Source organism: Pseudorasbora parva, chromosome 20, assembly GCF_024679245.1.
Source record: "Pseudorasbora parva isolate DD20220531a chromosome 20, ASM2467924v1, whole genome shotgun sequence".
Lineage (NCBI taxonomy): Eukaryota > Metazoa > Chordata > Actinopteri > Cypriniformes > Gobionidae > Pseudorasbora > Pseudorasbora parva.
In genome coordinates, this window is record NC_090191.1 from 1,446,555 (window position 1) to 1,590,733 (window position 144,179).

The 144,179-nt window shown below is 39.4% G+C and overlaps 6 protein-coding genes across 7 annotated transcripts in view; 4 read left to right on the forward strand and 2 right to left on the reverse strand.

Moving 5' to 3' along the window:
* The first annotated feature begins 5,727 nt into the window (after positions 1 to 5,727).
* ttll1 (tubulin tyrosine ligase-like family, member 1) lies at positions 5,728 to 11,722 on the forward strand. The gene is given in 11 exon segments (XM_067428631.1): positions 5,728 to 6,107; positions 7,522 to 7,547; positions 7,550 to 7,729; positions 8,094 to 8,274; positions 9,513 to 9,650; positions 9,721 to 9,829; positions 10,389 to 10,532; positions 10,609 to 10,695; positions 10,984 to 11,147; positions 11,241 to 11,299; positions 11,302 to 11,722. Coding segments are annotated over 11 exon segments (1,263 nt in total). The 5' UTR covers positions 5,728 to 5,994; the 3' UTR covers positions 11,364 to 11,722.
* A 473-nt stretch (positions 11,723 to 12,195) lies between these two features.
* On the forward strand, positions 12,196 to 42,774 carry pacsin2 (protein kinase C and casein kinase substrate in neurons 2). Of its 2 annotated transcripts, XM_067428627.1 has the most exons (11): positions 12,196 to 12,349; positions 21,697 to 21,752; positions 21,837 to 21,993; positions 35,972 to 36,207; positions 38,127 to 38,279; positions 38,355 to 38,530; positions 38,742 to 38,862; positions 39,950 to 40,077; positions 40,326 to 40,463; positions 40,954 to 41,135; positions 41,992 to 42,774. In XM_067428627.1, the coding sequence occupies exons 2-11, from the start codon at positions 21,699 to 21,701 to the stop codon at positions 42,102 to 42,104; spliced, it is 1,458 nt and encodes a 485-aa protein (XP_067284728.1). In that variant the 5' UTR covers positions 12,196 to 12,349; positions 21,697 to 21,698; the 3' UTR covers positions 42,105 to 42,774. The 2 variants fall into 2 exon arrangements, with proteins under 2 accessions (XP_067284728.1, XP_067284729.1); XM_067428628.1 differs by lacking the exon at positions 40,326 to 40,463.
* A 2,031-nt stretch (positions 42,775 to 44,805) lies between these two features.
* On the forward strand, positions 44,806 to 55,853 carry arfgap3 (ADP-ribosylation factor GTPase activating protein 3). Its single transcript, XM_067428625.1, has 16 exons — positions 44,806 to 44,963; positions 46,255 to 46,373; positions 49,164 to 49,236; positions 49,314 to 49,445; positions 49,536 to 49,616; positions 51,301 to 51,376; positions 51,467 to 51,556; positions 51,635 to 51,687; positions 51,777 to 51,913; positions 52,005 to 52,142; positions 52,584 to 52,709; positions 52,782 to 52,850; positions 52,924 to 53,041; positions 54,468 to 54,555; positions 54,646 to 54,776; positions 55,396 to 55,853. Exons 1-16 carry the CDS (start codon positions 44,895 to 44,897, stop codon positions 55,411 to 55,413), a joined length of 1,518 nt encoding a protein of 505 aa, XP_067284726.1. The 5' UTR covers positions 44,806 to 44,894; the 3' UTR covers positions 55,414 to 55,853.
* Positions 55,854 to 63,160: 7,307 nt separating this feature from the next.
* Positions 63,161 to 83,955, forward strand: LOC137049889 (tripartite motif-containing protein 16-like). The gene is made up of 6 exons (XM_067428639.1): positions 63,161 to 63,760; positions 64,428 to 64,523; positions 64,610 to 64,843; positions 68,853 to 69,012; positions 73,804 to 73,851; positions 82,356 to 83,955. Exons 1-6 carry the CDS (start codon positions 63,185 to 63,187, stop codon positions 82,874 to 82,876), a joined length of 1,635 nt encoding a protein of 544 aa, XP_067284740.1. The 5' UTR covers positions 63,161 to 63,184; the 3' UTR covers positions 82,877 to 83,955.
* Positions 83,956 to 116,162: 32,207 nt separating this feature from the next.
* LOC137049876 (tripartite motif-containing protein 16-like) lies at positions 116,163 to 125,343 on the reverse strand. Its single transcript, XM_067428626.1, has 6 exons — positions 124,906 to 125,343; positions 124,505 to 124,600; positions 124,185 to 124,418; positions 119,906 to 120,065; positions 119,315 to 119,362; positions 116,163 to 116,686 (listed from the first exon to the last, which is right to left on the reverse strand). The coding sequence occupies exons 1-6, from the start codon at positions 125,302 to 125,304 to the stop codon at positions 116,163 to 116,165; spliced, it is 1,461 nt and encodes a 486-aa protein (XP_067284727.1). The 5' UTR covers positions 125,305 to 125,343.
* Positions 125,344 to 135,388: 10,045 nt separating this feature from the next.
* The window catches only part of LOC137049873 (tripartite motif-containing protein 16-like), an 11,608-nt gene continuing 2,817 nt past the window's right edge, over positions 135,389 to 144,179 (reverse strand). Inside the window, exons 2-6 of the mRNA XM_067428623.1 lie at positions 142,236 to 142,331; positions 141,916 to 142,149; positions 138,035 to 138,194; positions 137,596 to 137,643; positions 135,389 to 137,362 (exon numbers count right to left, since the gene is read on the reverse strand). Coding sequence (XP_067284724.1) covers positions 136,830 to 137,362; positions 137,596 to 137,643; positions 138,035 to 138,194; positions 141,916 to 142,149; positions 142,236 to 142,331 — 1,071 coding nt within the window. The 3' untranslated portion in view covers positions 135,389 to 136,829. The remainder of the gene's footprint in view (positions 137,363 to 137,595; positions 137,644 to 138,034; positions 138,195 to 141,915; positions 142,150 to 142,235; positions 142,332 to 144,179) is intronic.

The following is a 144,179-nucleotide window of genomic DNA, read 5'->3' on the forward strand; positions in this document are numbered from 1 at the left end:
GATGCTTCCAGAGGTCAGAGATCCTCTGCTTATTATTATTAATTCATCCTTGACATTAGGATATGCACCGAAAACTGTGACTGCCCGTCTTAGAAGATGGTACGCTGCGGAGCCACGTCCTTCAGGAAAGGCTTGGTGGCGGAATACACATAAGGACTAACCTGGCAGGGTTAGGTGACAGTTGACGGTACCAGAGCTGCCAACTTTTCAAAAAAACTTAGAGTGAGATTTGGTGGTGCCAACCAAAATGTTGCCGTACAAAGCAGAAATTGCAAAAATAAATTGCAAAAATAAATAATATTAATAATAGCGCTCTCTATATATGCATCAGCATTTGAATGGGGTACTATTGTTTGTTTGTTTTTTGCATCTATATGACGGTTTGTATATACATCCTATAGACACACACAATTTAAAGCACTAGAGACAGTGGAGTAACTTAGTAATGACGGGCCCAGTGAGGGTATGACAAAAATGGTAACACTTTAGTTTAGCGTCCAATTCTATATTTCGATATTGGCTGTTTATTGCTACTTATAAATCAAATATTAAGGCCTTATTCTGTATAGGACCTACATCCCTCAATCATAATAAAGGCACGGTTTTATAATCACTGATTCCAAATGTGAGGTAGTTAGGGGGGTTCGGGGGCATGCACCCCCGAGAAAATTTTGATTTCTATGATCTACATATGTGCATTTTAATATGTTCTGAAGACCAAAAAAATTGATAAAAATAGATTAAAAACCATGTCAGGGACAATTTTCGTCAGTGAAGAAAGTAAATCTGGTTAACTGATATTTATGTGTTATGAATCATTTTCGCAGACACGTTAATTTATTGAAGGCTACTGGGAAAGGTAATTATGTTTATTAAATTAATTCACAATATGCACACATTCATTAGGCTACTAATCTTATGCCCAATACAGGCAGAAAAAAATACTGAGCTATTTAATTTACTGAAGGCTACAAATGGAGTTGATTTAGACCATTTTAGTTGGCCGCCCATGATTTAGACCAACTAAAATCAGTAGCTTAGTTTGGTATAGTTCTTTTTGCGTGCATCTCTCTCTCCAACACACACGCTCGTATCCTTGATCATACTTTGCTTTGGGGTTAAAAAAAAACTGGCTACCTTCACAGCGTTATACGGTTAATGAACATCCCGACGCCGTTTAGATGAATCGCCTATATGTGAATATGTGCTGTGCAATTATTATTAAAAAAAACAACAATAAAAAAAAAACAACAAATACGACATTTTAAAGAGAAAGCGTCTGATCTGATCATATCAATATGGATACGTTTGCACCAGCTCTGCAATATAGCACTCCAGACAAGTTACATCTATTACACTTTATACAATATAGCATATTGCTTTAAAGGCACACATATAATAACTATCTATAGGCCTAATTAAAACATCTATTCAAGAAATGTATTAAAAACGGACAGACTTTAGCCTATCATTTCAGCTTTACCGGAAGGCCCCGGAAACAGGCAAGAGGTTTCGTTACGCACGTCAATCGCGCCGGCGAGTTCTGATGTTTTTTTTCCTCACTAGTCATGATAGCGGACATCATTTTTGGTCATACAGATAAATGTGAGACATAATTTATAATAAACTTACAATAACAACAAAACTTTGTGCTTTTGTAAAATAAAAACGGTGCACTTTCTGTCTGCGAGAGAATCTGGAACTCACTGAATACTTATCACATGACATAAACATGAAACATACGTCTAAAGAAAGCTTGAAACTGCTACTTTTAAATCCAACAATTCACATTTTAGAGGGAAGTGTGAGTGGAGCGCACTGGCGTACAACAGAATATCTAGCGCAGCGTCACACCAGTCTGCGTCGCTCACGTGCTCTGATGAAAAGGTGGTCAGTATCCTAAGCGTGGCGGTTGAGTGCGAATGCCGTGTGAAATCTGAAACCAGTGCATTTCATTTGAAATGTGAGTGTCACAATATCATGTGGAGTCAGTTTGTCGCCAGCGGCCCGTTTGCGATGTGGGTAGGTTTGCACTGAAGTTACGCCCCCTGACTTGAGCCATGATTTTCTCTAAATAGAACAAATTAATTATACATCATCAACCTACAGCATACTTTATACAGGGAAGAAAAAGGAAAAAATCTGTCTGGCCTGTCTGTTGTGCGGCTCTTTTTTTGCTGTGGCTGATCTAAAAAAAAAATGTTTGTAGTAAAACTACTTTAAGTAGTTAAGTTACATTCAAGCTACCCTTATGAAAAAGTAGCTACACTACTTTCAAAAAGTAGCTAGCTATATTGAAACTACTTTATTCTTCTTCTTTTTTTACAATGAGATTGTTACAAATAACTGAATAACTGTTAATGAAGAATGTTGTAATATTTGGGGTTTCAAGCAACATAATGCAATGTAATTATGATTTCACAGAGTATTGGGTGAATTCGGGTTTAATGGGACACTTTTTCCCAGTCATTTCAATGGAAAAACTGTCAGAATTATTGCACAAAATTCTGAAATATAGCCTATATCTCAAACTGGCTGTCAAAGGGCAAAATGGCTACAAATTTAACACCAGTGCAAGAACAAAATGTATGCAACTTAAATGAGATCCTCAGGAGTCAGGATTAGGCTGAAGATGCTCAGGTTACTCACAGCACATGCAGTGATGAAGCGCAAACAGAACCGCTCGGAGACTACAGTCATGAGCTGCTCGCGTGCGCATTGCTTGACTATTTATTTTCGTTACGAATTGTTTCGTTAAAAAATGGACATTTAAGTCCACATGTCATGAAACCAAGAAACTCTGCTTCTAATCACAGGTGGAGAGCTGTCATTCCAACCAACTTTGTGATGCAGTTTGCAAACGTTTGTTGGAACAATGTTTCGGGAAACACAGACTCGTTTAACGTTAATGATGGAACTTGCGACCATAGTTAGCTAGAGCTAGAGACTAGAGATGTTAGCTTCTCGTCAGAACTCAAACGGAATCTAGCTTTTGGTCGCACTACACTTATTTAGTTGCACATTTATCTTGAACCCCCTCACCGAAAGCATAACTAATCGATTACGAGTGGCTCATCAGGTGGATCTATAGATAAACTTATCTTTCAGGCATTTGACCGACAGGGTTGACACTTCAGCGTGAGAAATCGAGAGTGTGGCGTGTGAGCGTGTGAAACCATTCAATTGCGTGTGTCTCACGGCCAATGCGTGAGAGTTGGCAGCTCTGCGGTACCCATTGAGTTTTTTTTCCTGCTATGGAAGTCAACGGGTACCGTCAACTGTCTGGTTACCAACATTCTTCAACACATCGTCCTATGTGTTCAGCAGACGGAAGAAACCAATACGGGTTTGGAACAACTTGAACCATTTTTGGTGAACTATCCCTTTTGTGAAGTATCCCTTTTTATTTATGTGGCTAATTTATTGGCACGACCACTGTTTATGTGTATTTTTATAGATAGATTAGTGGCTCCGTTTTTAGCATAATCCTGTGCAAAGACAACTTTTCGAAATGGATGTTAAGTGTGTCAGTAAGTTTCATTTACACAACAAATATGAACAGTTTGTAATGATTTCTCAAAGTTTGTAAAAAGGGAAATTAAATTTAATAAAATGAATTGTTAATAAATATTTCTAAAGCTATTTGAGTCTTGTGTGATTGAAAGTAAGTTGATAATATGTAATAATTTTAGTTGAGAGAACTTAACGTGTTTAGGTGTTACCAATTGAAGTAATTTTTTTAAGTTGATCCAACTTTTTACAGTGTGGTGGACTATTGGATTGTGTGGAGATTTCACAGATTGTTATTTGCAGTCTCGGTTATATTATGAAGTATAATTTACTGTGTTTTTAGGGCGTTTATTTTGGACTTCTCTGGGAAGCTGACCCTGCTACTACATTGTGAACTTGGTGACTCATATCCTTGGCAGGATATTTTAGGAAAAACACAAGCGTACATAAATATGAATCAACGTCAAAGAAATGCCGTAAAACACCAGAGAATAGTGAAGCGCCTATATTTAAACCCATGGGAGAAGGATGTCAAGAGGAAGCTGATTCCTCAGGCTGAAACAAACTCTATTAGCCTTTAGCCTTTAGAGACGGGGCTTCATCAGAAGATCTTGAACACCTGCTAGATGAGTGAGGAAGGCTCAGATCGTTAATAGAAGACAGGCTTGATCATTGAGGATCCTAGAAATAATGAAGGGAGACTAAGAGTTATCGTATTTGAGCCTTCTGGACCATCTGAAGGCACAAAAGCCATTAAACAACTCCAGAAACAGCAGCTTAAACCACATCACTCAGAGAGAGAGAGAGATAGACTAAGGAATATACTGCACCTACATTAGTTTTCAACGCCAATAGTAGCTGAAGTGTTAATGTAATACTCATTAGTCCTGCACAGTTACTTATTAATGACGGACCATCATTATTCTCTTTGCAAATTAAGCTAATTCTGATTCTTAGTTTCCTCTGCTCAATGTTTTCCATCATTTTACGTGGTTGCGTTTCTCTCTATTTCTTCCAGTTCTTCATCTAATGTTTAATTAATTTAACCGTAACGTGACAAGCAGTACACTGCAAAAAATGCTCTTCTTGTTTAGTGCTTTTGTCTTGTTTCCAGTCCAAATATCGAAATATTCTTAAATCAAGATGCATTTACTAGATCAGTAAAACAACGTTAGATATTTGTTAGATGTTGGGGGAGTTTTAACTTAAAACAGGCAAAATGATCTGCCATTGGGGTGAGAAAAATAATCGTATTTCTGTTCGGAAACGAGAATCAAGATTTCAGAAACTAGATTATTTTCCCACCCCATTGGCAGATCATTGTGCCTGTTTTAAGCAAAAACTCACTTCATTTAGATTTTATTTTCAACTAAACAATATCTCATGTCGGTTTACTGATCTAGTAAATGCATCTTGATTTAAGAATTGTTCGATATTTAGCCTAAAAACAAGAAAAAATGACTGAGTAAGAAGAGCATTTAGTGCAGTGTAAAATGCTTTCTGCGATTCACTTACAAAGACGCACTTGATCATGACATTAAGGCTTTAAATAAACACTTTATTTTAAGGGTCCATAAGCATTAATGAAAGATTCATTTGTTCACAATTATTCAATAGTTAAGCACCAACACACTAGTATTGAATGATTAACACACAAAAAATATACGGCTTATTAAGGTGTAAATAATGGCTAATAAGCCCTTAATATAATGTTCAGTAGTGATGAAATTATATTTATGTGCCATTCTGTTAAGTTAACTGAACAATAAGCTAGTAATTATGTTTAATTACAGCTGATATTGCCGTTCTAAATGACTAAAATTGTGTAATAAAGGCAGTGTGATCCTCTATTCTAAAGTGAGTTTATCCTCATTAATTATGGCACTTATTGAGTGATATTTCAGTTTATTAATCAGAATAAGCCAATAATTACACCATTAATACAGTATTAATAAAGGCAGTGTGATCCTCTATTCTAAAGTGAGTTTATCCTCATTAATTATGGCACTTATTGAGTGATATTTCAGTTTATTAACCAGAATAAGCCAATAATTACACCATTAATACAGTATTAATAAAGGCAGTGTGATCCTCTATTCTAAAGTGAGTTTATCCTCATTAATTATGGCACTTATTGAGTGATATTTCAGTTTATTAACCAGAATAAGACAGTAATATCCACACTCTTGAGCAGAAGGGGGCGATAATGCACCAGAATAAGCTGTAAAATACACAGAAGAAGATGTGATGCTCGTCTCCTGAATTAAAGCTCATTCGTGATGACCTGATCGCGCATTGACAGTCAGTTTTGTGTGTGTTTTATTGATCATATCGGTTTATGATCAAACACACGAGCGGCGCCTATCAGCCGTGTTCAATAAGAAGACACGCATGGACATCCGGCCGCTAGATCACAGAGACATGATTATACTGCGATGAAGAAGTGACGTGTGTTTCTCAGGGCTGTGTGTGTGTGTGTGTGTGATGGCTGGGAAGGTGAAGTGGGTGACGGACATCGAGAAATCGGTGCTGATCAATAACTTTGAGAAGCGAGGATGGATCCAGGTGACGGACAGCGACGACTGGAACTTCTACTGGCAAGACCCGGCTTTATTTCATCCGCAATTACTGACATAAACATCCATTTAGTTTTATATCATAGCACATCAACTATTACACATTCAGCTAAAGTACTAACATAACCGAAAACATCAACTAAAGTGGCTTTTCCCCATACTAAACACTGCATTATTGGCTTCGGCTGACATTACCCACAAGCTCTTGTGCCGTTGTTATGTACACTTACTGACACACACACACACACACACACACACACACACACACACACACACACACACACACACACACACACACACACACGTAGTGTTTCCATGTTTTCTGGGGACTTTGCATAGGCGTAATACACACACACACACACACACACGTAAGCAAAATAATCTTAATTCAAAGAAAAAACAAGATTATTTAGTTTATCCCATTGGTAGATTACTCTGGGCTGCGTTTCCCGATAACGTTGTCTCTTAGTGTGCTAAGAAGACTCTAAAGGTATAACTTAACTGAAGATATCCTATATCATTTAGGTTTACATTAAGGTATACCTTCTTAAAGGGATAGTTCACTTTTAAATGAAAATTCTGTCATTCTTTACTCACCCTCAAGTTGTTTCAAACCTGTATGAGTTTCTTTCTTCAGCTGAACACAAGGGAAGATATTTTGAAGAATGTCAGTAACCAATCAGTTCACTGGAGCCATTGACGTCCATAGTATTTTTTGTCCTACTATTTTCAGGATTTCAGGACTGAGCTCCGTCCAGTTTGTCTTGACAAAGTTGGTCCAACAAGATCTCAAGCTGCTGAATGTGCTGTCATGGCAGACGTAATGCATTTTGAAGAGCAGCTCCTAATGTGTTAGCCAGGGGACTAAAGCGTTCACGTGTGAAATAGTGCTCATACACTAAATGGCCCCGCGGACGCACCGTCTTTGATTTAGCACACCTATTCTCTGCCATAGTTTGACCAAACTCCTCCACAATCATTCCCTTTAAATAGACTTTCCTGTCTAACGGTTTGCCAGCTGATGTACCTGTGGGTAATATCATTATAAAGCTAACAACCATTAGTGTAATGACAATAAAAATAAAATAAAAAAAACTAGCCTAATTGAACCCTGGGTGTATATTACATCTTCAGGGTTATGTTCGTATAGACGGACATGTGAAGAAGCGTTTTGCACAGTGGTGGCCACTAGTGGAATGAAGTGTTAATGGTGATAAGGTATAGCTAAGAGTGGTCCAGACCAACCTTACGAAAGTAGTATGACTTACAGAAGGTGTTCTTAACTAAGATCGGGAAACACATATTAACATTAAGGGACACCTTAAGGTATAACTTATTTTTGATGCTCATAGTAACATGCTAAAGTGTTACAAACAAGGCATTGTCACACACACACACACACACACACACTCATGTTGCCTGGTCTCCTCTGCAGGATGAGCATCCAGACCATCCGCAGTGTGTCAGCGTGGACACGGGCTACCGGCTGACGGACGAGCAGATGGTCAATCACTTCCCCAACCACTACGAGCTGACCCGGAAGGACCTGATGATCAAGAACATCAAGCGCTACCGCAAAGAGCTGGAGAAGGAGGCCAGTGCCCTGGCTGAGAAGGACGACAGCGGCAAATACTTACACCTGGGTAAAATACTCCTCCATCTCTCTCTCTCTCTCTCTCTCTCTCTCTGTCTCTGATATGTCCCGTCTCTCTCTCTCTCTCTCTCTCCTCTCTCTCTCTCTCTCTCTCTCGCTCTCTCTCGCTCTCTCTCTCTGTCTCTCTCTCTCTCTCTCTCTCTCTCTCTCTCTCTCTCTGTCTCTCTCTCTCTCTCTCTCTCTCTCTCTCTCTCTCTCTCTCTCTCTCTCTCTCTCTCTCGCTCTCTCTCGCTCTCTCTCTCTGTCTCTCTCTCTCTCTCTCTCTCTCTCTCTCTCTCTCTCTCGCTCTCTCTCGCTCTCTCTCTCTCTCTCTGTCTCTGTCTCTGATATGTCCTGTCTCTCGCTCTCCGCAGATTTCGTGCCTGTGACGTTCATGCTGCCGGCGGACTATAACCTGTTTGTGGAGGAGTTCCGCAAGAGCCCGTCCAGCACGTGGATCATGAAGCCGTGCGGGAAGGCGCAGGGAAAGGGCATCTTCCTCATCAACAAGCTCTCTCAGATCAAGAAGTGGTCCCGTGACAGCCGCACGTCCTCGTAAGAGCCGCAGGCCTGATGCTCCAACAGATAACGTAAAAAAATTACCCTCGCCAAAAAGAAATATTAGAATGGACGTTAAACACATTTCTTTTCACAAACATCTCCCCCTCCCTCTCTCATTTCTGTCAATAGGGGCGATGTTTCGGCCGGGACTTTTTACTGTCGAAGTACTCCAGAAGTGCTAATCCGCCACACATTATAGTTCTCCTTTTTAATCCGCTTAGAAAAGCCCCACGTTGTATTTTATGTCTCCATACTTGATCGTTCATCTATTGGTGTAACTGAATAGGGAACACGTGGAGGTGTTTGGTGGCTTCTAACTTGATCTCTGTTTGGTTCATAGTGAATGAACTGGGCTTAGTGGGCTAAGCTAAATGCTATCAGATCGTCACCGCACGTCAGAGATTAAGAGCACACACTGAGACGAGAGAGGTGTGTGTCAACTCGTCTTAGTTAACGGAATAACAGTTTAATATGAAAACGCGGTGGAGTATCCCTTTAAGCCACTCAAATGCATTGAGAGTGCTGGTTTGTTTAGAACTATTGCGAGCGCCATGATCTATGTGACCGCGCACGAGATGAACGCATATCGCAACTCTGTGAATGCAACGTGTGTGTGTGAGAGAGAGAAAGACAGAGCGAGCGACGGAGGGAGAGCAGGAAAAGCAGGTATCTGTGTTAAAGCATTAGTTCACCCAGAAATGTGCATTGTGTGATTAATTCCTCCTGTGGTTGGCCAGCCGTCAGTCCCTCCGCTCATCTTCACACACAGATGAAGATATTAGTGTTGAAAATCCGATGGCTCAGAAAGGCCTTCATTGACACCAATGTCATTTCCTCTCTCAAGACCCATAAAGGCACTAAGACGTCGCTACAAAGCCCATCTCACTACAGCGGCTCTACAATCATTGATGAAGAGGCCAGAATAGAGTTAGTGCGCAAAAAACACTAAATACGACTTATATAGTGATGGCCGATTCAGAACAAAGCTTCGAACCGCTATGAGTCAGTGAATCGAGTCATGATTCAAACCGTTATGAGTCAGTGAATCGACTCATGATTTGAACCGTTATGAGTCAGTGAATCGATTCATGATTTGAACCGTTATGAGTCAGTGAATCGATTCATGATTCGAACCGTTATGAGTCAGTGAATCGATTCATGATTCGAACTGTTATGAGTCAGTGAATCGATATGATTCGTATTGCGAGTCAAACTGCTGAAATGTCTGACAGGTTTGTGGCCGCTAACAGCGGGAAGGAGGCCTACGTCATCTCTCTGTACATCGACAACCCTCTGCTGATCGGCGGGAAGAAGTTCGACCTGCGTCTGTATGTGCTGGTGACCAGCTACCGGCCGCTGAAGTGCTACATGTGAGTGTGTGTGTGTGAGTGTGAGTGTGTGTGTGTCCACTCGATCCGCACTAAACGCTCTGTGTTTCAGGTATAAGCTGGGCTTCTGCCGCTTCTGCACGGTCAAATACACGCCCAGCACCAGTGAGCTGGACAACATGTTCGTGCATCTCACCAACGTGGCCATCCAGAAACATGGGGTAACTACCGGCAGGACAATAACATGGGAAGGGTTTGATTTAAAGGAACACTTTTTTGAAAATAGGCTTATTTTCCAAGTCCCTTAGAGTTAAACAGGTGAGTTTTACCGTTTTTGAATCCATTCAGCCGATCTCTATCTGGCGGCAGCACTTTTAGCATAGCTTAGCATACATCATAGAATGGGATTAGACCATTAGCATTGCGCTCAAAAAAAAGAAAGACCAAAGACTTTCAATATTTTCCTATTTAAAACTTGACTCTTCTGTAGTTACATCCTGTACTAAGACCAACGAAAAATGAAAAGTTGCACGTTTTTTTAGACTGATATAGCTGATATAGCATATGATGATAGGCTAAGTCTTTCTTGAATACGTGTTTTAATTACAGTAGGGCTATAGGTAGTTATTATATTATATTTAAAGCAATAGGCTATCTATAATTGATATGATCAGATCAGACACTTTCTCTTTAAAATGTCATGTTGTTGTTTTTTTGCCTGTCATTACTAAGTTACGCCACTCTGTGCAGCTCTTATATAGTGTGTGTGTGTGTGTGCAGGACGACTATAACCCCGTTCACGGAGGTAAATGGACGGTGGGTAACCTGCGGCTCTATCTGGAGAGCACAAGAGGACGGGACGTCACCAGCCTCCTGTTTGACCAGATCCACTGGATCATCGTCCAGTCGCTCAAAGCCGTGGCTGTAAGTCTGACCGCACCGGATATATAATAATAATCATAATCATAATAATAATAAGGTGCTTCTGTTCTCGCCGCAGCCCGTCATGAATAACGACAAGCACTGCTTCGAGTGTTACGGCTACGACATCATCATCGACGACAAGCTCAAGCCGTGGCTCATCGAGGTCACACATCTCTCTCTTTCACTCTCTGCTTTTGCCATTGTTATACGTCTATTTTAGCTTAGCTATTTTAGCTTTTAGCTTAGGTTTCAGTTTTAGTAACTTTAGCGCTTATTTCAGTTTTATCTTTTTGTTTTTTTGTTTTGTTTGAGTCAAACTTTTGCCCGGCAATAGTAAATTTTGGTTTTGTGTGTATGTGTGTGTGTGTCTCTCTCTCTCTCTCTCTGTGTGTATGTGTGTGTGTGTGTCTGTCTCTTTCTCTCTCTCTCTGTGTGTGTGTGTGTGTGTCAGGTGAACGCGTCCCCGTCCCTCACCTCCAGTACGGCTAATGACCGCATCCTGAAGTATAACCTGATCAACGACACGCTGAATATCGTCACACCTAACGCAGAGATCCCCGACTGCAGATGGAACCGCAGCCTGCCCAAAGAGGCCCTGGGACACTATCAAGTGCTGTGAGTGTGTGTGTGTGTGTGTGTGTGTTTGTTTGTGTGTCTTCGCTCGCCCCGCTGTACATCACTCTCTCTCTCTCACACACACACACACAGATACGATGAGGAGCAGGCCCTGAGCGAGAGCGCCGACCTCAGGAGTCGCTCAGGACAACCAATGGGTCAAAGGGCAGCAGGGTCGGCAGCGTGCGGACGCCATTCCCTGCCACCTGGAAATGAGACTGTGTGTGTGTGTGTGTGATGGGTAGGTTAAGAGGCAGTGTAGGGGTATAGAAACTACGGTTTGTACAGTATAAAAACCATTACGCCTATGGAATGTACCCATATTTGCCCCAAACAGTGTGTGTGTGTGTGTGTGTGTGTGTGTGTGTGTGTGTGTGTGTTTGTGTGTGTTTGTGTTTGTGAGTGTGACCTTCCCCCAGGACTGAACACAGTGACTGGGAAACCTGGGATCAGTACATGACCTCTGGGCCAAAACATCTGATGTTATTAATGAAATTAAGACTTATTATATTTAATAACATCTCTGCTGTTCTTTTGCACTTTCTGTTCATCAAATAAACTGCACTTACACTGAAGTCTGAGTCAGCAGTTTTCAACTCTGATAATCCTAAATGCCTGAAGATCATCATATCCGAGTGATATGTTGGTTTGACACATTCAGTGAATTCTGTGTTTTAAACTCATTATGCATTTTTGGAATGGGACAAATTGACACATTACATATATCGTTTGCCAAAGCAGCGACTTAAATTTGTGTTATGTTTTAATATTGACGCAGTATTTCATGTTTCTCTGTTTAATTTCTGCCGAAAAAAGCCTATAAGAATCTAATCATAAGAGTCTGACGTGTATTTACACAGAAATGCGACTGATAAATGTCAAATTACTGATATTTTATTTGTTTTATGTGTGTGTTTTGTGTGTGAAAGGGCAACAACCCTGCAAACTTAATCGTTTTCAGTAAAATATTACGAGTAAACAAATTAAATCAATATAGTTTAGTTACTAGTATTTCTGAGGTAAAGTTAGCGCGAGGGATACGCGCGCGAGCCGCGAGGGGGCAGAGCTCTGAACGGATGTGACGTCAGAGAGGCGCGCCTCCGCTCCGCTCCGCAGTCAGTCGGTTGAATATATCGATGAAAACCGGAGAAAGTCACATCGACACGCGAGCGAGCGGCGGATCGGGACTGTCACACACTCAGGTGAGCTTAAAACATCGCGTCCGCCGCCTTCCGGAGCGCCAGCGGCACTCTCCGCACTTTGTTGAGGAAACTTTTTCCTGACCGGAGTCATCGATCAAACGCTGTCGTCACACACACACACACACACAGTTCACGCGCTTCACGTCTCCGCGGTCGGCGCCAGAACCGTGTGTTTACACGCCTGCACGACACCGACAGCCGTGAGTTCGTAGGGCGGGGCTCGCGTGGGGTTTTTCCGCGGTTTCCGCGGCTCGTCTTTACCCTTTCGGCGTCTTTAACGCGGTTATTTTGATGTGTCCTCCGCGGCTGTGACGTGATAACGCTGCTAGGTGACGTCACGAGCGACCCTCACGTCACGGTCTTCCTCAGGAACGTCAACGGGCTTAAATATTATATATATATATGTGCATATGTGTGTGTTTAAACTGATTTAGCTTTATGGAAAGGCTTTTATTAGCTGATTATTATTATTAGCGTTATATAATGTGTTAACGCTTTATTTATGTGTTTGCTATAGTAATAACTGTATATTGTTCATACATGCAACCAAACCATAACCCTAGAGGAAGTACTTGTTGCTTAGTATCACTCAGTAAGTTCTCATTCAGTTAAACTTGGAAGTATCAAATCACTTTATCTAATACATAAAAACTATATAAAAACTTGTGCTTTTGCTATGACATCATTTCCTGTCCGTCACTCACGCCTTATGATAGTTCAGTCCAGCAGTTTTATCGAAATGCTTGCGTGTTTTTACAAATTGCATTAATTTAATGAGGCGTTTTCCTTCATTATAATATTGGGACAGTCTGCTGTTATATGCGCCACACACAAACAAAAATAATAAATGAATTTGAGTTGAGTTAAGTGTGTTTATGATGTGTCTTATTTAAGTGTAAGAGGGCGAGCTGTTGGTTATTAATCATGCGTGTGTGTGTTCTTCTGTGTTCAGCAGTCACACAGGTGTGTGTGTTGTTGTTGTTGTTGGAGTGTGACACACACACACACACACACACACACACATACACACACACACAAATAACGCTGTTGTTGTTGTTCTGCTCACTGAACACAATAATGAAGTCACAGCTGTAATTGACCAGCAGTTTCTCTCTCTCTCTCTCACACACACACACACACACGGACAGATATAATGGATATTGATAAAGACAGACATATAGTGATGCACCGAAATGAATTATTTTAATCAGAAACCACCAGAACCCAGAGAGTTGATTGAGTTATTCAACATCATTATAATGGCTTTATTCCAGAGGTTGCTGATTTTCTTTGGAAGATCTAGCATTTCTTCACAGCAAAAGTGTATTTTTATTCTAAATGAAAGGGTTAAACATTACAGCAGGATCTTGTCTCGCTTAAACAACTCTCTGAAAATAAGTGTCCTGTGTCTGGAAAGAAGAAGAAATATCTGAACATCGGCGGCATTAGCATTATAAATGTCCCTGTTTGTCTTTTCCCTTGTCTTACAGAAGTCATGAGATCGTGAATGATCAAACCCAAAGTGTGCCGTACTCCTCCACCGTAACGCTGCGATAAAAAAGTGTGCCGTACTCCTCCAGCGTAACGCTGAGATAAAAAAGTGTGCCGTACTCCTCCAGCGTAACGCTGAGATAAAAAAGTGTGCCGTACTCCTCCACCGTAACGCTGCGATAAAAAAGTGTGCCGTACTCCTCCACCGTAACGCTGCGATAAAAAAGTGTGCCGTACTCCTCCACCGTAACGCTGCGATAAAAAAGTGTGCCGTACTCCTCCACCGTAACGCTGCGATAAAAAAGTGTGCCGTACTCCTCCACCGTAACGCTGCGATAAAAAAGTGTGCCGTACTCCTCCAGCGTAACGCTGCGATAAAAAAGTGTGCCGTACTCCTCCACCGTAACGCTGCGATAAAAAAGTGTGCCGTACTCCTCCACCGTAACGCTGCGATAAAAAAGTGTGCCGTACTCCTCCACCGTAACGCTGCGATAAAAAAGTGTGCCGTACTCCTCCACCGTAACGCTGAGATAAAAAAGTGTGCCGTACTCCTCCACCGTAACGCTGAGATAAAAAAGTGTGCTGTACTCCTCCACCGTAACGCTGAGATAAAAAAGTGTGCCGTACTCCTCCAGCGTAACGCTGAGATAAAAAAGTGTGCCGTACTCCTCCACCGTAACGCTGAGATAAAAAAGTGTGCCGTACTCCTCCAGCGTAACGCTGCGATAAAAAAGTGTGCCGTACTCCTCCACCGTAACGCTGAGATAAAAAAGTGTGCTGTACTCCTCCACCGTAACGCTGAGATAAAAAAGTGTGCCGTACTCCTCCAGCGTAACGCTGCGATAAAAAAGTGTGCCGTACTCCTCCACCGTAACGCTGCGATAAAAAAGTGTGCCGTACTCCTCCACCGTAACGCTGAGATAAAAAAGTGTGCCGTACTCCTCCAGCGTAACGCTGAGATAAAAAAGTGTGCCGTACTCCTCCACCGTAACGCTGCGATAAAAAAGTGTGCCGTACTCCTCCACCGTAACGCTGCGATAAAAAAGTGTGCCGTACTCCTCCACCGTAACGCTGCGATAAAAAAGTGTGCCGTACTCCTCCACCGTAACGCTGAGATAAAAAAGTGTGCTGTACTCCTCCACCGTAACGCTGAGATAAAAAAGTGTGCTGTACTCCTCCACCGTAACGCTGAGATAAAAAAGTGTGCCGTACTCCTCCACCGTAACGCTGAGATAAAAAAGTGTGCCGTACTCCTCCACCGTAACGCTGAGATAAAAAAGTGTGCCGTACTCCTCCAGCGTAACGCTGAGATAAAAAAGTGTGCCGTACTCCTCCAGCGTAACGCTGAGATAAAAAAGTGTGCTGTACTCCTCCACCGTAACGCTGAGATAAAAAAGTGTGCCGTACTCCTCCACCGTAACGCTGAGATAAAAAAGTGTGCCGTACTCCTCCAGCGTAACGCTGAGATAAAAAAGTGTGCCGTACTCCTCCACCGTAACGCTGAGATAAAAAAGTGTGCCGTACTCCTCCAGCGTAACGCTGAGATAAAAAAGTGTGCCGTACTCCTCCACCGTAACGCTGAGATAAAAAAGTGTGCCGTACTCCTCCAGCGTAACGCTGAGATAAAAAAGTGTGCCGTACTCCTCCACCGTAACGCTGAGATAAAAAAGTGTGCCGTACTCCTCCACCGTAACGCTGCGATAAAAAAGTGTGCTGTACTCCTCCACCGTAACGCTGCGATAAAAAAGTGTGCCGTACTCCTCCACCGTAACGCTGAGATAAAAAAGTGTGCCGTACTCCTCCAGCGTAACGCTGAGATAAAAAAGTGTGCCGTACTCCTCCACCGTAACGCTGAGATAAAAAAGTGTGCCGTACTCCTCCAGCGTAACGCTGAGATAAAAAAGTGTGCCGTACTCCTCCAGCGTAACGCTGAGATAAAAAAGTGTGCCGTACTCCTCCACCGTAACGCTGAGATAAAAAAGTGTGCCGTACTCCTCCACCGTAACGCTGAGATAAAAAAGTGTGCTGTACTCCTCCAGCGTAACGCTGAGATAAAAAAGTGTGCCGTACTCCTCCAGCGTAACGCTGAGATAAAAAAGTGTGCTGTACTCCTCCAGCGTAACGCTGAGATAAAAAAGTGTGCCGTACTCCTCCACCGTAACGCTGAGATAAAAAAGTGTGCCGTACTCCTCCACCGTAACGCTGAGATAAAAAAGTGTGCCGTACTCCTCCACCGTAACGCTGAGATAAAAAAGTGTGCTGTACTCCTCCAGCGTAACGCTGAGATAAAAAAGTGTGCCGTACTCCTCCACCGTAACGCTGAGATAAAAAAGTGTGCCGTACTCCTCCAGCGTAACGCTGAGATAAAAAAGTGTGCCGTACTCCTCCACCGTAACGCTGAGATAAAAAAGTGTGCCGTACTCCTCCAGCGTAACGCTGAGATAAAAAAGTGTGCCGTACTCCTCCACCGTAACGCTGAGATAAAAAAGTGTGCCGTACTCCTCCAGCGTAACGCTGAGATAAAAAAGTGTGCCGTACTCCTCCAGCGTAACGCTGAGATAAAAAAGTGTGCCGTACTCCTCCACCGTAACGCTGAGATAAAAAAGTGTGCTGTACTCCTCCACCGTAACGCTGCGATAAAAAAGTGTGCTGTACTCCTCCAGCGTAACGCTGAGATAAAAAAGTGTGCCGTACTCCTCCAGCGTAACGCTGAGATAAAAAAGTGTGCTGTACTCCTCCAGCGTAACGCTGAGATAAAAAAGTGTGCCGTACTCCTCCAGCGTAACGCTGAGATAAAAAAGTGTGCCGTACTCCTCCACCGTAACGCTGCGATAAAGGTAGATTTAATAGATTAAAAGTGTGCCGTACGCCATGGCACCAGACTTTACGCTACCCAGTACCAATTTCAGTACTATTTAAAAATTATATTTATTTAACCATTTAAAAAAGAATTACATGTATTAATTGTATTATTTATGATAATCATTATAAGTAAATAGTACATAAACGTTTAAAAGTAACATTGTTTATAAATAAAAGATGGAGTGAATAATAAGCAACCATCCAGGCATAATTAATATTATTAGAGGCTTCCTTATTATTATTTTAACATATAGACGCAGCTAAATCCACTGTACAGTAGCCTGATATATTCTGCTTAAGCTGAACCGTTATTTTGCCGTGTTGACTTTATTATTTGCCTGAGCGCGTGAGAGTTTCTCAGCTCCTCTGATGGCGCACCGTAAATACTCTAGTGTGAAGATACACACACACACACGAACGAACGAACCCGAGCGAGAGTCTTACACACCACGCAGAATCGACGCGCTACACGTTAACAATATTCATTGTTTTATTTTCCTGTCAAAACACCAGAGTTCATTTCAGCGTTTAAGATCAAGCTGAAGATATGCCGTTTTTACGTTAGTGGGCGGAGCTAATGCGCAAACGGCAATCTCATTGGCTGGCGCTCATCTGTTACAGCCCCTGTTCTGATTTCAGCCAATCACAGCTCAAGTCAACGTCATTAATATTCATGAACCCAGCAGCTCATTGATCCTTAGTGCGTTGTATATTGTTATTAGTAGTTCGATTAGTATTATATTGCTGTTATCTATTATTTTACAGAAACTTTCTTAAGCACCAGTCGTGCGTTCAGTTAAATGACATGCGTGGCTCCCGACAGTTATGAAATCAGCCGAAATCTTCTCCTGTTCATTTACACACCGGCTGGAATAATATATTTATTCAAACATGATCAAATATTGAAGAAGAGGTGAAGTAAGGCCTGTTTGTCATATAGTGTGTGTGTGACATTCCTCTGAGCTCACGTCAGAAACATGCAGAGACACGCACACACACACACACACACGGATTTGTTTATATCAACTAAAGAACAAGCACTAGTGTGTGTGTGTGTGTGTGTGTGTGTGTGTGTGTGTGTGTGTGTGTGTGTGTGTGTGTGTGTGTGTGTATGGCCCTTTAAGAGCGTCAGCATCGAGAAGTTTCCGTCTTCCTCTTTCCCACTGTGAAATAATCTGATTATGTAATATTGTTTGAAACATTAATCGTGGAAACTATGAGTTTGCTGTGTGTGTGTGTGTGTGTGTGTGTGTGTGTGTGTGAGTGTGAGATATAAAGCGGCTCAGAAACGCTGCTGGAGGAAGAATGACAGGAATTCACAATACACTTCCCTGGAAAAGTGTGTGTCGCATACACAGATAAAGCAAGTCTCGGCTGAAACTCGACACACACACACACACACACTCACTCACACACAGATGGGTTTTGTCGCTCAGATGAAGTGTCAGAGCTTAAAACTAGACTTTACTGTCTGTCAAAAGAGTAACTTCATCTCTTCTCTGATTATTGAGGGGCGGGGCCACCTGTCAAGCACATGACATTAGCCAATAGCAAACAACCATCATCCAATCAAATCCCCTCAGACTCGATCAAGCCCCGCCCCTACATCTGTTCTTGTTTGTGAAGCGATTCGCTCGATACACGGCTCAATAGAGCAGAAAAGACCCGCGCGACGCCCCTGTCATGATAACGTTTGATATTTTCACGGAATAATCGCAGTTTTTCATCCTTGCTATAATTTAAACATTTTATAATTAGATTTTAAAAGATTATTTATTAGGGGTGCAAAGATACAAATTGCAAAATTAAGTGTTTTTATTACCTTTTTATTGTTGTTTATTATTAAGATATTATCAGGACACATAAAAAATATTCCCTCATTGCATTATTATATAATATAATTATATTCAACATTATTTGTTGTCGGTTAATGTAGTAATGTCACTGAAACGTATTTCTTAATGAATATATCGCGAGTCATCTTTTACGTCGACGAACCCCGTATGATTAGATGTTATGCGTTAATTTGATTACCATTGTTTTTGATAAATCATTTGTATTAAATAAGACAGTCAACACGTTTAATTGGGCACTAATCTTTTCAAACTTGTAGTAAAGTATTCAATTATTTGAATTCTATTGACTAAACATAACTTTTTTGATTTATTAAAACGTAATTAATCCATTAACACTGAATCCAGAAATATTAAAAGGGGAGGAAAGCACAAAAATGGAGCTTAAATGTTTATACATTGAAATTAATTTCTAATATTTTAAAAATTGAATAAATTATTACATTTGTACAATTTACTTTTTGATTATTAAAATTGAATCCATCTAAACTGATCCTTAAATATTAAAATAAAATAAACACTAAAATGTTAAGTCAAAAAAAGTAAAACATTAAAGTAAGTCAACACTTTTATTGGGCCCTAATTTTTTTTTTCCTTTACAAATTATTCAATTGGGGAAGTTATATGAATTATATTGACTAATTTATTATTTTTAATCCATGAAAACTGAATTAAAAAAAATGTTAAAACAGCACTAAATGTTAAACTTTTATAAAGTGAAGTTCAATTCTGTCAACAGATTTTATTGGGCATTAATAATGTTTTTTTTTCTTTATAAATTGTTCAATTGGTGAACTTTTATGAATTAAATTGACTAATTGATTTTTGATTATAATTTTTTTTATAAATCCATTAAAACTGAATTAAAATAAAATAAAATGCTGAAACTGCACTAAATGTTAAGTTTAATTCTGTCAGATTTTATTGGGCATTAATATTTTTTTTCTTTTCTTTATAGATGATTAAATTGGTGAAGTTTTATGAATTATATTGATTATTATTTTTAATGAACCCATTAAAACTGAATTAAAATAAAACACTAAAATGGTACAAAATGTTAAAACTTTTATAAAATGAAGTTTAATTCTATCAACACATTTTATTGGGCAGTAATATTGGTCAATTTAAAACCATTGGTGGTGGCTGAGGAGATTCCCCCCTTCTATATGTAAAGCGCTTTGGGTGTCTAGAAAAGCGCTATATAAATGTAATGAATTATTAGTATTATTATTATAATATTTTCTAAATTTTAATAATTTATTAAATTGGTAAAGTTTTATTATTTCCATTATTTGGTTTATAAAATAAAGGGTGATTTGGTTGATGAAGAAGAGATTTCACAGGGATGTCCTGACAGATCACTAACTCATTTGCACCACTTGTGTATCTTGATCTATATCCATTATCCCCTCCCCTAAAGGATTATTAGGAGCACACACTCCCCTAAAGGATTATTAGGAGCACACACTCCCCTAAAGGATTATTAGGAGCACACACTCCCCTAAAGGATTATTAGGAGCACACACTCCCCTAAAGGATTATTAGGAGCACACACTCCCCTAAAGGATTATTAGGAGCACACACTCCCCTAAAGGATTATTAGGAGCACACACTCCCCTAAAGGATTATTAGGAGCACACACTCCCCTAAAGGATTATTAGGAGCACACACTCCCCTAAAGGATTATTAGGAGCACACACTAATGCTGTGTGTGACCCCCTTTCGCCTCCAGAACTGCCTTAATTCCACGTGGCATTGATCAACAAGGTGAAATGTTGGCCCATATGGTCAGAAACAATGCTCAGGTAGGCCGTGGCATTTAAACGATGCCCAATTGGCACTAAGGGGCCTAAAGTGTGCCAAGAAAACATCCCCCACACCATTACACCACCACCACCAGCCTGCACAGTGGGAACAAGGCATGATGGATCCATGTTCTCATTCTGTTTACGCCAAATTCTGACTCTACCATCTGAATGTCTCAACAGAAATCGAGACTCATCAGACCAGACAACATTTTTCCAGTCTTCACCTGTCCAGTTTTGGTGAGCTTGTGCAAATTGTCGCCTCTTTTTCCCATTTGTAGTGGAGATGAGTGGTCCCCGGTGGGGTCTTCTGCTGGTGTAGCCCATCCGCCTCAAGGTTGTGTGTGTTGTGGCTTCACAAATGCTTTGCTGCAGACCTCGGTTGTAACGAGTGGTTATTTCAGTCAAAGTTGCTCTTCTATCAGCTTGAATCAGTCGGCCCATTCTCCTCTGACCTCGAGCATCAACAAGGCATTTTCTCCCACAGGACTGCTGCAGACTGGATGCTCTTCCCTTTTCACACCATTCTTTGTAAACCCTAGAAATGGTTGTGTGTGTAAATCCCAGTAACTGAGCAGATTGTGAAATACTCAGACCGGCCCGTCTGGCACCAACAACCATGCCACGCTCAAAACGGCTTAAATCACCTTTCTTTCCCAGTTCTGACATTCAGTTTGGAGTTCAGGAGATTGTCTTGACCAGGACCACACCCCTAAATGCACTGAAGAACTGCCATGTGATTGGCTGATTAGATAATTGCATTAATGAGAAATGGAACAGGTGTTCCTAATAATCCTTTAGACGAGTGTATATGTCCATCCATCTGCGTGCGCGTGTGTGTGTGAGAAGCGCTCCGGTGTTGACACTGCAGCCTCTTATTAGGAGGTGCTACGATTCCCCAACCAAATCTAAACGACTCTCGCACACGCACACGCACACGCACACACACACGCACACACCTTTCTCCACGAGCTGCCGCCATCGCTTGGCCCATTCGCTCAGCTGCTGTGCGTATCATATAGTGTAATATATGATAGTGGATAATAGTGTAATATATGATAGTGGATAATAGTGTAATATATAATAGTGGATAATAGTGTAATATATAATAGTGGATAATAGTGTAATATATAATAGTGGATAATAGTGTAATATATAATAGTGACTCGTGACACGTTGACTCGTGACGTAGAAACGAACTGTTTTTCATAAAACATGTCTTATGTAAATATGAGCTTCTGTTAGAGATCAATAAGTAAAGTTTGTGTGAGAGTCTCTTCTGCTCATTTATCATCATTCCTCCAGTGTTGACGTGTGTGTGTGTGTGTGTTTTCAGCCATGTCAGACTTCCACGACTCTATGGTGGACGTGTCCAGCGACAGCTTCTGGGAGGTACGTGTCTCTCACTAGAGAGTTAGTTTTAGCTAACGTTAGCGTTAGCCATGTGTAACGCCACTGTGTGTGTGTGTGTGTCAGGTTGGGAACTACAAGCGTGTGGTGAAGCGCGTGGACGATGGGAACCGGCTGTGCAATGACCTGATGAACTGCCTGCATGAACGCGCACGCATTGAGAAGAGCTACGCACAGCAGCTGAGCGAATGGGCCAAGCGATGGCGGCAGCTCGTGGAGAAAGGTGTGTGCGTGTGTGTGTGTGTGCGTGTGCGTGTGCGAGAGTCACTGCGAGGGTGACCTCACTTCCCTTATGCACTGCTGCCGGGATCATGATTTATCTGACAGAGCCGTATAATGAGGAAGTGAAGACTGTGTGTGTGTGTGTGTGTGTGTGTGTGTGTGTGTGTGAGCCGACGCCCTGTTTTCGAGTAACGACAGGCTTCACTGACTCGGAGCGCTACACCTCAAGCACAACAGTTGATCTTTCTAAAAATATGCCTAGATTATAAAGAAGAAGAGTCAGCTGTGTGTGTGTGTGTGTGTGTGTGTGTGTGTGTGTGTGTGTGTGTGTGTGTGTGTGTGTGTGTGTGTGTGTGTGTGTGTGTGTGTGTGTGTGTGTGTGTGTGTGTGTGTGTGTGTGTGTGTGTGTGTGTAAGATAAAGATTAATGCATCAATAACCATAACTGAAGATGACATGTTTTGGTTGGTTATTTAGGTATTTTACACGTATTCATTAGCCAGGGCTCGAGTTATACTAACCCGACTGGACAAGCGGATTAAAACGGCAACAACACCAAAAATATCACCAAAGGCGTTCGATAGTGGATAATAGTGTAATATATAATAGTGGATAATAGTGTAATATATAATAGTGGATAATAGTGTAATATATAATAGTGGATAATAGTGTAATGTATAATAGTGGATAATAGTGTAATATATAATAGTGGATAATAGTGTAATATATAATAGTGTAATATATAATAGTGGATAATAGTGTAATATATAATAGTGGATAATAGTGTAATATATAATAGTGGATAATAGTGTAATATATAATAGTGGATAATAGTGTAATATATAATAGTGGATAATAGTGTAATATATAATAGTGTAATATATAATAGTGGATAATAGTGGAATATATAATAGTGTAATATATAATAGTGGATAATAGTGTAATATATAATAGTGGATAATAGTGTAATATATGATAGTGGATAATACTGTAATATATGATAGTGGATAATAGTGTAATATATAATAGTGGATAATAGTGTAATATATGATAGTGGATAATAGTGTAATATATAATAGTGGATAATAGTGTAATATATAATAGTGGATAATAGTGTAATATATAATAGTGGATAATAGTGTAATATATAATAGTGGATAATAGTGTAATATATAATAGTGGATAATAGTGTAATATATAATAGTGTAATATATAATAGTGGATAATAGTGTAATATATAATAGTGGATAATAGTGTAATATATAATAGTGTAATATATAATAGTGGATAATAGTGTAATATATAATAGTGGATAATAGTGTAATATATAATAGTGGATAATAGTGTAATATATAATAGTGGATAATAGTGTAATATATAATAGTGGATAATAGTGTAATATATAATAGTGGATAATAGTGTAATATATAATAGTGTAATATATAATAGTGGATAATAGTGTAATATATAATAGTGGATAATAGTGTAATATATAATAGTGGATAATAGTGTAATGTATAATAGTGGATAATAGTGTAATATATAATAGTGGATAATAGTGTAATATATAATAGTGGATAATAGTGTAATGTATAATAGTGGATAATAGTGTAATGTATAATAGTGGATAATAGTGTAATATATAATAGTGTAATATATAATAGTGGATAATAGTGGAATGTATAATAGTGGATAATAGTGTAATATATAATAGTGGATAATAGTGTAATATATAATAGTGGATAATAGTGTAATGTATAATAGTGGATAATAGTGTAATATATAATAGTGGATAATAGTGTAATATATAATAGTGGATAATAGTGTAATGTATAATAGTGGATAATAGTGTAATATATAATAGTGGATAATAGTGTAATATATAATAGTGGATAATAGTGTAATATATAATAGTGGATAATAGTGTAATATATAATAGTGGATAATAGTGTAATGTATAATAGTGGATAATAGTGTAATATGTAATAGTGGATAATAGTGTAATATATAATAGTGTAATATATAATAGTGGATAATAGTGGAATGTATAATAGTGGATAATAGTGTAATATATAATAGTGGATAAAAGTGTAATATATAATAGTGGATAATAGTGTAATATATAATAGTAGATAATAGCGTAATGTATAATAGTGGATAATAGTGTAATGTATAATAGTGGATAATAGTGTAATATATAATAGTGGATAATAGTGTAATATATAATAGTGTAATATATAATAGTGGATAATAGTGTAATATATAATAGTGGATAATAGTGTAATATATAATAGTGTAATATATAATAGTGGATAATAGTGGAATGTATAATAGTGGATAATAGTGTAATATATAATAGTGGATAATAGTGTAATATATAATAGTGTAATATATAATAGTGGATAATAGTGTAATATATAATAGTGGATAATAGTGTAATATATAATAGTGTAATATATAATAGTGGATAATAGTGGAATGTATAATAGTGGATAATAGTGTAATATATAATAGTGGATAATAGTGTAATATATAATAGTGGATAATAGTGTAATATATAATAGTGGATAATAGTGTAATGTATAATAGTGGATAATAGTGTAATATATAATAGTGGATAATAGTGTAATATATAATAGTGGATAAAAGTGTAATATATAATAGTGGATAATAGTGTAATATATAATACTGGGTAATAGTGTAATATATAATAGTGGATAATAGTGTAATATATAATAGTGGATAATAGTGTAATATATAATAGTGGATAATAGTGTAATATATAATAGTGGATAATAGTGTAATATATAATAGTGGATAATAGTGTAATATATAATAGTGGATAATAGTGTAATATATAATAGTGGATAATAGTGTAATATATAATAGTGGATAATAGTGTAATATATAATAGTGGATAATAGTGTAATATATAATAGTGGATAATAGTGTAATATATAATAGTGGATAATAGTGTAATATATAATAGTGGATAATAGTGTAATATATAATAGTGGATAATAGTGTAATATATAATAGTGGATAATAGTGTAATATATAATAGTGGATAATAGTGTAATATATAATAGTGGATAATAGTGTAATATATAATAGTGGATAATAGTGTAATATATAATAGTGGATAATAGTGTAATATATAATAGTGGATAATAGTGTAATATATAATAGTGGATAATAGTGTAATATATAATAGTGGATAATAGTGTAATATATAATAGTGGATAATAGTGTAATATATAATAGTGGATAATAGTGTAATATATAATAGTGGATAATAGTGTAATATATAATAGTGGATAATAGTGTAATATATAATAGTGGATAATAGTGTAATATATAATAGTGGATAATAGTGTAATATATAATAGTGGATAATAGTGTAATATATAATAGTGGATAATAGTGTAATATATAATAGTGGATAATAGTGTAATATATAATAGTGGATAATAGTGTAATATATAATAGTGGATAATAGTGTAATATATAATAGTGGATAATAGTGTAATATATAATAGTGGATAATAGTGTAATATATAATAGTGGATAATAGTGTAATATATAATAGTGGATAATAGTGTAATATATAATAGTGGATAATAGTGTAATGTATAATAGTGGATAATAGTGTAATATATAATAGTGGATAATAGTGTAATATATAATAGTGGATAATAGTGTAATATATAATAGTGGATAATAGTGTAATATATAATAGTGGATAATAGTGTAATATATAATAGTGGATAATAGTGTAATATATAATAGTGGATAATAGTGTAATATATAATAGTGGATAATAGTGTAATATATAATAGTGTAATAGTATAATAGTGGATAATAGTGTAATATATAATAGTGGATAATAGTGTAATATATAATAGTGGATAATAGTGTAATATATAATAGTGGATAATAGTGTAATATATAATAGTGGATAATAGTGTAATATATAATAGTGGATAATAGTGTAATATATAATAGTGGATAATAGTGTAATGTATAATAGTGGATAATAGTGTAATATATAATAGTGGATAATAGTGTAATATATAATAGTGGATAATAGTGTAATATATAATAGTGGATAATAGTGTAATATATAATAGTGGATAATAGTGTAATGTATAATAGTGGATAATAGTGTAATATTTAATAGTGGATAATAGTGTAATATATAATAGTGGATAATAGTGTAATATATAATAGTGTAATATATAATAGTGGATAATAGTGTAATATATAATAGTGGATAATAGTGGTATGTAATAGTGGATAATAGTGTAATATATAATAGTGGATAATAGTGTAATGTATAATAGTGGATAATAGTGTAATATATAATAGTGGATAATAGTGTAATATATAATAGTGGATAATAGTGTAATATATAATAGTGGATAATAGTGTAATATATAATAGTGGATAATAGTGTAATATATAATAGTGGATAATAGTGTAATATATAATAGTGGATAATAGTGTAATATATAATAGTGGATAATAGTGTAATATATAATAGTGGATAATAGTGTAATGTATAATAGTGGATAATAGTGTAATATTTAATAGTGGATAATAGTGTAATATATAATAGTGGATAATAGTGTAATATATAATAGTGTAATATATAATAGTGGATAATAGTGTAATATATAATAGTGGATAATAGTGTAATATATAATAGTGGATAATAGTGTAATATATAATAGTGGATAATAGTGTAATATATAATAGTGGATAATAGTGTAATATATAATAGTGGATAATAGTGGAATGTATAATAGTGGATAATAGTGTAATATATAATAGTGGATAATAGTGTAATATATAATAGTGTAATAGTGATAATAGTGGATAATAGTGTAATAATAGTGTAATATATAATAGTGGATAATAGTGTAATATATAATAGTGGATAATAGTGTAATATATAATAGTGGATAATAGTGTAATATATAATAGTGGATAATAGTGTAATATATAATAGTGGATAATAGTGTAATATATAATAGTGGATAATAGTGTAATATATAATAGTGGATAATAGTGTAATGTATAATAGTGGATAATAGTGTAATGTATAATAGTGGATAATAGTGTAATATTTAATAGTGGATAATAGTGGAATGTATAATAGTGGATAATAGTGTAATGTATAATAGTGGATAATAGTGTAATGTATATAGTGTAATGTATAATAGTGGATAATAGTGTAATGTATAATAGTGGATAATAGTGTAATGTATAATAGTGGATAATAGTGTAATGTATAATAGTGGATAATAGTGTAATGTATAATATTGGATAATAGTGTAATATATAATAGTGTAATATATAATAGTGGATAATAGTGTAATATATAATAGTGTAATATATAATAGTGGATAATAGTGTAATATATAATAGTGGATAATAGTGTAATATATAATAGTGGATAATAGTGTAATATATAATAGTGGATAATAGTGTAATATATAATAGTGGATAATAGTGTAATGTATAATAGTGGATAATAGTGTAATGTATAATAGTGGATAATAGTGTAATATATAATAGTGGATAATAGTGTAATGTATAATAGTGGATAATAGTGTAATATATAATAGTGGATAATAGTGTAATATATAATAGTGGATAATAGTGTAATGTATAATAGTGGATAATAGTGTAATGTATAATAGTGGATAATAGTGTAATGTATAATAGTGGATAATAGTGGAATATATAATAGTGGGATAATAGTGTAATATATAATAGTGGATAATAGTGTAATATATAATAGTGGATAATAGTGTAATATATGATAGTGGATAATAGTGTAATATATAATAGTGGATAATAGTGTAATGTATAATAGTGGATAATAGTGTAATATATAATAGTGGATAATAGTGTAATATATAATAGTGGATAATAGTGTAATATATAATAGTGGATAATAGTGTAATATATAATAGTGGATAATAGTGTAATATATAATAGTGGATAATAGTGTAATATATAATAGTGGATAATAGTGTAATGTATAATAGTGGATAATAGTGGAATATATAATAGTGGATAATAGTGTAATATATAATAGTGGATAATAGTGTAATATATAATAGTGGATAATAGTGTAATATATGATAGTGGATAATAGTGTAATATATAATAGTGTAATATATAATAGTGGATAATAGTGGAATGTATAATAGTGGATAATAGTGTAATATATAATAGTGGATAATAGTGTAATATATAATAGTGGATAATAGTGTAATAGATAATAGTGGATAAAAGTGTAATGTATAATAGTGGATAATAGTGTAATGTATAATAGTGGATAATAGTGTAATATATAATAGTGGATAATAGTGTAATGTATAATAGTGGATAATAGTGTAATATATAATAGTGGATAATAGTGTAATATATAATAGTGGATAAAAGTGTAATGTATAATAGTGGATAATAGTGTAATATATAATAGTGGATAATAGTGTAATATATAATAGTGGATAATAGTGTAATATATAATAGTGGATAATAGTGTAATGTATAATAGTGGATAATAGTGTAATATATAATAGTGGATAATAGTGTAATATATAATAGTGGATAATAGTGGAATGTATAATAGTGGATAATAGTGTAATATATAATAGTGGATAAAAGTGTAATATATAATAGTGGATAATAGTGTAATATATAATAGTGGATAATAGTGTAATATATAATAGTGGATAATAGTGTAATATATAATAGTGTAATATATAATAGTGGATAATAGTGTAATATATAATAGTGTAATATATAATAGTGGATAATAGTGTAATATATAATAGTGGATAATAGTGTAATATATAATAGTGGATAATAGTGTAATATATAATAGTGGATAATAGTGTAATATATAATAGTGGATAATAGTGTAATGTATAATAGTGGATAATAGTGTAATATATAATAGTGGATAATAGTGTAATATATAATAGTGGATAATAGTGTAATATATAATAGTGGATAATAGTGTAATATATAATAGTGGATAATAGTGTAATGTATAATAGTGGATAATAGTGTAATATTTAATAGTGGATAATAGTGTAATATATAATAGTGGATAATAGTGTAATATATAATAGTGTAATATATAATAGTGGATAATAGTGTAATATATAATAGTGGATAATAGTGTAATATATAATAGTGGATAATAGTGTAATATATAATAGTGGATAATAGTGTAATATATAATAGTGGATAATAGTGTAATATATAATAGTGGATAATAGTGTAATGTATAATAGTGGATAATAGTGTAATATATAATAGTGGATAATAGTGTAATATATAATAGTGGATAATAGTGTAATATATAATAGTGGATAATAGTGTAATATATAATAGTGGATAATAGTGTAATGTATAATAGTGGATAATAGTGTAATATTTAATAGTGGATAATAGTGTAATATATAATAGTGGATAATAGTGTAATATATAATAGTGTAATATATAATAGTGGATAATAGTGTAATATATAATAGTGGATAATAGTGTAATATATAATAGTGGATAATAGTGTAATATATAATAGTGGATAATAGTGTAATATATGATAGTGGATAATAGTGTAATATATAATAGTGGATAATAGTGTAATGTATAATAGTGGATAATAGTGTAATATATAATAGTGGATAATAGTGTAATATATAATAGTGGATAATAGTGTAATATATAATAGTGGATAATAGTGTAATATATAATAGTGGATAATAGTGTAATGTATAATAGTGGATAATAGTGTAATATATAATAGTGGATAATAGTGTAATATATAATAGTGGATAATAGTGTAATGTATAATAGTGGATAATAGTGTAATATTTAATAGTGGATAATAGTGTAATATATAATAGTGGATAATAGTGTAATATATAATAGTGTAATATATAATAGTGGATAATAGTGTAATATATAATAGTGGATAATAGTGTAATATATAATAGTGGATAATAGTGTAATATATAATAGTGGATAATAGTGTAATATATAATAGTGGATAATAGTGTAATATATAATAGTGGATAATAGTGTAATGTATAATAGTGGATAATAGTGTAATATATAATAGTGGATAATAGTGTAATGTATAATAGTGGATAATAGTGTAATATATAATAGTGGATAATAGTGTAATATATAATAGTGGATAAAAGTGTAATGTATAATAGTGGATAATAGTGTAATATATAATAGTGGATAATAGTGTAATATGTAATAGTGGATAATAGTGTAATATATAATAGTGGATAAAAGTGTAATGTATAATAGTGGATAATAGTGTAATATATAATAGTGGATAATAGTGTAATATATAATAGTGGATAGTAGTGGAATGTATAATAGTGGATAAAAGTGTAATATATAATAGTGGATAATAGTGTAATATATAATAGTGGATAATATTGTAATATATAATAGTGGACAATAGTGTAATATATAATAGTGGATAATAGTGGAATGTATAATAGTGGATAATAGTGTAATATATAATAGTGGATAATAGTGTAATGTATAATAGTGGATAATAGTGTAATATATAATAGTGGATAATAGTGTAATATATAATAGTGGATAATAGTGGAATGTATAATAGTGGATAATAGTGTAATATATAATAGTGGATAATAGTGTAATATATAATAGTGGATAAAAGTGTAATATATAATAGTGGATAATAGTGTAATATATAATAGTGGATAATAGTGTAATGTATAATAGTGGATAATAGTGTAATGTATAATAGTGTAATATATGATAGTGGATAATAGTGTAATATATAATAGTGGATAATAGTGTAATATATGATAGTGGATAATAGTGTAATATATAATAGTGGATAATAGTGTAATATATAATAGTGGATAATAGTGTAATATATAATAGTGGATAATAGTGTAATATATAATAGTGGATAATAGTGTAATATATAATAGTGGATAATAGTGTAATATATAATAGTGGATAATAGTGTAATATATAATAGTGGATAATAGTGTAATATATAATAGTGGATAATAGTGTAATATATAATAGTGGATAAAAGTGTTATATATAATAGTGGATAATAGTGTAATATATAATAGTGGATAATAGTGTAATATATAATAGTGGATAATAGTGTAATATATAATAGTGTAATATATAATAGTGGATAATAGTGGAATGTATAATAGTGGATAATAGTGTAATATATAATAGTGGATAATAGTGTAATGTATAATAGTGGATAATAGTGTAATATATAATAGTGGATAATAGTGTAATATATAATAGTGGATAAAAGTGTAATATATAATAGTGGATAATAGTGTAATATATAATACTGGGTAATAGTGTAATATATAATAGTGGATAATAGTGTAATATATAATAGTGGATAATAGTGTAATATATAATAGTGGATAATAGTGTAATATATAATAGTGTAATATATAATAGTGGATAATAGTGGAATGTATAATAGTGGATAATAGTGTAATATATAATAGTGGATAATAGTGTAATATATAATAGTGTAATATATAATAGTGGATAATAGTGTTATATATAATAGTGGATAATAGTGTAATATATAATAGTGGATAATAGTGTAATATATAATAGTGGATAATAGTGTAATATATAATAGTGGATAATAGTGTAATGTATAATAGTGGATAATAGTGTAATATATAATAGTGGATAATAGTGTAATATATAATAGTGGATAATAGTGGAATGTATAATAGTGGATAATAGTGTAATATATAATAGTGGATAATAGTGTAATGTATAATAGTGGATAATAGTGTAATATACAATAGTGGATAATAGTGTAATATATATAATAGTGGATAAAAGTGTAATGTATAATAGTGGATAATAGTGTAATGTATAATAGTGGATAATAGTGTAATATATAATAGTGGATAATAGTGTAATGTATAATAGTGGATAATAGTGTAATATATAATAGTGGATAATAGTGTAATATATAATAGTGGATAAAAGTGTAATGTATAATAGTGGATAATAGTGTAATATATAATAGTGGATAATAGTGTAATATATAATAGTGGATAATAGTGTAATATATAATAGTGGATAATAGTGTAATGTATAATAGTGGATAATAGTGTAATATATAATAGTGGATAATAGTGTAATATATAATAGTGGATAATAGTGGAATGTATAATAGTGGATAATAGTGTAATATATAATAGTGGATAAAAGTGTAATATATAATAGTGGATAATAGTGTAATATATAATAGTGGATAATAGTGTAATATATAATAGTGGATAATAGTGTAATATATAATAGTGGATAATAGTGTAATATATAATAGTGGATAATAGTGTAATATATAATAGTGGATAATAGTGTAATATATGATAGTGGATAATAGTGTAATATATAATAGTGGATAAAAGTGTAATGTATAATAGTGGATAATAGTGTAATATATAATAGTGGATAATAGTGGAATGTATAATAGTGGATAATAGTGTAATATATAATAGTGGATAAAAGTGTAATATATAATAGTGGATAATAGTGTAATATATGATAGTGGATAATAGTGTAATATATAATAGTGGATAATAGTGTAATGTATAATAGTGGATAATAGTGGAATGTATAATAGTGGATAATAGTGTAATATATAATAGTGGATAAAAGTGTAATATATAATAGTGGATAATAGTGTAATATATAATAGTGGATAATAGTGTAATATATGATAGTGGATAATAGTGTAATATATAATAGTGGATAATAGTGTAATGTATAATAGTGGATAATAGTGTAATATATAATAGTGGATAATAGTGGAATGTATAATAGTGGATAATAGTGTAATATATAATAGTGGATAAAAGTGTAATATATAATAGTGGATAATAGTGTAATATATAATAGTGGATTATAGTGTAATATATAATAGTGGATAATAGTGTAATATATAATAGTGGATAAAAGTGTAATATATAATAGTGGATAATAGTGTAATATATAATAGTGGATAATATTGTAATATATAATAGTGGACAATAGTGTAATATATAATAGTGGATAATAGTGGAATGTATAATAGTGGATAATAGTGTAATATATAATAGTGGATAATAGTGTAATATATAATAGTGGATAATAGTGTAATATATAATAGTGGATAATAGTGTAATATATAATAGTGGATAATAGTGTAATATATAATAGTGGATAATAGTGGAATGTATAATAGTGGATAATAGTGTAATATATAATAGTGGATAATAGTTTAATATATAATAGTGGATAAAAGTGTAATATATAATAGTGGATAATAGTGTAATATATAATAGTGGATAATAGTGTAATATATAATAGTGGATAATAGTGTAATGTATAATAGTGGATAATAGTGTAATATATGATAGTGGATAATAGTGTAATGTATAATAGTGGATAATAGTGTAATATATAATAGTGGATAATAGTGTAATATATAATAGTGGATAATAGTGTAATATATAATAGTGGATAATAGTGTAATATATGATAGTGGATAATAGTGTAATATATAATAGTGGATAATAGTGTAATATATAATAGTGGATAATAGTGTAATATATAATAGTGGATAATAGTGTAATATATAATAGTGGATAATAGTGTAATATATAATAGTGGATAATAGTGTAATATATAATAGTGGATAATAGTGTAATATATAATAGTGGATAATAGTGTAATATATAATAGTGTAATATATAATAGTGGATAATAGTGTAATATATAATAGTGGATAAAAGTGTTATATATAATAGTGGATAATAGTGTAATATATAATAGTGGATAATAGTGTAATATATAATAGTGGACAATAGTGTAATATATAATAGTGGATAATAGTCTAATATATAATATTGGATAATAGTGTAATATATGATAGTGGATAATAGTGTAATATATGATAGTGGATAATAGTGTAATATATGATAGTGGATAATAGTGTAATATATAATAGTGGATAATAGTGTAATATATAATAGTGGATAATAGTGTAATATATAATAGTGGATAATAGTGTAATATATAATAGTGGATAATAGTGTAATATATAATAGTGGATAATAGTGTAATATATAATAGTGGATAATAGTGTAATATATAATAGTGGATAATAGTGTAATATATAATAGTGGATAATAGTGTAATATATAATAGTGTAATATATAATAGTGGATAATAGTGTAATATATAATAGTGGATAAAAGTGTTATATATAATAGTGGATAATAGTGTAATATATAATAGTGGATAATAGTGTAATATATGATAGTGGATAATAGTGGAATGTATAATAGTGGATAATAGTGTAATATATAATAGTGGATAATAGTGTAATATATAATAGTGGATAATAGTGTAATGTATAATAGTGGATAATAGTGTAATATATAATAGTGGATAATAGTGTAATGTATAATAGTGGATAATAGTGTAATATATAATAGTGGATAATAGTGTAATATATAATTAACTGAACTGACTCGCTCATTAAGACTCACCTGCTGCCACCTACTGGTGGTTTAGTTTCATGTTTAAACACTTTCTAAAAAAATTTTTTTGTTTATTAAAAAATACAAATCCTATAATGTAGTTGTAATTTTTCAGTGTAAATGATTTAATATGATTGGCAACAGCCCTGTAGTGTCTTATTCTAACTGAATGTATAGATCACATTTAAGAATATAATATGAAAGCTGAAGCATAGCCTATATTTAATGAGATTAGGGTAAAAATGCCCTTTAAAATATCGCAAATATGCCGATTTAAAATACGTCAAAGCTGACTGAGCACTGGTGAGAATACGTCTTCAGAATAAATCATATGTACAACACACACTGGTAATGTAAATTAGCATAATACAAAAGAGATCAATTGGTACTGCTATTGACTGGTCACATTCATTTAGTTAGATAATGGAAAATCTCAAGAACACAAAACATTAGGACTTTTTTAATATTTTGAACCATTTTGATGAATGTGAAGATTAAAGTGGGCAGGTATTGAGTTTTCTGCAGGTGTTCAGGAAAGATAGGGTTCATCCAGAGGGCACTGTGTGCGTTATCTCGGATTGGACTCTTTCCTGTATCAGCTCCTGTGGGATTTTTTGCAAATTCAGCTTTTTCCGTTATATTTTTGGACTAAATTTAGATGTTGTTATAATCAAGAAGCATGTCTAATTAATTAAAATCATGATGCGTATACATTTTAGCAACAGTTTATTAAAAGTTTTACACAAATTACATGTTTAGAGTTGCCCTACGTTTTATTTTGGTTTTCCTCAAATTCTGAGCGTGTTCTGTTGTTTTAATTAAATTGAAACAATCAAAAAGCATGTCTAGTTAATATTTATTATTATTCGTAAAAACTACGTTTTAATACATTTTTACCTCAGAAATTCCGTGTTACATTTTTTTTCTAGCAATCAAATGAAGGCATTAATAGATCCTTTAATCATATTAAAATTAAACACTTTTTTCCCCGTCAAAGTGCTGCACAACAGCGGTTTACTGTCGAAAAATTGTGATAAATAGTTTTTTAGTATTATTATTAAAAATAAATTTAGCTTAACTCTACGGTCACAATTTCTACAAGCTAAAGGCACAATATGTACGTTTTTTGTATTTAATTTGTCCAGAATCCACAAGATAACAGAATAATGGCTCTGTCCCGTTTAGGGCCTCAGTACGGGACGTTACAGCGGGCCCAGTAGCGAGCCCTGGGGGACTCCTGGGAAACGTGTGTTGTTTTTAACGGCTCTGTCCCGTTTAGGGCCTCAGTACGGGACGTTACAGCGGGCCCAGTAGCGAGCCCTGGGGGACTCCTGGGAAACGTGTGTTGTTTTTAACGGCTCTGTCTCTTTAGGGCCTCAGTATGGGACGGTGGAGCGGGCGTGGCTCGCTCTGATGACCGAGGCCGAGAAGGTGAGTGACCTGCATATGGAGGTGAAGGCTGCCCTGATGGGCGAGGACTTTGAGAAGGTCAAGAACTGGCAGAAGGACGCTTACCACAAACAGATGATCGGCGGCTTCAAGGAGACCAAAGAAGCAGACGATGGCTTTCGCAAAGCACAGAAACCCTGGGCCAAGAAACTCAAGGAGGTACAAACACACACACACACAGTCACAGACACGCTTCAGTTCATGTGTGTGTGTAGTCGGCTAAGCCTATTTTGAATACGGGTGTGTCCAACTATTTGCCCTTGAGGCGGTCTAGTAAATCTACCACACACACACACACACCACCTGTTAGATTGTGCTACATTTGATCAGGATCATTTGAGGAAGATCTGTGAATTCATTTCCATTATTTTCTTTTTTACTATATCACTAAACCAGCAAATCTTCTGATTGCTGAAATTAATCTACTTCCAATTCCCTAAAAGATCCCTACATCGTTCTACTTCAGATCTCCTAGAAATAAAAAAAATACTTCTTCTGATTCATTAAATTATTCTACTTCTGATTCCCTAAAATAATTCTTAAATTATTCTGCTTCATATTCCCTAGAAAAAAATCCTTAATTTATTCTCCTTCCGATTCCCTAAAAAAGATCCTTAAATTCCTGTCCTGATTCTCTAAAACAAATAAATAATTGTCATCTGATTCCTTTAAAAACCCTAAGTGTGGGGTGAAGCACTCCGTTTCAGTCAATCTTGAGTACCTATTAGGGCTGTCAATCTTCCTCCATTATCCCATTCGCATTTTATTCAGTAGGTTTTTTTTAATATTCAAACTATAGGAACGCCCACCTGGAGGGCAAAACAAGGCTCTCCTCCATTGGCCACCAGTCATTTTACCAGGTGTGCAGTCAGTATTAATGCAGTAAGGTAGTGATATTAAAACACCAAATCTTGGCTCATCTACTCGCCTTTATATAGTATGCATCATCAAAAGGGTGTAAACTGAATTTGATGTTCTAATATCACTGTTTTAGCACATTACTGCCCTTTAATGGTTTAAAAGTCGTCGTCAGTTCACCCTCCGTCTGCTTGATCAGCTCTATAACGGGTTTACTGCGTAATTTATCTGTTTATAATCAAGTGGTGTAACAACTCGATTTAAAATAAAACCTGCAGCAGGTGCTGTATAGTGCCCAAAACGTGATCTTGTTCACATATTTTTGTTTTAAGATGGAAATTTGACAGGTTTGTGCTGCAGTTCAATGAAATCCGCTCCATCAAAAACACACTTCTCTGGGGATATTGTTGATTTGAAAGGGAATAAGCAAATATTTCATGTCAAAACCATTCAAATCAGCCCGACACGAATTTGTGATGTGTCAGAGCTCCAACATTATAAAACATTCGTGGCGACAGGTAAGAAAACATGGACACCTCATCGTTTAAAGAAGATGAGCTTTTCATTTTATCTAAAAGACCGAGAAAAAGGTTTGGGGAGCAGCCAGTCTTAAAGAACAGAGAGTCTGAAGGGGAATCTGCTAATCCTGTACAGGAGCTAAAGCTTTATCATGGCCGCTTCTCCACTTACTTTCCAAAGTCTGTGGGACAGTTTGAGGAGCTCCTCTCGAGACAGTAACGTTAGCAGCGCATCTGACGAGACTAACACACACTTCAGGAACCAATCAATCTGGAGCTGATGTTTCCAGTTGAGTCACAATGTACACATTTCAGTGCCACAGACGTACTGATGGCAACTCGTTCACTTTCCATAATCGCGGACACAATTGGTTTAGAAAAAAATCAACGATTTATAAAAGGTTGTTATTGCTGTCTGTAAACACAGCTACAGACTACAGCTGTAATCTCATGAGGAAGGCCACACCTGGAAAAGGCTAATGTTGAGTCAATAGCTTGTGTCATCAACTGGACATTTCGTCACCTTTGTTCCCTTGTGTGTGATTTCTGTCACTGCTAGAGTAAAAAAAAATCAACATCGAAACAAAAAATAAATATCGTTTTTTTTCACCTCGATGTGGAAGAGCTCAATACACAAAAAGCTGACCAAAAAAATATAACGGGTACTGTCCCTGAATCAGTGGCTAATATGGTGTGTTGCAGGCGGATGGGATGAAGAAGGCCTACCACACCGCCTGCAAGGAGGAGAAGGCGGCCTCAAGCCGAGAGAGCACCAGCAAACTGGAGAACAACAACCCAGAGGCCCAGAAGAAGCTGCAGGAGAAGGTGGAGAAGTGCCAGCAGGAGGTCCAGAAGGTCAGGCGCTGCGCCGCTCCCATTGGCTGAGCGCATCAACGGGGCGGGGCTTGATGTGTGTTCTGGTTGTTTCAGGCTAAGGAGCGCTATGAGAAGTCTCTGGAGGAGCTGGATAAGGTGACTCCGCAGTATATGGAGAACATGGAGCAGGTGTTTGAGCAGTGGCAGCAGTTCGAGGACAAGCGGCTGGGCTTCTTCAAAGAGCTTCTGCTCGGCGTCAAGCAGCACCTCGACCTCTCCACCAATCACAAGTGAGCGCCTCTCTCTCTGTCTCTATCTATCTATCTATCTATCTATCTATCTATCTATCTATCTATCTATCTATCTATCTATCTATCTATCTATCTATCTATCTATTCTTCTTTAGGCACAGTGAACTGGGCCAGTTCTGATGTGCGCTCTCTCTCTCTCTCTCTCTCTCTCTCTCTCATTCTCTCTCTTCTTCTTCTTCTTCTTCTTTAGGTACAGTACGGTGTATCACACCCTAGAGGACACCATCCGCGGAGCCGACGCTCAGGAGGACCTCAGGTGGTTCCGCTGCAACCACGGGCCAGGCATGCCCATGAACTGGCCTCAGTTTGAGGTATACACACACTCACACACACTCTCACACACGCACACATATCCTAACCTGCTGTGGATCACAACAGGAGACAGATCACGTGACGCCGCAGTCTCCTAAAGTCTGTGCGTGGGAAACGGCTGAAATTTAGGACTAAAGTGAAACGTCAACATTTTCCAAATTGTGAGAAACCAAGTCTGAGAAAGTCTTAAATATGAGATTGAATAACTTAGCAGACTTTTGCATTTAGATCTTAAAATGATGTTGAGTCAAAATTGAGGCCAAATCATTAGTAATAACTAAAAAGAAAACAAGTTTAAATCATGAGAAACTGAAACTTTAAAAAGATTTGAGAAAAGTAAAAAAACAAATGTAATAATTGAAAAGACATTTGCCTTTAGATATTTATATATTAAATATTTTGTAATAATTATGATAGAGAAACTAAGCCATTATTATAAATTAAATATGAGATTGAATAATTTAGCAGGCATTTACATTTAGATACTAGATATTTAGTCATAATTATGAGTTCAGTCAAAACTTTGAGATCAGGTCATTCATAATTTACTGTCCAAATCATGAGACATAATGGACTGAAAAGTCAGAATCGATATATTAAATCAACATATTGAAATAAAAAGATCAAATCATAAGTCATTCATAATTTAAAGTCTAAATCATGAGATTCTAAGTCGTTATTATGGAGTCAAAAGTCAATATCGAAGTATTAAAGCAAAATGTGTTTTGGTCAAAACACCAAATATGAAGTCTAAATTATAAATTAAATATTAGATTTAATCATTTAGCAGACATTTACATATTTAGTCATAATTATGAGATAAATTGAGATATTAAATAAAACATGTAGATAAAAAGATCATATTATAAGTCATAATTAAAAGGGAAAAGATATGTAGTTATTAAAGAGAGTGTATGTAAGATTGTGGCCAAACATCAGCATCAGTTGAGGACTTCTACAACATTATGAACATGATTTCTTAATGTCTAGAGACATATCAGGGCCATTTCAGGATCCATTGAAATACATTTCTTACATACAGTTCCTTTACATATTATAATATGTGTGTGTGTGTGTGTGTTGTAGGAGTTGTCCATGGACTTGAACCGGGCGCTCAGTCGCAGAGAGACCAAGAGGAAACACACTGATGGAGTCACTCTGACAGGAATCAGCCAGAACACAGAACAGGCCTGCAAAACCAGCAGTGGCAGCAGGTGTGTGTGTGTGTGTGTGTGTGAACGCACCGGTGATCCGCGTGTGTGAACGCACCGGTGATCCGCACGGAGTGTGTGTGTGTGTGTGTGTGTGACCGCACTAGAGATCTGTCATCAGCTGCACAAAACCCCACTCACTGAAAGTGTGTGTGCGTATGTAAATGTGAAACGGGTTCTGTCAGTGTGTCTGATATAGATCTGCCTGAAGCGCTCTGTGTGTGTGTGTAACGCTGTCTCTGTGTTGTTAGCGTGACCGTAGCCAGTAGCTCAGAGCCTGCGAGCTCAAACCCGTTCGAGGAGGATGAGGAAGAAGAAGAAGAAGAAGAGGAGCAGCAGCAGCAGCCAGAGCTCAGAGTCAAACCACAGGCAGAGATCATAGCGCAAACGTTAGTGACCTGCTCAGCTCTCTCTCTGTGTGTGTGTGTGTGTGTGTGTGTCTGCATGGCTGCGGTGGCTTCCCTGAAACTGTCTTAACCAGAAACACGCCTGAGGTTGCCAAATCTCACACACTCGCTTCCTACTTTCTGCTTTCATGAGTTATTTTTAGCATCACTACGAGTCAGTTATCATCTTTATATATTGTTTACTTATTTTCATTTTTACCTTATAGCAATTACTATTACCATTATTACCATTATTACTATTATTACTATTATTACTAAAAAGTTCAGTAATAGTTCATAATTATTTGACTAGCTATTTATTTGAATTGCAACCAAAAAATCTAAATGTAAGAAACAAAATGTAATTTTGCAGTTTGAAGTTGAGAGTGTGTATTTGGTTTGGGTCTGTTGTCTGGTCGGGAGCGTGTGTGTGTGTGTGTGTGTGTGTGTGTGTGTGTGTGTGTTCAGACTGTGCTGTGCCCTGTCCTCTCAGAGCCAGTGTTGTGGAGAAGATGGCCGACGGCTCGGATGAGGAGGCAGGAAACCCCTTTGCCTCCGCCTCCGCCAACGGGAACCCCTTTGAGGACGAGCCTTCTTCTCCAGAAGTGTGTGTGCCGGTGCGAGCGCTGTACGAGTACGAGGGCCAGGAGCAGGACGAGCTCAGCTTCAAAGCAGGTATGAGACCAACAAATGAAGATACACCCGTCAGGCATAACATTATGACCAGGGAATAACAGCTGTAAGTTGCGATGTGAAAAATGGGCACGGCCAGATTGTGACGGCTAGACGACTGGGTCAGAGCATCTCCAGAACCGCAGCTCTTGTGGGCTGTTCCCGGTCTGCAGTGGTCAGTATCTATCAAAAGTGCTCCAAGGAAGGACCAGTGGAGAACCGGCCACAGGGTCATGGGCGGCCAAGGCTCATTGATGACCGTGGGGAGCGAAGGCTGGCCCGTGGGGTCCGATCAAACAGACGAGCTACTGGAGCTCAAACTGCTCCAGAAGTTAATGCTGGTTCTGATAGAAAGCTGTCAGAATACACAGAGCAGCTCAGTTTGAGGCGTATGGGGCGGCATAGGGTGACCTCTGACCCCTGACCCCGCCGAAAGCACCAACAGTGGCACGTGAGGGGGAACGACACAATATTAGGTGGTCTAAAGAAACGTTTTGCTCTACAAAGAACCCTTTGTGCAATGGAAAGGCTGTTTGGATATTAAAGGCTCCTCATGGAACCACACACCCTGCCAAAGAACCATTTAGGAACCTTTAAGAGTGTAGATGATGAAGTCCACAAAAGGCAATATCTAATATATTTTATTTATAATTCGTAGAAAATGTACAATGTTTCTGTAAAATTATGTAGGAACGATCTTGAACGGTGTGTTTCCATTGCATTGCAAACAAGCAGAGACGACAGGTGGGCGGAATCATGAGGTTTGACTGACAGTCTGAGGAGCCAATGGCCACGCGAGATGCTCTTTTTAACACCTTTCATTGGTTAAACCTGTGTGTGTGTGTGTGTGTGTGTGCAGGCGAGGAGTTCACGAAGATCGGCGAGGAGGACGAGCAGGGCTGGTGTAAAGGCCGGCTAAGCGACGGCACCATCGGACTCTATCCCGCCAATTACGTGGAAGACCGTAACTGAAAACCCAGCGGCATGCTGGGAAATAACGCCTCCCTCGCTTCCCCCAATCATATCCACCCAATCCCAGCCGTAGCCAATCGCAGGCCGCGCTGACACACACACGAGGAGCCGCCCTTTTAGAGAGTTTTACCAATGCTGTTTGCTTTTAGGAACATAATCAAACACTGAGCTGTCTGTGCGCCTGACCTCTGACCTCCCAGGCCTTCGAGACTGCGCTGTCTACTTTTACTTTTACTTTTAGGAGCCGGTGTGTCAGCTGGACCTCCACATGTGCACTGGACCTCATGCTGGCTGTAGAGTGTGTGTGTGTGTGTGTGTGTGTGTGTGGCTTCACAGATGCTGCGATCGATCACTCTGAATGTATTTGAGCGTATGAATGTTAGCATGATCTGAAGTGCTGTGTGTAAATACGAGTCGACGCCCCTAAGCCTTCCTGCCCCTCAGGTGTCGTGCGGATGCTGTGTGTGTGTGTGTGTGTGTGTGTGGCCATGTTTCTCGCATGTCATGAAGCGGAAACGGATCGAATGAGTTTTTAGCAGTGCCGTTCGCGTCACATGACCTGTATGATGTCACATGACCTGTATGATGTCACATGGCAAAACTCAGTTACACAGTTGGAGTTGATTTACTTTTGTATGTTGTCAAACGGGCAATAAATGAACTGAAGGTACTTTTTGTTGTTGTTTTTTTACCCTCGTTTCATCATTAATATTATATATATTTAGCTATTTTCATCTATCCGTTTCATTTTCATTATATTTATATTTATATATATGGGCCATTCCTGGGATTCTGTAATATTTCAACTAGGACTTTGTAATTTTTGAACTACATATGGTTACGTTTCTAAATACTCCACATTATTAGGCACACATTAAACCTTCAAAAACATGTTTCCCCATCAGGCATTAAAGAGTTATTATTATTATTATGCTTTATTTTTTAATTGTCTTATTTTATTTTGCAAAAATATTAATGTGACAGGGCTGAGAATACTGTGACGGGGTTTTAGTTTTTACTTTATTGCAGTGATATTTTAAACAGAAGACTACTGCAGGTTGTTAGTAACTTTCAAATATCTTTGGTAAGAACAAACAGAAATAGATTACCAAGCAGAACCTTTATCAACTGGACACAATACGGTACATTCAGCAGTGGCTAAAACATTCCTCAGTGCTGGAATACATAGAACAAAACTGCAGCAGATAAAAGTTCATAATAACACACACTCCCCTAAAGGATTATTAGAAGCACACACTAATACTGTGTCTGATCCCTTTCTCCTTCAGAACTGCCTTAATTCTCCGTGGCATTGTTTAACAAGCTGCTGAAAGCATTCTTTAGAAATGTCGGCCCATATTGATAGGAGAGCATCTTGCAGTTGATGGAGATTTGTGGGATGCACATCCAGGGCACGAAGCTCCCGTTCCACCACATCCCAAAGATGCTCTATTGGGTTGAGATCTGGGGACTGTGGCGGCCATTTTAGTTCAGTCAACTCATTGGCATGTTCAAGAAACCAATCTGATATGATTGGAGCTTTGTGACATGGTGCATTATCCTGCTGGAAGTAGCCATCAGAGGATGGGGACATGGTGGTCATAAAGGGATGGACATGGTCAGAAACAATGCTCAGGTAGGCCGTGGCATTTAAACGATGCCCAATGGGCACTAAGGGGCCTAAAGTGTGCCAAGAAAACATCCCCCACACCATTACACCACCACCACCAGCCTGCACAGTGGGAACAAGGCATGATGGATCCATGTTCTCATTCTGGTTACGCCAAATTCTGACTCTACCATCTGAACGTCTCAACAGAAATCCAGACTTATCAGACCAGGCAACATTTTTGTAGTGTGCCAAGAAAGCATCCCCCACACCATTACACCACCACTCTATCGGGTTGAGATATATATTGGTTATTTATTTATATATATTTGTATACACAAATAATTATTTATATAGAAATGTTGAAATATAGAAATTATTTATATAAAAATATACAAAGTTGGAAACAGTTCTGCTGCTTAATATTTTTTTCATAAACTGATACTTTTTTATAATACTTTGATGAATAAAAAGTAAAAAATAAATAAAATAGAAGCAAATTTAAAAAAAATAGAAATCTTTTTTAACAAGAATTTACTGGTCAGTCATTTGGGGTCAGTCTTTTTTTTTCTTTTTTTAAATCAATCAATAATTTTATTCAGCAAGGATGTGTTAAATTTATAAAAAATGATAGTAAAGGAGATTTATATTATTTTAAAATATGTTTTTATTTTGAATAAATGCAGTTCTTTTAAATCTTATATTCCTCAGATATATACGTCAGCAGAACGTCCAAAACTCCTAATGAATCCTCATCTGAGAATGATTTCTGAAGGATCATGATCACTGAAGACTGGAGGAACCATCCTGAACATTCAGCTCTGATCACACAAATAAATCAGCATTTAAAGGAGAATACACTGAAAACCAAATATTTTAAATTGTAATATATCACAATATTTAAAAAAAAAAATCTGTATTTTTGATCAAATAAATGCAGGCTTGAACAGAAGAAGCTTCTTTCAAAAACATTACAAATAATAGTAATGTGTCCAAACTTTTGGCCTGTTTATGATTAAAAATAGCCAGATGGCCGAGTCTGTGCTGCTGTTTTGCATGAGTCGCGTACACGTGTGTCTCGGGCCAATCAGCGGGCGGGGTGGCGCGTGACGTCAGCGCAGGCGGAAGTGAAGCGCAGCTGCGGAGAGTTTGTTCAGTCGGTCTTTGACGCAGCTGTAAACATGACGGACCCCAGTAAACACGACATCTCCGCCGTCCTCAAGCGACTGCGCTCCGTGTCCACCAACAAGGTGAGACACACACACACACTCACAGTCACCCACTCACACACACACTCCTCTCTCCCGTCCCGAGACCGCAGGAGAGGGGGAAGCAGGAAGACTCCTGACACGTCACAGTTAAATAGCAAACATATGGCAGATGAAGTTGCTGTTTTTCTGCGTCACGGCGCTCTTAAACCGCTTTACTCCTCAAAACTACTGCACGGACTGCTTGAGTCGTGTTTTCGGGGGAAATTACTTAGACAGAACAAGAAAAAACAAAGTGAGAAACCATTAAATGTTGGCTGACAGTGTGTCTGTGTGTACATCTCAACGCACCTAAGGCACAGGAGGATTAAAGTGGCCCATCAGATCAAGTCACCATGACATAAGGAGCAAATCAAATATATTTGCACATGCACTCGTGTGTATGTAAACATTCAAAAAGGTTCTTGTCCCTTCAACTTAAGTTATGATTTACATCAATAATGTCATATTTTCTATCCAAAATGGTGAAATTTCATTAAAAATATCAAGTCGTTTACATTGTTCGATCTCATTGTTGGTTGCTGAATGTTTTTATTGTAAAACAATTCTCAAACATGAAATGTTTAGCTAATTATAACTACACCGAAATGTAACGTGTTTCTACACAAAACAATTCGAATTGTGATTCAAATACAATTCGGCACATGAGCAATCGCTCGGCTCTTTGAGCAGTCGCTCGGCACCAGTTACAACCCAAATACGGCAAAAAATAGCATGTGTAACCTGTTACGCAAAAAATCGAAGTAGTAGAAGTACTCTTCTAATGACGAAATTCGCTGCACGCTCTTCACTGACCCTGTTGCGCGTAAAAGTGAAGTACACTTTGGCCTTAACCCTAAAGTTGAGTCCATGCCGGGCTGTTTTAGCAGCAAAAGGGGGCCATCGTAATCATCATTTACCGCTGCACTGCAAACAAGCAGAGGCGATAGAGGTGGGTGGAGTCTTGAGGTTTGACTGACAGTTTGAGGAGCCAATGGGGATGCGAGATGCTCTTTTTAACACCTTTCATTGGTTAAACATAGGCAATCGTAAAGGGTGACTGATTATGGGGGGAAACTGCACAATTTGGCGATACGATATGTCACATTTTGGTAAAATGTGAAGTATACTGGCCTTAACCCTAAGCTTTAACCCTAGGGTGTTGGACTTCGCCCTAACAGTAAGCCCCGCCTTTGATCTGATTGGCTCTCTCACTCACTCTTTTGCTATTATATAATTGTGTGTGTGTGTGTGTGTGTGTGTGTGTGTGTGTGTGTGTGTGTGTGTGTGTCAGATGTGCTTCGACTGCTCCGTGAAGAACCCCAGCTGGGCCAGCATCACGTACGGCGTGTTCCTCTGCATCGACTGCTCCGGGACACATCGCTCTCTGGGGGTTCACCTTTCCTTCATCAGGTATACACACACTCACACACACACTCTCCGTCATCATACACACCAGTGAACGCTCACACGGACCCAGGAGTGCAAATACACTGTAGGAACTCAGAGATGGACGAGCCCTCTTAACCTTTAAATGCATTTTTACATATTCGGGTCATTAGCGACCCGGATCTGTATGGATTGATCTCTACCTGTGGCGATAATATATAAAGCTCCTGATGTTAGAGCAGGTGTTTTATCCCATCATCATATGTCCTCATCAGAGCTCGTTTACCTTCAGCATCTGCTCCTATTCGCCATCTCACGCATATCCTCCAAACTCAACGTCTTCAGAATCAATATTTTGATCAGTGCCAGCTTCTTGAGCACATCCATCATTGAGAGACAGTCACACCAATATCTGATTGTGTTTAGTTCTTGCTCTCTGCAGTAAATCACTGAGCCGTTTCAAGTTTTGCAGTTTATAATTGTTATTCTTTTGTTTTCTGCCTGCTGTGACTATGAGTGCAACGTCACTTCACCATTGCATATCAGTATAGATATGTCATTATAGATTCATTTATCATTGTGCAAACATTCTTACACACCTCGGGTCGTTATCCATTGTGACTAGTGGAAAAACAGGCATTCAATTATAATTCTTTACATTTTTTCTTCTTATATTGTTTAAAATGAATCGATTGAGGAAAACTAAGAAGGTTGGTGTCTAACTTTCTAAACTGAATGAGGAGGAGGAGGGTAGTGAATGACGTAAGTATTTAAGGGTTAAGTGACGCCACCAGTGTCTGAATATGGGGCCGAGACGCTTTGGCTTCAGTCTTCAGGACTCGTGTGGCACACTTGCTGTGAACTAAAGGGTGTGTATATGTGTTTTTAGGGTGGATGATCACAGATCAAAGAGGGCTGGGGTAGGAAGAACAAGGGCTCTGATCTTTAATTCTGAGAAATATAACCTTTGTCAACATTTGCTCTCCCCAGTTGCTTTAACCCTGGGTGAGTTTCTTTCTTCTGTTGAAAATAACTGAATGTTTCTGGTCCGCAGTGACTACCGTAGTTTCTAGAAGTCAGAGGGCTCCAGCATTTGGCATCATTTAGTTTCAGGAGATACAAATGGTGCTAATCAACCTTGATTGGTACGGCACATTACTTTGGCAGTTTAGTTTCTGCAGGGTTTCTGGTATTGTGGCAGAAACGCAGGTTTTCCAGCAGTTCAAGACTCTAAAAATAACATTTAAATATGATAATATAAAATGTGATGACCATTTGTTCATCCTGTAAAGATCGTCCCTGTACCTGGAGAGGAAGTGTCACATATTAGAAAAAAAACAAAGACAGAAAAAGCCAAGTTAAAAAATACAAACACAACCATCATAAGGACATGGAAAACACAGCATAAAAATGTGACATTTCATGACATGTTTCCATGTTCTTATGATTGTATTGTATTGTATGTCTGATGTGCTCACTGTAGGCCTCATTCGGCTGATTGAATGTTTTGGGTCAATGGGTGGGGTTAAACTGAAGTTGGTGTCATTCTCATTCTGTGTGTTGCTTTGCCCTGAAGAAGACATTTGTTGGTTGAAACATGTTGGCTCTTGTATTTTTAAAATGACGTAAGCCATACCAAATAAAGGCTTTTACTTCATGCCTTCTCCTCTGTTTACGTCTGACTGGAGAGCCTTGGACCTGCTTTTATAATTAATTGACATGTTTAATCTCGGGGATTTCTGGAGTTATTCAAGCCCGCCAGCTGTGAACAGACGTTATTTTGTGCTGCTGTTTTGTAATGAAGTCACTTTTCCCCTAGAATAAAATAGGCACTTATTGGCTTGTTAGCTATTGCCACTCCCTCGCTTTGCCTTACAGTTCATATTAAGACATTATGAATAATTCAAGTTAATTTTATCTGCACCTCAACTCAACCCAACTTGCCTGCCGTTTTGCTTTGGTTGGATATTTTCACAGATAGCACATGACGGCTCCTCAAATCTACAGTGTATATTTCTTATAGGGGATAACCGTTTAAGACTGAAGACCAAGAGTCAGGAGTGTGTGTACATACACACTCTGCAGTTTGACCAGCTTCAGGTCTCACGAGGAGCTCGTAGGCAATCTCTCCCCAGTTCGGTTCAGCAGCGGTTTCTCAAGACTGCGCACAAACACACAGATAACACTATCACAGTCTCTGGAAGGTCACACCGAACACAACACACTCTCCAAAACACACTGGTCACACGCTCTGCTCCTCGGAGAGAAGACGGACACACGGGAACAAATATACTACAGCGTTGCTTTAACTTACTAAAGGAAGTAACCCGGTTGCCTTAAAATACATTTTTATGAAATTTAATAACAAGTTGATACAATGAAGGAAATTGGCTTAATAAATAGAAACTCAGAATATTATTGTATCTGAACCACATGATAAATCAAGAAATGGCACAATTTGGCATGTTTGGCGTCATCACAAATAAAGCACACACAATCACCCAATACGCTTCTTTAAAAAATAAAATAAAAACTATATATATTATTTTTATTTTTTTAATAATACATGAATAAAGGTTGTCTTAAACATGTTCATTGGATTAACTCAAAATTAAGGCAACCAGGTAACTTATTTTGTAAATAATTTTTTACATCTTTAGTGTTTCAGCTCATAAAAGAATAAAATATCATATAACATAAACCATATGATTCAGTCAAAAGGAAGGAAACCCAACAAGAGAAGAGAAGATTCAAGCTAGACTGTATATTGATTATGGCTGTGGCTCTCCGGTTCTCTGATTATTGTCTCTGCAGGTCGACGGAGCTGGACTGCAACTGGTCCTGGTTCCAGCTGCGCTGCATGCAGGTGGGCGGCAACGCCAGCGCGGTGAGTGTGTGTGTGTGTGTGATGACGATCTCTCGCTGTCTTGTCCTGTGTCTGTGACGTGTGTGTGTGTCCCACAGAGTGCCTTCTTCAGTCAGCACGGCTGCACCTCCAGCGCCGCCAACATCAAATACAGCAGCAGGGCGGCGCTACTGTACCGCGAGCGCATCAAGAGCCTGGCCAATCAGGCCACCCGACAGCACGGCACTGAGGTGATGTCACAGGTCATGTGGTCATGATGATGATGATGAGGAGGAGGAAGAAGCTCACGTCTCTGTCTCTCTCTCTCTCTCTCTCTCTAGCTGTGGCTGGACAGTCAGGCTCCGCTCTCACCCACGTCACCTGTAGACAGACAGGAGGACTTCTTCTCTCAGCACATTCAGGTCAGCCATTTTAAACAGGAAGTGCTCGTGTGTTTTTCCTACTATGGGAACTTGCATATGGATTTGGTATCAAACATAACTCTTGATCAAAGAGTCATAGAGACAAGGGGCGGTCTCAGTTCACTCAGACATCCAATCAGCCTCTCAGGATCATCATGAAGCTACCAGGCCACACCCTAGCAACGATTTAGAGCACCCTAGCAACAAGAGTGCGGGGCAGCAAGCAGTCAATCACTTTCACTAGTTCCTAACAACCATTGTTGAGCACCCTAGCAACAAGAGTGTGGGGCAGCAAGCAGCCAATCACTTTCACTAGTGCCTAACAACCATTGTTGAGCACCCTAGCAACCCAAACCCAAAGAAGGATATCTTCAAATCTGGGATTGATGTTGGTTTATATCATTCGTACTGACATGCATCCTTTGGAGTGTCATCATCATCATTGGCAGCTGACAAACCACTCCCTAGCAACCAAACTGAGTACCCTAGCAACCATTCTGCAAATACCTATATCTCTGCATTAGAACATTGTGGAGACATGGGGGTTCTTTTGACTCAATGTTAGCAAACAAGACATCTAATATGCTACTCATGTTAGCAGTGAATAGCTACATGCTAATAGTGATTAGCTATGTGTTAAATTATTACAAACTGATAAAAACGAGTCAAAATGTGATAGCATCATGCAAAATCATGTTAGCATCGACTAGTTATGTTAAAACATGCTACAAGCTCCAAACTATATAATGTCCATCTGTTACAACTAGCAACCATCTAGAACGCCCTAGCAACCACCCTGAACACCCTAGCAACAGCCCATTACACCCTAGAAACAGTCCAGAACACCCTAGCAACAGCCCAGAACACCATAGCAACCACCGAGACATCAAACCAACAGAGTGCCAAGTTTTGCCATGGCAAGCACCACTCACATTTTCTCCGTCAGATAACACCCTAGCAACCGCCCAGAATACCCTAGCAACCATTCAGCAAAGACCTATATCTCTGCATTAGAACATCATGGAGACATGGGGGTTCTTTTGACTCAATGCTAGCAAACAGGACATCCAACGTGTTACACGTGCTAGTAGTGAATAGCTACATGCTAATAGTGATTAGCTAAGAGTTAAATCATGCATTTATTAAACTCATTAATAAACTCATTTATTAAAAACAGAGTCAAAATGTGATGGCATCATGCAAAAGCATGTAAGCATCGACTAGCTGTGTTAAAACTATGTAATATCCATCTGTTACAACTAGCAACCGCCCAGAACACCCTAGCAACCGCCCAGAACACCCTTGCAACCATGCAGAACACCCTAGCAACTACCCAGAACACCCTAACAACTGCCACCGCCTAGAGACATCATAGCAACTGAGTGCTGAGTTTTGCCATGGCAAGCACCACTCACATTTTCCCCATCAGATAATCAATCAATCAATCAACTTTATTTATATAGCGCTTTTACAATGCCGATTGTTTCAAAGCAGCTTCAGTGTTAAACAGGACAACGTTGCAACAGAATTTGATTTGGCTGTACAGTCGTTTTGGCTCACATTTTCTCCATCAGATAACACCCTAGCAACCACCCAGAACACTTTAGCAACCACCCAGAACAGTGAACAGGATGTCAGGTCTGTAAGGCTGCGCTCATGAATGTCTTTAAATCTGTGTGTTTAGCTGCCCATGCTGAAGGAGGGACACCAGCTGAACACCAGCCAAGCACAGGACCCAGTCCAGGACAGAAATAATAACGGTGTGATGGTGTGCCGTGGTGTTTTACATACACAATACAGTTGTGTGTTGTTTGGTCTCTCTGGACACTGTTGGTTTTTGATGGGTGCAGGTGCCGGTCCTGGTCCCGGTCCCGGTGAGGAGGGTCCCAGTGTGGAACATCTCACCTCATCTCCTTCATCACCATCATCATCTTCATCAGGTGACACTCACACCCCTCAGACAGACCCGCACCGCTGAAAGCATCGTCATATTCATAACTCCTAACCCTCTCTTGCAGAGCTGCCCTCTCTGCTCAAGAAGAAGCCCACCGCCACCACTGGCAGGAAAGCTGTGAGTTTCCAGGAGAAGAGCTAATAATGCTCAGTTTCAGACATTGTTCAGATGAGCTGAGTTTCTGTGTGTGTGTGTGTGTGTGTCAGATGGGCAGCAAGAAGGCCGGTCTGGGTGCGCAGAAGGTCAGCAGTCAGAGCTTCAGTGCGCAGCAGAAACGAGCTCAGGCCGTGGACCGACTCCAGGAGGAGATGAAGAGCAGCGATGCCGACGCTAAACACCCCACGTGAGCATGCCACGCTTCCTCTTCATCCTAACGCACTCATTTCAGCTCTCATTTCACACCTCTCTGTGTGTGTGTGTGTGTGTGCGCGCAGAGGTCCGTCCCTGAGCCACTCGTTTGACAGTCTGGAGCTGCAGAGGAGCGCAAGGAGGAACGAGCAGGAGATGAGCCGTCTGGGGGGCCAGAGGAAGGAGCAGGCAGAGCGGCTTGGCATGGGCTTCGGCGCACGCAGGTCAGTCTGTGTCTGTGTGTGTGTGTGTGTGTGTGTGTGTGTGTGTGTGTGTCTGTGTGTGTGAGAGCGCCTGCTCCTCCAGGCCAGACCTCACTGGGCTTTGACCGATAGGCTGCAACTGTCCTGATAAACCTTTTACCTTCTGGTTCTAGTAAGAACTCGAGCTGCTGCGTTTTGGACCAGCTGGAGTTTGTTTATTAAGCGAGCAGGGCAACCACCCAGTAGAGCATTACAATAATCTAGCCTTGAGCTCATGAACGCATCGACTAACTGCAAATGTCCTGATAAATCTTTAATTTCAGTTGTAAAACTAAACATGTTTTGATGAATGAAAAGAAGAAAACTTCTGAATCCTTGAATAAATGGGTAGGCGCTAATGCGTTTTGTTTTGTCCAATGAGATGTCAGTGTGGGCGGAGCTAAGCGTTGGTTTGTCTTCCAGCGGCCTGTCACACTCTGTGATGGAGGAAATGCGGATCATAAAGCAGGAGGCTCCGGCTCTGAGCTCGTCCAGCAGAAGATCGCATCAGGAGGACGAGGAGGAGGAGGATAAGCGCTTCTCCAGCAGGTGACGCGTCGCTGCTGAACTCTGAGTGTGTGTGTGTCCTGTGCTCTCGCTCATCTCCTGCCTCTTCCATAGGCTCCTGGATGAACAGTCGTCAGATCCGTTCTTCTTTCAGCAGGCCAACATCGACCTGAACTCAGAGAGGTCAGACTAGGCTGTCCTATGCTCTGCCTCAATCCCAGCAGGCCGTGCGCTGAACGCTCTTGTTTTCCCACAGGACCGTGGCGAGGAGGACGATGGAGCCGCAGTTTGTCTCTGATGATGCGCAGAGGAAGTTTGCCAACGCCAAGGCCATTTCATCCGACATGTTCTTCGGCAAGCAGGACAACTCTGAGGTGAAGCCCCGCAAGCGAGAGCTTGGGTTTTTTTTGAAGAAACATTCAACATGTGCAGTTTTTATATTTATAACAACATATTATACAACATCAGTTAAACAACATCATATGACCAAAAGTGTATTTCCCTGAATACCATCACGACTGAAAATGACACGGATTTCATATGACAGTTCATTAAACAATTAATTAACATAGTCACCTACATTATAGATGTAATATTGACTGTTTTTGATCTATTTTAGCAGCGAAAATAGTTTCAAACAGCAGAACCATAATGCCTCTCACAGCAACAGTGTGTTACTGAATGATTCAGTGTTTAAATGAATCGGTTGAATCAAAGATTCAATAACCTGTTCGTAAACGACTGCCTCATTCTTGAATGAATCAGCCATTTGAATGAATCGACTAAATGACTCACTCATTAAGATGGTCAGTGTTTGAATGAATCAGCCATTTGAATGAATCGACTAAATGACTCACTCATTAAGATGGTCAGTGTTTGAATGAATCAGCCATTTGAATGAATCGACTAAATGACTCACTCATTAAGATGGTCAGTGTTTGAATGAATCAGCCATTTGAATGAATCGACTAAATGACTCACTCATTAAGATGGTCAGTGTTTGAATGAATCGACTCAATGACTCACTCATTAAGATGGTCAGTGTTTGAATGAATCGACTCAATGACTCACTCTTTAAGATGGTCAGTGTTTGAATGAATCGACTCAATGACTCACTCATTAAGATGGTCAGTGTTTGAATGAATCGACTCAATGACTCACTCATTAAGATGGTCAGTGTTTGAATGAATCGACTCAATGACTCACTCGTTAAGATGGTCAGTGTTTGAATGAATCGACTCAATGACTCACTCTTTAAGATGGTCAGTGTTTAAATGAATCGACTCAATGACTCACTCATTAAGATGGTCAGTGTTTGAATGAATCGACTCAGTGACTCACTCATTAAGATGGTCAGTGTTTGAATGAATCGACTCAGTGACTCACTCATTAAGATGGTCAGTGTTTGAATGAATCGACTCAGTGACTCACTCATTAAGATGGTCAGTGTTTGAATGAATCGACTCAGTGACTCACTCATTAAGATGGTCAGTGTTTGAATGAATCGACTCAATGACTCACTCATTAAGATGGTCAGTGTTTGAATGAATCGACTCAATCGTTAAGATGGTCAGTGTTTGAATGAATCGACTCAATGACTCACTCGTTAAGATGGTCAGTGTTTGAATGAATCGACTCAAGATTTGCTCATTAAGACTCACCTGTTGCCAACTCCTGGTGGTTTAGTTTCATGTTTAAACATATTTTTAAACATTTCTTATTTGTTTATGCAAAAATACAAATCTCATAACATTATTTAATGTAGTTGTGTTAAACGCTGGTGTTTTTCCCGTGTTTTAGTATGAAGTGCGGGCGCGGCTGGAGAACTACTCGGGCAGTTCGGCCATCAGCTCGGCGGATCTGTTTGACGAGCAGAAGAAATCAGCAGGTGCGCTCCTCTCGTAGAGCTCCGCCAAACGGCCCATTCTTGGTTACCTTTGGAATGTAAGTGACTTATCTGTTTGTGGTTGTGTGCTAGCGTCCGGCGGCTCGTCCCGCTTGAGTAACATGATGCCCGCCGTGCCGGATATGATGCAGCTGAAGAGCGGCGTTCGCACCGTGGCGGGAAAGCTGTCGGTCATGGCCAGCGGAGTCGTGTCCTCCATACAGGTCAGTTTATGAAGCTGAACCCATTAAAGGGTTACCGCAGTGATTTAGCATTACGCTTTGGGTCATTACTGTAGTCGTTATGTAGTTCAGTTGGTGCCTTCTAGACTGAGAAAAGACAACAATTCCCAGAATGCATTGCTTCGCTGCCCTACGAGGCCACACCCAAAGCCATGTCTACTGGATCACTTTCCCACTGCGCTTTGTCTTCATTAAATGAGTTGAGTTCGAGAACAGACACTACGATTAAAAACTGAAGGTGTGTGTTCAATATAATGTCAGAAGCACATTCATTCCAATGCCCTCGGGTTTCTGCTGATACAAAGCCAGATGCTCAATCGCTGAAGTAACCCTTTAAGAAATGTGTTTTCATATTTATGTTTAAATACTATACTGCTGTTTATAAATAACATCTAGGCTATATCGATTATGAAAAGAGCAGAGATGTGTGTGACAGTGGGTCAGAAATGATTTATTATTGAGTTTTGTTTTAGAAAGCCTTTCTTTAAAGTCCATTTCGTATTGTATGTTAATTTTAATGAAGATTTGATCAGCAAATTGCCAAGATTAAGGCCCCTTTAAGTGACATGGATGTGCTACTAAACTCAGTGTTTTCCTGCAGGATCGCTACAACACATGAGCATCGCTGGAGTCGCCACACACACACACACACACTACGATTACCAAGTGAAGGACTTTCTCATCCATCCAGTCTGTTTCTTCTGTGTCTCTTCTTCTTTAGTCGGGCATTTGGTGTGTTTGATGGGGATCTAGTTTGTCATTTGGGGACCAAACTCAGTGAAATATTTGCACTGGTTTCCTTTTGCACTATTGCGATATAAGCGGGATGCAGGTGTAGCCGTTGACTGATCATCAGGAGGATATGAACGGTAATGAGGATGAGCGGCTCGTTTTACACACTACCAATGTGACAATCGTTTACCTGAAGCCTTATTATTCTCATTGCCATGTATACGTTTTGTTTTCTTTATCATTTATGAACATTGATCAAACATGAAGGTGGTTGATTTATCTGGTGAACTGCTTTAATTCAATAAAGAACTGATTTGATGAATAACTGGTCCGTGTCCCTTCTGCTCATTCTTTTATTTTTCTAAAATGAAAAGACATATTTTTCCTTTCTTCTAATAATACATAACCAAACAACAAAAGAACTAGTAATGTTCTTGTTTCACCTTCGATTAACAGAAAAGGAAATCAACAGATAAAAGCTTATTTTTCCTCTAATCTGCTCGATGCACAAACTCTGGCCATATACAGTCTTGTTCAAAATAATAGCAGTACAATGTGACTAACCAGAATAATCAAGGTTTTTCATATATTTTTTTTATTGCAACGTGGCAAACAAGTTACCAGTAGGTTCGGTAGATTCTCAGAAAACAAATGAGACCCAGCATTCATGATATGCACGCTCTTAAGGCTGTGCAATTGGGCAATTAGTTGAAAGGGGTGTGTTCAAAAAAATAGCAGTGTGGCATTCAATCACTGAGGTCATCAATTTTGTGAAGAAACAGGTGTGAATCAGGTGGCCCCTATTTAAGGATGAAGCCAACACTTGTTGAACATGCATTTGAAAGCTGAGGAAAATGGGTCGTTCAAGACATTGTTCAGAAGAACAGCGTACTTTGATTAAAAAGTTGATTAGAGAGGGGAAAACCTATAAAGAGGTGCAAAAAATGATAGGCTGTTCAGCTAAAATGATCTCCAATGCCTTCAAATGGAGAGCAAAACCAGAGAGACGTGGAAGAAAACGGAAGACAACCATCAAAATGGATAGAAGAATAACCAGAATGGCAAAGGCTCAGCCAATGATCACCTCCAGGATGATCAAAGACAGTCTGGAGTTACCTGTAAGTACTGTGACAGTTAGAAGACGTCTGTGTGAAGCTAATCTATTTTCAAGAATCCCCCGCAAAGTCCCTCTGTTAAAAAAAAGGCATGTGCAGAAGAGGTTACAATTTGCCAAAGAACACATCAACTGGCCTAAAGAGAAATGGAGGAACATTTTGTGGACTGATGAGAGTAAAATTGTTCTTTTTGGGTCCAAGGGCCACAGGCAGTTTGTGAGACGACCCCCAAACTCTGAATTCAAGCCACAGTACACAGTGAAGACAGTGAAGCATGGAGGTGCAAGCATCATGATATGGGCATGTTTCTCCTACTATGGTGTTGGGCCTATTTATCGCATACCAGGGATCATGGATCAGTTTGCATATGTTAAAATACTTGAAGAGGTCATGTTGCCCTATGCTGAAGAGGACATGCCCTTGAAACGGTTGTTTCAACAAGACAATGACCCAAAACACACTAGTAAACGGGCAAAGTCTTGGTTCCAAACCAACAAAATTAATGTTATGGAGTGGCCAGCCCAATCTCCAGACCTTAATCCAATTGAGAACTTGTGGGGTGATATCAAAAATGCTGTTTCTGAAGCAAAACCAAGAAATGTGAATGAATTGTGGAATGTTGTTAAAGAATCATGGAGTGGAATAACAGCTGAGAGGTGCCACAAGTTGGTTGACTCCATGCCACACAGATGTCAAGCAGTTTTAAAAAACTGTGGTCATACAACTAAATATTAGTTTAGTGATTCACAGGATTGCTAAATCCCAGAAAAAAAAATGTTTGTACAAAATAGTTTTGAGTTTGTACAGTCAAAGGTAGACACTGCTATTTTTTTGAACACACCCCTTTCAACTAATTGCCCAATTGCACAGCCTTAAGAGCGTGGATATCATGAATGCTGGGTCTTGCTTGTTTTCTGAGAATCTACTGAACCTACTGGTAACTTGTTTGCCACGTAGCAATAAAAAAATATACTAAAAACCTTGATTATTCTGGTTAGTCACATTGTACTGCTATTATTTTGAACAAGACTGTATGTAAATAGAGTAATACTGTGTGTGCTTTGATCTGAACACCTTTAACTTTAATTCTTTATTATTAGGTTCGATAAAGCGGAGTCTGGCCTAAATTAAGACTCATTTGGTCCTGCAGTTTAGCTTCCACAAACCTGCCTAGAAGTTTCTAGTAGCCTTAAGCTGGGCATACACTGTGCGATTTTCGTTCGAATTCTGACTCGTGCGACTCTTTTTTGGGTCGGGCTGATTTTCAGGTTTATCGTGCGTCGTTTGTCGTGAGGTGTTTGTGCCGTGTACAGGGGGAAGCGAGGGGCGACAAACCTCTCACGATCGGGAATCGGATGGTCGGATGAATTTCTGGCGTGTCAGTAATTCTGCTCGCCCCTCGTGAGGTTATCGCACAGCTGAAGCAAAGCCACGAACTGATTGCCCTATTTCCCCTCACTGCGCCAAAGCAGAAGTTCAACCATTTAATTTTTAAAAGCATTACGGAAGAAAACTAAAAGGGGGAGATCTTTAATTATGTAGGCAGCTGTCAAATAGCAGAAATTAAGTAAACTGTTGTGCCTCCAGTTTGTCCAGTGCATATTATTCATTTAGCTAGTTGATCATTAATTTAGCTAGGCTCCTTGTTTTACTTTCACATTTTATTTTTATTTTTTAATATTAATTAATATTTAACCTTCTCCATCTTGACACAATGTCATGTTGCAGTGTGTTGTTTTTCTTCATGAACGCGAGTCAGTGGATATCACGCGATGTGCAGTTTAAACGCAGTCTCAAACCCAGTCAATTATTCACTACAGAAAGGGAAAGCAAAATCTGACAAGCTTTAGGCGCATATTCTCAGACAACGAGAGATAAATGTGATTCAACATACTGATAATGTAGCCTATTGCCTTATTTTCTTTCTTATTTATTTTCTTAATATTTCTATTTTGGTCCATATTGTGAGAAAAAAATAGAAGAGAAGTAGGCCCATTTTGTGTTAAACAAGTTGTTTTTAGATAAATCTGCTCTTACTTTTCATTGAGACGGACATTATTATTGCAGTGTTCTGACATTATAATCATATAATTATAGACCTATAATTCCTTGTTTAATCGGGCTAAATGTTTTTAAATAGTGAGGAGTAATCTATCTATTATTTTATTATGCAGTGTGTCGATTATGCATTATTGTTGGGGGGAGGGGGCAAATTAATGTAATATCAATTTAATAATAAAAGTAGGCCTACTCTAATAATAATAATAATTTTATACATAAATTCTAAATGCTCTTGATATCAATAGCTGATGCATTTACCTCTCTATAATACACCATGGTCTATCGTCGCCATGGGGGGTTTTATTGCGCATTTTTCACCCGTACAGTGTGAGCAGTCAAGACGCGCTCGACGGTCGGACCGCACAGTGAGAGCACATCAATCGTGAGCTTTGGCTTTACATCGCATGCGATCTACTCGTACAGTGTGAGTAGGTAACCTTCATAGACAGTAAAAGAAATGGACCGAGCGTTCCCATTCAACGGCGACGACGAAAGAATGAAGTCAACCTAGGGGCACTCACTTCCTGATGGCTGAGCGAACTGCGCCAGCGCAGACTGAGCTTGAGGACGTAGATGTGACGTGAGCCTCCTGTCTGACAGCTGTAGGTCTTCTAGTAGTTGTGGAAAGTGAAAGCTGAATCACGTTGTTTAAATATTTTCTCCCGTTGCTTTTGGCTCACTATGGTCTTCTCCCCATTCTTCCCCCTTGACTTTATCAGACTTTATGTCTCCACGTCCCCCCGACGGCCTCATATACAGTAAAGATTGCCTGCGAGCGTCTCCTCAGGTCTATACGGTAATTTCTCAACTGTGTGACAGAGTCGCGTTGGTTATGACGCAATAGTTAGCCTATTTTTACAAAAACAGCTTCTGCGGGGCGATAGTGTAAGATACAAGGTAACGGAGCCTTTTATGCATTGTCGAGTTTCTTTAGAAATAAACAATGGACAAATGGAGTCTTTAAACGCCTCAGATGTAAAGTTATTCACTGTCAAAGTGACTCAAAAATGAATGGGAGTCAATGGGATGCTAACAGCAGGTGATGGCTTGGTTAGCAATGGCAGCCCCTAGGGGTGGAACGCTTTCCGAGCGCTAGATTACCCCCTTGGGCTTAGGGCATTCCAGTTCAGTCCATTTGCAAAGTTTCCGCCAGTAGTGGGCACTCATGCAACGTAGGCAATGACGCACATCCGAGTGAACGAGATGGAGGGAAGTTTGCGAGTGAAGGGCATGATAAAAACGAACTGGAACGCAGCATAGGAGTAGGATTTAGACGGAGTAAAGTTTTAATGGTGGAGGGAAACTGATAATCTATCAACAACCAGAGGTAGGACTGCTGAATATGTATATGTACGAGGAACATTATTCAATTTTAGATGCCTCTGTTTTGAACGCTTCCTAGAAAATAAAATAGTGTTTTGGTCTGATAAACCAGTCAGAAAATGAAAGGTCTGGCTCATTGGTGAACATAAGTCCTATTCTTGTCTGAGGTTATTTGTTATCCTAGTTGGCTTTTCAATAAGTTCTTCTAGACAACACGACATACAAGTTTTAGAAATGAAGGTAAAGAAGGAACCTGCCGTACTAATAATTAGGACATTAGTGTTATTGCAGTTAGTAAAGGTGTTGTCCTGACTCTGTTCTCTGACTGAGACTGACATCTAGTGGACATTTAAAGATCTGTGTTCAGTACGAGCTGGAACTAACAGAGTCAACTAAGAAAGGTTTTGGCATTTAAAATAACATCCAGACACAAGAAAAGTTTCTTTCCTCAGGCCATCTACCATATGAAGAGTTCATTTTTCGAATTGTTTTCGATTTCTCACTCCCTCTTCTAAAACCAGACACGGAAACTGATATCTTAATGTAACCTGAGATCTATAACTACTGACCATTTCTCTGCTAGTATTGCTGGTTCTACTCTTCCTTCACTCAACCTCCTTAGTCCTGATGAGAGAGTTTCAACCTTTGATGATTTGGATGATCTTGCTCCATTAATATCTAGATAACTGTAAACTTAACTTAATAACTGTCCCGTCTACTCACTCCTCTCCTGGGTTCACTCCTGAACTTAGAGTTTTAAAAACAAATCCTCCGTTCTTTTGGATGCCATGGGTTTCTCAGATTCAGTAATGGAATATAAAGAGGCACTGAACATCGTTCAACTGTCATCTACAAAGGCAAACCTAAAACTCTTTTTTCCTGAAATAAACGAACCGGTTAAACCCTCACCTGCCTAGTAGCTATTACTGGCTCGGATGATTCTACAAAAAAATGTTTAACATTTATCAAACTTTTTCTCCAACTGCCTTTTCCTATCCAAGACCATGTCTCTTTTTTACTCACACACACATCTGCCTTGATAACGCTATCCAGAGCAATTATAGACCAATATCAACCCTCCCATTCGTTGCCAAGTTGCTTGAGAAGGTACTCTGCAGTCACATCTAGACCAAAATAATCTATTTGAACCACTTTAATTAGGTTTTTGTCCCAATCATAGCACAGAAACCGCACTTTTAAACGTGCTAAACGATCTCCTGATTTCTGATTCTGGTGCACACATTATCCTGGTGCTGCTTGTCAGTGGTTAACTTCATATCTATCTGGGCCTGCATTTATCAAGCTTCTCAAAGTGCTATTTTAGTCTTAAGTGCTGAGAATTCATGAAATTTACTCTTTCACTGTGAAAGAACTCAGTGGTTAACTTCATATCTATCAGATAGACAGCAGTTTGTTAGGATAGGTAAGGATCGATCCCGTACCATTCTGTCTGTACTTGGTACTCTTTTATTTCTCATTTATTTGCTGCCACTAGGTCAGATAATAGGACAGCATGGATGATATTCAATTTTTTTTCATGGTTAAACCCAACTGAGCTTGTCTATCCGCTTCTGTTAACGCTTGCCTTCAGGAACTTAACGGTTTGTAGTGGAGGATGTTGCTGCAGTGTGTTTTCTGTTTTCTCGTAGGAATGTCTGGGACTGTCTGTAGTCAAGTCCAGCAGGAGAATTTTGCTTGTATTCCTCTGAAGTCGTAGTCTCTGTAATTGTGGCCTCTCCATCTGCTTCTATGCCTTCAGTGCCATACACAGCCTCTGATTTTTCTTCTATTATCCTATTATCAGTGAAATTCCCCTCTTATATGGCTTTTTACCTGTTTGGGGGTTCTTAATTTTAAGTTAGGTCTTTCGGTTTAAGGTCAATTACTTGTTTTATGGTCCGCTTTTGGCCAGACCGCATGGCATTGACATGATTGGTTATGTTCTTCCAAATGTTGCGTTTTCCTTTTTTGGTCACTTCTCCACCCTTTGCAGAGCTGAAACCTCCTACCATTGGGCAAAATTGGCCCAAACACCCTCCAACAGTGCACAGGTTTCTGCCACAGTAAAATTAGGCCCTTTTGTGTCCATGGTTCAAACTCTTTGGTGTAGCCAACACTGATCCTAAAAGCCTTGAGCATGATGCTTTGGCTCGTGCTCGGTTAGGCTTACACCAATCAGCTCATTGCTGGTTGATGGGTGACCCCCATTTAAACACATCATGTCTTTGCACCCATTTCTCTTAGCCTACAGAGGCATCCACATGGCTGGTGTTGGAGATGCAATCGTGAGAAATGACTTTTAACCAGGCTACTGAATGACTGGGTATATTTGTTGTTGTCATTGCCATTAATACACAGTGGTATTATAGAGCTGTGAGCAACAGTGACATTTATTTTACAGTGAATACCTGAGATTTGCTGTCTGTTTGCCGTATCTTATTAGATGTGACATGCTTCATATTTGCTTTAATATGAATAAACTTATATATCATCAGTAAACATTGATTTTGTGATCATTCACTTAAAAAAAGGCTGATTGTATTTGGTCTTTTGTACTGTGATTTTTACCGTTGGATTTCAAAAAGGTTTGATGTTAGGACACAAGACAGCTTTTAGATTTTTTTTTTGAGTTAGGATGCTTCTGTAATACCCATTTCCTATCCATAGTTAAGATAAGATTATGAAATATTAAGAAATGTCATTCTGTAATAGCTTTTGTCCTAAATGAGAATGTATCTGAAAATGCCATGGTTACCAAACAGATAAAAAAAGTTAAACTCTTTGAGTGACTGTCTAAGACTGACATCTAGTGGACATTTTATGAACTGTGACTTACAGCAGGATTCCTCCTATTCCTAGAGTAATACAACAGAGTTTAGTTCCAGCTCTTACTGAACACCTGGATCTACTATAAAAAGTTTGCATGTGAGAGTATGGTTGAAACTGAACTCTGCAGGTACCAAGATTGAGGTACCTGCTTTACAGACTTGTAGACACACCTGTTTTACACACGTCACCCAAACACAGACTTGTAGACACACCTGTTTTACACACGTCACCCAAAAACAGAACCAGGAAATGGGAAACTCTTCAGTTTAGAGAAAGAGATACTGAAGTGCAGTTGAGCTGTTGTTGTGTTTGTGTGTCTCATGCAGTAAAATGGCAGAAGCCAGAATTTCAGTGGATCAGGATGAGTTTACCTGTCCAGTGTGTCTCGATCTCCTGAAGGATCCAGTGGCCATTCCTTGTGGACACAGTTACTGTAAGATCTGTATTACAGTCCACTGGGATCAGGAGGATCAGATGAGCGTCTACAGCTGCCCTCAGTGCAGACAGACCTTCAGTCCAAGACCTGCTTTAGCTAAAAACACCATGCTGGCTGAACTGGTGGAGAAACTGAAGACTAAATGTCCTGCTGATGGTTACGCTGGAGCTGGATATGTACAGTGTGATGCCTGTACTGAAATAAAACACAAAGCCGTCAAGTCCTGTCTGGTGTGTCTGGAGTCTTACTGTCAAACTCATTTTGACCGTCATGAGGAATTTCACTCACGTAGGCCACATAAAGTGACTGAAGCCACTGGACGACTGCGGGAGATGATCTGCCAAACACATGATAAAGTCCTTGAGGTTTTCTGCCGCACTGATCAGACGTGTATATGTGTGCTGTGTACGATGGATGAACATAAAAACCACGACACTGTATCAGCAGCAGCACAGAGGACAGAGAAACAGGTAAGAACTTTAAACTCATGGCACCCATATGATCAGGTCATCATTCACACTGCAGACATCAGCAGAAGTAAACAGGAGCTGCAAATGGACTTGACTGCTGAGTGTATTTGTGCTACGCATTGAACTAAACAGAAAAGGGTGAAATGCACCATAAACATATTGAGCAACACACAATAAACAGAGCAACAGACACGCAAACACTTTCTGTTCAGTTAATCTGACTCATATGAACTCATTGTCATTTATAGCTTAACCTTGGGCGTTGGCTTCTTTTCTGTGTAGACTAGTCAGTTTTTCATGGTAATGAGATGCCTGACTTCATGGAAATTTGAATGACTGATTCCCAATCAACATTTTATAATTGATGGCAGATAATAACAGAAATACTCAATGTGGTGATCCAGTAATCAATTTTTTGTTATATAGTGCCACAGGTCTGTTACATCTGTCAGTTTCACTTTTATGATATTTATGCTTGCAGTGTAAACACACCTTATTCTTCATGTAAATTCATGTTTGATTACGGAAACTGATCAATCTAACACTTCAGGAGTTTGAACCTACAGCCACTGGTTATTCATTACACTTTTACTAGATTCAACTCTTCATATTATGATTTAGTGACTGTAGTATAAAGTGACATCTCTGTTATTGGTTTGTTCTTTAGCACCAGCTGAAGGAGACACAGAGGTCATTACAGAAGAGGATCCAGCAGAGAGATAAAGATCTTCAGCAGCTGAGAGAGGCTGTGGAGGCTCATAAGGTGAGTCTGGAGAAGAAGAGCAGTTTGAGAAGTCTCAGTAAGGACTCACTGAAGCCACTGTGTGATTGTGATATGTGTCCTTACAGCACTCTGCACAGACAGCAGTGGAGGACAGTGAGAAGATCTTCACTGAGTTCATCCGCTCCATTGAGAGAAGCCGATCTGAGGTCACACAGCGGATCAGAGATCAGGAAAAGACTGCAGTGAGTCAAGCTGAAGAACGTCTGGAGCAACTGGAGCAGGAGATCAAAGATCTGAGGAGGAGAGATGCTGAGCTGGAGCAGCTTTCACACACACAGGATCACATCCATTTCCTGCAGGTAACAGAGATCTAGAAGGACAGGTTTATAGTAGAACAGAGAAACATTTTATGAGAACAGAATGAGCTGTAGACTTAAGTGTTGATCTGTGTGTTGGGTTCTTATATAATATTTAAGCCAGCAGCCATATCACCCTGTAACCCAAGACTGGTTTCCCACAGAAGTTAAGCAGGGCATGAGCCTGGTCAGTACCTGGATGGCAGTCCAACTGGGATAACATCTTGGTTACGTATGTAACCCTCGTGCCTAAAGAAGAGGGCAACTGAGCGACGAATTGGGGATCGATTTTCAGAGACCTATCGACTCCGACTGATTTAAAACGACCCAATGAACATTGGTATGCGGTCTGCACTCCGCCTGCCTTGCTGGTATAAATACGGAAGTGAAAGACCGCATCCTCGCTTTTCTGCTGAGGAGCCAATCTAGTGACTCAGTCCTGCAGCCGAAGCACAGCACCTGGCGACGGGACGTACGTCTCCGTTCCCTCCTTTAGGGAACGAGGGTTACATACTTAACCGAGACGTTCTCTTTCAGTCGGTTACATTCGACGTACGTCGGTACTGACCAACGAATTCGGAATCCTAGCAACACACCAGGATGCTGTCTCTGCTTGAGCTCACTGGACCACTCTTGTACTGGAGTGGGAAGTTAGGGTTCTAAGTAGAGAAGGCCAATAGCTTTGTTTCTGCAAGACCCACTCAGTGTGACTATTGGATAACGCTGGGAAAACATGCCATTTCAGAAGATGGAACGCTGCTGAGCCATGTCCTTTAATGGAAGGAGAGGTGGCAAAACACATAAGGACTAACCAAGTAGGGTATTGCAACATATGGCAGTCTCTGGGGTGGTTCCAACCTGGTTCCAGGGGGGAAGAACACCACCAGAGACAACAGAGCGGGCTCTGTCAATGGAAAGACACAGGGCTAACTAAGTAGGGTAGCTGGTACCGTGGAATACACATATGGGGTTACTAAGACATAGGAACAATGACATATGGATACCCAACTTACACACACGTTCCACAAGTCCGCCACGTATGACACAAATGGCGAGACAAAAGAGCTCAATAGGCTTAGCCATTTCCGAGAACACAACTGTAGAAAATAGAAGCACGTATCTGGCCCAGAGGGCAGGCGTGGCATTGCAAGCCGACACTAAGAACAGGCACTTGGCACTACTGGCCACTGGGGGCGAGTAAACGGGAATATACTGGCTCTACACGGAGGCTATATAATCTAGCAAACGTGTAAGGGTGTCAGCCAGCCCGCAGCTGTACATATGTCTGTCAGCAAGGCGCCTTGAGCCAGCACCCGGGAGGAAGCTACACTTCTAGTTGAGTGTGTTCACAATCCAAACAGGCAAGGCACGTCTTGGGACTGGTATACTAAAATGATAGCATCCACTATCCAGTGGGCCAACCTCTGCTTGGAGACAGCATTTCCCTTGTGCTGGCCTCCGTAACAGATGAAGAGCTGCTCTGAGGTTCTAACGCTTTGAGTTCGGTCCACGTTAGCATGAAGAGTGTGGACGGGACAGAGAAAAGCTAGGGCTGGGTCTACCTTCTCCAAAGGCAGCACTTGCAACTTCACCACCTGGTCCCGGAAGGGAGTGGTGGGAACCTTGGGCACATATCCGGACTCTCGGCACGAATGATTCGTCGACCGAAAGTGCGTGCAGGTCCCCTAACCTCTTGATGGACACCAATGCAGTCAAGAAGACTGTCTTCATGGACAGGATCTTTAATAACTCAGACTTCATGGTGGCGATGGACGTTGGTGTTTGTTGGCTGAGGAGTTTCTCCATCTTGTTGGTTCTCTCACCTGTTGGTCTATGGAACAGGTTCAGAATCAGCGATGAACGGAGCCTCACGGTGTCGCGAATCCGTGCTGTAGCCAATATAACCCCTCCAGTTCGAACCACCTTGGCCCTCTGAGAAACATGGCAATTAGGTCATGCTTAACAAGGGACTTAACGTTAACTGCATCATGATATGCTGTTTTGCAGCGACGTACACCTTAAAGGGTGGAGGGAGACAGCTTTCACTCCTGCCCATTTTGCAGAAAGGAGAGCACAACTCTAACCGAACACCTTCGCGGCAGGAAGAACACCACTCAATGAACAGGTTCCACTTCAATGCATAGAGGCACCTTGCAGAGGGGGCTCTAGCAGAACCAATGGTGTCTACCACTGACTGTGGCAGGCCGCCTAGAACCTTAGCATCCCGTCCAGGGACCAGACATGGAGTTTCCAGAGGTCTGGACGCGGGTACCATGGAGTGCCCCGTCTCTGAGAAAGTAGGTCCTTCCTCAGAGGAATGGGCCAGGGAGGTGCTGTCGCAAGGAGAGTTAGTTCGGAGAACCAGTTCCGGTTGGGTCGGTAGGGCGCAACTAACAAGACCTGCTCCTCATCCTCCCTGACCTTGCTCAGTGTCTGAGCAAGAAGGCTCACTTGGGGAAACACATACTTGCGTAGGTCTGGTTCAGCGCACCTGGGATGTGAATAGCATGAAGCAACCTCAGATGCTTCTGACTCCAGAGGAGGAGATGGCGGGCAAGTTAAAGCATGCGACGGGAACGTAGACCATCTTTTCGGTTGATGTCCACGTGGACCAACACGTCCTTGACGAGACTCGCAAAAACATTCTTCGTCGAAACACCAACAGATGTTCGGCTCCAAAGTACTTCCATAATTATACCCGCATGGCAGGCAAAGTGCGGACCACATGCCAATGTTCATTGGCTCGTTTTAAATTACTCTAAGTAGATTAGTCTCTGAAAATAGATCTCCAATTCGTCGGTCAGTTCCGACGTACATCGAACGTGACCGGCTGAAATGGAACCAGGCTGGTAGAGTTGTTAGTGAGGCCAGCAGGGGGTGCTCACCCTTTAGTCTGTGTGGGTCCTAACACCCCAGTATAGAAATGGGGACACTGTACTGTAACAAACACTGTCCTTCGGATGAGACATAAACTGAGGTCCTCATCATCCGTTGCATCATCCAGGTGGTGCTGCGCATTGATCGTGGTTGAGGAGATTCCCCCCATCTACTTGTAAAGCACTTTGAGTGCCTAGAACAGCTCTATATAAATGTAACAAATTATCTTCAGCTCAGTCTAGTGTTCAGATTCTTTGACTCCACCCCAGGCCTCCAAGCCCATGAGGCCACCTCAGCCCGTCAACCCATCGACTTCACCATGGTTTCACCCAACTTTGGCTCCACCGGGGTTTGTCATCCCTCAGATGCCACTGGGCTCCCTCATCCCTCCAGCTGCACCTTGGTCAGACATTACCCCGGTTTCACCACAGACTCCACTGGGCTTCTGCTTTCCTCCAGTTCCCCCTTCGTCCTTGCTCTCACCGGATCTTCCTCTGTCTTTCAAGCCCCCAGTTCAACCTCAGTGCTATGTGCCTGTGGCTTTTCCTTGGCCCTCCAGATCAGTAGTGATACCCTGGGTCTATGCACTTTTACCCAGTCTGGGTCTGCACCTCTCCCAGCTCCACCTTGGTGAGGCCTCAGCCTGACACCTCCCTTCATCTGCTCCACTGTGGGCTCTTCCTCCAATGGCTCATCCGTGGTCAGCCCTTCTACTGTCAGTGCCACTGTGGACCCAAGTGTTCTGGATCCCATTCCCACCACTTTGGTGTATTTATCCAGAAGTTGGAAGATATTGACTTCCATAGTATTTTTTTTTTCCTACTATGGAAGTCAATGGCTCCAGTTAACTGTTTAGTTACTGGCATTCTTCAAAATATCTTCCCTTGTGTTCAGCTGAAGAAACAAATTCATACAGGTTTGAAACAAATTGAGGATGAGTAAAGGATGACAGATTTTTCATTTTAAAGTGAACTATCACTTTAAGGTCAAATTAAGTCATTAGAGTGGTCTGTGGCTAGGTGTTTTTCATGATGGTGAAATACTAAAGATCAACAAAAGACACACAAATCTTACAGTAGTGCAGGTTGCTGGCTGAAGTATGGAGGTGATGAGCTTTGATTTCTGTTTTCTGTAGAGTTTCCAGTCTCTCTCAGCTCCTCCTGAATCTACAGACGTAAATGACATTTTCTTCAGTTATCTCTCCTCTTTTGATATTGTGAGAGAATCTGTCCGTCAGCTGAGAAATAAACTGGAGGATTTCTGCAAAGAGGGGCTGAAGAAGATCTCTGACAGAGGTAAAGACTTGGGGCCTCATGTATGAAACTTGGTGTAGATTTCATCCTGAAAGTGAGCATATGCATAAAAGGTCATGTTTTAAAAACCACATACATTCTTGTTCAAAATAATAGCAGTACAATGTGACTAACCAGAATAATCAAGGTTTTTTGTATATTTTTTTATTGCTACGTGGCAAACAAGTTACCAGTAGGTTCAGTAGATTCTCAGAAAACAAATGAGACCCAGCATTCATGATATGCACGCTCTTAAGGCTGTGCAATTGGGCAATTAGTTGAATTAGTTGAAAGGGGTGTGTTCAAAAAAATAGCAGTGTGGCATTCAATCACTGAGGTCATCAATTTTGTGAAGAAACAGGTGTGAATCAGGTGGCCCCTATTTAAGGATGAAGCCAACACTTGTTGAACATGCATTTGAAAGCTGAGGAAAATGGGTCGTTCAAGACATTGTTCAGAAGAACAGCGTACTTTGATTAAAAAGTTGATTAGAGAGGGGAAAACCTATAAAGAGGTGCAAAAAATGATAGGCTGTTCAGCTAAAATGATCTCCAATGCCTTAAAATGGAGAGCAAAACCAGAGAGACGTGGAAGAAAACGGAAGACAACCATCAAAATGGATAGAAGAATAACCAGAATGGCAAAGGCTCAGCCAATGATCACCTCCAGGATGATCAAAGACAGTCTGGAGTTACCTGTAAGTACTGTGACAGTTAGAAGACGTCTGTGTGAAGCTAATCTATTTTCAAGAATCCCCCGCAAAGTCCCTCTGTTAAAAAAAAGGCATGTGCAGAAGAGGTTACAATTTGCCAAAGAACACATCAACTGGCCTAAAGAGAAATGGAGGAACATTTTGTGGACTGATGAGAGTAAAATTGTTCTTTTTGGGTCCAAGGGCCACAGGCAGTTTGTGAGACGACCCCCAAACTCTGAATTCAAGCCACAGTACACAGTGAAGACAGTGAAGCATGGAGGTGCAAGCATCATGATATGGGCATGTTTCTCCTACTATGGTGTTGGGCCTATTTATCGCATACCAGGGATCATGGATCAGTTTGCATATGTTAAAATACTTGAAGAGGTCATGTTGCCCTATGCTGAAGAGGACATGCCCTTGAAACGGTTGTTTCAACAAGACAATGACCCAAAACACACTAGTAAACGGGCAAAGTCTTGGTTCCAAACCAACAAAATTAATGTTATGGAGTGGCCAGCCCAATCTCCAGACCTTAATCCAATTGAGAACTTGTGGGGTGATATCAAAAATGCTGTTTCTGAAGCAAAACCAAGAAATGTGAATGAATTGTGGAATGTTGTTAAAGAATCATGGAGTGGAATAACAGCTGAGAGGTGCCACAAGTTGGTTGACTCCATGCCACACAGATGTCAAGCAGTTTTAAAAAACTGTGGTCATACAACTAAATATTAGTTTAGTGATTCACAGGATTGCTAAATCCCAGAAGAAAAAAAAATGTTTGTACAAAATAGTTTTGAGTTTGTACAGTCAAAGGTAGACACTGCTATTTTTTTGAACACACCCCTTTCAACTAATTGCCCAATTGCACAGCCTTAAGAGCGTGCATATCATGAATGCTGGGTCTTGTTTGTTTTCTGACAATCTACTGAACCTACTGGTAACTTGTTTGCCACGTAGCAATAAAAAATATACTAAAAACCTTGATTATTCTGGTTAGTCACATTGTACTGCTATTATTTTGAACAAGACTGTATATACACAAGTTTATGAGATGTGTAAATTATTGCATTCCTTTTTTTATTCACATTTTCCACAGTGTCCCAACTTTTTTGGAATCGGGTTTGTATAAAATATATGAGCTATGTAAATGCAGTTTGTAGAGTACATAAATATTTTTACGTTGCAATGTAAAGACAATTGTCTGACACTGACATAAAACATGCAAATCCTACCGTTTCCTTCAAATTCTGTCCTTCAAATACAATTATATTTTTCATAATATTGTGAAGATCATAGAAGAAGTTTTCATTAGGCTAATATCTGTCTGTGAGGTTGTACAGTTTATTCAAATTTATGGCCAATGGATGTTTGCTTCCTGAACGGTGTCTGTTATGTCTGTCTGTTCCAATGCCATCTGCTTAGACAGAGTCAAGTGCACATCATTAATAATTTTTCTTGTGAAGATATTTTCTCAGAACATGAGTTCAGCTATTAAGAACACCATTCAAAGAATTATGCAATCTCGCTGTAGTTAAAACATTAAAACACTGAATGTCACAGGAAAAGTGTTCAAAAGCAGGAAATATTTCTAATTAAATTAGTATAAAAATTGTAACAGTGTGTGTGGATGGTGTGCACTTATTTACGGCTAGTACAGGGCCGGCGTTTGCTATAGGCGAGCTAGGCGGTTGCCTAGGGCGACAGTTGTGTTAGGGGCGCGAGCGCGCTCTAGTGCCGCCCATTACTACCCATTAAGCATAGAATCAGAACAAGCGAAATACAACATAATGTTCATTAAACATGATCATCATAGGGCGCCCCCTCAGCCACACGTTTTATTACTTATCAACCTGATTATTAGATTGAATTGATGGTGATTATTGATTATTAGTTCAGGCGTTATGTCAGGCAAGTGCTATCTTGCGCGTTCATCAAAAATGAGGCGTCTAAACCCGCGGATGCACAGAGACGGAAAAAGAGAAAAAAAGAAAGGAAGAAAATTGAAAGAAAGCCCAGTATAGAGGTTAGTCTTCTTATCTCAGCCAATAAGTTGTCAAACAAAATAAAATTACTTAGTATCAATCTAATCAACTAATATTTATTTTATAAATATTATTAATATTGTCAATAAGCTATCACTTGCTAGTTTTCTACATAATTACTATAAGTATTGCAAACATAACTTCACTGACAATAATCTACAATAACCTACATGGGTGTCATTTAAATATGAAAAAGTCCAGTTCGTTATGAATATGGATAACGTATGCATGTTATTTATGAAAAGTACAAACGCTCTCTACGTGGGCGTCGGAAGGAAATAAATACGGCCTCTCGTTTTTTTTTTTTTTTTTTTTTTACTGGAGCAGCCTAACGGAAGATGCCATATTATTTACATTAAACACAAATATGCTGTGTTCACCTTATGTTTAAAGAGGCTGTAGTGTAGTGGTAAGACGCTCGGCATCAAGATTTGATGCAGATCGGTCAGTGGTTCGATCCTGCCTTTTGCCACACTTGCTCTATTTCCTTTTCCCATCACATATCAAATTGGAAAGGCATATATTTTTAATAAAAAGTGAGAAAATGTTTGAAAAGTGGAAATAAAGCGTCGAACATGTTTAATAATAAGTGCTTCTTGGTTAGGGGTAGGCCTAGGAAAACAGACGTGCTGAATTAGAATAGAGACGATAAAAGTGAGTGGGGTGGAGGGGTGGGGGGGCGCAAAACTCCATCTCGCCTAGGGCAACCAAAGAGCTAGAGCCGGCCCTGGGCTAGTATATACATTTTTTATAAGCACTGATATGTGCGTAGAGAAATTATATACACATTTTGTTCGAAAGGAACTGTATTGCACCAATTACTATTACGATGCCAACCGTCTCAGAAGGTTGATTACCTCATTTGATGTCCAATGGCCACGAGGGTAATGAAGAAAAGAAAGTCGAAATTAATTATACTGATTTACTGTTATGAATGTAGCAAATACAATGTGTACATATTCACTGTCAGAATATCACACAAATGCAAATAAAATGAAGATATAAAAAGCGTTTATTATCAAAATAATAAACAAAATAAACAAAATAAACAAGATTTGGGTTTCAAGGATACAGAGGTTTGCTTATCTTGAGATTAGGCAGTGTATGCAATGATGGCAACAGCTCTTTGTGATGTTCAGATGTCAGAATATGTGAAGCTGGTCTTTATGCTGCAGTCCCGGGTCCTCTGAAGCACGATGAATCCTCAACGATGACAACCGCACATATATATAAATCTAAGATGTGTATGACTCTCAAATGTGGTTATTCTAGAATCATCATTAAAGGCAACTTCGGCGACACGGTCAGGATAAATAAACACCGTTCGCGCCCAATCACGATTACAAATATTCTCCCCTGCAGTTCACAAAGTGTAGGCGCTGCTTCTCCTGTCATTTCCTGAACTGAAGTGATTCACGCTAGCGCGATCTTAGATTAAGCCACACCTCTTTAACCCAAAACAAATAACCAACATAATAGCTGTACAGTCCTTATAATAAAGGGAACACGAAATGAACATGGGCTTTTTTACACATTTCTATGCTCATGTTGTCCGTATGCAACGTTTGTACATCAGGAGAGTAAAATGATTTATGACCTGCAAGGTTGCCAGAATAATAATTATACACTGTTTAATAATAGACCAGAGAAGAACACTGTGTATTTTTCTCCATCATGCCCTGATGGAGTTTTGGTTCCTTTGGTCGCCTTTGGCTTGGCTTGCTCAGTTGGGGAATTATGATCAAAGTTATTCAACTAAACATACAAATAAAATTAATTAATTAGGTCATATTTAATTCTATAAACTATCCAAATCAAACTAGCCAAATCAAATTTTGTTGTAATATTGTCCTGTTTAACACTGTGAAGCTGCTTTGAAACAATCGTCATTGTAAAAGCGCGATATAAATAAAGTTGACTGATTGATCGATTGATTGAGATTCATCTGCTCTCAGAAATCATCCTCCATTATCTCATATCATGTAGAAGATCATATTAGAAATGTCTTAGGAACGGATGCAAGGATAATTTTCTTTTGTCTGTTGATTTCCACAGTCACTGTCACCAACATTGTTCCCAGGACCAGGAACAACTTCCTACAATGTAAGTCACTAAGAAAAGAGTTGATAATGTGATTATTTGCACAGGATATCTGATAAACTGTACTGTGACTGCTGAACTATTGAACATGAAGGTTCAGCTAGACTGAAAATAATTATAACATTGATTTAACCTACAAATTTAATATAAAGTATTTTATCTTTTAACTTTTAACTAGTCACTGTAAATCACTTTGTTGAACTTTAAATGTCCTTGCCAAGGAAAAGGTTTTTTTTTTAAACAGTTGGAGTAAGCTTTTTCCCAGATTGAACAGACAAAATTTGAAACGTTATTATTTGAAATTAATCTTTACACTCAAGAAACTTAAATTAACGACAACTGTCTGTAATTCATTTGATTTTATCATTGTGTTCAGGTATGTGTGTTTCATTATCTCCCCTGTTTATGTTTAGTTCAGTTTGTGTGGTCTCGTCAGTGTGTACGTTGTGTGTGGACTATTCTGAATAGGATTTACCCTGTGTATGCATGTTTATACCACACAACCTGTGACAGAAGACCTGACTAAAAGTGCAAAACTTTAAAGTGAGTCCTTCCCTGCTGTCAAGCAGACTTTGTGACTGACCATGAGCGTGTGCCAGCTGCACCATCCACTGCAGAGGGAACCATTGTGGAATCAAAGCGCAAGGAGGAGAGCTCCACTCACCCTCCTGCCACTGAGAGTGAGATTCTGACAGCACCAAACTCTGTCAGTTCCACCCATCCACCCTCTCCCACCACCTCTCTCTACCATCATAGAAGACTTAGCCTTTATCATTGGACTATTCTGCACTTTCCAGTCTTGTCTTCAGTCTTGTCCCCCTTGACACCCACTTGTTCCCATCTCCCATTGGCCATTCTGCCTTGCCGAGCTCCCTTGGTCAGTGTACTTCGCCTGAGTCAGACCTCACCACACATGCGCTGCGGATTTGCGATGAGCCATCCCTCAGACTCCACCACAGTCCTTGGCTGTCCAGCTTGCCCTATGTCCTTTGTACCCACCCTGTCATCACAGGAGGTTGTTCTTGTGACTCAGTTGCAGTCGCCAGGGTCACTCCATCGCCTATGTGGTGGGCTCTTTCTCCAGCATTATCACCTCCAGCTGTCACCATGGTGACATCAAGACAGGTCCTAATGACCTGCTTCTGATTGGGATTTCAATCTGGTTCTCCGATGTGGGAGTCGAGCGCTCTGACAAGAAGGCTATAGACCACAGTATCTAGCATTAGTCGCTACTGTGCCTCTTAAGATCAGGGAAGTAAGGTTTACACACACAGCCTCACTGGCCTAAGTCTTTTACACTCACCCCATTAAACCTCACTTCTATCTAGGTCCATGCACCAAATGTAACTGGTACCACTGACCCGCTCTGAGCAGGTTTCGAACCGATAACTTGTCTCCTCAGGGAGGCTTATGAGGCCGATATACAGAAAAGCCAACCGTACTAGCTGCGTGAACGTTCGAACAGTGGAGCTCATCCTCAGGATAACAGTTAAAGCTAACCTACGAGGTAGCTGGAAGTTAGGACTCGCTCCCTCAGGGAGGCCTAGAGAGGCCTACCACCTGGTAGCCACCCACTAACTGCATGGGTGCCTCAACAGAAGAGTGAAGACCAGGACTCTTTCCTTCCAGCATGCTTCGTAAAGCCCATACCCAACAGCCCAAAGCTGGCTGTCTGAGCATCCTAGTGCAGGGGTTCGCCTCCAGGGAACTTTTTTATCTCATAACTTGGTTGCAATTCAGATGGAGTTTGGTATTGGTCTGCCTCCAAAGCCAGCTTCCTGAATTTCTGCCAGGATCTGTGCTCTGATGTTGTGTGCCACTGTTCTGTTATTGCATTTCAGTGCTAGTCACGGCTTGTCCATAATGAACACCATGTTCAAGCATAAGGGCTCATGGCCCCAAGACACCCTAGAATGGAGATTGATGATCGACTTTGTGGTCATCTCATCTGACCTCCGACCTTATATCTTAGACACTCGGGTGAAAAGAGAGGCGGCGTAGTCAACTGGTGGTGAGTTGGATCCGATGGCAGTAGAGGAAGCTGGACAGACTCGGCAGACCCAAACATACTGTGAGGGTCTGTTGGGAAAGTTTGGCCGAAACCCCTGTCAGAGAGATCTTCAACTCCCACCTCTGGCGGAGCTTCGATTGGATCCAGAGGGAGTCTAGAGATATGAGTCAGAATGGACCATGTTCTCCACCTCCACTGTCAAGGTGGTCACTGTCACTGGTTCTGTTCATAATTTTCATCGACAGACTTTCTAGGCACATTTGACGGGAGTGGGCGTGTTTGTACTTTCATCACAAACTATGCATCACTTGAAAACTAAAACACTCAATATAGATTCTGGACTTTTTTTTTACAATAAATACACCAGCAAGGAAAGGGTTAAATGAAATGCTGAAGGCACAAGATAAGTACATATTTCCAGCTATTTAAACATGAACAAAATGAATGCAGTATTATTTAACTGATGTGAAAATCATTATCCCTACTGATTCACATAAAACAATATATTGATTAAAATTTTGTAAGACAATTTTTGTTAACGAAGTCCATTTGCAAAGAGGCATAAACAATTATTAATAATGCTGTGATTCACAGCAAATAACCGCATAATGACCTACATAATGAATGAGCCTTTGAGTCAGGTATGTGAGATGGAACTATAAGAAAGAATATGAGGCCAAAAAAGGACAAAAGAAATATATATTGTTTGTAGTTTATTAAGAATATAGTTAATATACACTCAGCTAAAGGATTATTAGGAACACCTGTTCAATTTCTCATTAATGTAATTATCTAATCAACCAATCACATGGCAGTTCTTCAGTGCATTTAGGGGTGTGGTCCTGGTCAAGACAATCTCCTGATCTCCAAACTGAATGTCAGAATGGGAAAGAAAGGTGATTTAAGCCGTTTTGAGCGTGGCATGGTTGTTGGTGCCAGACAGGCCGGTCTGAGTATTTCACAATCTGCTCAGTTACTGGGATTTTCACTTAAAACCATTTCTAGGGTTTATAAAGAATGGTGTGAAAAGGGAAAAACATCCAGTCTGCAGCAGTCCTGTGGGAGAAAATGCCTTGTTGATGCTTGAGGTCAGAGGAGAATGGGCCGACTGATTCAAGCTGATAGAAGAGCAACTTTGACTGAAATAACCACTTGTTACAACCGAGGTATGCAGCAAAGCATTTGTGAAGCCACAACACACACAACCTTGAGGCGGATGGGCTACAACAGCAGAAGACCCCACCGGGTACCACTCATCTCCACTACAAATAGGAAAAAGAGGCTACAATTCTCACCAAAATTGGACAGTTGAAAACTGTTGCCTGGTCTGATGTCTTGATTTCTGTTGAGACATTCAGATGGTAGAGTCAGAATTTGGCGTAAACAGAATGAGAACATGGATCCATCATGCCTTGTTCCCACTGTGCAGGCTGGTGGTGGTGGTGTAATGGTGTGGGGGATGTTTTCTTGGCACACTTTAGGCCCCTTAGTGCCAATTGGGCATCGTTTAAATGCCACGGCCGACCTGAGCATTGTTTCTGACAATGTCCATCCCTTTATGTCCCCCATGCAGTGATGCCAGTAACGCGTTACATAGTAACGCGTTACTCTAATCTGACTACTTTTTTCCAGTAACGAGTAATCTAACGCGTTACTATTTCCAAACCAGTAATCAGATTAAAGTTACTTATCCAAGTCACTGTGAGTTACTATTTTAGTCATTTTCCAAATTCTCAGCCCGAGTCCGGCTGGAGCCCGTGTTTTTTATTTATTTATTTTACTTTTTACATTGTTGCAGCCATTAAAATAGTTCAGTTTTGTTTTTAATGTCAAAGTAGTTATTTTTCGTTTCGTTTCTTTTTTATCCTAATTTAGAACAATGTTCAGAGCAATTTTTTGTTTGTTAAATTAAAGTTTATATAGGCAAGACAATTCAAGAGTTGGTTTGAGAGACTAGGATATTAAACATGCGGTTAACTCACTGGGTCGTCACATAAAAAAATTAAAACTTTAATTTAACAAACAAAAATTGCTCTAAACATTTTTCTAAATGAACTCAATAAAGAAATGAAACGAAATATAACCACTTTGACATTAAAAACAAAGTAGGCTAGTTATTATACCACCACAAAGGCATTTCTGACGAGCTGAGGCAGCTGATAGATTAGCCTACTGCTCGCAACGGCGCTCAAAACAACGAAACGGGCTACACAATCTAAAAAAAAAAAAAAGGACATGCAGGTTGTATTATAGCCTACCTTAGACTTCAGCTAAATTAATATAAATCCGATCTTCAATTCCCGCGGTATATGCTCATTTAACGGAGTTCACATCAAAGCAAAAGATTTCAGCATTTTATTCAGCAGCTCATTTCAAATTCAAAGATCGCAATATGAGAGAGAGCGACCTAAGCACTGGTAAGATCATTAGTCTCATTCATTTATATTGAAGATGATTGTGTTTTGTGTGACTTATTTTAAAGTTTCATTAACGGCCATTTGCGTTGGCTTGCTTTACTCATTTGCAGCGATGTAGCAGTAGCACCGTCATATCTATCTGACTACACCATAACACGCTCTCACACATTTATTTCTTAATTATTTGCCAGGAGTAAAATTTACACATGTGGTTTAAACAACCAGATACATTTACATTTGTCCGGTTTAGTTTGAAATGCTTTCATGCACCTTCTGAATCGGTTTGTTTGAGTGATCAGAATTAAATACGCCTCGAAAGACTCTCGGAAGGCATTTAGGCCTAACGTTACTCCTGGTCATTTAGCAATCCGATAGATACCTGCTCAGAGAAAACGAATGAAGGAACCGGTTGTAAAAAGGCCATAACTCTAGCAGCTGCACTGAAGAAACGGACTCTTTAACCCTGCGCGAGCCATTTCTCGACAGTGGCGCAAGCTATCATGGTCTCATGTTGTTTCCACCAGCACATCTCATTGTTCATTTTAATTATTAAAATAAATATAAAACGAAGGAGAAGCCTAAAAAAGGGGCGTAAAAAAGTCGGGGCCTTCAGGCTCTGGCATAAATGCAATAAAGTGTGTTGCCAAAAACGGTTGTCATTTCTATTTTGAGGCGGCAGGGGTGTTGTCGGCAGCTGCTGAATGTAACTAATAAAGTAACTTGTAATCTAACTTAGTTACTTTTAAAATCAAGTAATCTGTAAAGTAACTAAGTTACTTTTTAAAGGAGTAATCAGTAATCAGTAATCAGATTACTTTTTCAAAGTAACTGTGGCAACACTGCCCCCATGTACCCATCCTCTGATGGCTACTTCCAGCAGGATAATGCACCATGTCTCAAAGCTCGAATCATTTTAAATTGGTTTCTTGAGCATGCCAATGAGTTGACTGAACTAAAATGGCCGCCACAGTCCCCAGATCTCAACCCAATAGAGCATCTTTGGGATGTGGTGGAATGGGAGCTTCGTGCCCTGGATGTGCATCCCACAAATCTCCATCAACTGCACGATGCTCTCCTATCAATATGGGCCGACATTTCTAAAGAATGCTTTCAGCAGCTTGTTGATCAATGCCACGGAGAATTAAGGCAGTTCTGAAGGTGAAAGGGGGTCATACAGTATTAGTATGGTGTTCCTAATAGTCCTTTTGCAGAGTCAATAATATAGAATATAATATATAGTGAGAGCCAAAAGCCAGAATGTCCTATGTGGGCCAGTATCAGGTATTCTCAAATCTGTGAGATAAAAAAAAAAAAAAACATTTGACAACACTTATAATAGGATTTTAGCAACTATTGTATTAACCTTAAAGGGGGGGTGAAACACTCAGTTTCAGTCAATCTCATGTCAATCTTGAGTACCTATAGAGTAGTATTGCATCCTTCATATCTCCGAAAAGTCTTTAGTTTTATTATACTTATAAAAGAAATATAGGCTGTACCAAGTCTTTCCGGAAAAAACTGAGCGGCTGGAGGCGTTTCGTGTGGGCGGAGCTAAAGAATGACGAGCGCGTACAAAGCGCTGACCAATCATATTCAACTAATACATATATGATTCAGAATCAGATCCGGAGGCTAAAATAAATTGAACAGGAGAAACAGCAGCAGCAGGACGTCCGTCTCTGTGGTATGGACTGTATTTAGTGGCCTGTCAACATTTGTGTGTGTTTACTCGCAGTTTATGAGGACATGATTCGGTTTATGGACTATTGTATGTGACTAAACCTTAGCAGTAGCAAGCAAAACGGTTTTGCACGTCAGACTAGTGTAACGTTATACAGAGAACAGCAATGGACTAACCGTTAGCGCATTTGAATGACGAAGCACGCTTTGTGCGACGATAGCCAACAACATAGACATTTGAAGCAGTTTTACTCACCGCCTGCTTCCAAAGCAGGACCGTGAACCTTTATCGCTGGGACCGCTCCGTCAGAAACACACTTCTTTGGTAACATTGTTGATTTCATGAAGTCCTGACAGCAGTGACCGTGGAGATCCACTTTTGTGACACGATTGAAGCGTGATGTTGTGAAGCTTCTCGTCATTTCTGCGTTCAAATCGGTTCAAATGCAACGCTGCCTTCCCAGAATGTTATGCGAACGCCTTGAAGTCGTTTGATGCCACCCGTAGGAATAAAGTGGAGTGCGGTGCGACAGAAGTGTTGCACAGACGAGTGGATCTGCACCTTGAGAGAGTGTTTATGGGCGTGCATTTCCTCTCTCGCTCTAGTCACGCGCGCGCACCCTACCGGGAGAAGAGCCCGTACGGCCCATACAAGGACCTTCCGCTCTATTAACGTCAAGCGGACCCATACTCGAAAAAAACTCTCCCAAACTTGAAGGAGTATTTTTGACACAGAAATACTCCATCAAACGTCCAACATTAGTTTTTGAAACTTTGTCTATGTTTAGGATGGGAATCCAAGTCTTTAACAGTGTAAAGCTCAGTGTGCATGAAACAGCATCCCCCCCCCCCTTTTTTTAATATGATGTCCACTCTTTAAAGAAAACATGCATGCATGTATTATTACACAATATGAGAACATAATTTTGTATAACTGTGCGTTCATACCGCCGGCGGCGAGAGCGGCAAGGTGGCCGGAAGTCATTCAATTTCAATGGGAGCTGGGCGGTGAGCTCCGGCGAGAGCGGTGCGGCGCATCTTGGACGATTTGGGTGTCGAGGAGAGTTGAAATCAGCTCAACTTTATGATAATGAGCTACGACGCGGTCTGGCGCAAACAGTGGCAACCTGTCAGAATGTAGAAGTGCTTTTTGTGTGCATCTCCTATCTTCCTCCAGACTTTGGGACCCTGATTTCCAAAGGAAATGCTAAATTTACTTTCATCAGAGAACATAACTTTGGACCACTCAGCAGTCCTTTTTGTCTTTAGCCTAGACGTTTGCTGTCTGTTGTTCAAGAGTGGCTTGACTCAAGGAATGCGAAGCTGAAACCCATGTCTTGCATACATACAGTATGTGTGTAGTGTTTCTTGAAGCACTGACTCCAGCTGCAGTCCACTCTTTGTAAATCTCCCTCACATTTTTGAATGGGTTTTGTTTCACAATCCTCTCCATGGTGTGGTTATCTCCATTGCTTGTCCACTTTTTTCCACCACATCTTTTCCTTCCCTTCGCCTCTTTATTAATGTGGTGGGACACAGAGCTCTGGGAACAGCCAGCCTCTTTTGCAATGACCTTTTGTGTCTTGCCCTCCTTGTGCAAGGTGTCAATGGTCGTCTTTTGGACAACTGTCGAGTCAGCAGTCTTCCCCGTGATTGTGTAGCCTACAGAACTAGACTGAGAGAACATTTAAAGGCCTTTGCAGGTGTTTTGAGTTCATTAGCTGATTAGAGTGTGACACCAGGTGTCTTCAATATTGAACCGTTTCACAATATTCTAATCTTCTGAGATACTGAATTTGGTATTTTCCTTAGTTGTTAGTTAGAATTATCAAAATTAAAAGAAATAAACTTATGAAATATATCAGTCTGTGTGTAAAGAATGTTAATATAAAAGTTTCACATTTTGAATGAAATTTGTGAAATAAATCAACTTTTTGATGATATTCTACTTAAATGACCAGCACCTGTATATAAGAGATCAGCGCTTTTCAGCCCGGTGTATTGCGGTGGTGATTCCCTATGTAGGAAAGATTATTAATGGAACAGGTGAGCATAAATCCAGGCATGTTGGGCACTTATGGTTGGTCCAAATGCTGGAAAGCTTCATGGAACAGAGGTCTGCATACACCTCTCATCTCCTTAATTTAATTATTGATTAACTGAATGTGCTTCTCCGGTGTTAACTAAGTTAATTAACTGAACATGCTCCCCCCAAACTTGTTTTACATATTTAATGGGATTTTACACAAAATTAAGTTACAACTAAATATTTAGTAATTGTGTGGTTTTAACTCATTTTAATTAAGTGCATTTAACAAGCAGCAAAAATGTTTTTACAGTGTACATTAAAACATCAGACATATTCATAATTCCTGATTCTGATGTGTTTTCTCCATCAGATTCTCATCCGCTAACTGTAGATCTGAATTCAGTGAATAAATGGCTCCGTCTGTCTGAGAGGAACCGAGTGATTTCTAACACCGACACAGTCCAGCCGTATCCTGATCATCCAGACAGATTTGATCATTGGGAGCAGGTGTTGTGTAGCGAGAGTGTGTGTGGACACTGTTACTGGGAGATTGAGTGGAGTGGGAGACGTGTGTTTATATCAGTGTCATATAAGAGCATCAGCAGGAAGGGATGGGGGAATGAGTGTTTGTTTGGATCTAATGACCAGTCCTGGAGTTTGTCCTGCACTCCTAACAGATCCTCATTCTGGCACAATAAGATAGAGACTGAACTCCCTGTAGTATCCATCAGTCATAGAATAAGAGTGTGTGTGGATCCCGGTGCAGGAACTCTGTCCTTCTACAGCGTCTCTGACACAATGAGCCTCATCCACACACTCCAGACCACATTCACTCACACACTCTATCCTGGGTTTAGAGTTTATCCTGACTCATCAGTGAAACTGTGTTGATGTATCAGGATAGACTGATGAGAAATTCTACCCATAATGCATTGAGCTCATTATAAATCAGTGACTATCACACACTGATTTGACTAGATAACCCAAGATAAGAGACAGACGCAGAAAGACAATGAACACTTACATTTAATAAACAGCAACACAAAACGTTAACACAATACAATGAACACAAGATGACTGAGGGTTTAAATACACTAGATAACAAGAGAGTAAAGGAAGGACAGGTGATGATGGGGCGAAGTTGTCATGGTTACAAACAAGGGTTGCTATGGAAACAGGAACCAGAAACTAAACCACAGGAACTAAAAACCAGACACAACAAGACAAAACAATTCAAAATAAGAGCCCATGAAGACCGAGACACACAGGTAATGGTGACAGTAACAGTGAGATGTTATAGAGTCTCTTATTTTCTCTTCATTGCTATAATACGAGGGCTAGAGCTGTAATGTTTGAGTAAATAATGAGCTCTCTTGAAGTTTGAATAATATACCTCACTAAACAAAAAGTCAGGGATACTAACAGAGAAAGGAGAGGACATATGAGACAAAAGTAAATGGAGACACTAGGGCCCCATTTACACTGCATGGTATGTGGCCCAATTCTGATTTTTGTGAATATGTAAGCAGAAAAAAAAAAAAACATGAATTCCGATATCCTCAGATCGGATTCAGGCTTTACTCATATGTGGTAAGAAATCCGATATGATTCAGATTTGTACATTCTTTTTCCGTACATACTTCCTTTTGTGTGTGTGTGCTGCTTCAACCATACATCTGTGTCGTGCTCTTTTTCTTTAATTTTATATTCAGTTAAATCCTTTATAATCATTTGTCATGTATGTAGTTGTTTGATTTCCACCATTTATCATTTCATAATTTATTCATTTTATGATCACTTAGTCTTCTTATAGTGGGGTTTCACAGAATGTGGCATGTTTGTCTTCATGACTAAGAGATCAGAGTAATCCACTCTCGTTGTCTTTGACTCCGTTTCTGTGTCAATCTTTTTTACTTTCGACATAGATAACAGTCAAAGTGCCTTTAGTTTGTGAATATACATGCCTCTGTGCCAGCTTTAGTTTAACTGATGTTATATTAATGCAATAATCATACGTTTAGTTTTACATGGTTTACCTATTTGTGTTCATAATCATTACACTAACCATAAATCATTAAAAACTCAAGTCAAGAATAAGCACATCAACGAGTCTACATTATTGTGTGTATTTTTGTATGTATTGTTTTTCTTTCTAAATATATTTAACTAGATTGTCAAAGCAGTTTTTTAAGACAGATCATGTGTGTCGAGCCATCACCTGACCAATATAATGAGATAAAAAACTGCTAGTTACGCTTAAGACTTTAAGACATGTACATGGCTTGTACATGATTAGCCCTTCAATCACTTTAACAGTGAGAAGAGGGGGGTTGAAAAGCAGCCAGATGAATGGACTGATGGAACAAAGGCTTGATTAGGTCAAATAATCACCCCCGAATCCTCCGGTAAACAGCGTAAGCATGACTCACTAACTGACAGGGCATCTAGCCCACCGACACGTTTAGTGGAAATAACAGCCAGAAGACATGCCACTTTCAAAGTCAACCACTTAATAATATCTGTGACACCCAGTGGTTCAAATGGTGGTGCACAAAGGAATTTGAGTATAAGCGATAAGTCTCACAGAAGAAAAGGCATTAAACACACTGGCTTCAAACATCTGGCTCCCTTCAGAAAAATACCAACAAGGTTATGTAATCCCAAAGAAGAACCATCAACTGGAGCGTGATTAGCACAGAAACATACACTTTTAAAGCAGAAGGCGAATTGTTGTCTTCTAATAGTTCACGTGTTCGCACTTGCATATAAGAAAGTAACACAGAATAACCAAAATGGAACATCCCCATAAAAGCATATCAGTGATGTTGTTATATGACTAACATAGGATCATACTGGAACCAAAATGGAACATCTTGTGTAAAGTAACGAATTACCAATACTCTTGTTACTGTAATTGAGTAGTTTTTCTCAGGAATTGTACTTTTTTTAAGTAGTTTAAAAACAGTGTCCTTTACTTTTACTTGAGCACAGTTTAAGTGCTGTATCTGTACTTTTACTGCGCTATTTTCCCTAAACCTGTCATTGCTACATTATGTTTAGTTTTTTCCTGTCAATGTGATTGGCTAACAAGAATAATCCGTCCTGTGTCTCCATGTGTCAGGCGTGGACTCCGATCACATCAACCATGATAGCGACCAGCCTAGAGTGAAGCACATGCACTGTATGTAAGGGGGTTGTTGCTGGTTACTGTATGATGACTGAAATCATGAAATTGTCTTAAACAATTACTAAAAATTGACCGCAGATTATTACATTTTCTGATACACCAACAAATGGTACGTATTCTGTTAGCGCTGCACAAGCTCGCGGTGCCATCTGCTGGAAACACTTAATTTAGCTTGAGTGTTTGCCAGGCTTAAAAGTGAATTAGGCATTAACCGAACGCCACTGCAAGATTTTTGTCCCTCACATCGATTTCATTTAACATGTAAACGCATTAACCTGCTTTCTGTCTGCATATTTAAGTGCATATTTTAATGTAATGGGTTCTCACATGGCGACTTAAAATTGTAGTCCTTGTATAGAGCAAATAACTTTCATAAAACATCAGATTTATATTTAAATCAGGTTTATTTTTTAATTGCAAGCAAAAATAATAAGTGGTGAAAATTGTGAGTTACTCTGATTTCTTAAGTGTATTCTTTTTAAAGAGAAAACATCCATTGAAATAAAGCAGTACAATGAATGCGTCTTGAAAAGAAAAGAACTCGAAAGAACTTAACGGGCAACGCTTTGCAACCTTTTTTAATTAACCGCAAGAAAACCTCCACAGAATTGGTGTCATAAATGTTACCAGATTATTGGTTACTTTCTCAAATATAACATGGCTATATTTTTAGTGCTAGCAGTCAAAAAATTAAAACGAAAAAGTCTAAGAAATATTGAAATACTGTTGGAGAGCTTTTTTTTGGTGTTCTTACTGAGAGTCATCCATAAAAGAGTAAGCTACATTTTTAATTAGAAGGGTATAAGTGGAATAACATTCATAGCATAATGCTCACTACTCTTGAGCACTTTTAAAAGGGCTACTTTTAACTCCTACTTTGAGTAGTATTTAGGACAGGTACTTTTACTCTACTATAACAATATTTTTTGACAAGTAACAGGACTTCTGCTTGAGTATGCTTTTTCAGGACTCTTTCCACCACTGCGTCTCCCTAAAGTCAAATAAGTAACCTTGAACTGCAGCACGTTTCAAACCAAAAGAGGATGTTTAGGAACATCCCTAATGTTCTGTAAAGGTTTTGGATATTCGTTACCTTTAGAGAACTTTTGGGGAATATAGCGCAAGGTTGTGAGAATGTCCCCTCCCATGTGGGCTGGTAGAAGCTGGTGAGGACGGGAGGCTGGTTAGCCTGACAAGCCTGACCCACATCAAGATGTTTGGTCTGGAAACTCCCCATTGACGGCTCAATCTGAGGGGCGGATAAACGGCTGTCTGTCAAACTCCCTCTGCACGCGATAGGATAGCGCTACACCAACCAGAGCAACGAAGGTGAAGCAGAGCTCGCTGACAGATTAAAAATTCGCCGTATCCGATCGGCTAAACTCTGAACACATCTTCCCTTTTTAAGAATGACTTCAGTGCCGTTCTTTGTTCTTTTCTCAGAGAAAAGCTTAACTCCAAGTCTTCCAGAGTCGCGGTCAAAGCTGATTCGAAAGACCGCCGCCGCTCGCCAGCTTCTGTGTTTACTAGAAGCACGCAAACGCAACTCGGCCGTCGTCATTAATGCCCCGCCCACCAACTCTATACACGATGTGATTGGGCCGTCCAGATTGTGAGGAGTACAGCTCAGAAGGATATTGAGAGTTCCTTGACGACGCTCGCGGGCAGATTAAATTTGCTGCCGCTAGGGTGCGTCTAGATTTCTAGGCTAGAGGCTGGTTTCTTCAATCTTCAATCTCTCTAGAAAGTGGGTGCAGGGCATGTTTTTCTTTGGCAATGGTGAAGAGGTGAGTTCCTTCTCCCTTTTTTTCTTCATCGATTTTGGTCATACAGTCAAATGTTATGTTAAGTTTTTTCTTTTTTTGTGTATACTCTCAATAAAAACTAAATGTTGTGTTTTTGGCAAACTAAAGAAAACAAACATGATGCGTGATCTGCCTTTAGTTAATATACATATGTTATTAAGGAAATAATGCATTATGACACATTTAACTAATAATTATTTAATGATTACTTAATCTATTAATCATGATGAATCTTAGGAAAAGTGTGTTTTAAGAAGAGATTTAAAAACTAGAAGTGAGTCAGCCCGTTTGATGTGAAGTGGCAGCTCATTCCATAATTTGGGGCCAGCGACTGAAAAAGCACGGTCACCTCTTAGCTTTCTCTTGCTAATCCCTGGACTAATCCCAGCATAAAATGCATTACAGTGATCTAGTCGTGACGTAACAAAGGCGTGAATCAATATCTCAATTTTGTTTAGAAAGGACAGACTTTACCTTAGCTAACTGCCTCAACTGAAAGAAGCTGGATTTGACGATGGCTTTAATTTGTGTGTCCATATTTAAATCCTAATCCATTTTAACTCCTAGATTCGTAACTATAGGTTTTACGGATGCTGTCAAATAACCAAGGTCCACCGGCAACAATTGTCACTTGGCCCAACTATCAAGACTTCAGTTTTCTTTGCATTAAAATGGAAAAAGTTCAAGGACATCCAATTTTTAATGTCATCAATGCACTCTAATAGTTTACGAGCACAAAAGGCATTTTCACGGTGCAACAGGACCTAAATTTGACTGTCGTCAGCGTATAAATGGAATGAAATGCCATAATTACGAAGAATTGACCCAAGCGGCAGCATATAGAAAAAAAGAAAAAAGAAGAGGCCCCAGGATTGACCCCTGAGGAACCCCACATGTGAAAGGAGCCGAAGACGACACAGAGTCACCAATATTGACACACAAACTTCTGTTGGCTAAAAACGATCTGAACCACTGTAAGGCTAAACCTCGGATGCCCACCCAGTTTTCTAAGCGAGAGAGAAGAATACCGTGGTCCACTGTGTCAAAGGCAGCTGACAGGTCCAACAGTACCAAGACGACACAGTGGCCAGTATCTGCCGCAATAAAAATGTCATTAAAAACCCTCAACAGTGCCGACTCGGTACTGTGAAGGCTCTTAAACCCTGACTGAAAGAACTCTAAAATATCATGTTCATCAAGGAATGATTTCACCTGGGAAAAAATAATCTTTTCTAAAACTTTAGACAAAAAAGGAAGCTCAGAAATTGAGAGCTCAGTAGGGTCCAGACCAGGTTTCTTAATTAGTGGTTGCACCACTGCATGTTTAAAACTAGAAGGTACAATACCATGCCCGATGCTGCCATTTATAATGTCAAGCACATAAGGTCCCAGAGTAGGAAACACCTCTTTAAAAAGACGCGGAGGGATGGGATCATTTGGAGAGTCCGCTGGTTTTATATGACTGATGATTTCTTTTAAAAAAGGGAGAGTCTCAGGCTCAAACTGCTCAAAAACAGCTGAGCATGTGACATATATGGAAGGGTCTCTTGATGCTGTACAAATATCAGCTCAAATATTCTCAACCCTATTTGTAAAAAAGCTCAGCAAGTTTTCACACGCGTCACTTGAGGCTTCCAGCCCAACTGGTGGTGGGACATTAAGCACAGTTTACAGTTTTAAAAAGGACATGAGGCTTATGACAATTCAACACAATAATATCAGACAAGTGCTTCATCTTAGCAGATCTACCAGTTTTCTGATACACACGCCAGCTATCTCTCAGCATTTCAAATGACACCTGCAACTTATCCTTCTTCCACTTTCGCTCAGCTCTCCTGCATTCGCGCCTAACAGTACGCGTAGCGTCATTTAACCAAGGCTCAGATCTAGGTTTGGAGAGTCTGTTTTTTAGCGGAGCCACAGAATCTAATAGTGATATACAGGTTGAGTCAAAACGAGAGGAGAACTCCTCTAAATCTGTTTCCGAACACAGCGCATTTGGGCTAGCCTCTAAGTATTGATTAAAAGCAGCAGAGAACTGAGCAGCAGTGGATGGTTTAAAAACACGGTAGCGGCGCGCAGGGAGGCACGGTTTTACCAACTGATGGACAAGAGGAAGGTCAAAAATAACAGGCATATGATCAGAAAATAAAGCCTCACAAACAACCAAGTTAATACCAGATCAAGTGTGTGTCACAGCTCCTGCATTGGGGCAGATACCGATTGTACAAAATTAAAAGACTCAATGAGATTTAAGAAGTCTTTGGCCAACGGTTTTTCAGGACAACATACATGTATATATCAAATCCCCTACAATTGGATCCTGTTTGTACTTTGGCATTATTTCTGTCAGGAAATCTGAAAAGTCACGAATAAAGTTTCTATTGTACTTTGGGGGTCTGTAAATGACCGCACACAGAACCGGAGAGGAAGATCCCAATTCAAATAAATTAAATTCAAAACTAAAACAAGGAGCTTTCATGTTGACATGTTGACGAGTGTTCTCATTAGCTGCGTGTTTTTTGTCTTGTTTGAGCACATGGCTTGTAGGGTTGGGTATCATTTAGGTTTTTTACGATTCTGGTGCCAAACCGGTACTTAAAAAAAAGAGCCACAAAACGACCGTGGATGACATTAAATAATTGCTTTTTATTGACTTTTTTATTCTTTAAATTGAACAATTTATCAAAAGTTAAAAGTATACTTAAATATATAAATAGATACAAAATCTATTGTTTTTTATATTTTATGGCAACGTGTCATGCGTTGGCAATTAACTGCCAATGGGGTGAGAAAAACAATCTTCTTTCTGTTTGGGACGGAAACAAGATTTCAATCAGAAATAAGATTATTTTTCTCACCCCATTGGCAGATCATTTTGCCTGTTTTAAGCAAAAACTCGCTTCATTTTGATTTGATTTTCAACAAAAGAAGAAAAAATATCGTATGTCGTTTCACTTATCTTTTATTTTTAGCTATAGAATCAAGACAAAATGATTAAGTAAAGAAGAGCATTTTTTTGGCAGTGTAATCTATTTTGCCTGGGAACGCTTCCAACACGCTGTTCTGTTTCTTGCATTTTAGCGTTTTCAACGCGTCTCGATCCGTCCCTGAGACGTGCGTCACGCAGGCAGTGTGCAAGCTCTACAGAGAAGCTCACCACGCTTGCAGTGTGTCGCTGGCCTGAAGTCTCCAGAGATTTTGCGAGATTTCCTGTGTTTACAGTCGGGACTCTGGTTGAAAATCTTTTTGTGTGTACAGTCCCTGACAAAAGTCTTGTCGCTTATCTATTTTCTAGAAATACCTGATATTAACCTGACTTTTAATTAATTCATTGGTGTTAGAAATAGCTCATATGAAAAGCTAAACCCCTCCCAAATGATGTTTAATGCACTGAAATAAATAATGTTCACAGAAAAATATTTATCATTTAATCAAGACAGAAAGGTCAAATTTTGGCAAGACAAAAGTTTTGTCGGAAAACTTTTTGTTCTTTTGATACAGAAATTGAACAAATTTACTGCAAATACAAAAATATGTCAAATATCTTGTATGACTTCCATGAGCTTGAAGGACTGCATCCATGCGGTTTGGCAAGGATTCATACAATTTATTGATGAAGTCATCAGGAATAGCTAAGAAAGCAGTCTTGCATGCCTCCCAGAGTTCATCAATATTCTTTGGTTTCGTCTTCCATGCGTCCTCTTTCATCCTACCCCACATATGCTCAATGATGTTCATGTCTGGTGACTGGGCTGGCCAATCCTGGAGCATCTTGATCTTCTTCGCCTTGAGGAACTTTGATGTGGAGATGGAAGTATGCGATGGAGCACCGTCCTGCTGCAGAATTTGGCCTCTTTTATGGTTGGGAATATAAGAGGTAGCTAAGATTTCTTGGTATTTTAGACTATTGATGTTGCCTTCCACCCTGCAGATCTCTCGCACACCCCATACTGGATGTAACCCCAGACCATGATTTTTCCGCCACCAAACTTCACTGTTTTCTGGGTGAATCTCGGATCCATTCGGGCACCAGTAGGTCTCCTGCAATATTTGCGGCGACTGTGGTGTAATTCAACAGAAGATTCATCTGAAAAATCCACCTTCTGCCACTTTTCCAGCGTCCATCCTTTTAGCAGGCTGTGGGCCTTGGCAAATGCCACACGGTTTTTCAATTGTATTTTGTTTAGTGCTGGCTTCTGGGCACTGATTCGACCATGGATGCCATTTCGAGACAGAATCCGACAAACTGTTCTGGTTGACACAGGGACTTCAGGTGACCGGGTCTCGTGGAGCTCTGCTGCAGTGGAAAATGGGCTGGCCTTGGATTTTCGAGCCAACAAACGGTCCTCTCGAGCAGTTGTCTTGCGGGGTCTGCCTGACCTGGACTTGTCAAAAACGTCTCCAGTCTCTTCAAATCTTTTTTTTATCCTCTGTACTTGACGCTGAGACACATTAAAGGTGTCTGCCACATCAGCACTGGATCTGGTCTTCAGCCTCTTGATAATCAAAACTTTAGTCTCTGGGTAAATCTTAGTCATGTTTGCAGAGGTCTAGTTGCAGTTGATGGGAAGGTCTAGTGTACTGGGGTTCTTTTTATACACACTTGAGACCTAATTGATCCATTATTAGTCACAGGTGAAGCTCATATGACAAGGTGACAACACTTATGTCTTTGCAAAAATTGACTCCATGGGCTTTACCAAGCTATGAATATTAGAATACTTTTTGAAAGTTTAGTTTTTCACTGAAACATTATCACAAAAGCTGGTGGGATTAAAATGAGCCATTTCTTGTAAAAAAATCTTGATTAGAAATATATTTCAGCTGCACTTTAGGTCAATTTGTACACAAGCGACAAGACTTTTGTCAGGGACTGTATACTATAGGAGCAAAACTGTTAAATCTAGGATAATTTGTCCTCATGTTTGTGGTCTATCACATTTTGAAAATCTTATAAGATATAAAAAATCTTTTGGTGTGTACCCAGCATAAGCACAGGTTTTTTTTTTTTTTTACATTTTAAAGTTTTGAACAAACGTCGTTTAATAAGAATAACACTTAAGGTTAAATTTAAGCAAAATAATTTCTACCATTGGGCATCAGATGTTACATTTAACATTTAATAACACTTTAAAGATTTAAATTAGACAATGTTTTATTTTAAAATTTGCAATTTAGACTTTAAAGATTATGGTTTGAGACTATTTTTTTGACTCTATCAAACATTCACTCTGGAAAGGCGTTAGCAGAATAACTTTACGTATTACATATAACTTCTCCCGTCTCTGTGAGTGTCTGAAGCAGCCATTTCACAGTTTCAGGGTTTAACCCAAGGAGGATCGCAGAGTGTTTGATTTATGATACAACTTTTTTCATCATTTCATAAAGAACTACTTTTCAGCTCTCTGAAAATGTCAGGTGTTTTTATATTTAATAATTTAATATTTTTTTTTTATATATATTTATTAAAATATATGACATTTGCCAGTTCACTCATAGTAAAACGCAGAGACGAGGTCTTATTGGACCATCCGTACGGCCGCTTTGGCAAAATAATAATCAGGCCTCATTTCACCACGCAGACAAGCTGCATTTAAAAAAAAATATATATATATATATTTTTAATGACTTTTGCCAGTTCACTCCTAGGAAAACACAGAGACAAGGCCTCATTGGACCATTTGAACACAGAGATGAGGCCTCATTGGAACATCTGTACAGCCGCTTTGGCAAAAATAATAAACAGGCCGCATTGGACCACACAGACAAACACAGAGACAAGGCCTCATTGGACCATTTGGACACAGACATGAGGCCTCATTGGACCACGCAAACAAACACAGAGACAAGGCCGCATTGGACCATTTGAAAAGCCGCCTTGGCAAAAATAATAAACAGGTCGCATTGGACCACATATAGCAGGCCACCTAGGGCCATACATGAACAACACAAATTCTGGCCTCATTGGACCACATGTCCTTTATAGACCACAGAGACGAGGCTCTGATGAGCCACACGGCCTCTACAGACCACAGAGACGAGGCGTCTAAGCCACAACGGCTGCTAATGCCACATAGAGACGAGGTGGACTGGACAGTACATGAACGAAGCCGCTTGGCTAGATGAAAAACAGGCGCTTCCTTAATAAAACAAAATGCTACAGGCCTAAGACCACACATAACCTATGCCCCGAGGGGCGACTGGCCAACTTGGCATCTTTTAAGGACGAGACCAAGCCACTAGGGCCACACATAGACAAACCACGCAAGACAACGGCATCTAAGCCACATTGAACATATGCCCCAGAGGCGCCACTGGCCGATTAGGCATCTTTTTGAAGGACAAGGCAAACATATTCCACAAGGCGCCAAGCCCCACATAAACACGAGGCCCATGTGGCCACAAGGCCACTAATGCCACACATAGACAGACATACTTAAGACAAGGCTACTAGGCCACATTTAACCATGCCATGAAGGCCACAAGACCACGAGACAAGGCCACATTAGGCTACACGGTCACAGTAGACCACACAGAACATAGACTGTTTCCTCGGCCATGATTCCACATTTAGATTAAGCCACACAAAACATGGTCATGAAGGCCGGACGTGGCACGAGGCAATATGTACCATGAGACTGATATAGAGACTAGGCCCCTTTTCTTTGCTAAGCCACAAGGCTACTAAGCCACACTGAATGAGGCCAACGAGACAAAAGCCACTAGGCCACATTTAACCATGCCATGAAGGCCACAAGACCACGAGACAAGGCCACATTAGGCTACACGGTCACAGTAGACCACATATAACATGAATATCGCATTAAATATATGAATATATATATATATATATATATATATATATATATATATATATATATATATATATATATATATTTATTTATTTATTTATTTAATTTTTTTATATCGAACATGTAACTAAGGCACAACGGCTGCTACAGCCACATAGAGACAAGGCCACATTGAACAGAGCCGCTAGGCCACACATATTAGATGACTAGACAGTCGTTGAGGAGTGCTGGCTAGAATAATAACGGGATGAAGGAATAAAGACACCACCACCAGTAGTTGCATAGAAATTTACCTTATAGTTACTGTAGAGCTTGCTGAGCTTGAAGAATGGTGTTAGAATCTGATCTTATGTATGATTCGAAGGCCGAGGAAGACCATCTACCCAGAATCTTGATGGCTGACGTGGGGATTCCTCGTTCAGCTGCTGTGGTAGCTGCCCCAATTCTGAATGAGTGGCCGGTGTAGAGAGAGGGGGATAGACTGCAGCTTTTAACGACAGAATTTAAATGGGTTCTGAACCAGCCTTTTGAAAGAGGTGCACCGTTAGGGAAGATAAAGAGAGGGGCAACATTAGAAGTTTTAGGGTGGATTTTAAGAAATTTAACCATGAATGTTAATGGCAAAAATTATTATTGATTTTAGGGAAAGATAAGGTGATACCAGAGCTTTGAGCGTCGTTTTTTGAATGCTTAAGAATTAGAGTGAAGCAATTAGGAGAGAAACTAATTTCAGAAAAGGAAATACCGCGAGAAGGATCGAAAGTATTAGTATCTGAAGAGAATTCACCTGGACGCATGAAACCGTAAAAAGCAGCTAGAAACACTGCTTCTAGCAAGATATTGATGTAAAAGGAAAAGAGACCGTTGCGGACAGAATTGATGAATTTATGCAACAACGGCAGAGTAATGGGCAGACGTTTATCGATCTGTTTAATAGAGGATTTAGCTAAGCCTTTAAGGAGTAAACCAATGGAAGTTTCGGAGAAGAGACTTGGAAAATTAGGATTATTTATTTTTGCACAGAATTGAATGCCTGCGAGGAGTCGGCGGATGGAAGAGATTTTTTGGTTTCTATTTTCGAAATTGAAAACGAGAAAGGGAACAAACGGTCGAAATTAAAATGGGAAATACTGGAATTTGGAAGGCTAAACAGAACATAGAAAAAGCTGACCATGCGGACGTGTAAGCTTTGAAAGTTGAGGGGGCGACACCTTTAGACATATATCTCCTAGCCGATTTGAGCAGATCGTTTAATCCAGAATTATTGCTGCTAGGGGAGGGCAGGGTAATGGGTCCGGGTTGGCTAACGGGCAGATCCGTCTGAAAGTCTGAAACCGAAATCGAGACAGTGTGCACTAAAGGCATAATGGTAAGGCAAGACGATCTGCCTTTGTTGATGATGGCAACTGTGGCTTCGTTGTCGCAGAACATCAAGATGCGTTTGCGAGACCATGAATGGCCCCAGATCATGCTAGCGATGGCTATGGGGTAAATCTCGTAGAGCGCGGATGAAACTGAACCGGATAGCGTTTTAGGAAAATCGTTTGGCCATTTCTCTGCAAACCATTCTCCTTGGAAGAAACCACCGAACCCGATAGAGGGGGCAGCGTCTGTGAATAAATGTAAATCAACGGGCGATTCGAAAATGTTGTGGTAGAAAAAGGAGATACCGTTCCATTCGCTTAACAAGCTCTTCCAAATTTAATGTCAGACAGACACGCTTCGTCTAGATAAATTTGGTCGCTTAGTTTTTCTACTGAATAGGCCAAGGTAGGCAATCGAGAAATGAAAGCTCTGCCTTGGGGAATGATACTCATGGCAAAATTGAGGTGGCCGAGCAGCGAGAGCATGTCGCGCTTAGAGACAGTTTGTAGTAAAGAAAAAGATTCAAGGAACGATCTAATTCTTACGAGCTTTTCAGAGGGAAGAGAGGCTTGCATTAAAACTGTGTCGAGGGAAATTCCTAGAAATTCTAACGAAGTAGAGGGACCCATGGTTTTTTCGGAGGAGAGGGGAACGCCGACGTCACTAAAAATCTGTTTGAGTATGTCTAGAATTGAAGATTGTTGAGACGGAAAATCGATCAGCAGAAAATCATCGAGTAAATGTAAGACGAATGGAAGCTTACAGACGTTCAGCATGATCCAGCACAATGCTTCGGAGAGGCTATTAAAGATGTGAGGGCTACTTCTGCAACCGAAAGTGAGCCGTACTGCGAAATAGAAATTGGAATTCCATTTAACGCTGAAAAGTGGCCAGTCGGAAGGATGTATTGGCATCGTTTTAAAAGCGTCGGTAACGTCAGCTTTAGCCAACCAAGCTCCTTGGCCAGCGATCTTGATTAATTGGATAGTGTTATCTACTGAAGCATAATGAAGGGAAAAAGGTGTTAGTGGTATACATTCGTTAACGCTCGCTGTGGAGGCAGAATGCGGAGAGGACATGTCGAAAATTAGACGTTTTTTACCGGAGTATTTCTGCGTTGCAACGCCGATGGAATTGATCCGGAAAGTCGAGAAAGGAGGAGAAGCGAAGGGGCCTATTACATAACCTTTGTTAACCTCTTTTTCTAGCAGAGTAGATACCACTTCTGGTTCTGTTATAGCTGACTGTAAGTTCTTAGCTATAAAAGAGGTGGTGAGATGGGAGAGGGTACCCACCCGAAACCTCTGTGACAAACCTGTGATAAGGTAATCGACAAAAGTCGGGTCAGGGTGAGAAGAGAGATAATTAGAGAGCTTAGAAATATTGATGGGGGGTTGAAGGGTGCTTTTTTAGAATTTCCTCCCTCTGATTGGAGGTTTGTACCGGCGTGGGCAGACCGATTTCGGGTGAGGATCCTTGCAAAAACTGCAGATGTGAGCAAATTTGCATTGAGAAAAGGAACAAACAGATTCATTGAAATTAGCACAAGGAAAACCATAACTAGCTGGAGCGTAGCGTTTCTTGATCTCTTGTGGAAACCTTACGTTTTCAGCACCCTGGACAGCACCTGGCACTTGACTCGCAAATGCTTTCGGGCAGAGTGAGGCCGAATGTCTGTGAGCTCTACAAATGGAACATGCCAGCATTTTTTGACCACCGAAATGGCGAACGACCAAGTCCGTGTCGATAACGGACCAGTCTAGTCTGGAGTTGTAGAGCGAGATGAAAGAAGCGGATTTGGCTAAGAAAGATTTATGATATTCATAGAATAAGGTTCCCCCATACCTTTGGTTAAAGTCAGCCATTAGAGCTAGATACAGATCTAGCAATGTTGACTCTGTCGGCAGGAGAAAAGTTGGAAGTAGAAGGCCCATTCGATGTTTGGCTTGATCCGATGGCTGGTAGAGGAAGCTGGGAGGTAGCAGAGACGTTGGTAGCTGAGACCGAGCTCTTGGAGTTATTGAAAGAATGTTCGAACTTCGACATCTTTGATTCCAGTGTCTTAACGGTTTGAGAGAGACTTTGGACGACTTGAAGGATTTGGGCATTACCTCTGGCGGGCTCGGTTGGATCCAGCGAAGTAGAAGCTTGAGGATGGTGCGTGGCTTTTTTTGTTGGGTGTGGCAACGAAGATTTAGCGGTTCTCTTCCTGTCGACTTGTTTCGTCTGGCCAGGTGCAGGAGCGGTTGCTGGGTTGTGAGAAGCAGGTTCTGGTGGATTGCCCAGAGTATTAAAGGCCAAGTGCAGTAGATCCTCTCTAGATAGACTTCGGCTGATGGGAATACCCATGTCCTCCAAAGGCCAGCTTACCCATGGCGAGCCGCGGCACTGAATGCGCGAGCTGCGCCGGGTTGGATGAGGAGAAGGCGGAACGACTTCGTCGCTGGTATCTGAGTATTCGCATACGGCAGGCGTGTCAGTAGACATGGCGGTTTAGCAGGTGAGCAAGACGTAATCGTCGCTTCAGTATCTGCGAACTCACACGTGTAAGTACAGAGCCTTTATACCATAAGAATATCATTGGATTAGAGTGAAGGCATTAAGTGAAGTAGTAATTGAGTCTTCCCAGCAGAACTTATGCTAAAGCTTTCATTTCATCTCATAAAAAAAGAACACCGGATCGTGTTCTAAAAGGAAGAGGGCCTGAGACGTCGATTCATAAAATAAAATAAAAAATAGAAACATTTTATTCATACAACATTCAAGCAGTATTTGTAAAAGCATTACAATACAATAGGACCGGGTTAGAATAGCCAAACATGGAAGACACTAGAAAACATGAAAAGAAGACTGAAGCTTACCAATGGCAGCTAGTTTATTGAGCAGCAGGCTACTATATCACAATCTTACCACCTTGTGCACAGGTCTCACCAGACACACACACACACACACACACACACACACACACACACACACACATACAAGTAAGGTCAAGCAAAAATCACACACACTATAGTGGTGTCATTCATTAATGATTCCTTCATTTTGAACGGATACACAATCAGACCAAGTGGAATTAATTGAACTAAGTTGAAAGTTATTGCACAGCAGGTACATGACAAATTAAATCTAAAATAAATGTAACCTCTATAAACATTGCCAGTCTCTTTGACCAGTCGTCGGTCAACTATTCAGCCTGTAAAAGTTGAAGGGCATTTTCCTAATCTTCCACTTTCACATTTCAGAAATCAGGGCTCTTCCACTAAACCTTTGAAAACTTTTGGCCATCCAACTGTTGTGGAACAGTCTAAAACAATAAAACATTATAGAATACAACTATTAAACATTCCTGGAAAAGATGTGAAATATAACAACACACTATCTGTATAAGTAACTTATGTCTTTATGAGAGCCTTTTAAAACTAACCTTGTTTTTGATCAGCGCATATATATATATAGTGCCTTGCGAAAGTATGAAACTGTATTTTTTTGTGAAGAATCAACAAGTGGGACACAATCATGAAGTTGAATTATTGGATATTTCCAATAATATTTTATTTTTTTAACAAATCAAAAACAGAAAAATTGGGCGTGCAAAATTATTCGGCCCCTTTACTTTTAGTGCAGCAAACTCTCTCCAGAAGTTCAGTGAGGATCTCTGAATGATCCAATGTTGACCTAAATGACTAATGATGATAAACAGAATCCACCTGTGTGTGATCAAGTCTCTGTATAAATGCACCTGCACTGTGATAGTCTCAGAGGTCTGTTTAAAGCGCAGAGAGCATCATGAAGAACAAGGAACACACCAGACAGGTCCGAGATACTGTTGTGGAGAAGTTTAAAGCCGGATTTGGATACAAAAAGAGTTCCCAAGCTTTAAACATCCCAAGGAGCACTGTGCAAGCGATAATATTGAAATGGAAGGAGTATCAGACCACTGCAAATCTACCAAGACCTGGCCGTCCCTCTAAACTTTCAGCTCATACAAGGAGAAGACTGATCAGAGATGCAGCCAAGAGGCCCATGATCACTCTGGAGGAACTGCAGAGATCTACAGCTGAGGTGGGAGACTCTGTCCATACGACAACAATCAGTCGGATACTGCACAGATCTGGCCTTTATGGAAGAGTGGCAAGAAGAAAGCCATTTCTTAAAGATATCCATAAAAAGAGTTGTTTAAAGTTTGCCACAAGCCACCTGGGAGACACATCAAACATGTGGAAGAAGGTGCTCTGGTCAGATGAAACCAAAATTGAACTTTTTGGCAACAATGCAAAACGTAATGTTTGGCGTAAAAGCACCACAGCTCATCACCCTGAACACACACCATCCCCACTGTCAGACATGGTGGCGGCAGCATCATGGTTGGGCCTACTTTTTTTTCTTCAGTTTTCTGGAAGAAAACCTGATGGAGTCTGCAAAAGACCTGAGACTGGGACAGAGATTTGTCTTCCAACAAGACAATGATCCAAAACATAAAGCAAAATCTACAATGATGGTTCAAAAATAAACATATCCAGGTGTTAGAATGGCCAAGTCAAACTCCAGACCTGAATCCAGTCGTGAATCTGTGGAAAGAACTGAAAACTGCTGTTCACAAACGCTCTCCATCCAACCTCACTGAGCTCCAGCTGTTCTGGAGGAGGAATGGGCAATAATTTCAGTCTCTCGATGTGCAAAACTGATAGAGACGAACCCCAAGCGACTCACAGCTGTAATCGCAGCAAAAGGCGGCGCTACAAAGGGTTAACTTAAGGGGGACGAATAATTTTGCACGCCCAATTTTTCAGTTTTTGATTTGTTAAAAAAGTTTGAAATATCCAATAAATTTCGTTCCGCTTCATGATTGTGTCCCACTTGTTGCTGATTCTTCACAAAAAAATACAGTTTCATATCATTATGTTTGAAGCCTGAAATTTGGCAAAAGGTCGCAAAGTTCAAGGGGGCCGAATACTTTCGCAAGGCACTGTATATATATACACTTGGTTGTGTATTTTATTTTATTTTAATAGGACATATTCAAAGACATGAAATTCTGTTTGTATTGTGTTAACTTAAGCACATTATCCTTATATATATATATATATATATATACACTTGAAACTTTGAAGATGGAATTACATTCTTGATCAAATCAGAAAACGAAAACCAAATGCAGAAAACCAACTAATTCTAAAGGGACAACAAATAAATACTATTTATTGCCACTGTATTTAAAAAAAAAAAAAAAACTCAAAACCTTCATACCGCCATGAAGGTTTGCTTTTTGAAGTGAATTTGAAGGTGTACTGTGCCATCTGGTCAGTTTAAAACACTGGGCAGTGAAAACTGTCCTACATCGATGAACATGAAGTAAAGCTGAGCCTCTCCAAATCGTAATGCCTCTATAAATTAGAAAAATAATCCACATAAAACACTGGTCAGTATCAGATAAAAGCAAATAAAAAATACAGTGCCAACAATAAAGTAAAATCACAAACAATATGTTACTTAAAGCAAGACCATATCAACAGACGCGATAGACATCGTAAAGCCCATTAGAAAAATTGGCCACATTGAGAAAAATATCACAAAAAAACAATGTCAATAATACTTACAAAGCCTGCTTTGAAGAACTCAGTTTGGTCATCCCCCAGGAGTACTGGAAGCCCTCTCATGGCAACACATCGCATGTCAGCCAGATCAGAGGTCTGAGGTGTGGTGTCTGCAAAGAAAATATTGTATCATTTGTCAACATGAAAGAGAGGAAAATGTCCATGAATCGTAATTTTGTCTGCGTTACTGAGCAGTGTATTTTACTCAAAATTATTTGGTTTCTTGCACAAACCGATTGTTTCCTGTCTTAAGGCATCAATGTGTCATCACAAGCCTCTGTGTTTAATATGGATTAGTATGTGTATGTGTATGTTGTAATTAAATTTTTTAGGTGAACTATACCTTTGGAGTATTCATAACAGACTGCATTTAAAAATGAAACAAACAATGGTATCAACTTTAAATTTACAAACATTGGCTTGTTGCAAAAGATCGCTCAAAATCTTCCCAGCGAGACCTCTCTTTGACCTGAAGATCTGAATCAGTTGTGGACAGTGACGATCAAGAGAGACATATCATTCTTGTTTAAGGTTCTTCCCAACCACCCGGTTGAATTCTTGATACACCTGAAATAGTAAAACAAAAAAGCATTTGTTAACATCAGGGAACTGTGAAAATTTAGCAACTGTCAAATAATTATCTAGCCATCATGTTTATCAATACTAATTTTACTACAAATGGCACAAACAAAGGGCATTTCACTTTACCTGATTCTCTCAACAACAAAAAAAGTCCTGGCCAACGCTGCTTTCTTTTTATTTCATCTACCAATACCTGTCTGAGCATTTCAAGACTGGAAGCATCCTGCCCATTTGGAAGGTCAGGTAGGTAGTTGACCTCCCCTTTCTTTGGTTTCTTAATGCTCTTCTTGGGTGGATCACTATTGGTAGAGTATCTTTCTTTTTCCCCACCATTAACCATGACATCTGTGTATCCAAAGCTGCTCATTTTGGATCTGTAATTTGTCATTTTGTTTGTCCACCCACAGTATCCAGAAGGCGATCCTGGTTCTTGAAGACAGGGGTGAGTATTCACCAATGCATCTGCAACAGTTTGCAGATCATCAGCCGTTGGGGATGCTTTGAAGGAGTATATAGTCTCTAGCGGTTTCTGAAAAATGTCATGTTTCAATTTTGCTTGACGCAGCCTATATTCTAGTGATGTCCGGTTCATGAACGAATCGTTCTTTTGAACCGGATCTTTATAGTGAACCGGGCGAACCAGTTCACCAAATCGGACTGAATCGTTCTAAACGGTTCGCGTCTCAAATTAGCGCTGACCACACACGTTACTATAGTTACTCACTTTCTGACATGAGTGACAGTCCCTCCGACAAGAAATAAACTAATATCTTGAAGTATATGTTGTAACTCCAACCGTTCACTGAACTGAGTCATGTTTTGCTGTGAGATCTGATGAACTCACGAGCAGCTGATACTGAGCATGCGCGGGCAGCGGTTTCTCGGATCCTCGGATCAGTACAGAATCGAGAACTGTTTCAATCGGACACGTTCGATACTGAGAGAACCGATGAGCCGATGAGCTGCGCATGCGTGTTAGTTGTTCAGATGAACGAAATGCAGGTTTTAAGTGTATTTAAAGAATGATTTTTCCAAACGTGCTCACATAATGTCTTATCAGTCTTATCACTATATTATTTTAAAGTTTGGAAACACAATGGAATATACAACGGTCAAACTAAACTAAACTTTTTTTTTTTTTATCAATAATTTATGATATTTTCTGGAACAGCTTTTTTCTTACTTAATTTCTAAGTCGATACACATTTTATAATGCAATCAAAACACAGTAGGTTCGATATCAGACTACATATGCAGCTTGCAGCAGTTCGCATGCAGCTCACACACACACACACACATGCAGCGGTTCTCTAGTCTGCCTGGCAGGACCGGGTTGCGGGTCGAGCTTTCGGTCGGATCACCAGTACAGAATCGAGAACCGTTTGTATCGGACACGTTTGATCTTTCGGATCACCAGTACAGAATCGAGAACCGTTTCTATCGGACACGTTTGATCTTTCGGATCACCAGTACAGAATCGAGAACCGTTTCTATCAGACACGTTTGATCTTTCGGATCACCGGTACAGAATCGAGAACTGTTTCTATCGGACACGTTTGATCTTCCGGATCAGCAGTACAGAATCAAGAACCGTTTCTATCGGACACGTTTGATCTTTCGGATCAGCAGTACAGAATGGAGAACCGTTTCTATCGGACACGTTTGATCTTTCGGATCACCAGTACAGAATCGAGAACCGTTTCTATCGGACACATTAGATCTTTCGGATCACCAGTACAGAATCGAGAACCGTTTCTATCGGACACGTTTGATCTTTCGGATCACCAGTACAGAATCGAGAACCGTTTCTATCGGACACGTTCGATCTTTCGGATCACCAGTACAGAATCGAGAACCGTTTCTATCAGACACGTTTGATCTTTCGGATCACCAGTACAGAATCGAGAACCGTTTCTATCGGACACATTAGATCTTTCGGATCACCAGTACAGAATCGAGAACCGTTTCTATCGGACACGTTTGATCTTTCGGATCACCAGTACAGAATCGAGAACCGTTTCTATCAGACACGTTCGATCTTTCGGATCACCAGTACAGAATCGAGAACCGTTTCTATCGGACACATTCGATCTTTCGGATCACCAGTACAGAATCGAGAACCGTTTCTATAGGACACATTCGATCTTTCGGATCACCAGTACAGAATCGAGAACCGTTTCTATCGGACACATTCGATCTTTCGGATCACCAGTACAGAATCGAGAACCGTTTCTATCGGACACATTCGATCTTTCGGATCACCAGTACAGAATCGAGAACCGTTTCTATCGGACACGTTAGATCTTTCGGATCAGCAGTACAGAATCGAGAACCGTTTCTATCGGACACATTCGATCTTTCGGATCACCAGTACAGAATCGAGAACCGTTTCTATCGGAAACGTTTGATCTTTCAGATCACCAGTACAGAATCGAGAACCGTTTCTATCGGACACATTCGATCTTTCGGATCACCAGTACAGAATCGAGAACCGTTTCTATCGGACACGTTTGATCTTTCGGATCACCAGTACAGAATCGAGAACCGTTTCTATCGGACACGTTCGATCTTTCGGATCACCAGTACAGAATCGAGAACCGTTTCTATCGGACACGTTTGATCTTTCGGATCACCAGTACAGAATCGAGAACCGTTTCTATCGGACACATTCGATCTTTTGGATCACCAGTACAGAATCGAGAACCGTTTCAATCGGACACGTTTGATCTTTCGGATCACCAGTACAGAATCGAGAAATGTTTCTATCAGACACGTTCGATCTTTCGGATCACCAGTACAGAATCGAGAACCGTTTCTATCGGACACGTTCGATCTTTCGGATCACCAGTACAGAATCGAGAACCGTTTCTATCGGACACGTTTGATCTTTCGGATCAGCAGTACAGAATCGAGAACCGTTTCTATCGGACACGTTTGATCTTTCGGATCACCAGTACAGAATCGAGAACCATTTCAATCGGACACGTTCGATCTTTCGGATCCCCAGTACAGAATCGAGAACCGTTTCTATCGGACACATTCGATCTTTCGGATCACCAGTACAGAATCGAGAACCGTTTCTATCGGAAACGTTTGATCTTTCAGATCACCAGTACAGAATCGAGAACCGTTTCTATCGGACACATTCGATCTTTCGGATCACCAGTACAGAATCGAGAACCGTTTCTATCGGACACGTTTGATCTTTCGGATCACCAGTACAGAATCGAGAACCGTTTCTATCGGACACGTTTGATCTTTCGGATCACCAGTACAGAATCGAGAACCGTTTCTATCGGACACGTTTGATCTTTCGGATCACCAGTACAGAATCGAGAACCGTTTCTATCAGACACGTTCGATCTTTCGGATCAGCAGTACAGAATCGAGAACCGTTTCTATCGGACACGTTCGATCTTTCGGATCAGCAGTACAGAATCGAGAACCGTTTCTATCGGACACGTTCGATCTTTCGGATCAGCAGTACAGAATCGAGAACCGTTTCTATCGCACACGTTCGATCTTTCGGATCACCAGTAGAGAATCGAGAACCGTTTCTATCGGACACATTAGATCTTTCGGATCAGCAGTACAGAATCGAGAACCGTTTCTATCGGACACGTTTGATCTTCCGGATCAGCAGTACAGAACCGAGAACCATTTCTATCGGACACGTTCGATCTTTCGGATCACCAGTACAGAATCGAGAACCGTTTCTATCGGACACGTTCGATCTTTCGGATCACCAGTAGAGAATCGAGAACCGTTTCTATCGGACACGTTCGATCTTTCGGATCACCAGTACAGAATGGAGAACCGTTTCTATCGGACACGTTTGATCTTCCGGATCAGCAGTACAGAATCGAGAACCGTTTCTATCGGACACGTTCGAACCGTTGAACTGAGATACTGAGCATGCGCGTAACTTTTCAAGAGAAGAGAACTTAAAGTTTTGTTGAACATTTTAAACACCAGAACGTGTTCTTTAAATTATTTATTCAAAATATTAATGTTTATGTGTGTCTTAAAGGACTGTTTGTGTCTTGTTGAGGATTATATTATAGGCTAAAGGTTTTTGTTATGATCTCTGATATGTTGGACCATAATCGGTAAACTGTGTAACAGGAAAAAAGGATGATTTATGAAATACCTGTAGGCCTACTGTCATTATATAGTTAATGATGACACGTTCACAAATTGAGTTTGTATTAAATAAACAATGTTTTAATAAAATTGTATTAAAGTATCAAATAAAAGTATCAAAACACACATTTTAACAAGAACATTTGCTGGAAATGTGCACTTACATCCTGTAATTAACTCTGAATGTCTTACACACTATATTTAACAGGTATTGCCTGTTGTTTGTAAATGAAAAACGTTATTGTGCTTTATCAACATCAAACAGCAACAACAACAAAAAATAAAAGTAATAATAATTGCAAAAACAAAAGTGCAAAGGCAGTCTTAAACAGGTTTAACCACTGTAGTGAAAATAAATGTAAGTTATATGCAGCTCGACCCTCTCTTATTAGGGTAGGTTTGAATTCAGAAAACCAATCTGTCTAACTTAGTTCGCACTCAGTCTGTTTCGTCTTTCTGAAATAATCTGACCCGTTTTTGAAAACACTCTCTCTGAAGGCACAGATGTAGCAGCTATGCAAAGTCTCCTTTTCGTGACAGCAGTCAACCCTTCATATACTGCTTGCCTTGCTTTCCACCAAGCCAGTGGGTCTTCTGTTCTTGGAATCAAGGTCTCTGCAAGATAGCCTCTCATTTCTGCCACTGCGGTGGATGTTGGGTTGCTGATGCTGACTGCATCAGCCACTCTTACATCAAAATCCTGCCAGATTGAAGATTGCTCAGATGACGGAAGGGCTGGAGGAGATGTGTTGATGATGTGGGTTGACCAATGCAAGCGTAGCAATGATTGCTTTCCTTCTGCAGCCAAATCTTTTCAGCATGTAGTAAGTGGAATTGCACCTTGTTATAACGTCCTGCTTCATTTGTTTTTGTGTTGCCTTTAATCGTTCTGTAGCAACAGTGCTTCTGTGGACATTCAGTGTATGTACAGTGTATTCCGCAACATTCTTCACTTTTGCCACTGCCCCCTGGATGTGTTTCAAGCTTTCCCTCACAATCAGATTTAACGTGTGAGCAAAACATGGCAAGTGCTTCCATTCAGCTTTCCGAACAGCTGCTTTTATGTTGCTGGCATTGTCAGTGACACAAGCAACAACTTTGTTTGTGATTCCCCACTCATCCCAAATCTTTTTAAGTTCAGATGCCAGATTGTCAGCAGTATGCCTCTCTGTAAATGAGAAGCAGTCCAGAAGAAATGATGCAATTGTAAAATTTTCATCAGTAAAATGACGTGACAGCCATAAAGCTGGTAGTTGTCCGTGATGTCTAGCAGTCAGTTGTCAGACACACAGCTGAGGCTTTGCTAACTTTCACCATCACATCTTCTTTCATTTTATTGTAGAGCTGTGGTACCAGAGTGTTTGATATAGTCTTTCTGTTCGGTAAAATGTATGATGGATCAAGTGCCTTCAATAATCTTCTAAATCCAGTGTCATCGACTATTGAAAAAGGTTGTAAATCCAGTGCAATCATTTTAACCAATTCCTCGTCCATTTTGCTTTGTCTGACAGGGCCAATTGGTGTTCTCACAAAGCTGGTAATTTGACTTTGTCTTGTGCTTTGTACACTGGTGCCAGTTCCAGATGTGGATGAAGTAGAAGCAGTATCAGAAGAGACAGCAGCAGTAGAAATAGTACTACCTGAGGCTGATTCTGTAAAATCCTCTTGTCTCACTTGCACAAGCAGTGCAGCTGGATGCTTTGTTTGCAAATGTCTTCTAAAATTTGATGTCGATCCTCCTTGGCCTGACAAAATAATGCTACAAAGTTTGCATTTTGCTTTCTGGGGTCCAGCCTCATCAAAGGGAAGCCAAATATTGCTTCGTTTTCTGGAGGTCATCTTGTGTGGCTATCCTCTCTATCTGTCTGCCTTGGTGGTTGTTTGTAACCTTTGTGATGAGGTGTCTCAAAAGGAGGTGTCCCTTCCCCCACATTACAGTCCTAGCAGAATAAGCTTAACCAACAGATAATAGTTTACTCCATATTTTTCTTAACATGTATCCGTGCAAGTATTTTTAGCATTTACTGAATATAAAATGTTTATTGTGCTTTTCCAAATACATCATAACAGATTAATAGCATACAAAATATACATACAAGAAACATGCAACACGAACGTAAATATTTTGAACACAGATCAAACTATCTAGTGTTCAGAAATAGTTATATATATATATATATATATATATATATATATATATATATATATATATATATATATATATATATATATATATATATATATAAAAATGTGGTCGAAAAATCGTAATTATTTGGACAAACTAAACATTTATTTGTTTCATAAATAATCCATGGTGTTTTCAGGAACAGCTTGTTTATTTTCTAAGCAAGGTACATTAGTCTAATCAAACAGCGAGAGCGAAGCGAAAGTAAGCGACTCCTTTTAATCACTCTTGCGGTTTCTCGAATCTCAGTTTCGTTCGTTCTCGAGTAAAGAATCGGTTGCAACGGTTTTCAGATCACCAGTACACTGAACCGAGAACTGTGTATTTTGGACATGTCCGATTTGAGAGCTGATGATCTGATGATGAGTGAGCATGCGCCGACTGCGGGCGGTGACATAGCACCACCACCGGCGCGTCACTCTGTCTCTCTGAACCGAACAACTGATGCCATGAGCGTGTGTTTAGTATGAAACGACTCTGAGGACTTGACTGAGGGGAAAACTGTATTTATTTAATTACAAATTAATAGGAAGTGAGTCATGGTTTCTGCAATGAGACTGATTTATTGACTTTATAACTGTAACACATCCTCGTTTTGCACATAAACTTATCAGATTATGATGATATTTTATCTGACTGGTGTTATGATTACTAATGACTGACTTTATGTATTTGAACGTGTGTAAAGTGTTTGTTTATTCGGCCTGCGTGCGAATGCGATAGACTTGACGTCATGAGGTCATCACGAAATGACGGCATAACGTTGAGCGTAAAATAACCTGTGAACCGTTTTTTAAAACCGGTTTATTGAAACGAACTGTCCGAAAGAACCGGTTTGCGGAAAAGAACCGAACTTCCCATCACTATTATATTCTACATCGACAGAGAATCAGAAAGTCACAAACGGTTGAGATTTTGCTGAAGTTTTGCGTTGGGTGGGGGGCCAACTTCACGCAGGTCTTTCAAAGCTACAGCCTTAAAATTGACACTGAACTCTTGGGTGGTCAGAAATCTTTGAGGGTCCAACAAAAACACAAAGCTGTCAGCGCAACCTTTTCCCTCAGATTGCTGTTTTTCAGTCGCTGTATGTAAAGGAGAGAAGTGTATTTTAAGGCTATTGAAAGACTTAAGAGTACATAAACATTCCTGATACAGGCATGGAAAATGCTGGCTTCTTGCATAGCTCCCATGTTTAAGTCTATAATGTTTTATCCCCAAGTATCCCCTTTTGTCACAAGATTTCCAGATCATCTTTATTAGCCTTGCTTTGAACTTCTAGAAGTCTCCATATAAACACAAATCCACATTAGAATGCTTTTATTTTGCTAGCTGACAAGGCAAATTTACATCTTTTGATCTGTTATCGCCAACATTTCTATAAAAAAGTACTATCTAAGTTAGTTATCTATTTATCTAGCATGTAACTCAATAATGTATTAGCTAACACCACGCTGATGAGCACAGGGTTGCATTTCTTTAAGAAAGCTAACGTTAGATTAGTATTTCGCGCGAGCAGTTAGAGGGTCGGATTTCAATTTAAGCTTTTTTGTTTATTACTTCACTCACAAAGACATGTAAAAACTTCTAATAGGTAATTGATAAAGTTGCGCTGTATTTTTATTGGCGGTTTACGGAGGTTAACCGCTAATATTCACAAACACCACCGAACAAGATATCGTTTTAAACAACAGGTGAAGCTTGCATTCGTTTGTTTAATGAGGATTATTGAGCAAAAAAAGAATAAGTATTCGATTTTAGATGTGATGATCACAATCCCATAGAGCATGTCATAACATAAAACTATAAAAGTGGCGAATCGGTGGCACAAGTTGACATGTAAACACAGCCTAAACTTACATTTTGTTTTACTGGCAAACAATTATACATCTCATTTGTTAGGGATTAATAGTGTATTAAGAGAGCATCACGAGAGCATCACTGCCCTTTTTGACCATCTCTTTATCTGTTATACACAGAGGTGGATTAAGGTAGTCAGCAGGTAGTCATCACTCTTAAACTTGTCAAAATCTTCTCTTAGACTGGCTACATAATCCCTCAATGAGCTGACCAAATTAACAGCATTACATTAATCCAGATGAACTGCCTGTAAAGCAGTACTAGTCTTGTAGAAATGTTGCAGTATGTATCCTCATCCCATGCAGTAAGACATTGGTTTGTGTCATTAATGATCTTTTGCAGCGACTCCTGGATTCTGGCGTAATTCTGGTGCAGTGTTTTTGTTGCTTGCGCGTGAGCTGATCATCTAGTGTCTGACAGACTTTTCAAAGTCTCGATCCTCTGGTTGTCATTTGGCTGTAAACCTGAAGGCAGCAGTTAACACTATTAACACCCAATACACGGTACCCACTCGATTAAAGGGTTCGTCGATTAAAGCATTGTCGTAACATTTGCTTCTGCAGTTTTTGATATCAATGCCCAGGTCTTGTAAAACACACAGACTGGCAAAGCGACTCTCCGGAAAAGACTCTGGATTGGCAGAAACTCTGCGATGCAGCCATCAGGTGCCACAGAGAGCATGATGAATGTGAGCTGGTCGGTGTGCGGAACGTCAGAAGAGGAATCAACACTATTGAAAAGTACTTTGCCACTTTAATTTAACTGATTATCTCTGCAAGGACCTGTTCTCCCATCAGTTCAATAAATTCTAGACATGTTGTGGATGAGAGTTATGATGGCATTCCCTTTCCAGGGATATTTTTCTATATGCACTTTCATAAAAGGTATCAAACGCACTGATTATTTCCAGCACACCCATAACGTTTCCATTATCCGGTTGCCCAAAAACTTCACTGTTTCGCCTAAACGGTAGTCCTCGTTCTGCTAAAAGCTTCACCACCGCAACCACCCTCTTTAAAACCTTGCTCAGGAATTGATTTTTTTTTCTGAATCTATTCGGCCACCCTCAGCACAGTATGTTACATGTGAAAGCATTGCCTTTCTGCGGCTTTCTGATCCCATGCAAGTCTGTGCGTTAATAAGCTTAACAAAATGCTCTAGCACACTGAAATCCAATACTAATGTTGTGGTATTGTATTCAAGTTTAAAAACGCTGTGTTTGACACTTTAGAATAATGGTCCGTCATTATTAGGTAACTAAGCAGGAAGTAAGCAGGACTAATGAGGATAATCATCTAATTTTAATCATCAGAATTAGTCAAAATTAAAACATTTTAATCAAAATTAATCATCTACTACTATTGACTAAACCAGAACCAAGCTTAACTAATCATTAAGTCATATCAAATTTAAAAGACAGTTCCTTGTTATGTGATCCATTATTACTGGTCTAGCCAGCTTCTCAAATTTTCCACTGTTTCAGAACTATTTTAGAGTACACTTTGTTCTGTAGTGTTAGAATAAAAATCATATATTAAAAATAAATACAATACACACAATAATGTACACTCATTGATGTTTTTTTTCTTGATAGTTTTAATTATTTATGGTTAGTGTTACGACCCTAGGTCTAGAGTTCAGGGATGAAACATAAATGACAATAATCAAACAGGTTACTTTCAAAATAATAATTTTTTTCAGATTCTTGTTTTTATTGTGAGGTTAAGAAAAATCAAGCAGAAGTAACTTTAGGGCTAGGCCAGGACGAAATAATAAACAACCTTAAAGGTGCACTATGCAACTTTCCCTCCACTAGAGGGCGCCTATTCAAGACAAAGGCGTAGTTTGATGACGACAAGTGTGAGCGCAGTATGTTGGGACATGTGGTCTTCACCTCACAGCCGGTGGAGAATAGGACACGGGCAGAAATCACATTCATGGATGCGGTTATTAACTAGGGGTGTCAACAATAATCGATTCGCCGATGCATCGCGATGCGGGGCATGAACGATTCAGCATCGATGCGGCAAAGTGCCATAATCGATTATGTCACTGTTTATTTTCTGGCGGACGATAAAGTTGTGAAGTTTCAAATACTTCCGGTTCCGGGAGAATAACAACAACAACAAGGAAGATGGCTGAGGCAGACGGAGATGACCGCGATAGACGGGTTATTAAAAACGCACTAACGACCCGAGATGTGTAGGATTGTACGTATATTTTTTTTGCACAATAATCAATGAATCTATAATGACGAAAAATGCCGCAATTCACCTTTATTCCACAAGGTGGCAATGTCTGATACCCAATGATGAAGTGACGTTTCACTCATAGTTACCTCTGACAGAAAACGAAACAATAATCTGCAAAACTTGAAATGGCTCAGTGATTTACCGCAGAGAGACAGTACTAAACACAATCATATGTTAGTGTCACTGTCTCTTGATGATGGATGTGCTCAAGAAGCTGTCAGTGATCAAAATATTGATTTTGAAGACGTTGAAAATGAGTTTGGAGAATATGCTGGAGATGGCGAATATGAGGCAGATGCTGAATATACTGGTAAACGAGCTCTGACGAGGAAATATGATGATGGTATTAAACATCTGCTCAAACTGAATCCTTCCAAGCTCCAAAAGGTAACGAAATAGGTTTTATTTTATTCTTCTGTAGCTGTTACTCTAAAATCAGGAGTTTTATATATTATCATGACAGGTAGAGGTCTATCCATGTTAAATATAGGTCTGGGTCGCTAAAGACCTGAATATGTAAGAATGTTTGGTGAAACAGTCATGCATTTAAGGGCTAATTGCATTTTATTTAATTACATTTTATTTTATTTAATAACTTTTATGTCAAAGATACAGGAGACACATAGCAGCCAATACAATCTGTTGTTTAATATCTGCTTGTATTGCCTCATGACTGATGAAAAATGTGCTTTGTGTGCAGTAGAATTTTGATGCATCGCAATGCATCGTAGAATCGAATCGAATCGAATCGTTACCTGGTGAATCGTAATCGAATCGAATCGTGAAGGAAGTGCCAATGCACACCCCTATTATTAACGTTACTGTAGTGTGAAGCAGAGCAGGACCGAGTGTTGTGGAGCGATTGTTACACACACACATAGCTCGCGAGCACCGAGGCTTTTATTATGACGGGACGGGACACAGTCGCCGGGCGCCTGCAGTATTTACGCTTTTCCGGTCATAAGTATAAGGTAAAGCAGCTCTGTTTATTATATTAGACACATTTAAGTGTGTTTTAAATGATGTTCTGACGTTACTCTGTGTGTTCACTCGGCGCTGCTGTGACATGTTCACACTGATAAGAGTAAAGCGCTTCTGCAGAATAAAACCGAGGGTAGCGCAGATATGACGCGATTGACAGGCGACTCCCTCAAACGCAACGCTGACACGTCCCAGGTCATTGGTTAAAATAGCAATTTCCTCACAATTTACAAATAGTTGGAAACATTTGGGATATTGTAAGTGCTCAACTGAACAAAATATATAACACTGGCCTAGTGGTTTTTGGATGTTTTACTGCAAAAATACTACATAGTGCACCTTTAACCCAGAAATTAAAGATCATATGAGGGACCAAATCAAGCGAAAGAAAATATAAGAGCTCTCCTAGCTCCTTAACTAATCAAAACCAGGAGAACGGTATATCACAAATAAATGGGACCAGCCCCTACGGCGTTCATTACAAAGGCAACTTGTTATTGGATTACATAACAGGTCAACACACCACTAAAAGAACAATGAGGGAGGAAAAAGAACATAATCATCTCACTCCAGATTCACAGAATTCACAATCAAAGTATGAAAACACAATTTTAACAGCATTCAACTAAATGGACAAGATAAAATAACATGAATAATAATACAATGAATTAATGATTAAATGTTAAAGTGTGTAAATGATTATAAATGATTATAATATAAAAATATAGCTGCAAGCAGCCATTATCGGGGCCAAGCGCAAGAAAAGCAAACAAGGAAGCCAGCAGCAGACCAACTGCAAAAATAAGTAAAGACATTTGGAGATAATTTTGTTCAGCAAAAAAAGAGACAATTACATGTTTTGCTTATTTATAGCGCCACCAAGCGGCACAATCATACCAATTTTTTTGTGTGTCCTCGGAGTGAGCCCATAGAAGTGTGTGTCAATTTTGGTGGAAATATCTCATTTTATTTTGGAGTTATAGACATTTATGTGAAAAAACACATACAAAATGACTGACACATGACTTTGATTGGATTTTACTACCCCTTACTATCAATATTTTGAGATTTGGGCTTACACACATAGCTATCGACCTATGTTTCCGATTTTCTGACGCTGGTTTCGTCTCGATCGGACTAGAGGTTTCGAAGATATCAGCTAATGTTTTATAAGCACTTAATTACCACGCTGCACAAACTGTACATCGAAACCTGAAATATTTGGTATCGTTGGACTCAGCAAGGATTCAGGAGTACAAAAAAGTTACTCCCATCGAAATATGTCAACCACACCCAAAGTTATAAGCGTTTGAAAAAAAATCTCCACTAGGTGGCGCTGTTTTGAAACTTTTCAGGCTACTTCAGGGCATCGTGGTGATGGCCCATACCAAGTTTCGTAACGATCCGTTCATGCATTCTTAAAATACAGCATTTTAGCACATTATTCAAAATGGCCGACGCCCAAAATGGTCGACATGGTAAAATCTGATATCATTCGACTCGACATTTTTATGATTTTTGGATAAACGGTTCAGAAGTTATAAGCCAAAATAGCCATTTTTGCTATCTCCTGACCAGTAGGGGGCGCTGCGCCGAAACGCTGCATGTTGCCTCAGGTCATGCTTGTGATGACACGTACCAAGTTTGGTTTGAATACGACAAAGCGTTGCGGAGATATAGCCTTTAGTGTGTTTTTGCAAGTGCTACGTAAAATTTGTTCGCACGTTAATCAAAAACGATTTGATGAATCAACTTGAATTCCATAAATTTTTGTCAGCACTGTCTGAGGATGAAAAATGACGTCATGCAATCGAATCGGCTTGATCCAAGGAATCAGAGGAAAAAATAATTTTGTTTCTATCCCTTATGGTTCAAAAGTTATTAGCATAAACATGAGTGAAACTTTGGACAGTTGGTGGCGCTAGAGGGAAGGGTTTAGAGACTTCAAATTTGGTCTGTTTACTATTGGTACTGACCTCTATCAGTGTACCAAATTTCAGAACTTTCCCGCAAACGGTTCTATGGGCTGCCATAGACTTCCATGGCGGAATAATAATAATAAGAAATCTAACGGTTTCAAGAGGGGCTCCGCACCTTCGGTGCTTGGCCCCTAATGAAAGAAAATAAAGCAAAACACAGATGTAGGGTTTATGTAACACACACACACACACACACACACACACACACACACACGTCTCTGTTGCGAATCGTTAGATTCCTCATTTACACAGGAATTGATCCACAAGCTGTGCGACTAATTCATTCTCTTCAATGGTTTCTCTTGCTCTTCACCTCATTTCCCTCACTCATCCTTAAACCTTCACTGACTTTATTTTTATTTAGCGGGTATATTATAAAAGCTATTATATTATATTATATTATATTATATTATATTATATTATAGCTCATCATTTACTCAACCAAAACAACTCTAGTGCTCAGATCATCTGTCCTTCATTTAGTCCTGGTTACCTGTAGTATTTAAACCCTCAGTCATTTACTTTTTTAGATTTTTACATTTACTTGAATAGTTTTTGGAAAATTTGAACATTTAAGAGTAGATTTAAATGTGGGTACTTTTACTTAAACTCCTCTTGTTACATTGTTTTAATGCAATGCATGTTAAGAAATGCGTAGTCTATTCAGTCTCTAGTGCCGTGTCTTTTCTAGAGCATGTGCCCTATTCACAAATTAATCATTCTTTGGAGTCGATTCTGTTTAAAGAGCGTTGGTTGGTAAATCAAGTGTCCGTGGACCTACAGTCAATTAAAAGCACATTTGCAAATGCATCCTATTGTTTGCCAGTGATGAAGATCTTTATTAATTGAACAAATGATGTCCCTGAACGTTAACAATTCAGGTAACAGATTTTACAAACCAACATATTATTACGCAACGATACCCTCACTACAAAGTTAAGTTAAGCTTAAAGTTTATGTGTGATTGTGATCTTCTGAGTCTTTAGCCTGTTCCTGGGTCCCCAACCGTGACACGGATATCTTATTTAATACATTAAATAAGCTACCATTCCTTTGTGTTCAGATGTCCAGCAGTGGTTATGAGCACGAGCACGTGAAAAGTTCTCTCTCGTTCTTTCAAATGTAGCTCTATACATTATTATTATACAAAGCTAAGGACATGTTACAGATATTTGGGTTACAGATGCCAGAAAGGCTTGTCTCTTCTGTATTTGTTGCAAAGATATCTAATTATGATAATAATTATTATTGAAATGAAATATCTATCTAAATAAAAACATGCCATTGTATTGCGGTTTTATATACTGTATATAACCTAGATATATTTAGTTAACATGAACTAATTAACTGCACTTCTACAGCATTTATTAATCATTGTTACTGTTAATTTCAACATTTACTAATATATTATTAATGTATTAATGATTCATCAACACAGTTTCACTGATGATCCAGGGGCAACTGTAAACCCAGGATAGAGTGTGTGTGTGAATGTGGTCTGGAGTGTGTGGATGAGGCTCATTGTGTCAGAGACGCTGTAGAAGGACAGAGTTCCTGCACTGGGATCCACAAACACCCCAATTCTTCGACAGCTGTTGGGCTTTATTGGGAGATCAGTCTCTATATCATTGTGTAGGAGCGTGTAACTGGAGGAAGAGCACAACAAACTCCAGGACTGATTATTAGATCCAAAACGACACTCTTTACCCCGCCCCTTCCTGCCGATGCTCTTATATGACACTGCTATTAACACAGCACGTCCACTCCACTCAATCTCCCAGTAACAGCGTTCACACACACTCTCGGTACACAACACCTGAATTCGCTGATCAAATCTGTCTGGATGATCAGGATACAACTGATCTGTGTCAGTGTAAGTAATCACTCTGGTCCTCTCAGACAGATGGAGTTGTCCATTCACTGTGTTTAGATCCAGATTCAATCGATGCGAATCTGATGAAAAATAAGGAATCAGGAATTATGAATCTGAAAGGGATTTTTGCTGCATGTTAAATGTGGTATTTACTGAATATTATGTATTAATTTTGTGTAAAAGCCACTTAAATATGTAAAACTGAAGTGTACTTAGTACCATTTGTGTTGGGAGCATTTGAAAAATTTGGTTGCATTAACTGAAACTGGGCAGTTGATTTTTAGTTCCCAGAATGTTTTGTATTGGTCTGGATCAGGAGAATAAATGTTGAAATTAAGTGTAATAGTTACAGTGCATCCGAAAAGTATTCACATATTTGCAAATGTATTTTTTTTAAAAGAAAGAAAAAAAATGTCCATAAGTATTCACAGCTTTGATTGGTACTTTGTTGAAGCCCCTTTGGCACCAATTACAGCCTCAAGTCTTTTTGAGTATGATGCCACAACCTTGGCACACTTTTTTGGGCAGTTTCTCCCATCCTTCTTTGCAGGACCTCTCAAGCTCCATCAGGTTGGATGGGGAGCGTCAGTGCACAGCCATTTTCAGATCTCAACAGAGATGTTCAATCGGGTTCAAGTCTGACTCTGGCTGGGCCACTCAAGGATTCACAGAGTTGTACCATAGCCACTTCTTTGTTATCCTGGCTGTGTGCTTAGGGTCGTTGACCTGGTGAAAGATGAACCTTCGCCTCAGTCTGAGGTCCAGAGCACATTGGAGCAGGTTTTCATCAAGGATGTTTCTGTACATTGATGCATTCATCTTTCCTTAGATCCTGTCTAGTCTCCCAGTTCCTGCTGCTGAAATACATCCCCACAGCATGATGCTGCCACCACCATGCTTCACTGTAGGGATGGTATTGGCCAGGTGATCAGCAGTTCCTGATTTCCTCCCGACATGTTTCATCAGACCAGAGAATTTTGTTTATCATAGTCTAAGAGTACTTCATGTGCCTTTTGGCAAACTCCAGGCTGTTTTTTTTATTTTTTATTTTTTATTTATTTTTTTACCAATGTTTGGCTTTCATCTGACATACAGGCATGATTGGTGGAGAGCTGCAGAGATGGTTGTTCTTCTGGAAGGTTCTTCTCTCACCACAGAGAAATGCTGGAGCTCTGTCAGAGTGACCATCAGGTTCTTGGTCACCTCCCTGATTAAGGTCCTTCTCCCCCAATCGCACAGTTAGGCTGTAGGCAGCTCTAGGAAGAGTCCTGGTGGTACCAAGCTTCTTCCATTTACGGATGATGGCCACTGTGTTCATTGGGACCGTCAATGCTGCAGACATTTTTTTTTTCACCCTTTCCCAGATCTGCCTCAATAAAATCCTGTCTTGGAGGTCTATAAACAATTCCTTGGACTTCATGGCTTGGTTTGTGCTCTGACATACACTGTTAACTGTGTGACCTTATATAGACAGTCATGAGCCTTTCCAAATCATGTCCAATCAACTGATTTACCACAGGTGGACTCCAAGGATTGTTTGTAGAATTGAGCAACAAAATTATTGGAATAAGGCTGTAACATAACAAAATCTAACAAAGTACTGTGAATACTTTCCGGATGCACTATATGTGTTTTTAAGGGAAAGACCTGTTAGTTCAGTTATGTTTGACATGTAAAAAAGTTTCTGTAATATTCGTTTTTCTGCAGAAGAGTGTTTGTGTTCATGTCGTGTGAGAAGAAATGACAAACATCACGTGTGTCACTTTACTTCAATTAGCAACTAGATGAGTAAAGTTCATAAAAAAACTTTAAGTTAGCTTGAAAAAGCCTAGCCATATAGTTTGAAGTTGTTTTGAAATCTTGAAGTTTGAAGGATTTCAGTTTGAAATGGTTTAAGTTTTAGTTTACTAGTTTTTAAAAAACAGTCAACTGTGTAGCTAGCTTAGTATATAACATGTTAGTATGTTGCTGGCATTATTAAACATATTGCAAGCATGAATTAGTGCATTGCTTTCATAATTTAGCATTTTGTTAGTGTTTTAACATGAATGAACATGTTAACATGCATGTTTTATCATATTGCCTATCAGCCCGACTCTACTTTTAGCACTCTTAACATAATTTTTAAATATATGTTTATCACCTTGCAGTTAAATTTTGATATTTCAAAATACATTAGTTAACATTAGTTAATGTATGAACTAATTTTGAAATACATTTTGTGCGTCAGTTTAGTCATTTTTGCAGTAATATAAATATCAATATAAATATAGGTTCTGCCATGGCTTGATCATAATCATGTATGCTTTTTGAGAGAGTGCTTTTGCTAATGTTTGGATCGTATTTAAAAAAAAAAGAAAGAAGCATTTTCTGACTTTTCTTTCATTACTGTTCTTTAGATATGAAGCTGATGGGTCTGCCCAAACCCAGGAGTGATGGACTGAAGAATTGTCAATGCTCATGTCCTGTTTGATTATCCTTTTTCCCTTTTTCTTATGATCAATAAAAAGGTAATTTACAGATTCTGAGTTGAAAGTCATTTTCTCCACCGTAGAAATATTTTCTCATGTAATTTAAATTATATCAGGTCAAGTACAGGTTTAGTAAAACATAACTTAGACCTTCTGTCATGTTTTCTTTCAGTCCTTCAACGGGAAGAACATGAACACACTCAGAGTGTTTTTTTGCTTGTTTTCTCAGTTACTTACATTGTAGGAAGTCGTCTCTGGTCCTGAGAACAATGTTGATGAAAGTGACTGTGGAAATCAACAGACATAAAGAGTGTGATTATCAAGCAAAGAGAAAATAATCCCTGCATCCATTCCAAATAAATTTCTAATATGATCTTCTACATGAGATGATGGAGGATGATTTCTGAGAGCAGCTGAATCTCCTGATGTATACACTTTGCATATAATTCAATATATTTGTGAAATTTAGTGAAACATTTTTAGTGAAAAAGGCGACAGAGGTAAGGAACCAAAACTCCATCAGGTGGCATAATGGAGAAAAATAAACCTTTAAAGTAACCAGACTCAGTCGAGGTGCCAGTTCTCCTCTGGCCAAAGCATTGTAAGCTCTATATATGGTTATTTCGGGGAGCAGACAGGGTGGAAATGCATGTACACACAATCTTCTGACTGGGAAATCAAATGGGAATTTTGCACAGATTTGGGTGTATGTATTGTTTTACAAATTTAAACACTTCTGTGTATACTCATAATCTGCCTTTTGTGTGTATGCCCACTTTTAGGATGACATCTACGTAAACTTTTATACATGAGGCCCCAGCACTTTACCTCTGTCAGAGATCTTCTTGAGCCCCTCTTTGCAGAAATCCTCCAGTTTATTTCTCAGCTGACGGACAGATTCTCTCACGCCATCAAAAGAGGAGAGAGAACTGAAGAGATTGTCATTGATGTCTGTTGATTCAGGAGGAGCTGAGAGAGACTGGAAACTCTGCGGAAAACAGAAGACAAAGCTCATCACCTCCACACTTCAGCCAATAACCTGCACTACCATCAGATATGTGTGGCTCTTGTTGAACTCTTGTTGACTTCTTATATTCTTTAAATTGCATTAGGTAGGGATGGGGGGTCCCCCTCTGTAAGAATCGTGTTCCAAAGTCTGACCACTGCAATGGTCCCTGATAGCCCTAAACATGCAACAATTACTCCAATTTTAAAGGCCCCTTGAAACCAAGCTCCCCTGCACCACAGATTTAGCTTTTCTTGGCCCCCAAACAGACAGTCGTCGCCATCGGTCATTCGATGGCGGCTATAGTAGCCAAGGAGAAACATCTGTGGCTGAACCTGGTGGACATAGAGGGGAAGGAGAGAGCCTTTCTCCTCAAAGCCCCGGTTTTGCCCTCTGAGATTTTTGCCACCTCCGTCGAGGCGGTGGTGGGGAAGTTCAGAGAGGCAAAGGCACACTTTTAGATCATGTATACCGCTGAGATCCGGGGCTGCACCCAGGCAGGCGTTAAGCCCTGGCCCGTCACAGTCTGAGGACCAGCGTCAGGGCCAGCGAGTTAGTTTCACCTCTCATGCGCCCCCTCCATGGTGGAGCAGGGCGCAGAAGAGGCAGGGCACACGCAGCAGGAAGAGGAAGGATGCTGGGGAGGCAACCCAGAACCAGTACTGGGGGTTGTGCTGGGATAAGTCTCAGACTTTAGCCCTCGTCCCTTCGTCTGTGAGAGTGACCCCTTTAGGGCCATAGTAGTGGTGCACCTAAGCATACATGTTGTAAATAAAGGTTATGGGTGGATATCTTTATGCTTCCTGTAGAGAGCTTCAGGGATTGCTGGATCATTTGAAGGTTGTTTGTAGGGCCCTGTAGTTCCCTTGCTATGTGGTAAGAACAATTATAGAGACACCAGTCACATGGCGTGTAGGGTAGGTTCAGACTAACGCATGAACTTCAGTTAGATCTATGTCCAGCTCTGCGGGGCTCTGACTTTCTGCCAGAGTGCCTCCTCTCATGTGAGGCTGTCACTCTCCCGAGCCTCGGGTGAAGAGCTGTGCTTGCAGGCCAGCCCTCAACAGGGCATTAGCTGACTTAGGCGTTTTAGGGATGACTGGGCCCTTTCGTAATTTTTTTTTTTTTTTTTTTTACAAAAAACCCTGTCTTCACTATGGCCCTTCAGTCACTGGATGACAGGTAGTAGGCCTCATCAGGCCTCCCAGAGGGCCTGCTGGGGTGCAGCAGGCCTCATCTGGCCTCCCTTGAGGGGGTGTTCCTGGGCTCCAGTCACCGGATGACAAGTAGTAGGCCTTCTCGGGCCTCCTGAGCAACCCTGTAATGTATGTGCTCGGTAGATCCAAGGATCGAGCAGCTGACTCCCCTCGCTAGCAAGGGTCGGAAAGCACTACGCTGAGCGCTGTTCTCCAGGATAGCTCGTCTCTAAGGTCCAGCCAGTTTTGCAGTCCCTCAGCTGGATGCCTCTCCAGAGGTGAGTTTCCAGAGGCTCTGTTTTTCAACAGACAGGGTTGGCCGACGGAAGTGTCCCATATAGTGACGCCAGGCCAGGCCTCCCTGGTGGCATTCGGTGAAGTTTTCCCAAATAGTGACTGGCTGGGGTGCCCTCGGGTCCCCTAGCCACATTCCCTTAAAGGAACCCCTTCTGTGGAATGGGTTGGTTCCAGGCCTTTGAGCAGCCAGGGTAGGACTTCATGTGTTACGCGAAGGTGCCCCCCAAGGCTGTAGCTCGAGCTATAACCGTAGGGAATGCTGTCACTGACAGCCTAGTGTGACCAGAGGTGGAGTGGTTCAGGCATTTCAGTTGAATTTGCTTTTCCTGACAGTTGTCACTGCCAGTAGGCATGCACTCCCCTCGGCATGGTTGCGTGGGTATATCGTTCCCCGTAGCGTCAAGCTGACGCAGCGTGAGTTCCCTTTCAAAAGGGGACGTCTCTGGTTACGACTGTAACCTTAGTTCCCTGAGAACAGGGAACGAGACGCTGCGTCATGGTGCCATACTTCGGGTCCTGCCTGCCAAACAGTCCCTTCAGACGAAGTGGATACTGTTGTGTCTGCACGGCGCCCTTATATACTTCCTGGTCGCACGTCGATGACGTCAGAGGCTGTCGCCGGTCAATAGGATTGATGTGATTGGATAGCAATTCAGACACCGGTCACGCTGGAGGCGTTCCCTGTAGCATCAAGCTGACGCAGCGTCTCATTCCCTGTTCTTAGGGAACTAAAGTTACAGTCGTAACCAGAGACGTTAAAGTGCAATTGCAAATAGCTCACATAATAAAATTATGAATAGAAAAATAAGGGCAAAATAATCCTTCTAGTAATTAATACACTAAGCAGGAGTATTTCAAAAACACTTACTTGCGACTCACTTCTTCACTGACCATTGCGCTTCTAATCTTTCCTGTTTTTTTTTTTAGATTAAATGTGTTGTTACTATCAATTATCAACAAGAACTCAACAAGAAACAACCAATGGTTTGAGAGAAACACACAAAATCTACTCGCATTGGTGTTGGCAATGCGCACGCACTTTCCGCCAATCAGCGATCAACAGGCAGATGCACTCATTCATGTCTGATGAGGTTTTAGTACAATAACTTATAGCTGTGATCACAAAGCTAAAGTGGTGTAAATATACAGTAAGATGTATCTACAGTAAAGAGTGGGAGAGTGATCCTATGTGGATTACACCTGTGGTGGATGATGATTCAAAGACTCTTTATAGCTATAAACAGCTCTGAGACTTCTGTGGAAAGCTTGAAATGAAATCGAATATGGGACTGTGACTCCCTGTTCATCATGTGCACACCTGATCAGGACATCTGCTTTAAACTGTCTAGACTGCGCTCTACTTGTCCCTGACAGCTACTGAAAGAGGTCTGAATCAATGATTCATCAGTTTTGACTGTTAAGTCTGTTAGGTTCTATGTACTTCACAACATAACGTTACTATAGTTCTGTCAAAGAGCAACACAAAGGTAGGCCTAAGCGCATTGTTGTTGTTATTTTTTGTTGTCGGATTATCGTACCGTATCAATCAATGATGCATTTTGGCAGTGGTGTGTACATTAACGTGTGAAAAATGCCAGCTAATTAAATAGTGTTTTCAGATTATTGCACTTTAAATTGGCGTATTCCTTCTGTTGACAATAAAAATTGTGTTTTTCAAAAAGCACGCTTTTGTCTGCTCTTTGAGACTGAAGATCATGAAGATATGAAGATCACCTGAAGCAACTTTGGTGAACATTATTCAAAATTGGTACCATTCGTTTTACCATGATGTAAAAAATCAGAATGGAAAAAAAGTTAAAATGTTATGGAAGTTTAGAAGTGTTGGTGGCACTACTGGAGCTTTGCAGTTAAATGTATCATCCAGAAGACCTCCGATAGAGAATACAAATCGCGTTTGTCTTTGGGGGTACTGCAGTATGATCGAAAAGGGCACTTTCATGATTAGAGGCAGGGGCTTGAGCAGTCCCCATACGCAACAAACTGAGATGGATTGTGTATTCTGACACCTTTCTATCAGAACCAGCATTAACTTCTAGCAATTTGAGCTCCAGTACCTCATCTGTTTTCATCTGTCAGACTACACAGGCCAGCCTTCGCTCCCCACGTGCATCAATGAGCCTTGGCCGCCCATGACCCTGTGGCCGGTTCTCCACTGGTCCTTCCTTGGAGCACTTTTGATAGATACTGACCACTGCAGACCGGGAACAGCCCACAAGAGCTGCAGTTTTGGAGATGCTCTGACCCAGTCGTCTAGTCGTCACAATTTGGCCCTTGGCAAACTTGCTCAAATCCTTAAGCTTGCTAATTTGTTCTACTTCTAACACATCAACTCAGAGGACAAAATTCTCAAATTGAAGCTGCTTCCTGGAGCACCTGCACTGCGTACAGCAAGCCAAATACGCTTAACCTTATTAGATTACGGAGTATATGTTTAAACAAACTTGTGAACAGGTGCCGTGATATAGAAATAAGCAGTGTTATTCATTTCACCGGTCATAAAGTTATCCCCTGCTCTCATGAAAGCTGAGTCTCTTGCTCAAGTCTTGCCTAACCCTACTATCATCATGTTCTTCTAGATCTCTGTTACCTGCAGGAATTTGATGTGATCCTGTGTGTGTGAAAGCTTCTCCAGCTCAGCATCTCTCCTCCTCAGATCTTTGATCTCCTGCTCCAGTCGCTCCAGACGTTCTTCAGCTTGACTCACTGCAGTCTTTTCCTGATCTCTGATCCGCTGTGTGACCTCAGATTGGCTTCTCTCAATGGAGCAGATGAGCTCAGTGAAGATCTTCTCACTGTCCTCCACTGCTGTCTGTGCCGAGCGCTGTAAGGACACATATCACAATCACACAGTGGCTTCAGTGAGTCCTTACTGAGACTTCTCAAACTGCTCTTCTTCTCCAGACTCACCTTATGAGCCTCCACAGCCTCTCTCAGCTGCTGAAGATATTTCTCTCTCTGCAGGATCCTCTGCTGGAACGTCGTCTGTGTCTCCTTCAGTTGAAGCTAAAGCACAAACCAATAACAGAGATGTCACATCACATTACTGTCAGTATATCTGTCAGAGTTCTGTCCCTTTAGTCTAGTCTACTCTTGGTTTGCAGAGATGTCACTTTATACTGTTGTCACTAAATCATAATCTGAAGAGTTTTTGTAAAAAGGTTGGTGTTGATAACTATATTTACAGTGCATTTTCACAATTTTTTTCAGTTTCCATAAGTTTATTGCTGAGGTGTGTAGTGTGAATACTGTTATCTGTTGCAAATTTAGGCAAAAGTGTCAGCATATTTGGTTAGTATTTAGTTCCATACCTGTTTCTCTGTCCTCTCTGCTGCAGCTGATACAGTGTCGTGGTTTTTATGTTCATCCATCGTACACAGCACACATATACACGTCTGATCAGTGCGGCAGAAAACCTCAAGGAGTTTATCGTGTGTTTGGCAGATCATCTCCTGCAGCCGTCCAGTGGCTTCAGTCAGATTGTGTCTCTTTCCTTTAAACAAACTCTCATGTTGTTCAAGGTGATTCTGACAGTAGGAGTTCAGACACACCAGACAGGACTTGACGGCTTTGTGTTTTATTTCAGTACAGACGTCACACTGCACATCTCCAGCTCCATCATAACTGTCAGCAGCAAGTTTTCTCTTCTTCGTCTTCTCCACCACTTCAGCCAGCATGGTGTTTTTGCTTGAAATTCTGGCTTCTGCCATTTTACTGCATGAGACACACAACAGCTCAACTGCACTTCAATATCGCTTTTCCTGAACTGAAGATTTTCTGTGTTTGTTTTGTGTTTTGTGTAAAACGGGTGTGTCTGTAAGTGTAAAACTTCCACATTCCTGGTCCGGATGAGCCTCATTCCAGCAGAGTTCAGTTTCGACAGTCCTCCCACACACCTGGATGTTGTTTTAAATGTCAAAACCTTTCTTAGTTGACTCAGGTATGTTCAGTAAGAGCTGGAACTAAACTGTCATGTCTCCAGGAGTAGGAGGAATCCTTTACTATTATTACTATTATTGTACTGCAGGGTTAAAATGTGTGTGCAGTTCCTGTAATAAACTTGTGTGTTGTAGGAAATCATTCATTATTAATTTAGAGGTGGTTTACATAACTGAGGTGGTTTAACCACTGTATCAAATAAATACCTTGGGTTGTGTTTAGTTTCTTCCAAGAGAGTCAAGAAATAAGCAGATCAGTTTTTATGGCTTTTCAGCAAGCAATCGTACTTTCATGTGATGTCATTAAGCGAGATCGGCAAAACTTTTGCTTATCTCTGTTGAAATTCTGAATGGGTGGGCTAGGGAGACATTTGAGTGGCCTCAGCCATCACTGCCCGTGCCTTGATCCGGTCCCCACTTGTGTAACAGTTGTGTGGTGTGAGAGTGTGGAGTTGATTCCTCAGCTGAAGGTTGCGATCGGTTGAAACATACGACAGTGACTCAGAGGATGTTCAGGAGCCTGTGGAGGACAATCCTGAGATGAATGAGGGACCAAGTAAGCAGATACTAAGGTAAACATTGTCTCTGTATTTGCCAGCAAGTACTTCCCTGAAAAATTCTCAAACACAACAACAACACAACTACACTTCAATATCTCTTGTCCTGAACTGAAGTGTTTCTGTGTTTGGTTCTGTGTTTTGTGTAAAACAGGTGTGTCTTTAAGTGTAAAACAGGTTCCTCATTCATTGTCCCGGAGAGCCTCATTCCAGCAGAGTTCAGTTTCGACAGTCCTCCCACACGCCTGGATGTTATTTTAAATGTCAAAACCTTTCTTAGTTGACTCAGGTATGTTCAGTACGAGCTGGAACTAAACTATGTCATGTCTCCAGGAGTAGGAGGAATTCTTCTGTAAGGCACAGATCATTCATTCCCACTAGATGTCAGTCTCAGACCGTCAGTCAAAGAAAACAAGTTACCGAGAGTCAGGACAACACCTTTACTAACTGCAATATTACTGTATCCTAATTATTTGTACGGCAAGCCTTTAATTTCTAAAACTTTGATGCAGTTTTGTAGGAAATGCAATGGTTTAAACTAACTGTGAGAAAATCTCTGTCTGTAGCAAATGTGGGTCAAATAATGTCATCAACCATTTTGCTCTCCCACTCACTATACAGAGAAATATAAGAAATATATATTTCTACAACTCAGAGAATATTTTGATCTCAAAAATCTAGATGGATTATAAAATATCAACATAATATAAATGTATGGATGGACAAAACAGTGTAATGCATTAAAAACAAGTAATACAATCTTATAGCTAATTCTTTCCTGAGCTGGCAACCATTTTAGTGAACAAACCAAACCCAACTCAGAACAAACCCATTTTTTTTTTACACTAGTTGTAATTAAGCCTGACAGGTGGGTAGCTTTAAAACATTGAGCCAAACACAATCACATCAGTTTTATCATCATTTAATAAAAAAAAAAAGATGTAGCCATCCAGCCTTTGATCTCCTGTAAACAGGCCAACAAGTTATCAATAATGTCCATGTTCGACGGTCGCACCACTGGAAGATAGATCTGAGTTTTGTTTGTAACTTTAGATTGTATTTATGGAAAATGGATCCAAAAGACAACATATAAAGGGAGAATAATATTGGTGCATGAATGGAATGGTGGTGCATATTTCCACCTGAAATATGGTATTCCACCTGGAGTCTTTCGTTCATCCTAAGTTATGACAGGGCACTCACGCTTACGCAGGGCACTGGATGACAGCCAAGACATTTTTTTTGTAATACATGCACTTATGCATGCATGTATTATTGCACAGCATGTGAATACAATTTTCTATACGCCTATTATATTTTAAATGATATAAAATACCGGTCAAAAGCTTGGACACATTACTATTTTTAATGGTTTGGAATGAATTCTCATGCTCATAAAGTCCACATTAATTTGATCAAAAATACAGAAAAAAATATTAAATATGAAATTTTATTACAATTTAAAGTAATGGTTTTATATTTAAATATCCTTAGAAATATAATTTATTTGAGTGATGTAAAACTGAATTTCCATCAGTCATTACTCCAGTCTTCAGTCACATGAAACTTCAGAAATCATTCTTATATGCTGATTTAGAATCACTGTTGGAAACTGCCGTGCCTCTTATCATTTTTTATAACCTGCGATACTTTTTTCAGGATTCTTGGATGAATAAATGAAGTAATGGCTGATAAACATTCTGCTTTGCATCACATAAATAACTATTATTTTAAAGTATATTAAAATAAAAATACAAAATATCATACAGATTTTTTTCAGAATAAATGCATGCTTGATGAGCATAAGATAATTATTTCAAAAACATTAATTCAAATAGTTAAATTCCGTAAACCCGTACAGTAGTGGTTTGGGTTTACTTTACAGCTGATATTTCCTTCTCAGTGCTGACGCAAGACCAAAGACGGGCACAGGCCGACCAGAGAGAGAGAGAGAGAGAGAGAGAGAGAGAGAGAGAGAGAGAGAGAGAGAGAGAGAGAGAGAGAGAGAGAGAGAGAGAGAGAGAGAGAGAGAGAGAGAGAGAAGAGAGAGAGAGAGAGAGAGAGAGAGAGAGAGAGAGAGAGAGAGAGAGAGAGAGAGAGAGAGAAGAGAGAGAGAGAGAGAGAGAGAGAGGAGAGAGAGAGAGAAGGAGAGAGAGAGAGAGAGAAACCCATAAATAGACACCCACAAGCACAACTAAGGTTCGTTTTTGGGAATCACTAAGTTTTATTTGAGCTTTACACAGAAGTATATCACACGTATGAGGACGCTTTAATCATAAATTACTCAAGCAGAGGAGAAACATTTAAACCACTTGAAGGCAAAATCAAATAAAACAAAAATTAAACATAGAATAAATTCATTAGACAAATTACACCTTGTGACTTAGAGTTAATCAATAATAAATGACATGCAAAAATAGCTCAATACTCAAACACAAAGCACGTAGCTTGGGCTGCAACAACGAATCGATAAAATCGTTAAAATTTGATTATTAAAAGAGTTGGCAACAAATTTCATTATTGATTTGTTGTGTTACGCAACTTCTGGCACTCAATAAGACGTAGAGATATTTGCGTATAAAAAAAAGCGTATTAAGCAGAGCTTAAAAAAGAGCGAAGCAGAGCAGAGGTAGAGGAAAGACCATCGGAGAGACCCGTAACGTTGTTCTGAAACATAGCTTAAGAAGAGAAATCAGTGTGACCCAAGCCATCCAAGGTGTGGGAGCATTTCAGACTAAATACATTCAAAAAGTGTTTTAAAGCCCCACTTGGGCTACTTTTGCTCTCGGGGTCCCCTACAGTTTGGAAAAAATAATGTCCTCAGCTACTGTCGTAAGCTCTGTAATCCTACATCAGGGGATGCCATCAGCGCGTGCATTTGTTGACATGACAGCCCTGATAGCCCTGAACTAGTGATGCGCGGGGTCGTCTCATAACCCGCGGACCCGTATGTCTATTTAATGGTCGCAGGTGGCGCGGGTGTTGTAAAAATATATACAGTGGTGCGGTGCGGGCCAAATAACTTAATAAAAGCGTCCCGCGGTCGGTGCAGCAATAACAGTTCCCCTGAAAACTGCAAGAGGAGTTCTTCTGGCGTCGCGTGTGAAATGTCTTCATCCCAGGTAACGTTACAGTCAGTGGCATATGCTGCAGCATGTCATATGAATATAATTTCATGGGTTTTGTTTTTTTCAAACGCCAAATAATCACGATACTCCACGTTTACAAGCCAGCGTCATTATAGTAGTCTATTGGTTAGCGTTTTCCAGAATCTATATGATACTTCAGTTCAATGTTTGAGTGTAGCTCACCGTAACAAGCAGGACAGCATCGGTCAGGCACGCCTCCTTCAGCTCACGCCGACGAGCAAACGGCTGGTCACATGCTGATTCTCGTCCTGCTTTTAATCCCATCATTTTTTCATTTTCCTCTTATTGCTTTCCTCCAACAAAACCTTTTCTTTCTTATTTGTCTCTGCTTGCTTCAGACATGACTATATTATCCGATGAACAAAGTTGGGCTCGCACGTCCGAATGTAAGGAAGTGTGTGTGTTGGTGGAAGTGACGTATATGCCGTAAAGCAGTCGAATTTAGTAGTTCTTTTTGTTCTCGGGTTACTACCCGAAACCCGAAGTTTAAAAGTACGATTAAAAACGATTACAGACCCATCAAGCTATGGCAGACGTGTCATTCAACCTATTGTAAGTCGATTTATCATCACAAGAGTCTTGAAAATATATTATGAAGGTTGAAAAGTTACCTAGTGCTGCTTTAATTGCAAGATATGCAAAAGTGCAAAACAGATTTAGAGCACATTCATTTCTCCTGCTTGGCTTCATCCTCCTCTTGTTCCTCTTCTTTTTCTTCCTTGCCACAGATGAATCTTAAGAAGGATCCCACATGTCTAGCTAGTATTCTGTATAGGGTTGGGAATCGTGAGAAATTTTCCGGTTCCGGTTCCGATTCCGCCTAACGATTCCGGTTCCGATTCCGGTTCCATTAAAATTATTAAACAAATAGTGGTAAAGGAAAAAGGCACAATACGCAACTTTAAACAATACTTTTTTGTGTTTATTACTTGCTCTCAAAAGAATTTACAGGTTGGCAATGTCAAAAAAAAAAGTCCTGTACTATATACTGTACATATATTACAGGATTAATCGAGCCATATGGAATTTATGGAAATTAAAATAAACATGTTCAAATTTACACCTCTGAAATTGTCTTATTACGTTTTCTCTCTCTGTTTTAGGGATGTTAACCGATGACTGTTTGACCGATGGTTGACCGTCAACGTTAACCGATCAAAGTTGTCTGTTAAAAAAAAAAAAGTGATCTCTAAAGTAGGCTATTATAGACAGTGGACTAAACGCTACTACAGTTAGCCGTCTCATTCCAAAATATTTTTGTGTGAAGTGAACATATCCCTCGCGCTCAATTTTTCATAACTCTCCTGTTTGTAATAAACCAATAAGAACATTTGGTGCGAGGTCGCAGCGTTTGCGCGCTCACAAGGTTTGCAAAAAGTAAACAGTTAGAGCCAGAGCAGACGACAGTATGAAGCGTGCATTCCGCATAAGATGGGCTTACATTTGGAAATATATATATATATATATATATACACATTTCAGTGGTAACACATAAGGTGTTGATCGTCTTTCTTTATTATTGTTAGCACTAACTTACCTCGAACTAAAGCGGCGTCTCTTCAGAGCTGTCATTTTCTTAAATGAGCCGCGGCAATGTTTCAAATGAGCTCATAACGCTAGACAAACGCCTTTATTTTCAGCACGATCACCTTGCCCAAACCATTTCGAAACTAATGAGCCATTGTCCTTAGATTACAAACAAGCTCCTCGGCGCCGCGTTTGCGGGACTCGCGCTGTGGGGGATTTTAAAAAAGTGACGTGAGGGGAAAGGAGGCGGCAGCGCTAGGACAGTGTGAGTGTGAGTATGTGTGTGTGTGTGTGTGTGTGTGTGTGTGAGAGAGAGAGAGAGCGGGAGCGCGGCTCGCGGCTATACTCCCAGCGCTTCGCACACACATTGCACCAGAACCGTTTTCGGAACCGACACTCAGGAATTTCGCGCGGTTCCGGTATTTTTCAAAAATCAGTATCGGTTCTGCATAAGAACCGGTTCTCGGTTCCCAACCCTAATTCTGTAACGGTTACACTGAAAATACAGTGCGCGCAGAAATATCCTTACCGTTTACTCGTCTTTTACCCTCATGCAATCTGAGATGTATACGACTTTATTTCCTCAGATGAACACAGATAAATAAATAATCTCTGCTAATTAAAACTCATTTGGGTTTCTAAGAGTTAAGGCATCAAACAGCAAATACAGCAATAAGTAATCCATACGATCCCAATGGATGAATCAATGTCTTCTGAAGTTAAACGATGAGTGTTTGTAAGAAAAATAACAATAAATCACATCCGACCAGCAGTTATCTGCGTGTGCATGCGAGGGTTGATTTCACGCTTGACGTAAATCCTAACATCCAGTGAAGAAAAGAAAATGAAGAAGAGGAACAAGAAAAGAAAAGGACAAAACATGTCTCTTTCTGTCAGGGCGTTATCATTTGAAATGAAAAGTTTATAAAAAAAAGAAGAAAAAAAACGAAAACGTGTTATAAATCTGTTTTAAATTAAGTTGTTTTTCAAATAAATATTTATGAGTGATATCAGATTGTGTTTGTGTTTTTATTGTACTTACCCCATAACTACACGAAACAAGAGGAGAACAAGAGCCACTTTAATTTACAGCCCGCAGATCCATACTTACCCCATAACTACACGGATAATTACCCCTTAATTAAAGAATACTCACAGTATAATTACCCCGTAATTAAAGAATACTTACAGTATAATTACCCCTTAATTAAACAATACTTACAGTATAATTACCCCTTAATTAAACAATACTTACAGTATAATTACCCCTTAATTAAACAATACTTACAGTATAATTACCCCTTAATTAAACAATACTTACAGTATAATTACCCCGTAATTAAAGAATACTTACAGTATAATTACCCCTTAATTAAAGAATACTTACAGTATAATTACCCCTTAATTAAACAATACTTACAGTATAATTACCCCTTAATTAAACAATACTTACAGTATAATTACCCCTTAATTAAACAATACTTACAGTATAATTACCCCTTAATTAAACAATACTCACAGTATAATTACCCCTTAATTAAACAATACTTACAGTATAATTACCCCTTAATTAAACAATACTTACAGTATAATTACCCCTTAATTAAACAATACTTACAGTATAATTACCCCTTAATTAAACAATACTTACAGTATAATTACCCCTTAATTAAACAATACTTACAGTATAATTACCCCTTAATTAAACAATACTTACAGCATAATTACCCCTTAATTAAACAATACTTACAGTATAATTACCCCTTAATTAAACAATACTTACAGTATAATTACCCATTAATTAAACAATACTTACAGTATAATTACCCCTTAATTAAACAATACTCACAGTATAATTACCCATTAATTAAACAATACTTACAGTATAATTACCCCTTAATTAAACAATACTCACAGTATAATTACCCCTTAATTAAACAATACTTACAGTATAATTACCCTTTAATTAAACAATACTTACAGTATAATTACCCATTAATTAAAAAATACTTACAGTATAAATTGTTATTTTTCCTGATAGTTACCCTTTTATTCCCCGAATATTACATATTGTTCCCTTATACCTACACATACTTACTTTATAGTAACTCTATAATTACCGAAAGTTATGCTGTAAATTCTCTTTAATTATGCAGCACTTTCTGGGCCGTAATCTAAAGCGTTAAAGATAATATATATATTTTTTATGTCACAGCAGTTAAATTTGTGTCTGTATTGAATGGTAAAATTTTAATATCATTCATACTAGTAGGTTAGATGTTTTCTCTAGGAGTATATAATAAGTTTGGAAATTTTAGAGAAATGCATTACAATTAATGCATTACAATTGAACTAATCAGATTTAGCCGACTAAAACTAGACTAACACTAAAACAATTCAAACTAATATAATAATAATAATTAGGCTATAATTAAAACCTAAATGGTGTTTTAGTAAAGGGGATGCAATGATGAATTAAATGACAAATGGGACACCCAACACTGAATCTGTTTTTGTTTTTTTGCTAACTGCTCATTTTGTTTATTAACCTGTTAGGCTGCACCCCCACTTTTGAAAAATCCTAATAAATTGCATACTCAGACTAAAACAGATACAGTTCATGAATCCTTTGCACTAAAAGCATAAATATGGTCTCATTTGAAAGCAGACCCATGGCAGTTTACTGTAAATGATTTACACAATGATAAAAGCTATGCTGAATAACATTGCATTATACATATAATCTATTATGAAAACACCCAACATGGCATAAAGAACACAAACAAACCATATATTGTCGCTATTGTGTGTTTTCTTGTCTTCAAACGTGTCTATCTGCATGTAACAGCGATCTCTGGCAGCTTTGTTTATGTCAGGGAGCTCAATGTTACATGGTTTGTTCTTCTTCTGCATGTGTTCCGTATATGGACTGAATGTGCACCAGTACAGCGCTCATAATGATACATCCGCGGATTTTGGGGAACAATTGAATAAATAATACTATACTCTGTATAGATATTTGACTCAAACATATTAGAATCTATCAATATTTCTCCACATCTGCACACATTTGAACTAAAAGCCCTGAGGGATGTTGTTTTGTCGAGAGTCTTCATGACGACTAGGCATGTGCCGATATACATTTTTCATGTTGCGATTAATTGCTGAAGCTTTTATCACGGTATACGATATTATCACGATACTGACATAAGTTGCAAAGAAGTGTTGTCATAGCATAACAGCTTTAAGAACTATTTTTGTAATAACTAAAATAACTGAATGTTTAAATACAATAATACTATACAACCAAAATATATACAGCTCTGGAAAAAAATAAGAGACTACTTAACATTGATGAGGCTATAAAAGCTATAAAGAACAACAGGTAACACATTACAATAAGGTCTCATTATTTAATGCATTAACTAAGACTGAGCAATAGCTACATTTGTTACAGAAAGTATAATGTTTTTGGTAATTTTAGTTAAGAAATATTGATCATTGTTAGTTTTATCATAGGTCCATTAAAAAAGTTATTTTGGTTTTGATTTTAATGTTATTAAACAGTAACTAAGAAATTAACATTACTTAGAATAATTAATTCTTTATACGTATTTTTCATTGTCAATAATGAATTAACATGTTAAAGGTGCACTATGCAGCTTTCCGTCCACCGGAGGGCGCCTATTCAAAACAAATCGTAGTTTGATGACGCAAAGTGTGAGCGCAGCATCTTGGGAGATGTGGTCTTGTCATCACAGCCGGTGGAGAATAGGACTCGGGCAGAAATCACGTTCATGCATGCGGTTATTAACGTTACTGTAATCTAAAGCAGATCAGGACCGAGTGTTGTGGACCTGAGCACAGCTGCTGGAGCGATTGTTAAACAAATACCCGCCTCGCGAATACCGGGACTTTTATTATGACGGGACGGGACACAGTTGCCGGGCGCCTGCACAGATCCGCTCTTCCGGTTATGATTTTGAGGTAATGTAGCTCTGTTTATCATATTAGATACATTTAAGTGTGTTCAAAACGACGTAATGACTTTACTCTGTGCGTTCGCTTGTTCACACTGCTAAGAGTAAAGCGCTCCTGCGAAATAAAAGCCGAAACCGAGGGTAGCGCAGATATGACGCGATTGACAGGCGACTCCCTCAAACGCAATGCTGAAACGTCCCTGTCCTCAGTTAAAATAGCAATTTTCTCACAATTTACAAATAGTTGAAAACTTCTGGGATATTGTAGATACTCAACTGGACAAAATATATAACACCGGCCTAGTGGTTTTTGGATATTTTACTGCAAAAATACTACATAGTGCACCTTTAACTAATGAAGTTGTATGTCTCAAAGTTTTACTGAACAATAACAAATAATCAAAACATTTCTAATCATTAGGGCATGTTGTAGTCCAGACTAAAACATAAAAATGTTTAAGTTTGAAAATAAATAGCCTATTAAGTCTTTAAGTATTAAGTATTTGGTGCTGTGATGAACAACATTGAGATTACAAAAACGAATGGCTGTTTTAAAAACTGCAGGCGTTTTTTGTTTGTTTGCGGGTTTCCGGGGTAACCGCGCCATTCTGCAGTTCATCAGCGCCCTCTGCTGTCATTGAGCGGCACTTCATTAGCATCTCCTTCACTCGTTGATGTGCTTCTCATTTACATCCAAGTGCGTCTCCTTCACTCGTTCATGTGCTTCTCGTTGACATCTGAGCACGTCCCTTTGATGCAGAATACAGCGGTGTTGAGCATTTATACGGTTGATGGGCAAAGTATTCTTGAGTGCATCATAAAAAATTTAATAATTGTTAATAAATTATTATTTATGATATTGTGAAGTGCCCACGATAACAATATCGTGCATATTCATTATCATGATATATCGCATTACCGATTTTTTTATGAATGGGAGCAAATGACGCTTAGCCTGACAAGCCTGACCCACATCAAGATGTTTGGTCTGGAAACTCTCCATTGACGGCTCAATCCGAGGGGCGGATAAACGGCTGTCTTTCAAACTCCCTCTGCACGCGATAGGAGAGCGCTACACCAACCAGAGCAACGAAGGTGAATCAGAGCTTGTTGATAGATTAAACATTTGCCGTATCCGGTCGGCTAAACTCCAAACACATCTTCCCTTTTTAAGAATGACTTCAGTGCCGTTCTTTGTTCTTTTCTCAGAGAAAAGCTTAACTCCAAGTCTTCCAGAGTCGCGGTCAAATCTGATTCGAAAGACCGCCGTTCGCCAGTTTCTGTGTTTACTAGAAGCACGCAAACGCAACTAGCCGTCGTCATTATGGTATTGAGGTATTGAGAGTTGCTAGATGACACTCGCGGGCAGATAAGATTTGCTGCCACTAGGGTGCGTCTAGATTTCTAGGCTAGATGATGCTCATATTACAACCAAAAGGTACTGTGGCAAGCAGCGAGGCGAGGGACCGTGAGAGCGGGCCGGTGGCGAGTGGTAATGAGTGCCAGCTGCGTGACACACCGGTCTCGTCTCACCATGGCGGAGTGACGGGAGTATAAAGGGAGGATCAAAGAAAGTGGAAGACGAGAGAGGACCTGGCCTGGACTGGAGTTTTGTTTATGTTTTGTTATGTGTGTGCGGGCAGTCGTCCGTGAGGGGCTGCCTGCAGTTTTGTTTATTTAATAAAAGTTGTTGAATGTTTGCCAGTTTCCGCCTCCTTCCTTCCCATCTATGAACGTTATTACAGGTACTGACACCGATTATCATATTCAGAACTCCTGGCACATATTAACACATTACGGTCACTATAAGACTGAGAATAAAAAAGAGGTAACAAATTGACATTTTAGTCTTAGATCTTTTAAATGATGTATAGTTTGTAAAGGTAATTACTTACATCTACAGTAATTTTGAGCTATTTTAAGCAAAGAGAGCTTCAGCATGTCCTCGGCCTTGCGAAGCATAAGAGGTTAAATAAACATGATTATCGTCTTTCTGCATCAAGCCTCTTTAATTCTTAACATTATCTAGTTAAGCCAGCTCTAAGTATAATGGGAAGAATCTCTTTAAAAACTATTCTGATTCATCAACACAGTTTCACTGATCCATAATAAAGCCTAAACCCAGGATAGAGTGTGTGAGTGAATTTTGCGCTGACAGTGTAGATGAGGCTCATTGTGTCTCCAGAGACGCTGTAGAAGGACAGAGTTCCTGCTCTGTGATCCACATACACTCCTATTCTACTGGCGATGGGCATTACGGGGAGTTCAGTCTCTATCTTATTGTGTATGAATGAGTATCTGGATGGAGAGCAGTACAAACTCCAGGACTGATCATTATATCCAAACACGCACTCATTACCCTGTCCCTTCCTGCTGATGCTCTTATATGACACTGATATATACACGGCACCAAACAAACTCCTGCTCCACTCAATCTCCCAGTAACAGCGACCACACACACTCTCTCTACACAACACCTGAGCATTGTACACATCAAATCTGTCTGGATGATCAGGATACCGCTGCTCTGTGTCGGTGTTAGTAATCTCTCTGTTCTTCTCAGACAGATGGAGGCGTTTATTCACTGTGTTCAGGTCTAGAGTTAGCTGACAGGAATCTGATAAAAAAAACAAAAACATCAGAATCAGAAATTAAGAATCTGACCGTCTAAAGTAGATGAACTCTTCTTGTTTAATAAATTAGCAGTGTATCAGTACAGTTTACCAGATATCCTGTGCAAGTCATTTACATGATCAACTCTAAAACTCTTCTGTCATGTTTCCTTTCAGTCTTCCTACATGAAGAGCATGAACACACTCAGTTTTTCACCTTGATTTCTTAGTGACTTACATTGTAGGAAATCATTCCTGGTCCTGGGAACAGTGTTGATGGAACTGTCTGTGGAAATCAACAGACATGAAGAGTGTGATTGTAATGTCAAAAGAAAACGATCCCTCCACCTGTTCCAAAGACATTTTTAATATGATCTTCTACATGATATGAGATGATGGAGGATCATTTCTGAGAGCAGATGAATCTCCAGATGTATAAACTTTGCATAAACACAAAATGAGCATAGAAATGTGCATATCCACATAAACTAAGTGTAAAATAAACCAGGCGTAAATATGTGTGCCCTCTGGGTTTAGGCCAAAATTCCGATCTCGGCGCCCTCCCCCCAGACAACACGAAAACATTTTTGTGTACTCATAAACTGCCCACTGTGCGTACACACACTTTTAGGATGAAATCTTTGCTAACTTTTATACATGAGACCCTAGGACTTTACCTCTGCCAGAGATCTTCTTTAGCTCCACTCTGCAGAAATCCTCCAGTTTGTCTCTCAGCCGAATGACAGATTCTCTCATGCCGTCAAAAGAGGAGAGAGAACTGAAGAGATTGTCATTGATGTCTGTAGATTCAGGAGGAGCTGAGAGAGACTGGAAACTCTGCGGAAAACAGAAATCAAAGCTTATCACCTCCACACTACAGCCAATAACCTGCACTAATGTTAGATGTGGCTCTTGTCGATCTTAAATTCTCTCAAGCACTTTCACACATCTGCTTCAGTCTTCTTATTTTCATTATATCATGTTAGAGCTATAAGTTCTAGCATTTGACACTTACACTATGTTTGAACATTCTAGGTAAAAAATGGCATTTGACCCCCAATCGCTCCCTAGACTCAGCAGAAAAAATGACTGACCGCTGTTTCAGGTGTGTGTTCATGGTGTATGTGTGTACATATCCAAGGAGGGACTGGTGTGAACAGGACTGAACGGGCTTCTTCCTCTCCAGCGGGGTTCTTCTTCGTGAAGAAAAAGGATGGTTCCTTGCGCCCTTGCATTGAGTACGGGGGGCTGAATGACATCACCATTAAGAATAGGTATCCGCTACCAAGATCAAGATATCAAGATCCTGCAGGGGGGCAGGGTACTTCACGAAGTTGGACCTTTGCAATGCCTATCATTTGGTTCGGATCAGGTAGGGGGACGAATGGTAGACGGCTTTCAATACACCCACAGGGCATTTTGAGTAAAGGGTCCTTTCCCTTTGGTTTGACTAATGCCCCAGCCATCTTCCAGGCACTCGTCAATGACATGCTGAGAGACATGATCAACAAATTTGTCTTTGTGTATCTGGATGACATCCTCATTTTTTTTCATTCAATCCAGGTACACATCCAGCACGGCGGTTTTCGTCTGCACCCATTTTAATAACTCCGGACCCTACGCGGCAGTCTGTTGTGGTGGTTAATGCTTCAGAGGTAGGTGTTGGAGCGGTGCTATCGCAACGGTCTCCTCTTGACAACAAATTGCATCCGTGTGCTTATTTTCCACACCGATTGTCTCCCACAGAACGGAACTACGACATCGGCAATCGTGAGTTGTTGGCAGTGCGGCTGGATTTGGGGGAGTGGCGCCACTGGTTGGAGGGTTTGGCAGAGCCATTTCTGGTCTGGACCGACCACCGGAACTTGGAATATATACAAATAGCCAAACGACCAGGCAGGCTCACTGGGCACTTTTCTTTGGGCACTTTAATTTTACCCTGTCTTACCGACCAGGCTCCAAAAACATTAAGACTGGTGCTCTCTCTCGTCAGTTCATGGCTCTGGAGGACGCAACTCCACCAGACACCATTCTTTTACCTGGTTGTGTGGTGGGGTCCGTCACCTGGGGTATCGAGGACAGCATCAGGCAGGCTCAGTCGGGGGCAGAGTTAACGGAGGGTGGCCCGGCGGGTCTGCTGTTTGTTCTGGAGTCTGTTTGGAGGGAGGTTCTAGAAAGGGGCTACTCGTCCAAGCTGGTCTGTCACCCAGGAGTGAGGAGAACGTTGGCTGCCATTCACCAGCGTTTTTGGTGGCCAGGTATGGGAAGGGATGTTCGTGGTTTTGTGGTCGCCTGCTCTGCCTGTGCTCATAACAAATCCTCTAGTTCTGTACCCGTTGGTTTGCTTCAACCTCTTCCAGTCCCATCTCGCCCCTGGTCCCATATTGCACTGGACTTTGTGTCTGGATTACCGGAGTCCAGTGGCAATACGGTTGTCCTAACTGTAGTGGATCGCTTTTCCAAGGCGCTCCACTTCATCCCTCTCGCTAAACCTCCCTCAGCCAGGGAGACTGCTCGGGTGGTCGTGGACCACGTCGTTCGGATCCATGGTCTTCTGGAAGACGTGGTTTCTGACAGAGGCCCCCCAGTTCATCTCCCACTTCTGGAGGGAGTTCTGTCGACAGATTGACGCTACTGCTACTCTGTCGTCAGGATTCCATCCACAAACCAACAGCCAGACCGAGCGTGCAAACCAGGATATCGGCAGGGGCCCTTCACTGTCTGGCTTCTCACAATCCCTCATCCTGGTGCCAGCAGCTTACGTGGGTTGAGTATGCGCACAATACATTGCCGGTGTCGTCTACTGGATTATTTCCTGCTTCTTGCTGTCTGGGATATCAACCCCCTCTCTTTCCTTCACAGGGTTCTGAAGCTGCGGTTCCCTCAGTTCAGGCATTTATCAATGATTCCTCCACTACTTATGCTTCTCTCTTTCTCTGCTTCTCTGTCAGTGTGTCTTGGTTACCATCCAATTCTCAACTGTTCAAAATACTCCTGTTCTAGTTGTGCCAAGCTTACATGCTCTGATTTTTTTTCTGCTTTGATTTGCCCAGTTCCTGTATGCAGACCTGTTTTGGATCATTTACATGGTTAATGATTTTTGATGGCCCATCTTCCTTATCAACTGTCCTTAGGGATTATTGCATTGCTGAACTGTCTCCTGGTTTGTATCCTGACTACCCTTGGATTTTGCCTCAGCTCAGCCCTTTACCTGGCAGCTCGGCTTCGTGTTATTTTTTGTGTTTGTTTTTCCCTTGCTGTTGGGTCAATAAACTAAGCTATCTGCTAAACTGCTCTTGGGTCCCTGTTTCATCCCAGTACCCCTAACATACCCTTTCATGGAAACGGTATTCCCTGGTGGCTGTGGCTCTTCCAGCAGATTAATGCTCCTGACACAAACCACAAATGCTTCAGGAATGGTTTCAGGAGCACAACAACAAGTTTGAGTTTGTTGACTTGGCCTCCAAATTCCCCAGATCTCAGTGCAATAGAGCATCTGTGGGAGTCCGATCCATGGAGGCCCCACCTCGCAACTTACAGGACTTAAAGGATCTGTGGCTAACATATTGGTGCCAGATACCACAACACACCTTCAGGGGTCTAGTGGAGTCCATGTCTCGATGGAAAACAAAAATGGATCCAACACAATATTAGGAAGGTGGTCATGATGTTATGACTGCTCAGTGTACATCCATTTGGTGACACAATACACATGCATGGACTTCAATTTCATTGCTATGCTGATGACATTAAAATGTACCTCACCCCCACCTCTGATAGGCCATCCTTGCTTTGTTTTTGTTTTAAGATCAACTCGGAGCCGAGCGGTGAGTAAGTAGGTCAAGTGCAGATGACGAACACCTGTCTCTGATTGCAGTAATTGCCGTGGAGAGACCGCATTTAAGCCACTGACGGGACAGAGAGAGTAGAGAGAGTTGGACTGGGACTCCACTCATGCTGCTGGGGAAAAGTGAAGTGCTGCTGAGCAAAAGTGAACTGGAGCAATCCACATCGTGCGTTTTGAGTTTGTGCGCCCCTGTGCGCCTGTTTTGTTACTACTTGAAAGTGTCAAATAAAGAGTTGCGAGTCCCAGTCAAGCCAACCCCATTTTCTTCATTCATGCACACATACGACCCATATCACAGTGAACACTGCTGAAAATTGGTGCCATCAAAGTAATTTATTTAATCATGATGTACATTTAAAAGTAAAACATTTAAATTTTTAAATGTTGTGGAAGTTTTGAACTGTTCATGGCACTAGTGTTGCAGCTATATCTTCCAGATGAAGAGCTCTGAAAATTGTTTCCTAGATCTCCAGAGCTAAAATGCATTTATAAGTGTTGTCTTTTTTTAAAAAAAACAATACAATCAGATTTGGAATTACCTCATGATTATATAACAACAAACAGAATTCCTGACAGCACTTTAGTCAACAACTTAACAGTTAAGTGGCTCTTTCAAAAGATGATCAGATTATGAGATGAGCCTGACAGATGATTACATAATAACACGAACACACAACACTTCAGTCAAGGGCCATTCTAGATCTCTGTTACCTGCAGGAAATGGATGTGATCCTGTGTGTGTGAAAGCTGCTCCAGCTCAACATCTCTCCTCCTCAGATCATTGATCTCCTGCTCCAGTCGCTCCAGTCGTCCTTCAGCTTGACTAACTGCAGTCTTTTCCTGATCTCTGATCCGCTGTGTTACCTCAGATCGGCTTCTCTCAATGGAGCGGATGAACTCAGTGAAGATCCTCTCACTGTCCTCCACTGCTGTCTGTGCAGAGCGCTGTAAGGACACACATCACAATCACACAGTGGCTTCAGTTAGTCCTGACTGAGACTTCTCAAACTGCTCTTCTTCTCCAGACTCACCTTATGAGCCTCCACAGCCTCTCTCAGCTGCTGAAGATCTTTCTCTCTCTGCTGGATCCTCTTCTGTAATGACCTCTGTGTCTCCTTCATCTGGTGCTAAAGAACAAACCAATAACAGAGATGTTACTTTATACTACAGACAGTATATGAAGGTTCATTAACAAAATTTGGGAGGAGCACATTCAGGTAATCAACCAGAGAAAGAGGAAGCTGATATAGCCATCTCTCACTTCTGTCCTGTGACAAGTTTCACAGCATCCCACCATCGCCTTTCACTTGGCTGGTTTCTATCCCAGTCAAGGAGGGGGAATGCTCTGGGTTTTGGCCAATTTTCAAGCTTTGACCCCTCCCCATCAAGACGATTCAATTGCATCCGTGCAATTTTGTGTGAACATTTCCTGTGATTTTGTCATGTACATTTTCCAGCCATTTTGAATCAACCGGAAAGCTTGTTTTTTTTAGAACTCCTCCAAGGCCATTGCTCCAATTTTCATGAAAATTGAACCAGATCATCTTCAGACAATGCCGGAAAAAAAGTTATGGAATTCAAGTTGATCCGTACAACCGTTCGCAAACATCGCACAAACAAATATGTAGAGGTTGCAAAAATACACTTAAGGCTATATCTCCGCAATGCTTTATTGCAGGGCTATTCAAATCTTACCCTGGAGGGCCAATGTGGTGCAGAGTGTGGGTGGGTGTGTTTGATCAGGGTTGGAGCTAAACTCTGCACCGCATTGGCCCTCCAGGGTAAGATTTGAATAGCCCTGCTTTATTGTATTCAAACCAAGGTACATGTCATGCATGACCTGAGGCAACATGCAGTGTTTCAGCGTAGCGCCACCTACTGGTCCAGAGATGGCTATTTTTGCTTATATCTTCTGAACTGTTGGTCCAAATATCATCAATAGTCTTGTTAGATGCGGGAGTCGATGCAGAGTAGACTGATATCCAATTTTACCATATCAGCCATTTTGAATTATGTGCTAAAATGCTGTATTTTATGAACACATAAATTGTTTGTAGTATGGGTCATCACCACGTTGCCCTGAAAGAGCCTGAGAAGTTTCGAAACAGCACCACCAAGTGGATACGTCATTTTTTCAAATGCTTATAAATTTGGGTGTGGTTGACTTATTTTCATGAGGGTCATCTCCTGAGACTCCTGAATCGTTGCTGAGTCTAGCAATACTAGACTTGCCATGTTTTGGCATATGGTTTGTGCAGCGTCGTAATTTTGCGTTTAATAAACGTTAGCTGACATCTTCAAAACTACTAGTCTGATCGAGACGAAACCAGCCTCAGAAGTTCTGAAACATAGGTCAATAGCTAATTGCTAATTCTAGAGACAAACACATGTATGGGCTCACTCCAAGGACACATAAAAAAATGGTGGGATTGTGCCTCTTGGTGGATAGAACAAAACATGAAATTAGTTTTGACTACAATGCAGTATTACGACATAAAATACTATATAATGCAATACTTTATGAATACATTGGTGTGTCATCAGCACCATGCCTTTAAGGTACTCAAAGGGTTTGTGAAACAGCACCAACATGTGGTCCATACTTATAATTAAATGTACAAATATGCTAATAATGTTTGACTAAATTAGTTTATAGTAATGAAATTGGTCTCCACAGATTTCCTCGGTCACGCTGAGAACATAGATACAACATTTGCCATATTTGGTCAAACTTCCTGTCAGCCATCTTAGTTTGTTTTCAAAAAACATTTTCAAACCCCACCTAGAACGTTTATCCGATTTTCACCAAAATCGAAATGTATAAGACCATGATAAAAAGTTATTGATTTTGTGTCGATAGACAAAACCGTTTTTGTATAACGCAGCAACAATTTTAAGGCCTCTTGAGGCAACATAAACATAACATATTGACACCAAACTTTGAATGTGTCATTGCCACCTCACTCTGAGAGCAC

Bases quoted from the DNA above. Each gene is read 5' to 3' on its own strand.
- arfgap3 (XM_067428625.1), top strand. From the start codon at position 44,895: ATGACGGACCCCAGTAAACACGACATCTCCGCCGTCCTCAAGCGACTG. The intron at 51,557-51,634 runs GTGACACTCACA...CCTCTCTTGCAG, and splicing joins ACCATCATCATCTTCATCAG to AGCTGCCCTCTCTGCTCAAG. The intron at 52,143-52,583 runs GTCAGTCTGTGT...TTTGTCTTCCAG, and splicing joins ATGGGCTTCGGCGCACGCAG to CGGCCTGTCACACTCTGTGA.
- LOC137049889 (XM_067428639.1), top strand. From the start codon at position 63,185: ATGGCAGAAGCCAGAATTTCAGTGGATCAGGATGAGTTTACCTGTCCA. The intron at 63,761-64,427 runs GTAAGAACTTTA...TTTGTTCTTTAG, and splicing joins CACAGAGGACAGAGAAACAG to CACCAGCTGAAGGAGACACA. The intron at 73,852-82,355 runs GTAAGTCACTAA...TTTCTCCATCAG, and splicing joins CAGGAACAACTTCCTACAAT to ATTCTCATCCGCTAACTGTA.
- LOC137049876 (XM_067428626.1), bottom strand. From the start codon at position 125,304: ATGGCAGAAGCCAGAATTTCAAGCAAAAACACCATGCTGGCTGAAGTG. The intron at 124,419-124,504 runs GTGAGTCTGGAG...GTGTCCTTACAG, and splicing joins AGGCTGTGGAGGCTCATAAG to CGCTCGGCACAGACAGCAGT. The intron at 119,363-119,905 runs GTAAAGTGCTGG...TGATTTCCACAG, and splicing joins CAAGAAGATCTCTGACAGAG to TCACTTTCATCAACATTGTT.
- pacsin2 (XM_067428627.1), top strand. From the start codon at position 21,699: ATGTCAGACTTCCACGACTCTATGGTGGACGTGTCCAGCGACAGCTTC. The intron at 38,280-38,354 runs GTCAGGCGCTGC...TGGTTGTTTCAG, and splicing joins GCCAGCAGGAGGTCCAGAAG to GCTAAGGAGCGCTATGAGAA. The intron at 40,078-40,325 runs GTGTGTGTGTGT...CTGTGTTGTTAG, and splicing joins AAAACCAGCAGTGGCAGCAG to CGTGACCGTAGCCAGTAGCT.